General features: G+C 32.2%; 2 protein-coding genes across 50 annotated transcripts in view; both read right to left on the reverse strand.

Moving 5' to 3' along the window:
* The window catches only part of LOC143258703 (uncharacterized), a 15,553-nt gene extending 1,126 nt beyond the window's left edge, over positions 1 to 14,427 (reverse strand). The window contains exons 1-5 of one of the 19 annotated variants that reach the window (XR_013032464.1): positions 14,333 to 14,357; positions 12,970 to 13,048; positions 12,359 to 12,434; positions 11,461 to 11,527; positions 4,602 to 4,728 (exon numbers count right to left, since the gene is read on the reverse strand). Coding sequence is in view for 13 of the 19 variants with exons in the window: in XM_076518137.1 (XP_076374252.1) it covers positions 4,554 to 4,728; positions 11,461 to 11,515 (230 nt within the window). In the remaining 6 variants the exon portion in view is untranslated. The other 18 variants (XR_013032465.1, XR_013032462.1, XR_013032467.1 and 15 more) reach the window with 18 other exon arrangements.
* Positions 14,428 to 29,215: 14,788 nt separating this feature from the next.
* On the reverse strand, positions 29,216 to 104,736 carry LOC143258705 (PR domain zinc finger protein 14-like). 31 transcript variants are annotated; one of them, XM_076518164.1, is made up of 8 exons: positions 104,297 to 104,721; positions 86,905 to 87,150; positions 45,365 to 45,566; positions 44,592 to 44,811; positions 42,046 to 42,213; positions 39,496 to 39,680; positions 38,823 to 38,919; positions 31,006 to 33,036 (listed from the first exon to the last, which is right to left on the reverse strand). In XM_076518164.1, exons 5-7 carry the CDS (start codon positions 42,047 to 42,049, stop codon positions 38,857 to 38,859), a joined length of 252 nt encoding a protein of 83 aa, XP_076374279.1. In that variant the 5' UTR covers positions 42,050 to 42,213; positions 44,592 to 44,811; positions 45,365 to 45,566; positions 86,905 to 87,150; positions 104,297 to 104,721; the 3' UTR covers positions 31,006 to 33,036; positions 38,823 to 38,856. The 31 variants fall into 31 exon arrangements, 19 of the variants coding, with proteins under 19 accessions (XP_076374263.1, XP_076374262.1, XP_076374271.1 ...); XM_076518148.1 differs by lacking the exons at positions 38,823 to 38,919; positions 39,496 to 39,680; positions 42,046 to 42,213 and adding an exon at positions 29,216 to 29,505 and having other exon boundaries at positions 32,956 to 33,036; positions 104,301 to 104,378; positions 104,588 to 104,721; XM_076518147.1 differs by lacking the exons at positions 38,823 to 38,919; positions 39,496 to 39,680; positions 42,046 to 42,213 and adding an exon at positions 29,216 to 29,505 and having other exon boundaries at positions 32,956 to 33,036; positions 104,297 to 104,378; positions 104,588 to 104,721.
* Positions 104,737 to 144,179: the final 39,443 nt, after the last annotated feature.

A 144,179-nucleotide genomic window follows, 5' to 3' on the forward strand; every position in this document is an offset into this window, starting at 1 on the left:
TGCCAGAAACAGTTTGCCAACATTAATTCAATGTTTAATTAAATTCAATTAATGAAGTTTATCTTACAACAAATCACATATGAATATACAAATAAATGTTTACAATTTTAAAAGGTGTGACTCAACACAAGTTGGTGCAACTCAAAATTAATCCCGTTTCTGTAAAACATGGTAAGTTTTACATTCTAAAGTTTTATTTTCAGAAAGATAAATCTCTAAGAAAATACCATAGAAAAGTTTTTTCAAATAATAAATTTAGAAGATTTACATGTTTATAAAATATACTGCGTGAATAAATCACTGTATGGTTGGAAGTTAGAAAATTGAAAATTTCCTATAAAAACCACACTTAAAAAATATATTTGAACTGCCACAAATCTCATCAAAATATTTGCATATTAACTTCTGATTTCAGTAAGTTTCTTCAATCAAGTGGTGTAGTGTATTAATATTGAAAGCAAAGTTTACTCTGAAATTATCTAACTATAGTTTTACCAGATATATACTTTCTTCCAAAAACATTTTCCTAAAACAGTTAATGAAATTTATTTCACTAATATACCTCTCTGGTAGTACATGGACTTCACAATTATGTTACAAAAAGCAAGGCACAAGAAAAATAAATCCAATTATGACAACTGTAATTTTCACTATGAAATGGTTTTATTTCTAAATATAAAGTATAAACATTGAGCATAAAGTGTTAGATTTTATGTTAAAACAATTCTGAATATGCAATAAACATGTCATGTGACAACCTAATCCAATAAAAGGTCAATAAAGAGGAGTGAAATATATCAAACTACATTATGACATTGTTTGGCAATTGAAAGGTAGTTTGATGCCATTGAAAATTGATTGCTTTTGGGGAGGGTATGTAAAAGTCCTTTCTGATGTTAAACACTTGTATACCCTGATTAAAAAGATGTATTCAGATTACAAATTTAAAATTTCTAAAACCGAGATGTTCCTTGTTTTCAAACACCTTGGAAAATGAAATAATATAAACTTGGAGGAACAGAATTGTCCCTAAAAAGATATTTGCAAGAAATTATTTCTCAGCCATTATAAGCAAAGTACAATATTTTCTAGCAGGTAAAAGTCCATTTTTATATCCTAAGCTACCTTATGCTACAACCAAAAAGGATCTCTTTCTGGAAAGGAGTCCCACAGTATATGGGTTCACCAAAATAAGGCTTCTAGTCATCCTCTTATTCAACCATCACATACTGCAAGTGGCTGGAGAATAAAACAGATACCAGGAAACTACAATTCATACTAGACAGACTATGGAAAGCCTTTAGAAAAGAGTGGTGCATTTTATATATGACTGCCTTAGTACATAGCTTTTTACAATGGAAAATATAATGCAGGGGTATTGCCAAGATGCATAGTCAAAAGACAAAATATTACTGAATATGGCAACATGGAGCACAATGAGGCTCCAAAATTGTTTTAAATGTGCTCTCAACTTCTGTGTATATAATTTGGTAATTTTAAAATTTTCAGTTTTGGATACAATGGTAATAAATGTCTTGTGTGCTACCTGACAAGAGTATTGTACATAACAGCAATCAAGTACATGCATATAAAAAATATTCACCATGCATAATACACTTTTCTGAAATTTAACAACACACAAATGTACTAACAAGTATGTGAATAGATAAACAGAGAGAATGTACATTTTTATTAACTAAAACTTTGTCTCTTTGTAGCAGTGAGGAGGAACACTTGTGTACAGTTTCTTTATTTCTCCTAAGCTGAAAATTAAAAATAAAATTCCAGTATATACAGAAATTACTTTAGTACTTCCTAAAAACAGGATTACATGTACATATATTTTAGAAGATTCAAAATAAAGTGTTCAAGGGCCTTCCAAGTGACAGTATTAGAAATCATTCAAAGTCATGTCCTTCAAAACTTTTATAAATATGCATCAGAAAATAAAAACTTTAATTATGAAGATGCAGACCATAACAAATGAAACATTTTAAACATAACATTACCAAGATCACTCCACATTAACACCAGTTGAAGGCAAAAATGCATTTAATGTAAGCATTTTAACATTATTATGAAACAGTGGCAAATGACCAACAGCTCTGTCCAAAATGTTATTGAAATATGGTAGATGCAAATGTGGCAGCTACATTGCCAAAACTGGTTGTTGTCCTTTGTTCACTCACACAGAATCTACACAAATGAACCTGAAATGTGCAGCTACATAGACACATTTCCTCTCAACTGATGTGTAAGATAACATTCACTTAGGAAGTACTTAGCATACAATGTAGCATCATCCAGATCATTCTGTTGACACTCTACATATAGTAGGAGCATATTAAATTATTCTTCAACTAAATTCTGTACCCTTAAATAATTTCATAGCAGCTACAACAGAATGCTTTCTGTACTACCTTATTTAGAGAGCATTTGTTTCAGTAACATTTAACCTAATATACCCTTTACAAAGATGCAATATTCTGTTTATATAAAAAGTCTTGATTTTACAGGACGAGGGAATTTAATCACTTTTGGTTTAAAAGTGCTTAATTTGTTATTAGCTACACCTTTGCAAATGATATGCTGAGTGTATAGTTCATATTAATAACATTTCCAACCAAAATTATTTTGAATTGCCTGAAATTATATTGTTACATAGTAAGCCCACATTTCATTTTATACTACAAAGAGTTATTTTCCAATACCTTTATTTCTGAACCACCTCTCCTTCTCAATAGGCTTCAGAATCACTGTGTGTTTGTAACTTCTACTTATGTGTTTATCTATACATTTTTTTTATTATGAAATGTTCAAGGCCATCCAATTGGTGAAAGTATGGCTTTTCTTATTCAATTAATGTATTCTTGTATGATAAACATTTATTACTCTATGTTCAACAAGTTTAATATATTGTAGAACAAAAGATAAGAACCGTGAAATAAACTTTGCAAAAGTTTTTTTTTATACAAGAACATTTAATACAAAGACAAAAGGGTGAGTATGGATAGTAAAAACATCATGACAAGTGAGAACTATGAGCTACGTTATATAATGATTCACTGGAAATGGCTGGAAAAAAGCTAAGAAAGATGGTACTTAATATTAACTTACACTTCATTCACAGGTATAGTAATTTACAAGTATACTTTAAGTTATCATTTTATACTACTCTAAATATAGATAAACAAATAACTATCCCCAAAGTTTTAGAGTGCACTTGACATAAATAAAACTTTATCATATTTTTAATGTAATGTGTTAAATTGAAATTTTAAGAGTTTTGTAATAATTTTTAGGAAATACATTTTAAATTTTACATATTAGTATCAGTTAGTTTCCCTTAACATGCCTTTATTCTAAGTTCTATAGGTAGTCTCCCATTAAGTTGAGCTTTAACCACATATCTGATGTCAATGACCTGCACAACTTCTAAATAGTTCATGCCAACTTCATTATTGTAATCCTAGCTTTATCACTGCCCATATGCAAAGATTATGAAAATACTATAATTTAATAGTACATCATAAAGCACCCTTGTCTTTTACTTACACAAGTTGAAACTCATATTCATAAATTAAACATTGCTTTATCCATACATTCATGAAATTAGAATTGTCTCAGTACTCAGTACTGAATTGACAATAAGTTGATAAGTTTGTTTGTAGAATTCCTGCAAAGCCACAAACACTATCTATGCTAACCCTCTCTAATTTTGAAGCGACATACAAATTATGGTGTGACTAAATAATAGGATTTAACCATCACCCTCATAACTCACTGACAATCCCAAAGTGTATAGCACATTATCATTGTAATTTTACTGTGATAACAAAATGTGATGCACAGAACTGTAGATCTAACTATGTTATACTAACCACTACACTGTGCATAACCAACATCTGATAGAACTATACTGCTATAAGAAAAGGTAAAAATAACCCTAAATCTGAATGAAGCACTTTTACCGTCACTGATTTTGCAAGGATGATGATGATTATTTTATAGAACAAAAGTTGTGTCATCAGCACCGTTAGGCTTTGACCCATGTTAAAATTATAAAGGAAGATGTTGATAAATCAAAAGAAAAGATTCAGTGTCAAGCTAACAACTTTTTACCTTACATAGACATATAACAGTAATTAAACATCAAAAAATGAAATAACCATTTGCAAAAGCAACAGGCCAATGGCTACAGGCCTAACTACACACTTCTTTCCTTAAAACCTACTATTCAAATTACAAACAATGAACCTCTGGATTAGTTTAAGCTTTTCAAATTAGTTTACTAATTATCTTCACCTCAATATATGTACTGATAAAAGTATATTGTGCACCTGTTTCCAAAATACTAATCTCGCACAATACACATACAATGGAATAGATAATTTTAGAAACCTAATCATCTGTAGAATCTTATTTCTAATTGTTCAATTTTAGTGTCAGAATAAATATGATTTTTCTCAAAGTTCAATGGATTAAGAGTGAAAAAATTCAACTAAAAACAAGATTTTGTAGATAATTTATGCACATTCTTTCTATGAGCATACATATTGTTCCTCCATAAGAATGCTTTGTTACAAACACTGCAGTAATACTTTTTCCTGTATGATTTATGCAGATGCAAGCTCAGATGAGCATCCAAATCTTGTTTCCTTCCAAATGTTTTGTTACAAATGTGACAGTAGACTCTTTCTTTGGTTGTTCTTCTGCTGTTCAGTAAAGCTACACATATGGTAAAATTTGGATTTGTCAATAAAACATTGATATAAATGGTTGCTTTATGGAGCAAATGTAAAAACATTTACACTAAATCAAAAACAACAAGGTAACAAGATGGATAAAAATACACAAATATAAACTAATACAACTTCTGAAACAAGTGTGACACAATGGTAGAAATCCAAGTAAATGTGTCAATAGTTTCTAATATCATCACAAAATAAAATGTTTAGAAACTGTAAAACAAGTTACTTGTTCAGAACATTGAAACTAACTTTTTTTTCAGTACAAGCTTGTTAACAAGAACTATGAATGACTTACATAGAAAATTCAAGTAAAAGCATAAGCACCAATAATAGGTAATTCAAACTACTGTTGAACTGTTCTATAGACATAATTTATGATTACATGTCAGCTGATTTTCACAAGACTTCATATTTCTCTCTCTAACAAAACACACATATACAATTTGACGTTTTGTGATGTTCTAAAAACATACTTTGATGGTAACCTTCCAATATTACAAAACAGCATTTACCTCAAAGTTTAAATTTATACAATATGTCAGATCATGTTCACCCAAAATAAAGAAGTTGAGTGGTATTGCAATAGTTGCACTTCTTAGATAGTACTTGATACATAATTTATACCACACAATGTACAAGACTGTGATGCTTATATTGGGTTATACTGTTGTGGAAAATTCAAAGAAAATTCTTTTAAAAAATTTTATTTAATAATGTTATAAAGTCACTTTCTTGCTACCTTTCCAGCCATAATCATTCCCCCCTTCATATAACAAATAAGGATATTAAAAAGTCTACCTTATCTGTGGTTGAATTTCGGGCATTTAGCTCAGAAAGCAATATTCTAAATATATTGAACCATCCACACCTAAGAGATGAAATCAAGATAATTATCAGTTATAATAGTCAAGATAGTCAGTTATCTCTTTCTTTCTTTGTGAACCTGATGATGACCAAAAAAGGTCAAAACGTTGTTCGCTCCTCTACATAAAAAAATTTTCTCAACCCAAACCAGCCATTTTACATATATAAATCAAGATAATAAAATGTCTAACCTAAGCATGGCTCACAGTAACATACTTGAAGCTTTACTACAAATATATGTTATAAATATATATAATGATTTTTTGAGGAAGGTTATTTTGTAACAAATGTTCCACAATTTTTCCATTTCAAATTTAGATCTCTTATTGAATATTTCACAGGTAAATATCCACTAACATTACTACAAAGAAACATTGTCAGTGTTAAGCAGCTGTTTCATACCAGTAGCTTATTCACTTAAAGTTACAAGGCACAGGCATATATAGCTATTGTAGAAAGGTTTATTTTCATTTTTAGCATGTTTTTTTAACTAGCACTTTCTTTTAAAATATCTGAAGAATAACAACAGAAATAAATGATTGAACAGCTCACATCCACTATCTAGAGGTCACTGAATTACTACTCTTTTTATCTTTCTCTAGTTCAGTAGTCCCTAATAGGTAAACTCAGGGACCATGACAACCCCTCAAAAGTCTGATTTACGGCAAGCACTGTCATTAGATATTGTTAAAGCAAGGAAAGCTGTAGTTGTGGAATGTTGCAATTCTCCAAAAAGCTCAGACTTGGTCCATGATATTATGTCATCATCTGAAGCGGCCCAGTGTTGAAAATAAGTAGAACCATAGTTTTAGTGCCACTCTCAGTTATTTCCCTTACTGACTTCTTAATTTTCTATCCTTTACCTTAACTACTTTCTTCTTCCAGGTTTTCACTGGCTATGGTCCCTCTGGTGTTTACAGAAGAAGCTGCCAGATTCTACTTTTCATTATTCTACATTGTTTTGATTTGGCTGTTGCTAATTTTCAGGGTCTTCATTTTGGAAGAAATGGGGATGACTGTGTATTATAACAACTTACCTGTTCATTCCACTCTTAGGTTTCAGCATAGAAAATCTTACTGTAACATTGTATCATACATAAATGATTTATAAGTTTCATACTTTATGAGTTAAAACATTCTACACCCTAAGACCTGTTGTCTCAAACAATTAATATAAATAACATTTCAGTTCAAACTCTGTGCGTTGTAACCCAGGTTACATGATGAGCTCAGTTACTGAGCAAAAGACCTTGTTGTTTGCTGCACTTAATAGGTTGTATTTGAAATAATATATATTCTCCTTATTAGAAACTTATATTGAGTTGGTAAAGAATTAAGTAATTGTAACTATCAGTGGCCTGTGATGTTACTTCTAACCTTTAACCACTGTTTTTCAGTTGTTGACAAGTGCGATTACTATGAAAGGTCTTGACAGTGCTTCCCTACCTTCTTAAGATAGGGACCACATGAGACAGCAATGGTTGTCTCTTTCAATCTTGGTGATTGTAAGCAAGATTGGGTGCAACAAAGACTGTATCATCGTATCACCTGACATTATTTTTCGAAATCACGAAAATAATGAAAGTTTTAATATCTACAAACAAGTACAAGCAAATTGTTATACAAGTCTTAAGTACAATGAGGTTAACTATTTTTAGTTCAAATTATTTCTTCTAATTAAAAGAAAACAGTAAAAACATTTTATAAATCCACGATCAACACATCCACTTCAATAGGCAATATATTTTGCGGAAATTATTCTTTCTATGATAATGCTTAAGTACATACATTTAATTCTAGGCTTCTAAAGTTTTAACTTGCACTTCTAATACTATGGCTACTTAACATAATTTAAAGAACAATTACTGCTAATTGAACCACAAAATGAATTTGCTGTTTGTCCACTCTTTTCAATCTATAGACCTCTAGAAATTCATGAACATCCTAAAACATCATTTGTAACAATAAAGATTCAGTTTTCTTGTTACAGTTTAAGAACAAAATTGCACTGTGTTTTAAGAAATTAAAATGTTTCATTTGAAAATTTCACTAGCATTTATACTTATGTCTCAGTCATTTTTAAAGACTTCAGGATCAGCTTCCTCAGATTATGCACATCTGTGTATTGGGTTTTGCCACATTGCCTGTTTTATGAGAAGGTTAGAAACATTGCTGTTTATGTAGTTCACATAAATAACATTAATCAAAAACTTTATAGAAAAAATTCACCAAAAATAATTTCTAACACATTAAAAAGAGTCTTGCTCACTGTTTTAAGCACATTTATATTGTACAGAGGAAAGGTATTTCAATAGGAATATGTTTTTATTACACTATAATACCAACTGGGTTGGGTTGGTTTGTTTTGAACTTTACACAAAGCTAAATGAGGGCTATCTGCTCTAGCCATCTCTAATTTAGCAGTGTGACTAGAGGGAAGGCAGCCAGTCATCACCACCGACTGCCAACTCTTGGGCTACTCTTTTACCAACAAATAATGGGATTGACTATCACATTATAATGTGAGCATGTCTGGTGTGATGGGAATTCAAACCCACAACCCTCAGATTATGAGTTGAGAGCCTTAACCACCTGGCTATGCCAGGCTACTTTTTGTTCTGCCCACCACAGGTACCAAAACCCAGTTTCTAGTGGTGTGAGTATGCAGACATAACATTGTGCCACTGGGGGCCAATACTAACTTATTAGCATACATAACACAGAGCAATACAACTGCTGCTCATAATAGATCATTACACTGATCAAACTGCCTTGCTATAAGAATGAATGTTTCTTAGTTGAAAATATCAAATATAATTTTTTTAATGTTTAACTACTAAAACAGAAATAAGAATAATACTAAACATGTAAAATGATTCTTCTAGAAAGCAAAAAAATTTGAATTTGACAAGATTATTTTCAATACTTTTTTTAATAATATGAGGATTGAATGAATGGTTAAACAATTTACTCTGACTCAGGCTCTTGTCTTGGCTCTCAATGGTAATTTGGAGGGAAACATCTACATCACTAGTAGCAAATATTAGTTTTAATGAGTATCTTCTAAACCGAAATATTAACAATACCCGTGATTAAAACAAAACAACGATAAAGAAATTACAGGACTACAATATTCTACACGTAGTTTAACTTTTGTCATAAGCAATGATGTTGAAATCTTTCACCAATTTAAATGGAATAGAACAGGCATTTAATATTGTATTTCTTGTCTTGTAATTAGAAATGTTTTCTTGCCCCTCCATTCTGTATTGTTTTGTCACAAACATTCTATTTTTTAATGGAATTTTCAAATTAGTATTCTGTAACTAGAGTGATATTAGTTTTTTCTTAAAACACATCTGATAATTATCTGGAAGTTATGAAGACCTCACATATGAAATTTTAAATTTTTGTTGTGCATAAAAGTATTTTTAATCATAAAATGAAAATTAGTCTGTATGTTGCCTAATCAACATTTCGAAAGAAACAAGAAAATCTTTAACTAAAATATCTTAACACTTAATTTAAAAACCTGATATTCTGTGTATGAAACTTATGATAAAGTTACAGCTTTGTGCTGTAGTATCTTTCCAATTATTACATACACTTTATTTAGTAAATTAATATTAAATGTAATGCATTTTTAAAATTTGATTTGTTTCTTAATATGCAACATTAAAGGTTAAATAAAAACAAGATTCTTATATCTGCGGAACACTTTACAGAAGACTTGTTTCTTTGGTAGAAAGAAAATCAGAGTCGTTATAACTTAACATGATTTTGTTTGAAAGAAGGTCAGTATTGAGGGATTTGTTCTAGGGTCTTAGTTATTCAGGATTTGTATTAATGATATGTGTAACTTCATGGGCAGCAACTTATTCAAAAACTGTTGATTATACTATCATTTCTTTAATGTATAAATATAAGGAAGTCTTAGGAAGTGAGCATTCTTTAGTAAAAATTTCTCAATGGGAAAATATTAAGTTGTCACATGGGTTATAAAATTTGGAGTTATTTCCCAACTGTATGAGAATTTTGGTGGTGTAGAAGAAGAAAAAAGTGGTACTAATATAGAGTGTGTGCTGCAAAGATATTAACAGTATAGTGTGCAGTTCACATTGATACTATCATTACCACCATTTTAATTATCCACTTTAATTTCTTTCTAGATGATTTATATTTATCCATGTCTTTGTTCAGCAAATAAATAAATTTTGTGTTCCAAAAAGAGTGCTTTAGTAAAATAACCTTCATTATCAAGAATTTTGAATTTTAAAGAATTATGTTGTTTTTAACTTATTCATGTTGTAAAGTTAATTTATGTTAACATAAATTTGAAAAAGAAATGTAGATGAATAATAATTTGATCAATATTTCTAAAACAAATCTAACATTTTTATACAATTCCTCCTGCTATAATATTCCTGTAGATTTTAAATTCTGTCATCTGCTCATTTCAACATGAATAAGTTAAAAACAACGTAATTCTTTAAAATTCTTGATAATGAAGGTTATTTTTCTAATGTGACATACATGTCAAAAAGAGAACAGTGTGGCTTAGAAGGTCTATTTTCATGTTGTTGATTATGTTACTTATAAAGAAACTAATCGTACTAAACTGGCCTTTTACTGAACTTAAGAGTAATATTTCACTACTTTGCAACACCGTTTAGGGTATGTTTCAAATATCATGTTTTCTTGTCTACAAACAAATAAAAAAAAAAGACACTAGAAGCCAAAATCAAAACCTTTTGGTAATGGAATTTTATTATTTAAATAGATTCATATAAAACAGTTGTAAAATATATTAAATTGTATACATTTTTCGATTACTTTGTATTGTATCATCTTTAAAACAAACAAGTTATCTTATATTAATTCAGGATGCAGCTTCATAACAGCTTAATGTCTAATATATTTTGATATGCAGATCTTACTTTTGATATAACAGTATTTGAATATGCATCAACAGTGATCAACTTTGAAGCAGAGTGTGTACATACATGTACATCAAGCAAAATTCCAAAGTAATTTCCCACATGAAACTTGAACTTTCTATAAACACTTGCACACAGTTGTTGCTGTAAATATTTCACTAAATAATATGCACTTACTGAGATTTAAGCAAGACATGCATTCACTGTGCAAATTTTCTTCAGTTATTTTCTTGTTGGTCCAATGCAATATATCTTCATTATCTTTACAATATACTTCCAGTGATTCAATCTAATTCCTTGTCACTTTCAGATGAAGACTTTGTCATTCTTTGTTTTCTACCATTTGGTTCTATACACATTTGCATGCAGTAACATTTGATGAAAGTTGCTGAGAGTCATTGCTCAGTTACCAATTATGTATAATTCAAACTTGTTATTTAACTCATTTCTTAACTATCTATATGATTAGTTTCTAATTGGGAAGAATAAAAATATTCTACTTGAATCTCTTTAAAGAGTTTTAGTGTTGAGTCAGTAGTATAATTATGTCCCACAATTGCAGGGGACATAAAGGGTGCCAAATCATAACTACAATTATAGAGAAACAAATGTAGAGGCCAATTACTTTTTATGTGGAGAGAGGGCATCTTTTGTAATTATGCCACTGTGTTGAGTAACAAAAATTCAAAGTTAAGACTGAATTAGATTTAGGTGCATATGTGAGAAATAATGCAGAAAAATGAGATTTGTTCTCATACTGAAAAAAGACAAATGGTATTGTTAAATATCTTGCATGAATGTTTTGTTTATAAAAGTAATTGGACAACTGAAACAAAAATAGAAAAAAAATACTTATTCTCACAATCTCTTGAGGTATTTCACTACCTTATTAAACAAAATATACTCACCAAATCTATTCTGGTGTATTGGATCTAGGGTATTCATCCATGATTTTCCTCTCATGATCAGATATTGCTTTTGAATAGTGAAAATAGCAAAAATCTAATATAAGTTCCAATTTTATGTATTCTCTAGATATACTATTTACAAAATAATCACAGATTTATTTCTTTTCACCAAAGGTAAAACTAAAGTGTAATCTCTGACACACTACACCATCTGCTGTAGACTGCAATTTACTGGTTCAAGACTCATTAGCAGAGCTTGGGATAGCAAATCACAGAAAAACAGTGATTTGCCTTTTTATTACAGTGATGTGTTTAAAATACTTATAAAGGATTTCAAGTCCTTTTTAACTCACCATATAATAACTTAAGTTAAGTATGTCACTAACATTATGGTGCCCCATCTAATTTATTATTTGGTATTATAGTGAACTAACTTTATATAATTACATTAGATTTATTTTCACCAAAGATAAAACTGCAATAATTATAAACACACTACAAGTACAATTAGTTGTAAAAAGACAGAATTTAAGATGATTTTATTTCAAATTTTCTAAAATAAACTTGTTAATTTAACTACATTACTTTCAACTCTAAGAAACATGCTATGGTATCAACAAAATATTTGTAAAGATACTTAACTAAACTCTTAAAAACATTATGTAAAAAATGTTCAAATCAAATATTTACATTAAATTTTTCAGTTTAATTTTGTAGTCATGCACTCATCACTTAACTTTCACAAAAATAAAGTATGTATACAAATACACCTAGCACACATTTTTACTAAACATGTACTTTAGGAACATAATCTGCAGACAACATAAAAGCACTTGTCTTTCAAAGCAGAGTTTGCACGTTCATCCTTAATAAAAGCATTTTTCATGTAACAACTGACCTCCCTTTTAAAGTCTTATATAGTGATGATCTCCAATACTGCTAACAGCAACTCATGCCATAAGCTACTCATCTTGCTAGAAAAATAAAAATGTCTTAATTACAACTTAGCCTGTAATTCCAAGCTTTATGTTTGCATCATCTTTCTGTCTTTAAAATACAGCAGAAATAAATCAATGGCCACTATATATTGAACTTCAACAGGATAATTTTTACTCAACTCTTATCAAGATCAAATAAATTAGGATATCTTAACCTACTCCCACAAAATAACTATTTCATCCACAGACTAATTTTAGTAGCCCTTCTATAAAATCATTTCCAAAAATTAAAGATCCCTTTTTAAATAAGGAGACCAAAACTGTAAACAGCATTACAATTTCTAACTAGTAGTTTATATAAAAATGATTACCTATTTTAACTTGTAATCAATACCTTTTATAGTACATGCTAAAATTCTATTAACTTTAGTAGCTTCAATCATTTATCCACCTCTATACCTACATAATTTTCTTCAGCCACACTATTCAATTCTCATCTACGTTAAATATGATTCAAATTGTTACAACTCAAATACATTACTTTGCACTGGCTTGATTAAAGGTTACTTGCCAAATATCTGGTGTCCTTCCCTCCAGCTAAAACAACAACATATTTAGCTCAAATTTAGCAGATACGAATTTAAAGTTCTCTATAACAGGAAAAGAACATCAGAATATAAGATGTTATGATAACTAAGAATAAAAAGATGTGTGGTTAATAATTTTATTATTTTCATACACTAAAAATATTGTAACTCATGTAAATGAATGTTATACAGAGGACTATTAACTGCAAAAGCATGAATTATGGTTTTAGCACTACTTATGTCAGATAAACTGCCATAACAAGTGTGAAAATACCAAAATAACTTAAATTCTATATAAAAATTAAAGTACAAAATAAACTGTTAATAAAGTAAGGCTGTAAAATGTATGGAGTTATTCATCCAAAATTATCAAACACTAAAACATTCATTATAAAATTCATAAGTACCTTGGTTAGGCTATACGAAGCACCAATAACTCTTTAAAAAATGACTATGCAAATATTTATTATAAGTTTAATTATCATTCGTTTTCAACTAAAACAAATGTTTGAAATAAAAAATGAATAAACACAACTATGTTTAAATCAAAATAGACTAAACTGCACAAAAATTGCTTTTATAACTAGCATTAACGATGACGAAGTACCGACTAACCTTCGTCTAAACTGTACATTGCATGGTATTAATACTAGGTATTAATAAAATTAATAAAAAGGATAACAACAAATACAGACAACATTTTGTACAATATTTTGTTTATTATTCATTTAAATTTTATGATGCTGTAGTTTTAATTAAATTACTTTAGTTACTTACTTACAAATTATATAATTCTTTTCTTTTGCTTTAAATACTAAAAGTGGAATCTGTTGAATTCGTAAATTTTTATCTGTCCTCCCCTCATGTTATAAATAATGTTATTTAATTTAAGTGTTGTTATTCTCGTTATTAAGAAATTTCGTTTATCTCGCAACACACCAGTTACTAGCTTCTCAGTGTACTACAATAAAATTTTCCAAACGAAAAAAAAAAAAAGCATAATGCAGTTATAGTTATCTGTTTTTCAAAATTCTAATGGCTGTTATTTTGAATTAAACGTAAAACGCATAATTTGTAGATACTGTGTTAGTCTCGTTCAGAAGTAGTACTTTTGTTTAAACTTATGTAATGTACAAATTAGAAATATATGTTGGTTAAAAATCTAAAACCTAATGAAACTTACTGCTTATCAATCTTACTGCTTAACTTAGTTCCTTGTTCTAATTACGTCGTTGATGTTCGCCTTTCAGTTTAATTCATTAAACATTGAATTTAAATTAAAAGTATAACACTATACAAATGCTAAAATAGCTTGTTTTAATACTTCTTAGATTCACAAACCCTTACACTTTCTGTCTCCTTGTCTGATCAAAAACATGTAAATTATTTGGCATTAATAATAAATATTTTAAACATAAAACGAGCTTTGAAAAGAATAAGAAAATAAGTGGCAGAAAATAACTCCAACAAAACACTTCTATGTGTATATATATATATATATATAAACATAACATGAAAAAATATCAGTTTATACTATTCGTACCTTTTACATTATCTAAGGGGAAAATTCTCATATAACTTTACTAAAACGTTGTTACGGTGAGTTTATTTTTATTTGTTTGTTTGTTTGCTTTATATTCTAACAAGTGTAAAACTAAATAAATTGTGTTGTTGTTTTATTAATTTCGCGCAAAACTACTCGAGGGCTATCTGCGCTAGCCGTCCCTACTTTAGCAATGTAAGACTAGAGGGAAGGCAGCTAGTCATCACCACCCACTGCTAACTATTGGGCTACTCTTTTACCAACGAATAGTGGGATTGACTGTCACATTATAACGCCCCCACGGCTGAAAGGGTGAGCATGTTTGGTGCGAGCGAGATTCGAACCCACGACCCGAGTCGCACGCCTTAACCGACTTGGCCATGCCGGACCAATAAATTATGCACTTCAAAACTGCTTAATAATATGATGTAATATTGACAGTACATCACGTATCCCTCCCTGTTCATTCTCTTTAACTAAATATTTTGATTCACTTTAAATTTCGAGTTTTCGGTTTCGAAAAAAAAATGTAAATACTTAATACAATCTCCCTTTGATACATATTGGTTTGAATTATGACGGTTTGTATTTTAGTATGACGCAAGCGACAAATGGAAAGCGACATTTTTTCATAGTCTAGTAAGAATTCCAAAAGCTTCATAGGAACCTACCTTTCTCGAATAAAATATTTTTATTTGGTATATTCAGATAAGCTAGATATACTTCAAAACTATTTCACAGGTCCGCTAAACACGAATTTTGTTCAAGATTTGAACTTACCAAGTAATACTAAAACGCTTATTAACTGCGATTATACTAAATAAAACATACTTAACAAAAAGTCCTCCGCTGGTACAACAGTAAGTGTATGGACTTACAATGCTAAAACAGGGATTTGATTCCCCTCGGTGGATTCAGCAGATAGCCCAATGCAGCTTTGCTATATGAAAAACACACACACTTAACAAAAGTGAACTATCTTTATTAAGACGCTTAATATGAAAACGTCTATGCCTATTCATTGTAACCTTCCTGTATTTTGGCTCAATTTAATTTGTGTGACTTGCTTTGTTTGTAATTATTAACCGAGATTGTTTTTGAATTTCACGCAAAGCTACTCGAGGGCTATCCGCACTTATTAACTGAGATATGAAATACTGTTGAATTTACGCTGTTCGACTGATATTCCCACGTGACAATTTATTTTCAAAATACATACTTCAGACATTATCTTCTAAGTATTACCCAAACAACCATTGAAAGACATTGCTAACTTAATTATTACACAAGATCATATTAAACAACGTCCTCCACGAGCGATAACACATTAATACTCCTAACTTGAAATTAACAAAGAAACAAAACCATTTAAAAGAAGGCTAATTTGACTGTTTTCTTGACTTTGTGTCATATGGAACTTGCACACATTCGTAATAAAGAATAAAGTGGCAATCCTTAATAATACTATCGAAAAAAAGAAACCCATGATACACTGACTACATATCCTATATCCACTCAGATATTATAATTCCAAGCGATCAAAATATCTTATACTATTCTTATCGATAAACTACAAATACAACTGTTTCTTCTCCGTCTGTGACATGATGTTTTACTATTCGGAAAAAATTACAAATTAAATCGAATTTCTCTCTAAACTAGTATGTTTTTGTTGTTATTTTTTATATATTCATGAATATTCACTTCCTTCCAAGTATTTTAAGGTCGAAATTGGAATAATTTCTCGAGTACTGATGAAAATTACTCAAAATAATAGCTCACAATTCAGTAATTACAGTTAACTTCATGATACAAAGTCCTAGCATCAGGTTCAAATTATTTATATCCATTCTCATGTAGCTTAATAATAGTGTTTCTTCATGCATTTTATACACTTATGTCATACAACATTCATAAATGCCTTTGTGTAATGTTCCAGTATGCCTAGTACGACAATCCTGCATCTATTTATACATATATATCAAAATACACATTTATCTCTATTACACATCATTTCCTACAATATCTTCTTATAAACAGATAACCTCCGACTTCCTATTTATTTCACTCCGTAGACACGTCAGGTTACTTTCTGAAGTCATGGTTAGTAGCTTGGCTAAATTACATGCTGTCATCTATAAGCTATCAAAGTCATGAAATTTTTCTTTTCAGGCTCTCACAAAATTGACAATTACAGATTGATTTCAACTGAACTAAAATTGTTGAGCTAAATTTCTCGTAAAACAAAAATAATTATTTTGCTTTGACTATAGCATAAGTCAATGTACATAAATAAAAATACAACCATCCTACCACAGAAATGTGCACAGGCAACTAAGAGTTAGCAGATATTAAGTGTTATTTTTATTGGAATTCTAACTCTCCTACCAAATCAGTTTAGCAATTTTCACAAAACATTAGAAATTTTATCTTGGAGAAAAAAATCACTCAATAGCTTGGAAAGCAAGGGTTGCAAAGCCATTTCAACTGTGTTTTTGAAATATCATATTCAGTTGTGTGAACTTTCTATTCGTTAGGCGGTATCTCCATTAGCACGAGTCATCTTAAACTGTTTTAATAGAACAGCTGTCATCTAACATCTTATATATGTTTTATTATTTTAACATTCTGCTAAAAATCATAAAGTAAGAATTGGAAAACTATTTTGGTTTTGTTTATTTTGTGATAAGCAAACCATCCTATCTTTGTGTTATTGAAATGTCACACAATGTACTTTAAAATATCACCTGATAGCTCAGAAAGCAAGGGTCAACACACTTTTTAACTATGTTTTCGATCTAGCTATCATTTCAGTTGTACGAAAAGGTAATAAACCATGTATTATATCTAGTGGCACTAGCAATTCTCACTTTTTGGTAATCATGTGGAACCCATACACATGATTGGAAACAACACTTGATAATTTGGAAAACAAGGATCATCTCTTCCTTTCACCTGATGATTTTATCTGATTTATGATTCAGTACCGGTCTTATAGCTTGGACTCGTCATCTTTGACATTTCTATGGGCCATCACAGCATTATTTTACATATGGATCTGACATTTCTGCATTTGAGCCATCGTGACCAATTATATAAGTATACTCATCTCTTACCTCCGCATCTTCAAAGTTATAATGGAACAAGACAGAGTTTCTGATGTAATCTTACTTGAATACCTCTTCTTCTGAAGCTTCATGATCAAGTTAGTTCACGAGAAGTTTGTTAGCTTTAGATGCAGTTGACTGACATGTACAATGTGTTTTATGTGTAATTAGACTGCTGTTTTTTATGTTTTAAAGAATCAACTCGTCAAATTACAAGAGGCTCGTTCCAGAGAAAGCCAAGAGGTTTCTATGCTACTAGTATATACCAAAAGACCAAAACCATGACCAGTCTCCACTTTTATGCATCCAGTCTCAAAACTGACTTATGCATTCCACAGCATATCTATTCCATGAATATAAATGCCAGAGCAGTAATAATCAATAACTACCTTCGTTCCACGAGAAACCATTCTCTTACACGTAGACAGTGCATGACCTTTTCATTTATGCATATCGTTTCTCTATTTGCCAGAACGAATATGTTGATAGGCTTGAAATGTGGTTTTGATTAGAATATCAGATGTACTGTGAGATTTCTCAGTTTTCTGATCACTCCTGTGCTTACCAGGAGTTCCAGTTTTAATTCTGGTGTACTATCAGGCATATATCAAAATCTACCCAGCCTCGAAACACTTTTCTTGAATTCTTCCAAGTCAGTTGCCATATCTGAGTTGGGATCCTCTAGTTTTCTAAAGCTACAATTGTAGCATTCACCACTTGTCATTTGTTCCGGAAAATCTGCTGTTTCCTCAATCAAAACAGATTGCTAGCTTTGTCTTGCTGATCGATAAAGTACGTGACCTAACTCCTTACCAGCAAAGCATAAGTTTTGCCCACTCAGGACCGCTTCTAGATGAGTTACCAGTGGATGTTGTAGAAAGTGTACCATATGAGAAATGAGATAGTCCTGCCCATTTAGTATAAACCAGTATTGGCGCATTGCATCTCTGGAATGTCCAGATAGTTTGTTGAATCATGACTGTTTTTGATCCATATATGATATGGAGAATTGTCTGCTTGGCTTTAAATTACTGAAGTCACTACAACAGGTTTCTTCCGCTCCAGCAAGTGATTCAAATTTACCAAATTGATTCTCAGCAAGATAAAAACTATATCTCGCTCCTAAGTGATATTTCATCATTTCATTTAGAAATTTGTACACACAACTATTAACGAGAACATCTTCCTGATCTGCTGATTCAATCCCAGAGTAAACTTTATAATGTAAACAGCACAGATCATTCACGCAAGCTGTTAAGCTTTTCATGGCTTTTCTCTTTTAAACCTTGAAACTGGCCCAATGGAATGCATGTTTTCTATCAGGTCGAACTTCAGGCACAACATTATTATTTCTGTATTTCATTCTTGAAGCTGTTCAATTGATTAATAGTCCAGGATTGAAATGTTTAGGCTCAAAATTAGGTATTAAACTGTCTTTTCATGAGTTTAGCCGTTTTCAAACAAATATCACTCTGAACTGTTTAAAAACTAGTCCAACTTTCTCTTTACCAAGTATCTAACTGTCAGATGAGCACTTTCTTTAACGTAATTTATAGAAGCCCATAAGTGTGACTAAACAGTCTCCCTACCAGCCTCGCAATCAGCATGTAACTACAAGATTCTTGAAATTATTGGTTCTGTGTGGCAGGAGTGTTCATAAGCTCTACTGATCTTCTTGGCAGGGAGCTTGTGAATTAGTGATGCATAGCAACAAAGTACATTTATCCGAAACAAGTTAAAGTATATACAGAACCCTTTCTATAATAGAGATTACAGTTGTATCTTAAACACTATACCGTTCTCTTCTTCTTGTCAAAAGTCCACTTCGATCAGTTCAATTGCTTTAGAATTCAGTTGACAAGTTGTTATTCTTTTCTATTTTTATGCAGTAGTATCCTTGTATAATTCACTTATGCTGTCGCATGAGTTACTGCAGTTGTATCCTGAACTTCCAGTAATCGTCTGCATTTTTGTTAAAGTCCACACAGGCTAGTTCAATTAATTTAGATTACTCTTTGACGAGACAATTTATTCTCCTTATCTTTTTCAAACTGCTAATTTCACTCTAACATATCAAGTGTTAGGCTTTTCATTTCTACTGTAATTAACTTTACGTTTTCCAATTTCTTCCAGCCGAACTTCTATTTCACATGGCTTTACTTTTACTCTACTTCCATCGAGTGGTCACAGCCATTCATATATATGTCACTTAAGCCTTCTAGAAATCTTCATAAATTCGATATCAATAGATTACAAATACAACGTTCAATAGCCTCGACATAAATGAATTACAAACACTAAATAAATGAAGTGGTAATAGTACACTAAACATATTTGACAATGATATTGGTTTTCCAATATTCTAGTATTTTTCATATGAGATTTAGTACTTTATTGTTCAGACTGTAATAAAAATATCTAATGACTATATTCATAAATTCATAGACACCAAATAACAGATTTCTTATAATCTCATTTGCTGATATAACATTTGCAATGAATTCGTCATTTTTGTTTAAAATCATTACCTTAAACAGTCTTTTTTGAACAATATATATATTGTTGTTGAGCCACATACTGTTAATCTATAAAAATAACGAATAATAGATTCTCCTAAAAATGCATAAATTGGTGCTTTTATTTTAATTGGTAAATTATCTTTTATCCTCCATACTTTTGCTGTAATTAATTTTTAATTTATTTAAAATAATATTCATATGTTCAGATATTTCTGTATTGTGAATGAATTAGTTTTGTTTCATGAGTATTCACATAGACTTTACTTATATACAGCCAGCCAATACTTTATTTATTGTATTTATCTTTCATGATTTATTTGTCAGCTTTCACATCAACACATATTGTAGTTGAAGCTTATCATACGCATATTTATATGTTTACCTCTTTAAACCTATGTTTACAATATCATTAACAATTAAATAAAAATATCAGTTAACCTAAAACAGAACCTTGTGTTCGGAACCTTGTAATTTTTAGTCATTGGATCGCTAATTATTTTCCCAATTCTTTTCACGTACCTCTGCTACTCAAAAAAGATATGAATCGTTGTTAGTATTAGAATAGTAACATTTGTGACAATGATAATAACAATATCCTTAGAACTGATATATTATGTTTTGATCACTACAGAACCCGCCTACTATATAGTTAAAAATCTGTTATTTTTTTACATTATTCAGGGCATATTGACAATAATCCCTCCTGATTTCTGTGTGAAATGTAATTACTGGCTGTGATTATTGGATATAGTGTGTCATGGTTTAAAATCAGAGTGAAGGACCTTAGAGGGATGAATTTACTCTGTATACACCATACATACAGAAGCAACGTTAATATATCTACATGAATCAATATCCCATGTCGAAAGAAATTGGTCTCTAAAATTGGAGGCGGTACCGCTGGGATATATCAGTGTCAAAATGATTATACCTGAGAATGGACAAAAAACAAATATTAGATGTCAGTTCGTTAAATATTATGTCACATGTGACATATAATATTGTTTTCCTACCCTCAGAATCATGGAACATGCAGTAACAAACTTCGTGTGCTCCTCTCTTCAGTTAGGTCTTAATCCCTTCCATCAAAATCAACAAACACTCAAAAACTGACCACATATATTCCTGTGTCCTGATTGATCTCAATCCTTACCCTTAGAATCATGAACCATATAATAACTAACCTTATGTATTTCTGGTATCTGGTATGTATCAATACTTATCGTTAAGAGTGGACCATGAAGTAGTTAAATTTGTACTTTTCTATCTCCTGATAGGTCTCAATCCTTGCCATTAAAAGAATGCTCTGTGAAACAGTTAACCTTGTTACACAGATAATCTCTCCACATTGATGAATCTCTGGAGAACATTGTTTTTCTGCCTAGAATATTGAAACGTGACGTGCAATGATAGAATATTTCAAAACAAGAAAGTTTTCGTATCTTTGCTTTGTTCATGTTGCAACACTTAACACATTTATAAAACCTATTACAATTTGTACAGACTGTAGATCGGCCGACTTGACAATTTTTTAGAGTATCATAAATGACTCGTAATCTGAGGGTCGCGGGTTCGAATCTCGCTCGCACCAAACATGCTCGCCCTTTCAGCCGTGGGGGCGTTATAAAGTGCGGTCAATCCCACAATTCGTTGATAAAAGAGTAGCCCAAGAGTTGGCGGTGGGTGCTGATGACTAGCTGCCTTCCCTCTGGTCTTACACTGCTAAATTAGGGACGGCTAGCACAGATAGCCCTCGAGTAGCTTTGTGCGAAATTCAAAAACAAACAAGTATCATAAATTACAATAAGTCATGCAATTATATTAATGTTATTACACATTAATTCAGTCCTCTGTCATAATCCGTATAGTAATAACTTACCCCACAATAACAAAACTCTTCATAGGTGTGGGGCTCGGCATGTCTAGATGTTTAGGGCGCTTGACTCATAATATGAGAGTCAAGGGTTCAAATCCCCGTTACACCAAACATGCTCGTTATTTCAACTGTGGAGAGTTATAACTTATGGCCATTCCTACTATTCGTTGATAAAAAGAGTAGCCCAACAGTTGGCAGTGGGTAGTGACAACTAGCTGCCTTCCCTCTAGTCTAATACTGCTAAATTAGAGCCGGCTAGCGCAGATAGCTCTCGTGCAGCTTTGCGCGAAATTCGAAAAAAACAAACAATCATAGATGTAATAACATTAAAATAATTTTCGTAATACTGAAGGAACATTACTTTAGTACAGTAAAGCCCTTTGTAAATATGCAATTCAGGTTTTCAAACGAATCGACATTTGAAATGATGACCCTCGAACGTGGCCCGGCATGGCCAGGTGGGTTAAGGCATCCGAGGGTTGTAGGTTCGCATCCCCGCCGTGCCAAACATGCTAGCCCTCCCAGCCGTGGGGACGTTATAATGTGACGGTTAATCCCACTATCAGTTGGTAAAAGAGTAGCTCAAGAGTTGGCGGTGGGTGGTGATGACTAGCTGCCTTCCCTCTAGTCTTACACTGCTAAATTAGAAACGACTAGCGCATATAGCCCTCGAGTAGTTTTGCGCGAAATTCAAAAACAAACAGACACTCGAACGCGGCTAACTCTTCAATACTGAAGGAATGCTGTGGGATATATGTTGGCTTCGTTTTTATTCTTAGCCATCCGAATCAGTAAAGGTCGTCGTTGATTCCTCATACTTTTTTTTTAGTGAATTTAAGACAGTTATAATAGCCTTAGCACAATGAAAGTTATCATCGTTAATAATGTTTGTATCTGAACGTTTTTTCAAACGATTGCTGCTAATGTTAGCACCTTAATTTCTACCACTACTAATAGGCAATTATATCGTTGTTATTGGAATCTTCAAAATTTCATTTAGAAATAAATTTACGTTTTATTTTGATTAATTTTTTAACCTCATTTAAAATCATGTCTGTTGAAAATTCATCCTTATATTGTCAATGTTCAAATTGGTTGTGGTTTCGTACAGAATATGTTGTATATTTTGTCTGAGATAATTTAAAATAAATGTAACAGACTGGTTGTATTAATTATTACAAAATTACACTTTGTTCATGCTTTAGATTTTGCTGTACTTTTCCTAATAAGTCTACGAGAAGATCTTATAACATTAACAAATGTCTACATTCGTCAGTTTTGTTAACGGTTGTTAGCCCACTGCACCTAGCCGTCCCTAATTTAGCAGTGTAAGACTAGAGGGAAGGCAGCTAGTCATCACCACCCACCGCCAACTCTTAAGCTACTCTTTTACCAACGAATAGTGGGATTGACCTCACAATATAACGCCCCCACGGCTGGGAGAGCGAGCATGTTTGGCGCGACGCGAGCGCGAACCCGCGACCATCGGATTACGAGTCGCACGCCTTACGCGCTGGGCCATGCCAGACCCGTAGAAGTATTCAGAACAGAGTTAATTTGTGGTGACCTTGTTTTATTAATTAAAGTTGGGAGTGTAATTACAATGGATAAGCTTTCTTTAATCACAAGTTCAATATTGGATGATCCAAATGAGATGACTGTCAAATTTGTAATCAAGATGGGATGGTTGGTGTTTTCAATTATGTGCGCAAATTGTGGAGTCTGGTGGCTTTAATAAGTTTTAATCAGTTCTATTATATACTCCCATATGTTCGCAGGCTCGCGGATGTATTTGGCGCATGGCTTTACCAATGGAAGAGACATTATAGTCATCACCTGTGTTCGTAATACGAGGGTCGCGGGTTTGAATTCCTATCACACCAAACAAGCTCTCCCTTTCAGCTGTGGGGGTGTTATAATGTTACGGTCAATCCCACTATTCGTTGGTAAAATACTAGCCCAAGAGTTGGCAGTGGGTGATGATGTCTTCCCTCTAGCCTTACACTGCTAAATTAGGGACAACTAGCGCAGATAGCCCTCGTGTTGCTTTGCGCGAAATTCAAAAGAAACCAAACCACCACCTATGTGTTTATATACGATCTAGGGACATAAAGGATTTTCTATTTTAAAAGATAATTTAAATATATTTTGTAGTGGAACTTGTAAATAAAACATTTTTATTATTTTTAGAATTTGTGCTTTGCTAGGAAACTTTGCTTACCTAAAAACTTTAATGGGTATTTATCAACAGTGTATGGTTTATTTGGGGGTTAAAATATACGAGAAAGGAACTTGTGTATTAAAACTTGAATAGAATACAAGTGATAGCCGTTGTTAAATAAAATTTTCTATAAGGTGGTGATTTCGGTATGAAAAGAAAAGTAGTTAGAACACGTATTATATGCTCTATTGAGAAGACTAAGTATAATGTTACGTTTAAAAAAATAGGAGTAAGACTGTCAAATCGAGTATGTAAATCTGTATATGTTTCTTTTCTGTGATAAAGAGATGTTTTGAAATTATTTGATTTACTGATTTGAATGTCAAGAAAAGGCAATTTAGCGTGTTTTTTTCCCAGTTTCATATGTATGATTAATGTTATGATGTTACTAATTTAAATAATCCAAAAAATATTTGATATGAGTGGTTTCGATAGAGTAGAAACGTATCGTCAACATATCAACTATATAATGTTGGTTTGTATTTAGCGGGACAGGTGTCCAACCAGGAACGCTCATAGTGACAAAGAAATATGTTAGCAAGTGTAGGCCCTAAACGTGAACCCATTGCTACACCATCTATTTGGTTATACAGCTGATCATTGAAGGCAAAGTGGTTATCTCTGAGAGAAAGGTTAAGTAATTCTTCAAACTGTTAGCAACTAAAGCTTGTGTATGTTTCATATTTGTAGGAGAAAGTTTCTTTAAGAGTATTAGTACTGTATCCTCGAGTGGTATTTTGTGAATAGAGATTCAATGTCAAAACTTCCAAGTAAATATCGATCAGCATTATTAATTTCAGAATTTTTATGTGCAAAGGAACTGGTATCTTTAACTGCAAACTCGTTGAAAGTGAGAGAATTTAAAATAGGAACGATGAATTTAGTCATTTTATAAGCATGAGAACCGATTTTGGATAAAATGTCTTGAATGGTTGAACTCTGTCATTCTTATGACTAGCAAACCTTCTAACATATTATTAAACTTCTTCAACGATATTTGCTGTGACAGTTATCACTGCACCTTGTTGGGGTGGCCTTTTTTGTTCAGGCCATTCAGTAGTGCAGCGACATCAGCTTAATTTGGGATGAACATTTTGTAGCATCCTGCTAACTCCAGGAAGGATTTGGCATGCTGTTTGATCTTCAATGCTAGTGCATCTTACACGTGGGTTAGCTTTTATTCTATGGATATATGTTGGTTGCCCAACTTGTAATCAATAAAGTCTGGCACAGAATAGCTGATGCAGCATTTAGATGGTTTGATGGTCAGACTGCTGCCATCGTTTGCTTAAACAGCACTCCGAGTTTATTCAGACAGTCTTCTCATCTAGCTTTGTGGATTAGAAAACCATCTACATAATGATAGTTTTTAGTGATTAAGGAAACGTCTTTCTTATCATGCAGTTGTATGTCGTTGCTGAGTTATCTGACCCAAATGACATTTGCTTAAACTTAGAATCCATCTGTTGTTACAAATACTTTTTCTTTTGGGTTTTGCCACCACTGGAATCTTCCAATAACCTTTACCGAGCTCACTCTTAATAATAACTTAGCAACCATATAGTTTTGCCATAGTATTCTCTGGATTGCCGATAGGTTTGGAGTCTAATATATCACGAGATTCAGTTGTACAAAAGGTATTTTGAGCTATCCTTCTCCTTTACGATTACCACTAATGAACATTAAGCTGAATTTAAAGGCTCAGTGGTTCAACTTCTATACTTGCCTTGACTTCTTGCTTGATCTGCTTGAACTTTCTAGAAACTTGCCTAGAAGTTTATAAATCAACGCGCCAAGAGAGATATAGAAATAATATCATTGGTCAACTACAGTCAATATACCATAAGCCTCGGAATCTATGTTTGTGATTAAAACTTATTAATCGGAAAACTATAGAATTTGTAACGTACAGTAACGTGAAGAATATAAATCTTGTATTCACCTGTGGGACTTCTCGCTAGGCAAATAATACTGCCTGCAGGTATTTGTCCCTGCCACATGGCATCTTGTTATTTTCTTCAGCGTGCTCTGTACAAGCTCTGGGATTGTATGAAGCGGTAAAGAGCTGACTTGTGGCATATGGGTCTGCACACTTCTTTTATTATTTCTGAGGTAAACTGAGTCTCTCTGCTACCCAAGAAAGCCTACTCTGCAGTAAACTTACGGGAGAACTTCTGCTACTCCCTCTGTTTCTATCTTCAGAAGTGTTATAGCTTCTGAGTAACATTTCACATAGCTGACTACTGTTAGCACATACCAGTTGTCCTTGTGGGTCAATCAAATCCACAGCTACTCTGCTGAATGACTTTTTCATGAGAGGCATCTCACCCAGTGTCACCTTGGCTACCTTCCCTATAATTAGTTTCTTTGGCAAATTTAACATATCCTGCAGAATCTAGTCACATCTACAATGATTTATCATCTCCAAATCACTGGAAGTTGGTGATAGTTTTGTCTGTTATCTTATTTGCTCTTAGTTGTCCTCCCACAACTCGTGAACCAACTTTATCACTTGACTCCAGTATTTTGTTGGTACTTTGATATGTTTAACTTTCTCAGTAGAACTGACCTCCTATTTTGCAAGTCACTTTCTTTTTGATCTTGAGCTCGACTTTCTCCCAGGCGCTTTTTTAAACATTCTGGAGTGAAGAGTCTTCTGTGCTTCAATTACTTCCCGTAAACCTGCCTTCAGGAGTCACCTTTTGAGTCTTGCAAGGGCTTAATGTTTTGCTTGCTTTTCTTTTATTGAGCTCTTGTAGTGACTACAAATGCTTCATCAGTCTTCTTTCTGTCTGATTCCTCCAAACTTCTACTCCTTGTTATATTTCCAATCACCAACTCATAGATGGATACCTTCATATACATATTCTCAAGGTCTTCCAAATAGTAGGGATTGTCCACCTTTATTCTTGCTATGGGAACTTGCTGATCATCCCGTCAATCAGTACATACAAATGTATCTTGCCCATCATCTTGTTATCGGAAATTAGACTGGTTTCCACTGCTGCATCAAGTGTCTTTAGGACTTTCACATTCTTCTCCCTGACATAGCCTTCACGACCTGACATGTTGTGGTTTGTTGGCACCTCTCGAAGTTTGTCGCATGCTCCAATCACCACATGCACTGTTAGATCATTAGCTAACGTGAGCTAACAATCAATAATTCACTCTACAATCATGGTGCGAGCGCTTCCTTCCTGTGATGAAGCCAATTAATTGTCTCTGTTCTCTTTCTCCTGGCAGTAGCATTCATGGGGGCAATCACTCATTTCTTGTTTCTTAACAGCACCACTTTTGTAAATAGCTCCAGCTGTTTTGCGTTGAGATTTCTGCTATTGCATGCTGGAGACAGACTCGCACTCCTTTGCAATGTGTCTCATTTTATAACAAACATAGCATCTTTCTTTTGGATATTGACTTCTTGTCACCTTTCATGGCACTTTGGGATTTTGGAAGGGCGATGCCATACACATACGCACAAAGCTGAAGATGAAAGGCGGAACTTTCGAAACTTCGTCCTCTATACTTGTATTTCCACAAAAAGCAGTTGTCATACATTCAACCAAATTTCATCACGACGTCTCTGTCTAAGCAAACTATCATAGAACTATATACCATATTTCGATCTTTTCTTGTTAGTTCGAAGATTTAATTGCGAGTCTTCCATTCTACGCATAATAAGCTCTTTAAGAAATCTCATACGTGAAACCTGTAATAATGTCTAAATAGTTAGTTACTAGCCACACTATTTCTGCAGTCTCATATACAACATAAACCAGTAAATTGCGTATTTTGAAACCATTTGAAAAAAGATGTAATCAGCAGTTTCGAAATGCAAAAGAATCGCTTGAGAGCGAAGACATTAAAAATTTATATTTTTATACGTAATTATCATTATAAATATACCCCATTATTATAATACTACTTTTGTATCTGCCATTGAAAACAATTTCCATTTTGTAAAACTTTATGTACGTATTTATATAAGTGATTTTTAATTTTGAAAATAAATGTAGAAAAACATCCGCTAGTTTATAACAATTATTCTCACTTCGCTAAATTTAACTTCTCTACTTCCTTCTTCAACTGTTACAATGGTTTGTTTACAACATTTTCTCGAGGTGTTGTGTTTAAACTTTTGAAAATGGAAAACAATATTTGTACCATCTTACAGATTATTTTTGTATTTAAACTACCAAGAATAGAAATAAAATTATAATTTTGAATAACAGGTGAACGTACAAATATAAAATACATATATGAAATCCATTAAGAATTTGTGATTTATTACTTTCGGCCTACAGGGGAAGAAATTCAACTCACAGTAACATCACTCATCGAGATTCAAGTGATGAAAATAGGTGTATGCTAAAGGCTTAATTAAAGGCAAAGGATTTCAGTCACATGATTTACATAATTAAAACTAAAACTTAGCAGCAATTTTCTTATTCTACATCTAATTTACAAATGGCAGTTTACTGATGATCAAACAATTGCAGAGAAATTAGATGGGAAATCTCATATAATTTTCATGTCTCAAAATGGGCAACTGTTTCTAAAAGACATCCATTGTTATAACTAAAGTAGTGTCAGGGAAACAATAGTACGTATATATTTATACAGAATTTCAAATCATACATCAAATGTAAGAAGTAAACATATACACACACAAAAAACAATATATTACTTTTGTATCGAAGTGTATGGTTCCATAAGTACTTTCAGAATATCAAACAACTATTGTAAGAAAATATATTTATTTAATTGCTAATTTCACATATATACTATAATTATAGTTACTGATGAAACATAATTCATGTTACCTGTTTGTGAAAATGAAATATAACAAAAAATTATTGCATAATTTGTTTTTCAGTGTAAGTTAAATTGTATATCTTTCTCATGCTTCCTTGTAAAAAAAAGAGAGAAGGACAGTAAAGAAATAAAATAATAATACATGGAACTTTTGCCAAACCATTTATAAAGTTTTATTACTGAGGTCATAATACTTTTAAAGTATGTTGCACAAACTACATAAAATTATCAGAATGGTGTTTTGAGTTAAAGTGAGTTTCCATGGAGTGTTTCCTTGTGAATATTTTCCCACATACAAAGCAGGGAAAATTACGGTGGCTCTTGTGTTGGTGATGAAAATGAGACCTCATGGTACAATAGGTTCTGAAGGTTTTGTGACAAACTCCACATCTGTGTTGTGGGAGGTTTTCTTCTTGGTTGTTTTTATATGTCAAATTCACTGCAAAACATAATAATCATTATGATACTTGTTATCTACAAATAAATAAAATTGAAAGAAAATGAAACTGACCTTACATTCAGTGACAAACTAAGGATACAGTAGCTAATCCAAACTCCTTAGCTTGTAAGATACAAGGAACTATATTATTCATTTAAGAACAAAAAGAAGCATTACATAATTACAAAATAAACTAAGAAAACTAATGGCAAATCAAACTGCTGGGGTAATATACATTTCAGTATAGCACCACAAAAAATTACTCATCAATACTCATTGACCTAAATTGTCACTAAAAAGAATGAAAATAATCTATAAAAAATCCTCAAACATCAGTAACTGGAAACAGTCTTCCTATTTTCCACTGCTCAATGAAATTTTAATTACAATATTGCAATGATAGATTTTTCAAAAACTGTCTTAATTTTTAAGGTCATATTTCCAATTCAGCTTGTGGGAATGAAATGTCAAATGTATGAAGTGGTTTGGTTTTCCTATCTTTAAACGAGACCAAAATATATAAATCATACTGTTCTATAAATACTTTTGCATAACACTCATTTCACTTTCTCAATTTACTTTATTTTCCACTCCCAAATAAACACAATTTCAAATTTGTACTTTGGTACTATGAAATAATATGTTCTACTGGATGTTGTTTATCTTTAAACTGCATAGACATTGCATTGATTTAAAAATGTTAATTTCATCCTAAATGCATTTTAAAATATACATACATGATTTGTCAAATATTATAACTGCCTGAGCTTTGGTGTTACATTTTAAAACAATTTTCAGTTAAATATTTGTTTAGGTTTACATGATTATTCTTATATGGAACAAAAATTTATTTAAAAAAAATTGTTCTTATTATACAATTTAAAGTGAAGTTTCAATAAATATACCTAAATTTATGGTTCATAAATGAACACTAAAAATTAGTTTATCACTTACAACAATGAAAGGCTTATCTTTGCACAATGAAATAAATTTATAAAAGTATGTTAAATAGTTGGTGACTAGTGATCAGAAGTCTACTTAATAATTACTTTAAAATATGCAAAAATATAAAATTATAATAAAGAAATAATTGCTTTATCCTAGTATGTTATGAAGATATAACCACCTCTTATCCTTAAGAAACTACTTATACCTAGTTTAGGAAAGTAACTCATTTCTGTACTAAACAAAGAACTTACTTATATCCTTACTAAAAAATAATTTCTTCTGTGATTAAGCTAACCTTGATTTTCAAAGTCTAAATTAATATACTTCTACAAGGTTTGTCATCGAGCTAGCCTGCACCATTGCTGTCAAAAGTCAGCATTGAGATAGCTCTAGTCAAAATAAATTTGTCAGTTATTATGCATAAAACTACACAATGATTTTCCTGTTGTGTGACCACTATAAGTATTAAAACCCAGTTTTAACATTATTAGCCTTCAGACTTACCAATAAGCCACTGCAGAGGCATCAAAGTAAGGAGAGACATTAAACCACTTCCTGAAACTAACCTTACCTTTATTTACTAAGAATAAATACAAATATCTTCACAAATTGTCAATATTAGTCAAAGAAAGAAAAAATTTACATGTTCTCAATAAAACAATATATATTTTGCAACAAAATGCACTTCAGTTTTGGTTATAACTTTCTCGAATTTATGAAACAAACCTGCAATTTATGATAATATAAACACTTTTTATAAAAATGATCAAAAACCTATTTTAGAGAAGAGCAAAAATTATTTATTCAGATATTACTATTTATAGTAAGATAATGTATTAAATGGATATATTCTCACCTGATCATCAAAATGTTAATCTTCTTTTCTAATAAATTAACAGTTGATAGGAAAGAAATACAGAACTTTGTTTAAATGCACGTAATTATCTCAATATGAATTACCAATGTACGTGTAGATTATCTGCAAATCACATCCTATAAAAGGAGCTTATGTTTTTATATTTACATCTGTTAATTTCCAAGAAATTTAGTGTATGTAACACATCCATGCTAATTTTCTTTCAATAAATGAGTTGATTATTAAAGTACTGAGGAGCAGAAATAAAATTACAACTTTCCACAATAATTTCTTTTTGTTTGTCTTTTAAACACAAAGCTACACAATTATTATCTATGCTCTATCAACCACAGATATCAAAACATGGTTTTAAACATTATAAGCCTACAGACTTACTACTGTCCCACTGGTGGACCCTAAAAATATGAAGGAGGTTAAAACATCCAAAATGATCCTTATTTTTGAATACTCAAAGCTGAAAGTATCAAACAATTGCTGTTACTGTATAATTCCACTGATAACTACAACATACATGAACCCTGACATGTAATGTTATAACTGGTGTAAAAGAAACCAAAAACACGTAAGGAAAATATCAATAAATAGTTTTTTCCTTTAGAATTTGATATAATAATTAAAAGTCAGAATCAGTTTAAAATACCCAAAATAAAGAAAATAGTATTTTTTTTAATATGGTGGTCTTTGGTACCTTTATAGCATCGAAAACTTTCACATTTATAAATGCTGTCTGCACACACTTTAAAAGTACAAGTTAAATTAACTTTCTCATGAAATACTATTACACATATTTTTATATAGAGCAATTTTTTTTGTTGAGTTCATTACATGTGCATCCAATTCCATTTTACACTATATTCATAAATTTTAATAATAATAATCCTTGTTTTAATTTCTGTACAAAAAAACTTAAGGACTGATTTTCCTTCCCTTTTTAATATCACTGACTAAAAACAAAATATGTATAAAATTGTATATTATAGTTGTTTTAGTTTTGCAGTCCACAGTATAATTGTACAACTTAAAAAAGTGCTTTCATGGATTTTATTTACAATACACATTTTACAATTTTATTTAGTGAGAGTTAAAATAATTCTTTGCTATTATGTTACTCTCTATAGTACAGTATACAAGAGTGAAATACATAAATGTAGCTTGGTTATTTTTAGTTAAGCAGGTGAGATAAACTAGCAAACAATTCATATTTCTTTAAAGAAAATACAAAAGAAACTCCAGATAAAAAATATTCAAAAGATACACCTGAAGCATGAATCTAGAAACAAATCTTATGCAACACTGTTTAGTGTTAAATGTAAAAAAAGAAAATACTTTAGTTTACTTTTTCCATTTGTACCTAAATTATCAAGATTCTGGCAGCTCTTTTCTATTCAGTAAATATTTCACAAATTAAAACATTTCATGTTAAAATGCAGGTTAAACTTGATAGAAGAAATTGCATCAGTGATTTTTAGTTCCTTCCTTTTCTTTATATACATATATTTTATGAGTATTTCTTTTATGTTTTTCAAGTGACTGCAACCACAAGAACTCCTTGAAACAAATGTCACAGTAAAATCTCCTTCTATCTATGTTGTGTGTGGCTATATGTCGAAGAAGATTGTACCTACGAGAATGTTCTTTTCCACAAATACCACATGTCAGATCTACCTGTCGTCTTCTGAGTCTTGATAGTGGTATACGAAAGATGTCTATAAATAATAATAAATGTTAAATAGTTTTATACTTTCATTTTCTAATTATATGATACTACATATAATGTCATGGTAATTAAGTGCACAGAATATTTTAGATAAATCTAAGCTATTAACTATAGCAGTTTTTAAGACAATAATGTCAGTAATTAAATGTTTAGCCATAAACTAGGGATAAAAGGCTATTTTTTAAACTTGTTATGGAAATTTGTCGAATTTGTGATAACTGTCATGCAGTATCTTGACAATGGAATTTATATATTACGAGACACACACACACACACACACATATATATGTTGTATGGATAGCTGAGATTACCTTAAAAAGACAGAACAATATTCTTTTGTTGGTTCATACATTTTCATCTTACAAACTAATGCACAACTAATTACAGTTTATTCACAACACAATATCTGTGTATTGGATAACTAATGTAATGTGTCACATTTTTTATAAAAGTATTCAGAGGACGTTTAATGCATCACTGGTGAAAGGTCTAAACTGAAAAAACTTCATTACATATTTGGGTAAGACATTATTTTGCAAAGAAAAATGTCAGTTAATTAATTTTAGCAGTTCTTTCTAAATCTATACATACTACCTTTATTTCCAGAGGAAAAAAAACACATTAACTTGTCTAATTTTAAACTCCAAAATCAAAAACTGCATCAGAAAGATGAAAATGAGTTGGGTAGTTATTAATAAGAACAAGTAAATGTAAGGATATCTAACCCACTAAAGAAATAGGTTTTAATTTCCAAAAATGAAGTGTGCAACTTATATCCTGTCATTTATTTTTATGTAGTCAATTACACAGGAACAAATTTAAGTGGGGGAACAGTAACATTTGATAATTACTGTGTAATGTCTAAGTGCTATTCACATATGACAACCTTGACAAAGTTTAACATCTTTTAAATTATTAAAGTAACTTGTTTTATACAATTGTGTATGATTTCCAACTTTCTTTTACACAATTTAAAACAAAATATTCTGCAATTTTACACAGTAATATAAGTTCCTTTCTTTGCTAATATATAATAGGTATTAAATATCTTTTAACATTTAGAAAAAGTCTAAAACAGTAAATACACACTACAATATGATTGGTTAAAAACTTTACCACATCTTGCATATCTTTATCAGGCTTCTACTGCACTTTTCTAACAAGCACAATAAACCTTTCCTGTCAAAAAACTTAGTGCACATTCAACACTTCCATCTCAATTTACCAAAATGCTATAGTATGCTGAGTTTAAGTCTTTAGCAAAGTCTTGAAACTTTACAGCAAAGTTAAAATCCACACAAACAGAATACTAAATTTATACAGATAATAGCTAACTTTCACATGTCCTCTTCAATCTAACATTGGTGTGGATTTACACTTTGTTGTAAATAGTGTTGTTTATTTACCCTTTCAAACTTTGTTGGTAGGTTGTAGACAGTTTTACTCATTTTATTGTGTTGGCAAATTATGGTTATGAATGGGTCTTTTTATCAACATTTCTATGGCACATTTTTCAACATTATGGTTTTATTAACTCCCTTACTAAGTCGGACTTTAGTTTCTTTTGTCAGATATTTTTGGTGTTTATATAACTTAAAGTTTTGTCAACTGCTTCACCTATTGCCATGATCAATACTTTTTAACCTTATTTTGTTCATAGTTTTATGAACTACTCTAACTTCATCACTTTTTCACCCACTAATGTGTAAAAGGTTTTGTTAAATATTTCATTATGTTGGTAGCTTATATAAAATTATACTTTTGTTTTATATAAATGTTTCCACTATTAAAAGAATATGAAAGGTTAGCCTGTTATTCTTTTCTAAGTTACATCACTGATTCATACAAGATTGTAGTTTCTTTCACTAGTTTTTTAATGGGTTTGGAGCTCATGTCAAGTTGTACTTTCTTTCATCAACTTTTTACTTGGGTTAGGAACTCGTGCCAGGTTTGAGTTTCTTTATTAATCTTTCACCAAATTAGGAGCTCATGCCAAGTTGTACTTTCTTTTTTTCAGATTAGGAATTGATATCAGGCTATAAATTGTTCATTAACCTTTTTTTTTTTTGATATCATTGTTTTTTTGCAGGGTTTAGGATCTTTCACCCCTCCTTTCAATGGGTTACAATTTATGCAGGGTTCTAGTATCATTCATATGCTCTTTCGTTGTGTTGGAAGCTTATACTCAGTCATAAGATTCTTTACGAAGTATTTAATTATTTTTGGTAATTTAAGTATACTGCTCTTCACAACCATTCTTACACAGTTCTTGGTCCAAAAATGCTCTTAAGAATTTCTTGCAAAAAAAATTAAAATCAGCTCTGCATATCTCATAAAATCTATATTTCACTACAATTTCACTTTCAAATTAGTTAACACAACATAAGATTAATACACTTACCATATTCACTAGTAAATTTATTTAGGCTTTTATGCTTTCTAATGTCATTATTTAATGAATGGCAATCATTAAAAATAATATAAAATTACTATAAGTGTAGAGTTTATTCATAAAATAGTTTAAAAAAAAACAATTTGTGAGATAAAAGAATATGATAAAAGGTCAGTTGAATTATGCACAAAGTTACTTGAAAGCTACCTGTGCCTCTAGCCCCAATTTTAACGTGACAGATTAGAGAGAGAGAGAGAGAAAGCAGTTAGTTAACACCATGCACCATCAATTTTACCAATGAATAACATGGGATTTGCTATCACAGTACAATGCCTTCCACAAATGAAAAAGCGAGTATATTCAGTGATGGGATTCAATCTTATGACATGCAGATCACTAGCCAATTGCTTAACCACCAGGCCATGCCAAGCATAAATGTTTGGTAATCATACAGACACATGAAAATTATATTTAGTGTAATATATATATATATATGTTTCTCCACAGCTCATGGAAGAAATATTAAACAAGTCATATGTTTTAAGTGATGTTAATTAATTACCTAAGCAGCAGTTTAGTCAAACAAAAACTTCCACTAAATAAACCTAGAAGTTACTTACATCAATCTAATCATAAAAACATTTTTATCCCTCCAAAACAGGGGCTTACATACAAAAGCTTTTAACATAAACTGTTCAAAAACATTCATACAAAATTATTTTTTATTCTTAGTTTAATATAGATGTAACACTTTTTAAAATATAATATTTAACACCCACTATGTTAATACAGTTTTTATAAAGCATAGTGATAAGAATGCATGCCAGAATATTCAACAATTGAATGTAATAATATTTGTGTGAACTTAGGTTTAAAATATCTGGCTAGACACAGTATTCATAAGTATACATCTGTGATAAGAAAATAACATTTTAGTGATAATAAAGTGACATAATTTGTATGTAAAAATAATGCTTTCTTCTCTGGCTCTGTATGTAATTTTGAGCTAAAAACTCATTTTGAATACATAAGAACATTATTTAAGTATTATCTTTTCATTATAGTTTTACTGACCTATAAAAAAAAATTTGAATAAGGTATCTACTTAAAAATGTGCCTTAGGATTAAAGGTGAAATAAAATACTCAAGATCAAAGAATTAGAACAGTACACCATGCAAACTGTACATTCGAACCATGTCAGGATTCCTCAAAGAATGAAGTATCTGGAATAGTGTTTGAAATTTATGCATGGTGTTACAAGCACCTTTTACTCATTACAGTGAAACTATATTTATTTGGGATTTAAAGGATATATAGCATTCCATCACTGTAAAAAGCATTTTATTGTTTTTTTTATTTGCTCTTACCCAAAGTTATTAATAAAGGGTGAATTTCTCCCAAACTAATATAACCTTGTGGCAAGTTAAAAAACCAATTAACAGAATGGACTTCCTACTTACTTTTTAACAACAGTAATTCTAAATGCTATCCACACCTTAATTTTCAACAAATTCGGAAAGAACCACATGCATCATAGTTTTATTCAAGCATTTGAGTACAATAGCATCTTGTTTTGTTTTATTTAAGTAGGTAATAAATTCAGTCAAAATCTTTATGATAATGTGTAAACTTAAATTCTTTGTTCATGTTATAATCAGGTATTTTATTCCTCGTTTCTTTAAACTCAACCATTTTACTGGATGTTTATCCAGAGATTAAATACAGAAAAAACAACCCTTTCAACAAATGTATAACAAGAAAATGTATTTTCTTCATTTTCAGTGAAGTAATACACTGAATATAAAAAAAATATGCTGAACAATAATAATGTATAACTATGGGTATTTTCCCTAAAAATTATGCAAATTAGTGAAACTTGCTGTCTTTTGTGTTTGATGATGAGACATAAAAGACATCACAAAATAATAACACTTTATCAATAATTTTGTATGTTTAGTATTTAGGTTACACGTACATGTAATGAACAATAATCACAGGTTAACAGAATCTTAGTAATGAGTAAAAATGTGTCAGCACAAACAAACATCCAACTAAGATTATTAATTACTGATTATAAGTAAACTTTTAGATACTGATTAAAATACAACTCATATAGTAAAGAAAAAGTATGTCATTGAAAATTCTTGTCACTTTTACACTGCATACATTTACACAATCTTCACTAAAACTGCATATTTCATGAAAGTATGAGAAAAGCCTTATAACAACCAAAACATTTTTTTATACACATATAACAAAAATGTCCTGCATATTAACAAAGAACTATATTGGACAAATTTGCTAATAGTTGGTTTATTTGTTGTTAAGCAAAAAGCTACAGAAGAAGCTATCTGTGTTCTATTCATCATGGATTAAAAACACAAATTTTTAGTGTGATATGCACTCAACCTTACCACTGAGCTACTCCACGCACTAATAATTGGGGCTCTCAAACACAATGTGGGAACATGTGACAGTGTTTATTTTCAGTGTTTCAAATTGTAGGAGATAAATTTATAATGTAAACTTTTAAGTAAAAAAAAAAGGCTTCACAATATTTGAGAGATTTCCTCATAAATAATTTCAAATACAAATCAATGAGAGAATAAAATTAATTAATAAAAATCATTATTACAACTCATTTACACTACGGATTTTTAAGTATTGCATAAATGCAATTTAAGCAAATTTTCACTTTTTCCACCTCTAAATTTAAAAATTTTGATAAACGTTCTCTCACTTTGTAAATAAAAGCTTTCATCAAATTATTATTATTTTTTTGCACAAAAGGGTTGGGAAAACATTTTGTTCAAGCTATATTGTATTCCAGAATACATATATAAAATTTCCACTATCATACTTATAAATATAAATGGTAATATTTCAAACAAATTTTTATTTAATATATCATATGAAAATTAGTATGTTAATGCATATTTACCAAGGAATCAATCAAAACACAGCCTGAATAATAAAACTGGGCATGCATGAAACCCTGGATTTTTCTATTGACGTGGTACCTGGATTAAAACTATTGTTTTCGTACATATTTATTTAACAAGTAGAAAAACTTCAGGAAAATGATTGCAGAATTTTAGTTCTACATGTTAAATTTAATCTAATATAAAATATCTAAGAGCATGTATAACATTTCTTTCTTACAAAAGAAAGAACTACTAACAAATCAGTCATCAATAAACATCCAGCTTACATCAATATCAATTTATATTATTATTTTTTCACAAATTTAAGTAGCTCAGGCTACTGTTTACATTTAATGAAACAATTGGAGTCAAACTGTGATGTTAAATGTGAAAGACAAATAGGATATGGTATTACCAGGAATAACACAAGTTAAGGTGTAAAACAATTTTGTGTTTACCTTTAGCTTGTTACAGTCAGGAATATAAACTGATTCAATATTTAAATTTTATCACCTGACTTGAACAGTAGTGGATTTTATTTCTGCAAAAATAATCCTAAATAAGAAAGGAGAATAACATCAAATATGAGGCCTTCTGGTAGGAAAAGTTGACTAATATCCAAACAATCACAAACTAATGAACCTCAGTATAATACTGTATACCAATGGACAGTAATAGTTCATGTTATTTTAATTTTATAAACTTGGTTTGTATAATAATACAGTAATACCATAAATTACCCAAACTGACCAAAATGTCAATTCTTTTTTAATAACCCAGTTAAAATTAAAAATATCCACAGACAAAATGAATAGTTTATAATGCACATACATCTTACAAATGCAAAACAACTGTTTATTAGCCACATGTGTTTCCATATTCAAACTAAATACATGAGATTTTAGCCTTGAATTGATTCATTACCATACATCATAAATTATTTAAACAAACCTATAAAAAACACTAACAGGATCCATAAAACAATACTTACTATTACCTTATATAAAAGTCTGTTCCTTCAGTTTTATTAAACAAAAAGAATTTACTACCAACAACTGAGTATAATTTTAAGTGTCAGTCATATAACTATACATATAAAACAACCTAAATAAGTTGATGCTTATTTCGTACGTGTTTCATAAGATTCTGTTTTCGTGTGAAGACTTTACCACATGAACTGCATGGAAAATGTCGATGGCTTTTGTGCTGATGATAAAAATGCATCCTTTCTGACATATAGGATCGGAAACTTTTGTGGCATAATGAACAATTATATCCCAATGATCGATTTTCATTATTCAACAATGTCCATGTTCCTATAAAATCCACCAAAATATTATGTAAAATATATAACTTATGAATAATTCAGTAAATCAAACTTGGCTAGAAAATAAAATGAAATTAACGCTATTACAATCTTATAATAATTATAATAATAATAATAATAACAGAAATAATTAATGACAGTGATAAATAATGTGTTTCTTAAAACTTTTAAATTCCGAAGAATTAATAATAAAAAAAATTTTAGATTTCTTATTTTTTTATTACTTTGTGTAATGCAAACATGCACTGAAACATAAAATTTATTGAAAAGTCCCAAATATGAGATTTAGATTAATTCAAAAGTGCAGCTATTGCAATTCAATACTGTATTAAAACGTACAATGTTCAAACAATAGACGTATACTGCATTAATGTGTGCATGTATAATGTGTAACCATTTGTAATACAACTGCTATTACATACATACTGTAAAAATGTTTATTTAATGGGAGAAATACACAAAATTCAAAATATTTACAGAATTTAGTTCAGTGGTATAACTGATACAGCACATTTAGTCATTCAGTAATGTTAAGCTGGCTATTTATCTACCAGATAAATTGAAAGCAACTAAAAAGTAATACTAAATATAGCAATTAAATTTTGTTTTATAAGCACAAACAAAGCCCATCCGTGAAATGGCCTTTGTATAGCTTAGAAAACTGTAAAACACTTATTACCAGACAAATAAAACTACAGATTTGTAACCTAATTTTAAAGAAATATACTTTTCATGTGCTGCATGTGTTTTAACATGCAGAGAATTAACATTATTTAAAGTTGGGCCTCCAGTAAAACTTATAAATTTTCATACAAAAACTGAATGTAAAACACAAAAAATATAAACATGATTCTCATGTTTGGTAATAAGGTACTAAGTCTAAACCAATAACTCCACTAATAAATATGATAGTACTAGCTACTGACTCTATACATTGCTGTAGAAGATCTATTTATATGGCAAGTGATTTTAAAAACACAGTTGGTTACCATTGTTTTCAGTCCTGTTTTAAATGTATGAAACAAAAAGGTAAAAATAAATAATGAGGCACATAAAAAACTGTTTTTAAGAACATCAAAAGACTAGTTATCAGATACTATGCAACATTCTCACCTTCAAAAATAAATTGAGATCAAACAGACCATCCAACCTAAATTAAAGTTTTTGATAAACTTCAGAGCATCAAAAAATTATCTGTTTATACACTGTCTTAATTATTTTATTGCTACAACAAACCTATGAGTCAAACAGTATAAAACAAATTCACTGAAAAACACTGCAAGTTCAAGGTTAAGCAAAATAATTTTTTCTTACATTGAGATATGCCTTTTCAGATATAGTCCTCAAAATATTATCACAGGATTAAATTACTTGTCAGGCTTAATTAAAAACTATGTGACCTCAAACTGAATACCTATATCAAATTAAGTTTGGGCCTTTACAAATTTTAAGTTGTAAAATCTGTAATACACCAGACTATATGAACATTAATAACACATCATATCAATGATATAAAACACCTACAAAGCAATGATTAAAGTGTTTCCAAAATCAGTAATTCTGGCAGCAACTTATAAAAAAGTGAACAAAAGTGCAGCACATAACCCATAATTCAGGCTCTAAACAAGAAGTAAGAAGGTTCATTATGCAAAAACCTGCAAATAAACTAGTTTATGAATAGATCAACACATACCTGAGAACAACTGGATTTGACATACTACATTTTTCAAATGGCATTCCATACAATACTGATCCATAACTTCAAACATAAATTAATAAATAACACTACAAAACTTACTTTCTTTTGCACAAATGAAATACTAAAATACAAAATGCATTTTTGTAGGTAAACTATTTGAATAAAACAATAATAATTGAGTGCAGAAATATTTTATTTTTTATGTATAAAAAATTTGTAATTATACAATTTACTTAAGTTTCATTGGATAATGTGTCCATACTAAGTTTTTAAATGGAATGGGCTTGAGAATAAGAATGCTAGTAAAGAAATATATAAAACAAAAATCAGATGCAAGAAAACTTATGTTCCATGGTTAAAGATTCTATATAAAACAATAAAGATCTAGCATAGTAAAAAAATCACATTCTGACTTTCCAGGTATGATTATCAATTGCTTGTTGATAAATTGTCTAATTATATGTTTCAGTCAACCATTATTTAAATCCTAGTTTAATATTTTTCTGAATAATAACTGCATCACAAACATATAATCACATTCTACAAGTTAAAATTTAATACATTAGTATTAAGAGAGTTTATTTAGAAGATACAAAACATCGTAAAGATATTCTAAACTGGATAAGTGTTAATTTAAATTAAGCAAAATACCAACCCATATCCCAGGTAATTGAAAAAGTACTTTAACCATCCATTCTTTTTTATTTTCACTGCCGCAAGCTTCAGTACACAAATCATTCATTCAGATGTTGCAGATAAGTAGTTCAGAACACCTGTCTGTGGTTAAACTAGGGTATGCTTTGAATCCCAATTGGATTTAAACCTTTCAAAGAATTAACATTTCAGAAACTTGCTTCTTTTTCTACCTTATGTCATCTAAATACAAACTAAAACTAAAATATACAACACATGAATAGTTTAAAAAAAACAGCCTCAAAATATTGTGGTTGTGTTTTAATGAATAACAATCTTACAAGAAACAAGGTTCTAAAACTGTGTAATACGTTATTTTAATTCATATAATTTTCTGAGACACAATATAGATTATCAAATTATATAACAATGGTATAAAATCATACTTAAGTGTGGCATGTGTAAAAGCAAAAGGGACAAAAAGTAAAGGTCACTGTCAACTTTTCAGTTTCCTCTTATGTATGTGCATATTGTACAAAATGCTTTACAATATACTCTTAAAATGTTTTGGCATAACTGGGTTTTTGATTAAATTAATATAGATATTAAACACAAACCAAATCTACTGTCACTTCCAACTTCTTACTTTATTATACAGTTTATTTAGAATTTCTTTGCATGTTTTTCCTCAAAATGGCTCTAATATATAATAAATACTGTATTGAAAAAAGAAAAAAGGAGTGAGACATTTATTTAACAATTTTCACATACAACATAGTTAATCATAGTCTCATAGAGTACTGTTGATTGTTCATCAAGTGGTGTTCAGAATACATTGTGATGAGAAGGACTTGAGAAGGCCGTGCTCCATGTGAAAAGTTATAATGTTTAATCAGATATGGTCTAAAGTGTTAATTTCTTTTTAAAGAAAATAAGTTAAACGTATTAACTGAACAGGATATATACTATACAAGGTAGTGCACTTCACTATCAGAGTTTGACTGTATAAACTTCCAATGTAGGAGCTAGTATAAGAGATGAAATCAAAACATCTGTCTCATATAAAAATTCCATGTTTTAAAAAGTATGAAAACTTACACTTACTGCTTAGTACTCACTTTGAGTATTACAGACTCAAAAGAAAACTTTTATAGGCAGAATCATTGTGATATAATTTTTAATAACCAAGTCAAATTATCATCAGTTAATTTTACTTCATATATAGTGTTATAATTTTCCATGTTGAGAAAGTCTTAAAGTAGAAAAATTATTGAATCTTAGATCAATTGACTGGATTCTTCTTACACTTTCTTAACAATTTTACAAAGAAAAGCTTTTATAAGAAGATGATTAATTCCAAATGCAAGTTCGTTAAACATTTAAAATATAAATATCATACTTGAGTTTTTTTACCAGTTGTGACACCACATACACTTTTTAAAAACCTTAAATGTTGTCATAGTTTAGGGGTTGGGGGTTGTGGAACAAAGCAGTTAAAATTGACATATTTCTATTTCAAACTTCGTAAAATAATAATCACAAAATGTTTTAGTATCTCTAAACTCTACTGAATATTAACACTAACAGAGAATGGGTCCTAGAAACATGTCTAGACACTCAAGAACATCATATGTTGGAAAATATACATTTTCCTATCTTATTTCTGATAATATTTTAATAGTATTCAAATGATATTTTCTTCTTTCAACTGAAATTATGAAAGCATTTAAGTTATGTAGATTACATAGATACAATTTGAATGTTATATACCTTAAGAGGTTTTACCTTAAAATTGTTCTGGTTCTTATAAAGCAACACATTAGTTTTAGTATGGTGTTCATTTATGTTTATAGATGTATTTACACACCTTTTATAATTAAAATAATATTTACAATTACCTGAAACTATTACTAACAAATACTGTTTCTATCCTTGTTAATAAACATTTTGATGAGACAATGAAAATAAAATATTTTTTCAACCAAAAAACACAAGACTGGCACAAAACTAAATAAAAATATATAAATGACAGGAGAATTAACATGTGCAGTTGTACAATGACATAAACAAAGTATTTTAAAAAGTAATAAAAATGACCACAGTTGGCACCTTAAAGAAGATAAATTTTATTTCATTGTATGAACATGCTAATATCAAGGTAAATCGCATCAAAAGTACAATTTGCCCTTCATCTGATTTAAAAACAGACTCCAGCACAAACCATATCTTCAGTAATGTTGAATAGCGATTTTTTTTTCTCAAGTGTTAACATTTGGTATCTATAATAATCCTACCAATTGATAAGTAAATTGTTGAACTTGTTATAAAATGTCTACTTTTTATCCACAGTTAATAATACCATCATAAGTGTTTTGTGTGCTTTACCATATTTTTACCAATCAAATATATAATTCAAAACAAACTTATATTATGCCAGCACTATTTGTAGAGCTTTATTTAAGAGTTACATTATGTCAAATGATTTTATTTAAGATAATGCTGTACATTTCAATAGACCTTATTTATTACTTCACTGTTCGAGAAAACAAAGAATTTTTTTCAAATTACTTTTTTTGAGGATGCTGTGCACGAATGTGCATGACCATAGTGTGTTTCCTAGTGAAGGTTTTGCCACAAACATTACAAGGAAAATTTCTATGACTTTTGTGCTGATAGTGGAAATGCATCCTTTCTGACATGTAGGAACGAAATGTTTTATAGCACAAATGGCATCTATAAACTGGATTCTGCTGCTGGTCATCAAAATGATCTTCAAAAATGGGATATTCTACAAAAATAAAATGAATCAAAATAAACTCCTAAAAGCACATGAATTAACACTTTTGTTATCATAAAAACATTTCAAGCACTCTAATTCCAATCATATCCACAATATACCATGTTAAATAATCAGACAACCATATAAAGAAATACCAAATAGTTTTAATTGTATAAAAAAATATACACTTTTTTAACAAATGTTAAAAATTCATGAATTTTATACAAATTGGTATAAATACAGATATAAAAAAGTGATTAAATATTTCTTCAGCTATGAATTCAGAAATAAAGATTTTGTACAAAGTTTCATTTCTTAAAAAGTGCACAAAAATTCCTTTTTAAAATAATACAAAAACATTGAAAATAATTCATGACTGCCCAGTTTTTACTGAAAATTTACCGATATAAAACAAAACATTTACAAAAACAAGCAGATCATTTTAGTATCTGAATTTTACAAAATAATTTGCATAAAATAAATTAAAACACAAGAAAAAGTCTTAAGTTTAAAATTTATTTAATATAGACAATTCTTATAGCAATAGCAGTAGCAGACCTACTGTATTTTATAGGAGCACTTTTACAGATGTTTTAGTCCAAAATGACGCTCAAGTGAAAACTTTCTTGTGAAAACACTTCCACAAACTTGACATGGAAAGTGACGATGATTTTTATGTTGCTGGTGGAAATGTGACTTTAATGTAGAATAAGTTCTGAAACTTTTATGGCACACCTCACATCTGTATTGTGCTGAAAAATTTCCTGGAAAATTAAAACATTAGAATTGAAAAAAATGTAAGGTCCTCACCTTAATTTCATAACATTTACGTATAGACCTATACATCATAAACCATTTGTACTGTAATATTTCATAAATGTCGAAATATCATACATAATTAAATAATAATAATGTAGTAAAATAATATTTTCAAAAATTAGTCACATTTTTCATTGTCACAAGAAAGCCCAAATGTTTTGCTGTTTAATAGTAAAATCTTAAACATCTACAAAAGCTAACAGGCTTACAGTTAAAAAAAAAAAAAGGAATTTATAGAACCATAACCAGCAAAAAACACTGTTTTAATTGGGGTGCTCTAGGTTGGGGAGGTAAAAGCACATATCATTTTAGGTTTATCTGAAATTGTGTGTGTGTATATATATGCACACACATACATATTTATATAAATAAAATCAGGCACATGTCCTGCAAATAGAAATACAGGTAAAAGCATAACAGGACAGTGAAATATCGACAAATGTAGATAAATACTAAAGAGCAACCCTTATGTACAGATTTTTTGCAGTTAGATATCAATGAACAAGTATCATCAAAATAATGCAGGGTTCAGAGAAGGAGAAACTACTAAAACAAATGATAGTAACATTTATGAGAGAAAATGCTGCTGATAAAAAAACACAACAAAGAACTTTGAACAAATGGTAAATACTTAGATTTATTGCAACCAATGTTTTTTAAATATTACACACACAGGATATGTCAGAAAGACTGTAATCCCAGTAATAAATTCATACTTCAAAAGATCCTTATCACAGTCACATCTTAACATAAAAGAACAATTTTGAAAAGAATTTGGACAATTCTGATCATACTAGCCACCAAAATATTGCCCTGTAGGAAATTATTTTGGTAAAAAAAAGGACTGCTTATCATTTGATAATAACATTATGATTAGTTAATTTACAGCATGACTTAACTACTTGATGTTAACCTAAAATACTTATGAATTTTGTGATTAAGTTGACAACAGTTACTAATATGCTATGGTTTAGCTTACCTTATTTATAGATGATATACTGTACTAAAGTTACAGCACTTGTACAATATATGATGTGGTTAGGTTTACAGATTAGTATGACATGATATATTGCTAAATTTACAGTACTTATACAAGACATTCTTTGCTTAAAGTATTCATACCTGATATGATGTGGTTAAGCTCACAGTATTTATACTAGATATGCTGAAATAGTTCCAGATCCACTAAATATGGTATGAAGGAGCTGGAAGTTCTACTTAGTCTAAGAAACAGCTACTATTTTTCTTTTAACCAATACACAAAAATATTAACTGTCTTCTTTAGTTAACAAAAATATAAAAGATTTTTACACAGGTTGTGAATTCAATTAGTTGTTTTTCTCAGTGTGATGAGCAACATTTCCCTCCAGCTTCAAAAGATAGGCTCTCAAACTAAATACCTAAAAGATGTTTACTTTTGGCAGAATGCTCAGCACATGTACCATAAAATATTCAGTCCTTAAAATATGGTTATGCTAGTTTTAGATCTACCATTCATAACATTCACTTTTGTATGTGATAGCTACAAGAATAGATATTTTTTAAATGTTGGTGGTTAAAAACAAGCTACAGATACTGACAGTAATTTTGAGTATATAATTTATCTTTTACAACACATTGACATTTTTTTTAATTGAATCAGCAACATGTTCATAATTGAAAATATTAATACTACTAAGAAGATATATAACAGTAACATTTTCAGTAGGTTTCATAGGTTTTGAAAAAAAAAAAAATTCTTAAAGTTAGATCATTTTTCTTATAAATTGATTCCTTTAGTCTTTCAATAAAGATAGTATATTCTATATTAAATAATTAAACTATGGAAATGCATGATTAAATAAAAATAAAATGATTTATATTTTATAAACTATGTAAATTTTTATAAAAGAATGTACCTTACTTAGTCTAGAATATTTTAATAAGAACAAAATGTCTTCCAATATATAATTGTGATTATGAACAGGCTATTGTTGGTTAACAAAAAGTTGTAGATTCACTGCTAAACAAAAGTCAAACTATTTTAGTATGTTATAGGTATCATTATATTTAGTGTAACAGATAACAAATCACTTATCTTACATTTGGAATGAGTATTTAAATAAATATATATAAAATGTTATATTAGTAAAATTTTAACCTGTTAGTTGAAGAGTAATCCCAGAAAATTAGCAGTTTTATGGTGATGAATATATTTCTTATAAATGGGTGTAAACAATGCTTCAAATATAGTATTTATTCAGGAAAAAGTACAAGTTCAGAAAAATTACACAAACACACACTACAATTGTTTCAAAACAAAACAGGATATATTACATTTTAATGACACACAAGGCAGAAAAAAAATTCAATGTTTTTCAACAACTTGTGTTGCACCTGTACATAAAAAAATATACCATGAAAACCACTCATAGTTACTGTACTAATCCCCTTTCTAACAAAGCAGAAGTTTCAACTATTGATGCTTTACACGACAATGAACTTCCATTGCATGTTTTCTAGTGAAGATTTTTCCACAGACAAAGCACGGAAAATTTCGATGACTCTTGTGTTGATGATGATGGTGGGATTTCATAGTGCAATAAGTTTTAAATGTTTTATGACAAACTTCACACGCATACTGTGGCCCCAACGGATAGCTACCTATAAAGATAATATTCTGTTTCTTTCATAAATTACTTTGCAAAAAGAGAGCAAATGTAAAACACAGGATAATGAAATATCATGGATATAAAGATTTTCTTTCTCTTTAAATTGTAGTTTTGCATATAAGCCAACCAAGAAAACAGATACTACTTAAAACACCACTAATCTGAATTTATTTCCCTCATTTCAAATTTGAAAAAAAAATTTAATGAAATAATTTCTCTCAGTAATGTCTAAATGCACTCTGATATCTGAAAAAAAGACCATGTTATATTTCATTAAAACAATTGAACACCACTTAAAAGCCAATATATTTTCTTCATCTTCCCAAATAAATGAAAACTGATTTAACCCTCAAAACAACTGTAAACAAAATATTATTTTTTAAATATTTAAAAATTACTCCATGTAATGAATTAAAAAATTTAAAGATTTTAAAGTTTCACACTAACAAAGGTTTTGGAAACACTATTACTGTTTGATTAAACTACTGACACTACATGTATTTCCAAATCTAAATCAGTGTTGTATTTCTTTCTTTAAAAATCACTGTCCACATGCCCTATCATTGTAGTATTGAAAAGAAAATCATTAACACAACGTAACTTTTCAAATAGACAGAACATCTCCAACTTCATGCATCAAAAACAATTTTCAGCCCAAACTACACATCTTCCAATCTCAAATGCAGTTGGAGTAAAATTAACAATAACACTAAAGCTCTCTTTCATAAGTAGTTACCCAAATAAAATCGTACATCATGATCAATTTAATTTGAATAAAACACTATTCACTGAAAACATATAACTATTATATGTAGAAAGAAAAACTCAAACCACTGTACAAATTTGCTGTTTACAATAATGAAAATTCTGAAAATTAAATTTAGACATAAATGACAAAAAAAAAAGAGAGAAGGTATTGACTTTTCTCCTTACTGAAGTAAATCAGTGATGACAGTCCACCTGGTTGTGAGATACTTGACTTTTCTACTCCTTTACAGATAATCTAAATTAGCAGCATCTCCATAACAGCAACATGAAATTCTACAGAACTATTAAAAGAAATTAAAATACTACAATACTATTTTGAAGATGATCAAACTTTAAGACTTTCATAATGTGCATTCTGTTACACTTGCCAAATCAAATGTTGAAAGTGACTTCATTATTAGTGGCATCTAACTGATGCAAGATAAGTAAAATTTGCAAGTTTGTGGTAACAATGTAAAAAAAAAAAAAAATCATCAAAAACATCATAGTGATTACAAAGGATATTTAAGGTAAAATATAATTAAACAGATGGGAATAAAGAAATAACACTGCTTTTCTGTTGTGCATTGTCAAGTTTTTTGTAATAAGTAAATAGATGTAAATGAGCAGTTATGAAAAAAAAAAGCTACCACACCACAGAAGTTCTACTACCCTAGAGAATAAATATATTTTTTGCAAGAACGTAAAAATGTATACAAGAACTGTTAAAATATTTATCTGTTTATTTACATTTTTATATAGTGGTCTAAAAATGACTGTGATAAAACATCCAGCAATCCACTGGAAAACTTGTTTTACTTAATGTGTGTAGTTCTAATTAAATTTGCAGGAAATTCCTTCACATCTGCTACTGAGTTAAACTGTATTGTGTTCACCAACTGTTCTGAAGAAGTACTGTTACAACTATTATTCAAAAAACACAGAAACCTGAACACAGTAGCTGGTTAATTTATTGATTTTACATAGTCCACTCCTACTTAAAACTAAATATTCTTTAAAACTAAGGATAAATACAACAAACTTAGAGATGAACAATTAGTGATTTTGCTTATAACGGTTCATATAGTGACTGATTATAACTTCTGAAGTCAAATTTATACACTGCTGTTCACTAAATATTAATTCATGAGTTTCAAAATCATTAAAGTAAGCTAAAAATGGAAATTCTAATACACACATAAGGCCTCTTAATCTTTTTAATTCTTAGGTAAAACATTTTATTCACTGAATGTCTTTTTTAAATTTTCATCTTAATTAACTCTTCAAAATATCACATCTTGTCACCCTACTCATCATATTTTCTTTAAAATTAGTTTAAATGAATCTTACATTTTTAAACTGGAACATAAATTAACCTGAAATAAATAAAACCATATCTTAAAATCTAAGAGCATATAATTTTCTATTTTATAGAGCTGAAATTATGCCTTTTTCAAATTAATAGTTAATAACAGTCTGTTACACCATGAGTAGAAAAGGTTTAACAGCTCTCCTTAAAACTCTTGGTTTAAAAATGCAAATTTCATATAGTTCATACTAAAATAGTTTAATTTATAAGTAAGAAAGATATTATTTTAATAAATATATAAAAACAGAGCAGACACAAACATTTAACTAAAATACAATCTGCTTCACTAGTTTAGAAAAATAGCTTATTTTGAAGACTATACTGAGCTTTCTAAACCACTCTCTCCAAACCAACACACTTTGAAACTATGATCTTGTACAAATCAGAACTTGTAAAAAATGCATCTACAATGACTTAGGTCAACAAGTGTAAAAGTGTAATCAGTATAAATTATTTTTCAGAATATGCTGTGCACGAAAATGCATAACCATTGTATGCTTTCTGGTGAAAGTCTTCCCACAAACATTACAAGGAAAATTTCGGTGACTTTTGTGTTGATAGTGAAAGTGCATCATCTCAGACTTATAGGAACGGAAAGTTTTATGACATAACTGACATTTGAATTCTGGCTGCTCAGGAAAGGCTGGAAATCCTAAAATTAAAAATATTTCAATATAATAACTATTTAAAATTTGTATTTAAAATTTGTATTTAAAATTAAATACACAGAAATACATGTTTAGCATAAAACACTATTATCAGAAAGTGTTGTTCTTAGTTGAAATTATGAGGTAGAATCAACAAAACTTAAATTACTTGTTTAACATGCAAAAAAATGTCTAAATGTTAAACAAAGTAAATACTTATATAGTTTTACATTATTATAATTTTACACCTTATAGCCAAATATATAATGCAGTATGTACAGTACTTATTTCTGTGTAAAAATTAAAATAAAAACTTCAAACTTTAACATTTACTGAGAAAGATTATAAAAACACCTAAACATTTATTCATTCACCAAAATGAAACTGACCTAATGACATCAAAGGTTTAAAATGATTTTATTGCAAATCTCATCCCATTATGTAACACATGACCTATAAATAACAGTTGATTCACATATTACCTACTTCACAATACACAAGTTTTATTTGTTTACTGAGAAGAGAACATCTATTTAAATAATACATTAACTTTTTACAGGCTTCCATTTTTTATTTTGTACTTGAGCAATGTATAACATGTAAAATCATTTCCAACAATTTATGAAAATTTTACACTTACGTTATCTAGTATAAACACACCTTAAAAATTACTGCATTACTTTGTTCCATTTTATACTTCCAGTGATAAAATAAAAAACATTTTTCAATACTACAATCTTCTGTTTTTATTAGAAAAATTGTTAATAAACATTTGGATAAGCATATACCCCTAAAAACATACCATTTATCAAGTTATCACACATGTAACATATATCACATCTAAAAGACCAGATAAAACACATTTGCATTTTTTAAAGCTTTAGCACAAAACTTTATGGTATATGTCAACAACATTTCAAAATAGTTACTAAGTATAACATTCAAGAGGGAATATGTACAGAAGATTTCAATCATTTAACAATTTCTAGCTTGTGTGATTCTGTATGACAGACACACACAAAACTGAACTTCTTATTCAAAACCCAGGTAAAAATGCATAAACCACTCAACATTACAACATTATACAATTTAAGTAAGCCAAATCATTGATGTAGCTTCTGTGCAGGATCAAAACACTCAAAATGAAAAAATTGAAGCAAAACATCATGTGACCCAAAGTCTTGTTGTCTCCAGTTTGTTGAAGTTTGTAAAAGAAAATTTTCTTTATGCAGATTTCATTTTTCTGGTTGCTGTTGATTAGACAAAGAAAATAAAATTAAAATGAAACAAGTAAAAAAGAAAAAATTTAAACACTGACTTGCACAAGCCATATCAAAGTAGCTAATAATGTCCTTCACTTACAAAATACAGAGAAATATATTTGCTATTCACTTTGATTGCTTTATGTAGTAAATTTTACATTTTTTGGAGATCCACTAAACACAGAGACAATATTATGAAAATTAGATTGTTAGCACCTAATAAAGGCATATGGAGTTGCTGAAGATCAGATTTATATCTTGATCACAGTTAATACACTCTACAATAACTGAAGTCTAATTATTAATTACTAAATACTTTTCATCCTATGTTCTGTATAAGCAGAAAAGACATGAGAATAGTTTTGTATATTATTGCACCATAATATATCTTTTTATTATGACATTCAGTTTTCTCCATTATATCATTAATGCATTATATTTAGGCATGGTATATTAGATACATCTAATCACATATTACTAAAGTAAACATGTTCTTGAATTCGTGTACGTACCACTAATAACTGTTGTTAGAAGTGCTTTTTTTTTCTTCAAATTACCATGTTAAGAGTAATATTTTCTTATGAGGATATTCCTTCAAAATACATGACACTGATAAAATTATAATCTCAAAAGAAGCTACAATTCAAAATTATTTATTTTTGTGATGACAATTAAGATGTTCACTGTATATATCACCACTACCCCTCTATCTTTTTAAACTAGTAAACCTTTATCACTGGGGGAAATCTACATTAACACAACAGCAGAGGAGAACTAACTCTAAAAGTAGGGAAAGGGTCAGAGGTAGAAAACTGCCCAACATGTGAAAGCATTCAAGCCAGGGGGATTATAAAAAATACATTTTATTTTACACTGCTGCAAATAACCTATCCCAAAACTTTATGAAATAAAATGATTTTCTTATAATAATTATAATTTAGAGATTATAGCCTCATGGATATCTAAGGAGAAATTACTACTTCTGACAGTAAAAGGAAAGACCTGTCAGACACAGGAATACTCATATCAAATGCCAAAAAAGTTTTTTTACACATTAAATCGATTATCTTGGAGAATGTCTGAAACCGACAACCTCATTACTGTATTGTTTGTCAAGAATCAGTCATGCATTGTTGTATGTCTAAATTTTTATGATGATTATGAGTGTGAAGCCTAAGACAGCTGTACGTTGTAAAAAATGTTCTGGCAAACACCAAAAGTGAACAAAAAACTACATAAAACAATTATGTGAAATTAACAAACAGTTTGAGTAAATACACTCAAAAACCTTGAATGAGTGTTGAGGTGGGGCACTATTTAATACAACTACAATTTATATTTCTATTCAAAAGAATTCTTTGAAAACTGTATGATTATTCAAGTAAATACAGTTTGGATCATAAAACCACTACATGGAACCTTTAATTCATACTTAGCTGAACAGCATATATCTACAGATAGACAGATAGATGTGAAAAATATAAGGCTTTAGTTTCTTTTTTTAAAAAAGTTGTTTTCTAAAAATGTGCACTTCAATTACTTATGAGGTAGGTTATTAAAATCTGTATGGATATAGTCTTATGACTATGTGCTTTGTTATATAATATGAACTTTATACATAAAAAATCGTGATATTTAAACACAAAAAATTACAACAGTATAAAGTTTCTTTCTTTCTAATATAAAAATTTTTTTCTAACAGATGCAATTATAAGTGGTGTTTGAACTTTCAGCAATCTTACTTAAAAATAGATATTTCAAATTTAGTTGTCCTGAACATGCTTGTCTAATGTCAGTGGTTCTCTTTGAGAAAATACAAACAATATCTTTAAATAAATATAAAATAATATGGAAAAATCTGGAACCAACAAGCCAAATCAAAATCATTGTTTCTTCCAGTAAATTTTAGTTTTAATTAATGTTTAACTTCAGTAGTTTTGAATGATCAGGAATATGTTATCTATTTTTACTCTAAAATCATAAAAGTAGCAAATATCTGTGAAATACTTTTACCTCTCTCAGTCAAGAACTACTTCAAAAGTATGTCTTGTACTTTGCACAAAAAAGTTGTTCTAATCCAGCTCAATTATTCAGAAATTCAAAAGATAAAAATGTGTCACCTTCATTTACAGATTACTGAAGTTAATCTCATTCAAACCGCTTTCAATGAACTCACTAAGCTGACAAATTAGTGCTATTATAAATTAGACCTAAACTTATGTATTAATAATGTGAGCCTTACAAACACAAACTGCTGTGAAAAACAATTTTGTGGAAGTTTAATGATAACATATAATTACTATTAACAGTAATGTATTATGTTCTTTATTCTGGAAGTTATTACTTTCAGAATTAAAATTATTAACAAAAAGATACTCTAACTGAAGAAATAACTTTTCCCAAAATTAAAATAGTAGCTTCAGCCTAATTTTCCTTTATTAGCTGTTACATCGTATCCATATAACCATTTACTGAATGGCTATATGCTACATGTTTGTAGACACTGATAATAAGGTTGGTCTACCCCATCTTCATATACCAAACCTGCAAGAAGAAAGGATAAGAAGATGAGAAGATACAGACCAAATTATTTGGAAGTAAGTAATCAAAATCCTCCCAGAAGCTCAAAAAATGTAAAGCTGACAGAAATTTAAGTTACAGGGTTTCACAACCACCTGAAGCATAAATCAATATCACTTCTTACTAAGTGTAAAATTATATCTCCCATGACAAAAACTTCTAGCAACTTGATAACCAGAAAATGAAATAATGATGTACCAGCACAATAACAAACCATGGGAGGCTCTCAGACCACGTTATATATACTACTTACATAATAAACAACCAAGGATATAGTTATAGTGAAACTGATAAAATGTGTATTAAAACTTCCTTTAAAGTACACCACAAATATAAATTAAAAATCAAATCAAATGAAGAAGCTAGTGTAGTACATTTTGAAAGGTGACAGGAAACAAGTCACACTAGTGAGAAAAATGTCACTGAAATTTCACATCAAGATTCTTAAGTAAATTTTTCGTCAGTTTTTTGAAGCATAAAATGATCTGCCACAAAAGTAAACAATCTTTGGAAAAAAAAAGAGTTAATAGCAAAGAAATATTGCATCATATTGAATTATTTTATGCTTTTTTCTTTTCCATTTACAACACTTTTATGTAAAAAAGTGATCACAATATTTAAAAAAAATTATTCATTTTCTATATAATATATGTAAGAGGATTCCTGTAATAATTTGAAAGGTAAACTGCAATATCAAAATTACTTTCATTTACATTTTAGTGTAACTCATCTGTCCTTATAGACCAATTAAGACTTGGACACAAGCAATTTCATGTATAAGCAGTTTAGTGCAATATGTTTAAAAAAGATAATGAGGTTATATGGAACTCCTTAAGTAATTCTCTGATAAAACTGAACCTATAAAAACAAATTACTGCTTTTTCACTATGTTAAACTATAAAAAATATCTCAACACTTTAAACTGGAAATATAATTATAGAACATGTTCACTATTAACTTCAGATAACACACAGGTTAAGCAGAAAAAAACTCCATAAAACTAAAATTATAGCCCCAGATAATTAGCATGGTTTAGGAAAATTAAAAACAAAATAAACAGTAAAGATTATATTAAACAACTTCTAAGCAAAGCTAAGGCCCTACTCAGAAAAGATGGACAGATGAAGCTAGCAGAAAAAACAGAATGGTAAAGTCAAAACTACAAAGTGAAGTAAGGAACATAAAACAGTTTAAAGTGCTTTCTATAACCAGCCAGGTGAATATGTGGTAAAATATCAATGAAATAGATATACAAAGGAAAATGAGAAAATTAAGGAGGGAAAAGGACCAAAACACATCTGCACTAACAACAAAAGAGTAGTCTGAACACTAAGACTGATAGGCAAGAATAAGCTAACAATGTTCCAATCTGATAAAAAAAAAATCCAGCATCTTTCACCATCAAACTGAAAACCTTAAAGATTGATGACACAAGTATCACTGAAATATTAACAAGTCAACAGGAAGCCTACACAATAAGGTGAAAAAAAAAGTTCCTCCATACCAAGCTGAAATAGAGGAAACCAAGATTAAACCAACCAAAAAGTAGTGAAATTAAGAAAATAGCTTTCCCAGACTGCTGAAAACCATTAATAACCAATATAAGGAAGGAAAGAATACATTAGCCCACCTGACACAAAAGCCATCCCAAAAGCAAACAATTTAATACAGGAGATAAGTGGAGAAAAAATGTGTAACTGAAAAATGTGTCAAAAATGCATCATATCAGAACAATTAAGGCAATGCAAACAAATCACCTGAGGGTGCAAAAACTGAAGAAACCGACCAAAGGGTTCAAGTTCTAAGAATGAACAAATCTTGCAATTGAGACTTGCCCCCAAAAAAAAGAAATAGAAAGCAAAAACACCTAAAAAAACCTCTCCTACATGATCAAAAAGACCCATAACATGAACTCTTATATAACAAAATACATCTCCTACTTTATTGCAAAACAAGGGATATTAGAAGAAAAACATTATAACAAGACTGATAAGGAACATTGTGATCTGTTGTGCAATCAGACATCATGGAAGAAAATGTGGACATCATATTTCACATCAATAAATGGAAGTGGAACAACAAGAATCCAGGATAAATCTCTAAAGAGCTTGAAAGGCAAAAATAAAACAAGACTCAAATTTTCTTTCCACTAAAATTAAAATGCTCAATACAGAACCAAAACAAAGTTTTATAAGTAATTAACTTCAAATCTTAAAGAAAAGTTAATAAAAATTACACACTAATATAAAAATATATAATGGTAATTTTAACAATAGTCAATTTGCAAGAAAGGTACTCTATTTTTTTTCGAAAATCTACTTGTATATTATTCTGCTATTTTGTTTATATCTACGATGTTTATTTCACGAGTAAATTGTTGTATGATATAAAGAAAGCACCACAAAAAATTTTTCATGCACCTTTTGCTCACTGAGATATGATTCAGACATGGGACCTCTGACAAGGTGGTTTTTATTTCTTAAGAGCAATATTCATGACCAGATGGTGCTGAAGAAGTATAGAATATAGCAGACATGAATGTAACAAGACAGTATGTTCCATTTTTGAGTTCAGAGCCAATATAAGCAAAAGACAAAAAATTAGATATTTAGCATGGAAGAGGACAGGGTACTTGGATAATGGAGTTTTTATAATGAAGAAACTGCACCAACAATATGAATACAATAAATATGCATCAGTTTCACAATAAGAAGTCTACTAGTCGTCTCATGTATGCCACAAAGCAATGAGATATTTAGTTTTCTGGTCTCCTTGGAATAGTTCATTAATGTAGGTAGTTTGGCTTTTAACTGAACAATTGTGAAATGCTAAAATTCCCTGACATCTCCATGAAACAGACAGGTAGACCATTCTTATACACCTTTACCACACCTCACAGCATAACCTTTAGTATTGACAAATCAGCAATACTATTCCCAGCACAAATATTATTTGCTAGTATATGCTATCAATAAAAACTTCCAAAACTGTTGATATTACTGATACCAATTTTCGTATGTGCTATACTACTGGCAAAACTCCTCTACCTCAACCTTCATCATTCGTAATATTTTTGCCTTTTTGTGTAATATTATTTTAACAATTGATCAAAGATTTTTGTTGCTGTTAATGGATCAGTTTTGTTTTGTTTTTATCTAATAAACTGTTAGGGTTTGTACTCACAAGAGTGGCCTACCTAGTTGCATGAGGCAATATTAGAACCATGTTTTGTGTATCTAGCTCATCCAAGTGCAACATGCTTGTATTTTCAGCTTCCAAAATCTCAATTATCCTAGACAACTTGATCTTCTCACTTGACATGAGACTTGGAGAGTCCACACCACATCTTCACATATTAATGGTCAAAGGGTTTCCCATAGCTCAAGTTTTCTTGTAAGCATCTTGTATACATTCCCCAAATTACTAAAATGCATTTGACCTAAATGTGTGCAGGTGAGTGTGTGTGTAAACCAAAAAGTCCACTAACAATTAAATTTGATCTTTTTGTATGTGTGTGTTTGCAGAAGCAATGTCAACAGTACCATAACTTGACAATAGCACAGCTAATTTTCAACTTAAAATTAAATTTATTTATACTCGAAAAGCAAGTATCATAATATTGTTCTTCTTGATTTAGAAAAAAAAATGTAGAGTGCAGTTAATCACAAAGTTGCATAAACCTAAGTACATTTTCTTACAAACTAGATTTAAATCATAGCATAATTTCAAATCCTTTTAACTTTTTTGCAGGAGGATAAAATCAGGAAATTCAGCTTCACATTCAGTTTGTTAGTTTACGTTAGACCTTACACAACATCACAGAACATTCTTCTGTGTACATGGTCTTACAAAGAAACTCTTTTCTACACAAATCACAAAAATACTTCATCCTATGTTGTTATAGTTTATTTTCATGTGTCATTCAGTGTTGTCACTTTTGTGAATAACTATTTTCACAGACAGAACAAGTCATAACATCTCACTCAAGAAAAATAAACACATGCTAAAAAAGGAAAGGTAAGCCAGCATTAATGAAATTATAAGTGATTATTTTGTGCCTCAATGGCAGATTACATAAATTGTGTAAAAAATCAGTATAACACTATTTTACTGAAACCTAACGAAACTTTTTCAATCTATATAAGAAAATTTGCTTTCACTTATTAGAAACATGCAAATGTAAAGAATAGAACAGGAGGTCTTATTAATACTTAATGTAAGAGGAAGCACAGTTATTTTTGTTACCATATAATCTCCGATTATGTGCGACAGTTATATAAACTGTCATATGTTAAGAAATTATAAAAAAACAAATTTCAAATGATATTTTTTCTAGAGAAGCATAAATTATCTTATAAGTTTTACACATATCTCTGCATTTGTCAATAAGGTACCCTCAACATAAATTAGAAACATTTTATTAACACATACACACACCTTAAAGACAGAAAAAAAAAGAAAGAGAGAGACCCTTTCACTATTCAATGTTTCAACCTCTCAAGTCATTTCATAAAATATGTGGTTCAAGTAACATTGCTTAGTTTACACACAAAACTGATAAAAATGGAACATAAATCTGGTGAATTGACAATTTTAATATTATCAATCCCTTGGTCATTTACCTCCATTCTAAAAAACAGCAATTTTGTAACTTATGTTCACAGCTAGTAATTAACAACTAGTATTCTTAACTAATTTACAAACAACTATTGGCTTTTCCGTTCCAAGTAAATTTTTTGGAGACTTTTCACATCTCAGATAATTTTGGTCATTAATCCAAACAATTGTAATTAAAATGTAATATTACTTTACTGGTAGTTACGACACAAGATGCACACTTCACTATTATAAGTACAACATATCATTGCAACATCTCTATGTATTTGATGATCACAACTTTGATCTTCTATTCTTTATTCTAATTTCCTCACTGTTAAGAAAGATCCCCCTATCTAAAGTTCTTGGGTTGTTGAGTTTATATTTTGATTACTTTTGTGGTACTAAATTTTCTCCAAGTATCATGAATCTGATTTTAGAGAAAATTTATCTCATAATACTGGCATTGTTACTGCCACATACACATTGAAAAATATAGAGCACTTTATTCATTACAAGCCAAACTTTAATAATAAAAAAACTGATTACATATTATCTTATCTATGACAATATTTAACAAGTTATATGACTAAGAAAAATGTTAAATTTCAGAAAGTACAAAAATGTCCATGCATTATACTGATTTTGCAGCCTCAGCACCTCAGCACAATGTCACTGCATCTAGTCTTGCTCTATCTATTTAACTATCAAGCATCTTGACAATAGCTCTATAGCATAACTTCCACTGCAAAAGACAAAGCTGTCATGTCCAAGGACACCACTACTCCTCTGCAAGGTTTCCATGTACTATCTAGATCGATAAAATTTGCAGTTTTCCAGCAATCATATCAAGAGTGCATTGATATAATGCACACAAACCTCTGTATTGAGTGCTTCTTCAGAGATGTTAAGAAAGAGACTATATTAATCATAATCTCTTTTAACACTATAAAACCTTTTATACAGTTTACGTTCTACACTGCAGATTCAAAGAACACAAAAGTCACCTTCACATGTTTTTGAACACTGCAAATCACATAAACACAACATAACCATAAAAAACACCCAAATACTAAATAAAGAAACAAACATAAACAAATGCAAAATTAAAGAAGCCTTACTTATACAACAACTTAAGCCCAAAATAAACCAATACAAAGGAACACCTTAATACCTATATTAATAAATATAATCAAACATCTAAGTATGTCCTCTACATTCCTACACTCAATTACACAACCCCCTTCAAACATGTGGTCAGCTATTGGTCAGTTACCTTTTTCTTTCATTGTGAACCTGATAATGACCAAAGAAGGTCGAAATGTTAGCTCATCTACATAAAATTTTCTCAACCCATACCAGCCATTTTTACATATATAAAACAAACAATGCCTAACAAATGTCCTTGTCAACAAAAGAAAACCTAATTTTATTATGTTACAGCTTTTACAGTATGAATATTTTTACTGTAAAATCTGTAATTTGAAATAAATATAATACTTATAATCATTTAAGTGAACCCAAAGTGAAAAAAACTTGAAATTATTGAATGCACAGCAATCAAATTAGACCTAATTAATTCAACAAAACCTTTTTTTTTTCCTATTAAAGCATGTAATAATTCAAATGAAGTACAAAATAATAAAAGTAAACTTTCTGCAAGCTTCAGAAACTCTGGACTGTTACTGTGTTTCATGTTGTTCACAAACACCTTTTCTTCTAACAATCTACCACCAATCACAGCTTTAATCAAATTTATCCAATTTTAATGAGATTTTTGCTGAAATAGAAACTAACTCTATTTCATTCAAAACTATTTCAACTTTCTTTCTAAGGTTGAGTGCTGTATTAAAAATTCAGAAAATTCACAAATACTAATGTTTTCATTTGGAGCACACAGAAATCAACACAATATAATCTACCACTATTCAGTAATGATTAATTATAACTATTAATTTTTAAACTAAACCCAAAATGTTTACTAAATTTATAAAAAAAAAACAAAAATTACATTACCATGTAAAATGACTATAGCACAACATAGGAAACAAATGCTGCCTAGTGTAGGGTAGATATACTAAAATACTTTGGCAAATATCCTTTAACCCAGAATGTTTCTCATGGTAATGCTTTTTTTTCTTTTCATTTTTTATCACTAAACACTAAGCTGTTAAATACAAAATAACCACTACAACAATAAAAACTGTGTCAATTGTTTTTATTATTACTTAACTGTTTATAAAGCAGTGACTGATTCTATGGATTTGATTGTGTGGAATGTAAAACAATGGCAAATACATTTTTATTGAGTAATGTCTTTTCAAGTTACTGATTCACCACTTTTTCCAATCATCTTTGACAACAAGACTGAATAAATCAGATGTTACTAATGTTTAGTTTGACATGATTAGTTGCTACAGTTTCCTATGGCATACTGGATGCCTCAGTACATATTCTTTGCTGTGGGACAGAACCTAATCCAAATTCCTGAATATCCCATGGTGAAAACAAAACTTGTTATTATTGTATAATTTCTCCTGAAATATTATACATTTTCAGTGTGTGTGTGTGTGTGTGTGTGTGTAAATTTAAACATTTTATTGATATCATTTGTAACCCACACTAATTAGTAGTTGTGTATAAAACTAATTTATTCATAACTTTTTGCTTTCTACCTTTGCTTGATTTTAAACACTTCTAAATGATGTGAATAATGAAGAAACAAACAAAATTCACATATGTGGGATCAAAGTTAATCACACCTTGTATGAAAGCATTTATTTTTAATGATCTGAGGCTTACTGTAGAAATCACACTACATACAAACAAAAACATCTGATCAAAATTTGTTATTAGTGCTGTAATTGCAATTTGCAATATATACAATACCAGTCCTAAGTTGTAGGTGTTTATCATACTATTTTACACAACAGAAAGCACAGAAGTTAGTACTTACTATCATAACTTACACTATACAGAAACAAACACACTAACCCAGTTGTAAGTTTTCGTCTCAAGTTACAATTAAAAATCATAAAAACAACTAGAACAATAGTAATATTACTAAAATATACAAAATATTGCTCTTTTTGCTAGATATTACTCAGTACAATTATTACAATACTATAAAATACAATAAATGCAATTCATAATTTTACTAGTCATAAAAAAATATATATACATTTGTAAGCTTAGGGCTACAAACTCCAACAACTTCCTAGTGAAAACAGATTTTAGAAATATTAAAAATAAAATGATATAATTTGTTATCATTAATTGATTTTATTTTTTACCAAATAATTTATTACAAGAATAACAATTTAATAACTTATTAAAAGAACAACCCAATGAAAGAGCAGTGTCACAACATTTATTTTAATGATCAAATCAGAAACAAGATAGAACAAGAGCTTTCAAGTTTTTAAATATGGAACAAGGTAAACATTTATTACTCAGTTATAAAATCTGAAGCTAAGCTTATGTCTAAGTGGCTTGATTTTCTGAAAAATTCTTAGTCTTTATAAAGTTGTACCAGTCAACAATAAGTATTGTTTCATGTACATCTGCTTTCATGACCTCAAAATATTGCCCAAATTCAAAATGTCATCAAAGTTCTGATTTGGAAATACATAACATCTGTATGTGAAAAAAACCAAAAAACAATTTTACAGGAATATACAGAAGGAAACATATGCAAGTTGAAGTACCAACTGGTACTTACCCAATGAAAGAGTACACATCCCAAAAATATATTTCTCTCATGTCAACCAGATACCTCCAGAAGCTTCAAGGCCTTAACCCTTACACTCACCCAAATATCAGTTTCAGATTATACCAGCAGACCACAGCTACTCATGGAAACAATATCAGAATGTATATACAAAAAAGCTACAAAAAAAAACAGGCTATCCACATATATCCACACCCAATTTTGAACTGATAGATTAGTAAGAAAGCAGCTAGTCAACAGTATTGATGTCATCTCTGAAGCTTCTCTTATAGCACACTCATAGTTCCAAAGTGCAAAACCTATTGTTTAAGCAATAGTACATGAACCATTAATCTTCAAATTTACAGTTGTGGTCCATAACCACTAGGCCACATCATAATGAAAATAAAAATTTCACATCAATGGTGGCTCAACTGCTGTATAATCTTAATTTTCATGCAACAAAAATTATTTACTAATTACATCAATTTGACACAAAATGCAAATTAATTTGCTAATTTACAAACATGAAATCATGTAATGCAATTTTAAAAGATTATATAATTATTGGAGAATGTTACAGTAAAAATTACTGTAATTAATAAAAAAATTGTTTAATTCAGTAAAATATAATACTGTGTGTGTGTGTGTGTACACACATCGGGGTCTTTGTAGATTTACATAAAAATAATGAAATTTTTTTCAAAATGAGTACATAGAAAAATAATTAAACATTTATTTCATATTATCTATTCCATTTTTTATTGAAATTTTAATGAGCTCATTATGTTGCTAAACATACCTAATACAAAATTGTAATTAAATGTCTTTGTTACTTATAAACTATTTTAATATAATCACAACCATTTTAATTACTTTTACTCTTGTAGAGAACATCTTTCAAATGAATATTCTAATTTTGGTATGTTTCAAAACACAGAGGCTAAAGAAAGTTTATTGTCTAGAAAAGTCTTTTGCAGCTTTAGCCTTCCAACTTTAATGCTTTGCATTGTTCAGAAATGCTTCTTTCACTTTGTCAAAAATTTCAATAATAGTGTTCAACACATTAAAATTTTAGTTTTCATTACGTTTTTGATTATACATATGTTTCATGATCATTCAAACCTAACATAATACAGGGTATTTCTTCTGGTTTGGTAAAGTACAGTAGCAATTACAAATAAGTTTACGTGTGTTTCGCTGCATCATATCTCTCAAAGAAAGTTACTGAAGAAATTGCACAACAGTAGAAAGAATAAAACATTTGAACTATTAGCAACCTATTAATAAGTAGTTAGCCATGGTTTTCTCTCAGACAACCCATGTTCAGCAAATAAAAGTTGCATTCCAAGTAAATTAATATCTTACATTATGATTATTAAAAGAATAAACATTTTCACTATTTCTATCACTAACTAGACTATTCATCATGTTGATTATGGGAAATCCTGAGATGACGCAACAAGTCATGACGCCAGAGAAAATTTCGCTTACAAAGTACACATTGATATAAATTTCTGACTGGGGCATGAATTTCTAGATGCCGCTGTAGTCCCAATTTTGTAGTAAGCTGTTTTCTACAAACAGGGCAAAGATACCTGTGAAATTTTTCCCTGCCATGGTATGCTCCTGGGAAATGACCTAAAATAAAAATTATAACAATTCAGATATTATGGCAGCAAATCACTATAAAATTTTGCCTTTTGAGCTAGAACATTTCAGAACAGGTGAAAATATCTTTAACTTTGCATACTGGTCATGAGAAAACTTTTAAAAGACAAATGCAAGGAAGTGTAAAAGAAATATATATTACATGACATTTAACTGATCAGACAATGTTCCCACCTAGATCTGAAAATTAAATTCATTTGTGTTCTGGCATACTGAAGACCTGTGACATATTTTTAGATTCTGTAGACAATAAAAACTAGTCTTCCATAACATTCAACTTTTGTGTATACTTGTATAATTCATATGGAGATTTCTAAAATACATTGTGTGCTTATAGCAGTCAAATACAACAGAGGATGAGATTTGAACAAAATACCTATCTATCATTTCTTGAGCTATACTTCAATGTGATTAAGAAACAGTTCTTGTGTTTTTCAATAGAAAACAACTATCTTCTAAAACAAACAAGTATTTCTTCTTCCACACATTATCCAGTAGTTACTACCAATTAACAACTATTTACATAAATAAATGCACTTAAACTTTTATGCCAATTTATTAAATATTAAAAAGGGAAAGATCAGCTTTATTTATTCCACTAACATTACATTTTACGTTATACTATGAATTACCAGGTAGCTGCACAGTTTGTTTGTTTTTGTCAGTTGTATTCCTTTAACAAGCTAATGCACTATATATATATATAATAAACATCCTTCATACAAAATAAACAAATTTAAACTTCTTTTGTAAAAGTCATATCATTACTAAATAAATTATTAAAAAGTGTACACTAAGATTCAATGCAAACTGATTGTACCAATAATGGCTATTGAAGCCTTGGGTGCCTTTAGCACAGAAAATTACTTGACTGGATACAACTATACATGATGTTAATTGAAATACCACACTTCAGTAGGTTTTCTTTCACAATGTAAATATACAGATGATAAGCTTGATGGAGCATACTTGCAGGTAGATTGTTAGCATGCAAATAATGTGTTATTCTTTAAAAAAACTGCTGAATTTTGTAAAACTCAAACATCTTCAAAATGAATTGTAATTTAAACTTGCAAGTTACAAAAAAAATTCAGATTGAGCATAAAAAGTAAAAATAAGTTAAGTTTGCTGAAGGATCATAAAATTCATTTCCCTGATTTTTTATCCCATAAAAAATTAAATAATTTTATATTTTCTCAGATTTTGTATCTTTTATATCAACTGGTAATTTCAATTACTACAGAGTTAAGGAATGTGCTTCTTCAAATACACAAAACAAAATATCTAATTATGTTTTGTCGAAGATAAAACAGAATTTGCTTTGGCGTTTCTTTATTCACGATGACATTAGAAAGACACATTGTGCAAAAACAGAAAACCATCTAACTGGTTTCATAACAAATAAACACATCATCATATATACAAGCTGATATTTGTGTGAACATCACTGGTTAAATGAACTGTTTGATAATTCCTTTTGTTCATATGAAACATCTGAATGACAATGACGTAAATGTCTCTGTAAGTTTGGTTTTCGAGTAAAGACATGATTACACTGAGGGCATTCATAGTGTCGATGAGTTCTGTGTTGATAATACCGATGAGAAGTCATAGACACCTTTGAACAAAATGTTTTACCACACACGTCACATATATAATCTTCAGAAGGTGTAACTAATTCATCTGTTTGTCCTGCTACAAGCCACAGAATCTCTGGAAGCAACAAAACCCATTTAACTTAAAATTTCAAAAGCAGGGAAAAATTCACATGATACAACTGTACAAATTAATCAAGCTTAAAAAACAGGGAGATAGTGAACAAAATTCTATATATTATTAAATGTCAGCTTAAAACATTTTGCAAATATGGCTTTAAACATTTATGTCTATAAAAGGGGTTTTCTCTCAGGCTTAGATATCTTGCTGATATTTAACAGGTTTCATTTATTCTGTAACATAAATTGAAGTACTAGTACATAACAATAACAACAAATTGTTCAACTTTTGTTGATCTTTCAAATGCTTCATCTTGCTTGTTGAGAAAAGTATAAAAGATTTTTTAAGTTGTTTTTTCTCACATTTCTAAAAACCTAAAATATAACATTTCAACCTTTCATTCAAATAACAAATAAAATGTTAAGCATAATGATGACATATTTCAACAATAATGGTCTGTGCATCAGCGAGGCAGATGTATTGCCTGTTAATGCACATCTAAGAGTCTAGTCAAATTTTAGATAAAAATTAAACTTGCATGAATTTAGTGTTAATTCTACAACTTTAATAACACACTATCCTGAATGAACATAATTTTCTGTTTCCCACTTCTTTCAAATGCTGAAGACACTGATCCAATTTAGTGAGAAATTCCACTTACAAGTAGTGTATGTTTTCTTCTGGATAAGGTGGCAATGAATGTTAAAACATAAATTGTAATTTAAAAAAGCAAACATTTCTTATCTTAAATCCTTACATCTGTATTTGATCAACAAATGCAGGCACAGTTAGTGTTTGACCTTTGAAATTGTATCACACCACTTTTGCTATAATGAACCATCAGTATAACCAAGTCAATTTTCTGATACAGCAAGTGCTTAGTCAAGTTTTTGACCAGTGAAATATGGCAGGATCCAACATTACCTTAAAAATGAAATGTGTTTATAACTGCTACACTTTCCTCATAACATATTTAATGTATATTTACAAAGTATAAAAAACTTTTATTCTGATAATTTCAAACTCAGTGTACAAAATAAAAAATCACATATACTGACAAAAAATCATTTATTGACACAACTGTAACACGTGTATATATATACGAGGGCTGTTCAAAAAATACGCAGACTGTTTGAATTGCGCGGCTCCAGTTGGTTCCAGGGGAATCCGCTTGATGTCGCTAGGTTCACACAGATCAGCTGATTACGACGCCATTTCCCGATTGCAGATATCTTCATTTGTGTATTAGCTACGCGGTTTTAAGTGAAGTGCGATTTTTTTCGTTTGGCGGATTTCAGAATGAATGACCTGAAGGAGCAACGACTTGCTGTGAAATTTTGTGTTAAACTTGGAACATCTGCGACTGAAACTTTTGCTATGCTTAACACGGCTTACGGTGATGTTGCTATGAAGCGTACGGCATGTTTGAAGTGGCATGAACGTTTTAAGGATGGTCGACAGTCCATTGAAGATGATGAGCGTCCTGGACGTCCTTCCACGTCAACTGACGACCCACACGTCGACAAAATCAACACCCTGGTGGGGGCAAATCGACGTCTGACTGTCAGGGAGCTTGCTGAAGAGTGTGGGATATCAGTTGGATCTTGTTATGAGATTTTGACCGAAAAATTGAAGATGCACCGCGTTGCTGCGAAATTCAGCCCTCAGAACTCGTGCGTTTTTGGCCAAACACTTGATCACTGTTCTTCCCCACCCCCCCTACTCACCTGACCTTGCTCCTTGCAATTTTTCCTTGTTCCCGAAACTCAAAAGACCCTTGAAAGGAAGAAGATTTGAGACGATTCCCAAGATTAAGGCAAATGCGACGAAGGAGCTGGAGAACAATACAAAAGAAGCGTGCCAGGTCTGTTTCAACAAGTGGAAACACCGTTGGGATAAGTGTTTGCGTTGGGGAGGAGAGTACTTTGAAGGGGTCCCAGACCTGTAACTTCTAAATACAGTACATTTTGTTTTATGACGTCTGTCCGCGTATTTTTTGAACAGACCTCGTATATATAAATTATGATCACAACACAATATGCTCAACATGTTGATAACATATATAAGAAATAACCATGAAGTATTGTTAATACCATGACTGTAATTTTTTGTTACAGTAGCATTACTAATATGATGGTGATTTATGCTTAATGTCACTTTACTCTTTCAATAAGAAAAGGTAAGTTAATGCATAAACAGACAACACAAGGCTTCATAATTAATGACTAGTTATTATCCAAATGAGAATTAGTAAATGTTAACATAATAGTGTTTCATGTGAGTCATCATGTTATTCTTCCAAGTAAAAGTCTTTAAACATATTTTGAATGTAAAAGATTTTCTACCAGAGAACTGCATTTTTAGGTGTCTATTTCTGTTGCTTTGATCAAAAAAGGATTTCCCACAAAAAGGACAAAGTGGCCTTCCTTTTGTATCCTGACAGGCTGATAATGAAACCTCATCAATCATTCTCTCTGGTAAAGCCATCAAATGGAATTCTTGTGCTTCAAGAAATTCTAAGTACAAGAATGTCAAACCTCTTAGATTGTATTTAAATATTTAAATACTTAGATTGTATTTAAATTCAAGGTAGCCAAGTATTAACTCTATGTTACAATGAATATTATGAACTTAAAACTAAAGGATTACAAATGAATGGACACTATTTTTGAATGAAAGATAAAGTATACCCTTGCTCAGATCATTTCTATAACAGATTGATAATGTTAAACATTTGATATACACACACTCAAAATATCATTGAAAAACAAAGCATGATGGGAAAATTATGAAACTTTTAGCTGGTAGTTTCTATAAAATCCATACAACTTTTTTTTAATTTGTAAAGCTGAGACTATTAAACTTCCATTTGGTATTTTTATAGTATAAAACAGTTCTTTTGGATCTCTTCACCCATTTTATTGTTGCATTTTTTCCATCTTTTACATTTTAGTAAACATTGGTTTAACATACTTCAGTTATAAAGAAATTCAAAAACACTGTAATCTAAAATAACTGGTATTATACATAACAAAGAAAATCATATCACGTAGATAATAATAATAACAACTGATAAATAGGCATTATATTATTTTAGTATTTTAAAACTTTGTTCCCTTAAAATAGGTACAGTTTCTCCAAGGCAATGTTTTTTTGTTGTTGTTTTTTACAATGTACATCCTTGAAATAAGAGATTATGTTTAGGAATTTTTTTATTGTATAGCTTTTGCCAAAGCACTTTTACATTACTGAATGCAAGTGGAAGAGATATTTATTGAACAAAAGTTTGTCTGGTTTTGTAGTTTCATGGTTTCGTGTTCATTGATTTGTTAGCTTAAAAAAATTAAGTTTCCACACCTATAGAAACGTTTCACTGAAGAGTTAAAATAATAACAAACATGAAAGAGAAAGTGAACATCTGCAAGTTATAAACAAAATTATAGTAAAAGTACACTACTACTATGGTAGTACATTACTCTGTAAAAGTACACTACTACTATGGTACCATTTTAATTCTAATAACAAATACTGACAATCAGGAATTTTGGTGAACCAACATCACCGTGTGAGCATTTACCCTGTCAGTATCTCCTTGATATGTAGCTATAAAAAAGGCAAATTTAACTCTCATAACAACATATGTAAAAGATATATTTTATCTCAGTTGTTTCAAAAAGTCCATATGCGATGCATTTGTTCTTCAATATATTTACAGTTAGTTATAAGTGCCAAATTTAAAATTTGTAAACAGTTAAAAATATGGGAATTTAAAGTTACCTTTACTGCATTATTTCCACATGCAATGTATTTAACTTTTCATAATTACATTTTAATAACAAGCAGATATAAAAAAGGACTAAAAACATATATTTCTGCAAGTAATAATTGTTAAATAAATGTTTTGAATTAAAACAGTAAACTCTGTCTTCTCTTTTAAAATCTTTGTGAAATTTTATTTTTTCTTTGATACTGTTAGTACAAGTAGACTTTCACTTGACATCAAATCAAAATGGTCAGTTACAATAAACATTTACAATGTTTTTTGTGTAAAAAAAATCACACTTCAGAGGCCTTTCTTGCAATACCAGGACTTATTAGCTGGATTGGATAATGAGGAGGTAAAAGATTACCTGAAATGCTATTTTAAAATGTCTCTGGTTTTGGTTCTGAAACTGAAAAATTAAGGAGAATGCAAAAAAGTAAATGTTTGCAGGTAATAAAATTTTTATCACTAATTTTAGGAGTACTTGTTTCTAATGCTTTGCAAGCCTTGAGCATTAAAATCATAATTTCCAAACCAAATCGACAGCTCATAAAGCTTAAATAAAGCTGGGATGAGTTTGTGGCATCAATTACGAATGGAGTTTAATCCCTCCAACATTTCCAGGTGCTGAAAAAATAACATAGTGAAAAAAAACAAACAGGCAAATGTAAAATGTATTATCCCAACCACAGAAAAATGTATGATGGAATACTGATATACATTAAGCAGTACTGATAAAATAAGATCTTGCAAAACATCTCAAATTATCAGCTATTTTATGAAATTTTATAAGAAAATTTGGTAAATAGTTAATTGTAAGTCAAGTAAAATTGGCTTCAGCAGGATAACAAAAATAAATTATTACAAAGAGGATTCCAAATCAAACAAAATGTGAAGACATGTACTTACATTATCTATTACTGGTAAATTAACCCAATGGCTGCTAATTTGCCATATAGAGTACAGTCTGCCTCTAGCAATTGAACGAGTATTCTGGATATAGTATCCAGCATGCAAAAATTCTGTAAATGTTTAGAGCAGCCACAGTCAATGGTTTAATGTATTTTTTTATAAAATATGCATGATACATCTCTCCCAAATGTATACTGCTTTGAATTGTTTTTTTCATATTGGACACAATATTAACCAATTAGCACTGTTTTAATGTTCAGAATGAGTATCAATAGAGTATGGAAGCCTGCTTTACCTTCTGTGATAATAAGGTTAGTAAATACTAAATGTGAATATTACACAAAAATGTCTAGATGAATGAAAATGAAACACTCAGCCATAAAATGCCTCAACTCTCACAAAAGGAGGATTGGGGGTGGTCTAGGTAAAAGCAGACCAATATTTTTCATTTCATATTTTTATGAATGTTTCTATGTTTGTAAAAACATCATTTTCTACCTCTGTATTTTTTATTACAATTATTAAAGTATCTTTTTCCAGTTAATTCACTTCTGTAAAGTATAATACAGCATTATGAAAAAAATAAGTTTAGTAAGTATATATTAAATATTTCAAGTTTTACCAGAAGAACATTCTGGAATATTGATATTACTTGTGTAATGAAATACTAGTTGTGATAAAAAATTATATGAGAGTTTCAAATAAATGCATCAATGCAGAATGTAAATACTGACCACTCTCCATGAGGTTTGCAGATATCAGTCATTTCATTCCCTAAAGACAGTACTACACCATAAACTGGGATGGAATTCTAAGAAACAACAGCTATATCCTTAGTGTATAAATACAGTTGCAAAACAATATTCTTAAGAAGTTTATATTCTGAGAAGCTACTCATGCAGCTGGCCTTTATGTTGTAAGCACCATTTTACAGCAAGCTCTCACATCAAATTACTTCTAAATTAATAGTAGTGAGAAAGGTTCATAAAAACTACATTATGTATTATTTCCTATAAAATCATGCTGAAAAAACATCAGGGCACAGATCCATAACTACAGGAGTATCTTTATTAAGTCTGGCAAAACAAATTTAAAAGTAGTTTTAAAAATGTTACTCTTATGTAGTACAGCAACAGTAATGAATATGGAGAAATGACATGTACAGTATATACATAAACATGTCAGGGAAAAGCTGCACTATCATGCAGTCTGCAAAAGAAACAGACATTAATTCTACAATGAAAAATAAAAAGATTACAGAGTTGAAATATTGGGTACTTCAATCTCTTTTTTTCTTCCCTTTCAGGTGAAATTAACCTCTGTACACAAATAGTTTGTATTTGAAAATTTCCATTCAAATGGGTGAAAGTCTACTCACTACAGGTATTTAAACTAACACATTTTTTCTGGACAGCCAAAATACTGCATCTCACTTTTTACTGGTGATAACTTAAAATCTATACACAAGAAAACAAAATAACTGCACTTCAAATCACTCACTGTTTTTACCATACTTTTATAAGTGGAATCCATATAGCAGATACGTTGTCCCTGAACTTATTTAATCAAAATTTCATCCCCCCTACTTATCTAATTGAACCTTCATTGAATTTATTGTTTTATCTTTGTTCCATTGCTGTTTTTGTCACTACAGTGGAACCCCTATAAAGCAGCCACCTTCTGGAAATGAGATAAACTGGCCTGATTAGAGGGGTTCCACTGTACATAATTAGGGATTATGTAAACAAAAAAAGGGACTGTGACTGAATGACTGCTTTCAAGGGGTGACTGAATCTGAGGGGTGGCTGCTTAGAGGGGTTCCACTGTACTTATCAAAGGCATTTAATTGATTCAGCATGAAATAGCTATTTACACATCACAAGTGTAACATTTTTTCAAAATGTAATGTTAGAATAATTCAAAAACCAAAACAACAACACCCCTCTCTTAACCAGCAAATTGTGATGCATTAAAATAAACGAGAAAGAGAGAGATATTATATTATAATGTTCATAAAACAATTATATGGAAATGTGATTTAAAGATCATGACTACATACCATGCAAAAAAAAAGTTACTGCTGAATGAATATGAAATACAAGTGTTTGTTGTTTTTTTTATAAATATGGCAGTTTCTTACTTTTAATTTTGAGCATTACTGTATATTTACAAGTTTTCCAGAAACATGGATAAGTGCATGTTACTTATTGGCAAAAAAACAATTTCATGTTACATTGGGTGATAGCTCAGAAGTAAACAAACGTAAATTATTAAGTGATGGTGATAACGAAGAAAAATAAATGGTTGCTTCTATAACTGGACCAGGCACTTCTTCTGTTTCTATTTCTCACTGCTTCTACCAATAAACTGAACACAAGACTGAAAACCAAAGTGCATAAATGCTAAAGAGATCTGAAGTTTTGTTTCACTTACAATTGTCAATACATTTGTTTCAGAAAAATTAAAAGGCGAGGTTCTCAGTCCAGTCTGGTAATACCTGGTCCAGAAATGGTTAATTATATTATGTAACACAAATTTTGTTCCTGGATAGTGTGTTATTTCTTAATTATTTATGTTGTAAAAGTACAGAAAATGGCCAATATTCCCTTCAAACTTTGCTTTTGTGACCTGGATAATGAAATTTAGAAATTAATTTTTTTTTCTATGTAAAAACGGGCAAATTTGCACATTTTTATTTACATAAGGTCTGAATAAAACAACATATGAATCAAGATTTACATTTATTTATACTATATACCAAAATGTTTAGAAGTGAGTAGTTTTCGAGACTTGCAACTGTAATGTAAATCACTTTCATGTATCAGCCCCCACAGTCTCCCATCATGTTTTTGTTATACACACCAAGGTCACAAAAGCAAAGTTTGAAGAGAAAAAAAGGTTTTTTTTGTTCACTTTAGGCAGAAGCAATTGGGAAATAACACTTTTTTCCCAAAAACAAGAAAAAGTGAACATTTTGTTACATAGTGTTATGTAGTGAAAATGCAGTACCTGATTGAATTGCCTGAGTTGCAGGCATAAAATTCTGATTTACAACTGTCTGTATGAACAACTGACAATGAAAAGCAGTAATCACAGCAGCAGAAATAGCAGCAACAGAACATGTCAGTACATGGTAGTGTTTAACTAACAAATCACTAATCTTTTTTTATTTTGGAAATAAACTTTTCTATAAAACAGTGGATTTAGTCATAAAAACAACACACTAGGCTTGTAAATAACAACCTTGCAGACAAAACAACCTATAGAACATACTGTGTGTATGTTAATATGTATGATAGTTTAGAGATTTTCCACTTTCTGTAGCTCAAACTGTAATAATCCAAACTAACTTATTTTCAGAGGATGTGCTCTACTGAACCATTACTACACAGGCCAGATTTCATAAAGAAATACGCAAGATATAAAATACCTAATTTTGATTGCATTTTTCCTTTTTTTTCCCTCTTGACACCAAAAATATAGAAAGTTTAATTGACAGAAGAACATAACTTGTCTCCATTTTTTTTTCAACTTCAAAACACTGATAGGTTTGTTTGTTTTATAACCTACAAGTGAATATCAAATTTGGGCTAAACCAAGCCACATGTGCAAAGTTACTCAACAAAAACACTCAAATCTGATCAAAATTATGTGCACACACCTACACAAAGCCATGAGCTATCAGTGTGAAATGTTTACTTCAGCTTCATCTAAGACTAAATAAAAGTGGACTGTTTTTAGTTTTTGTCATTTGAATTCAAGATAGCTGACTGAAAAGTAAGACTAAGGTAAAAGTACATGCAGATACACAAGTATTAGCAATGCCAAGCAAACTAGATTATCTGATTCTAGCTCAAGTATTCAAAATACTCATACAAATAGATGATTATTATTCACTGTCAATTTTTAGGCATAAATTTTCTAAATTTTATGAAATTATCCTAATAAAGAGTAATTAGCATTATGTGATAATAGTTTAAGAGACAAGCATAGATAATGATGTTTGATATGACTGTACTTAGTACATACAGATCATAAAAAGAAACTGTTAATCTGTATTCCATGGCATTACTATTGGGTTGAGGAATAATTCGCGAGCATTTTTTCAAGTTAAAAAAATATATTCATAAATGAAACACTTTCGGAAAATATTTCATGTCATTTGGTAGATAATTTTTTGCTCTAATAGATGGTGTGTTTGATTTTCATATGTCTTTAATTTTTGCTTTCATTTTCAGCTCATTAAATGGAATGTCAAGTGGACAAAATCGAGCATTATTAACAATGCTATAACTGTAGCTACTAGTTCATCCAACAATTTTGATTTCTTTCCTTCAAGTCACACACTCAATCCTTTTTCGACCACACCTTTTTTCACACCTAAGGTGTTTCTGATTAGACTGTTACTTGTAATTCAGTTGTTTTTTCAATGTGAAAAAGGTGTTTCTGATTAGACTGTTACTTGTAATTCAGTTGTTTTTTCAATGTGAAGGTTCTTATGAACTGAATAAACACAGGAGCAAGCATTTACTTTCTAAAATTAAGTGTAAACTATATTTGCTTATGATTTATTGAGACATAGCAACTGTCCCCATTACACCTCATAATTAACATGACAGATAACAAGTCTGGATCAGCTAAAATAATTTCTTTCTCAAACTGTGTGTATTGAAAAGAAAAGAATAATATAAAAGTTTATTAAGATGAATATGGATTATTTAAGCTACAATAGATCAAAGATGAATACAATCATTAATAGCTACATGATTAATATATACTGACAAAACTAATACTATTCTTTCTCTCTGTCTGTCCGCATGTGTGCGTGCGTGCGTGTACGGTGTTGTAGGTCTTTTTTAGCATCCGGGTAGATTGTGGAGAGTGTGTTATGATTGGTTGGATTATCACTGTTTCTAATTGAAGGAAAAATTTCCTGTAGATTCAACCAGTGCTAGCCACAGGTTACTCACTTCTAATCCAGAATCTCTGTTTAGTGAATGTTTAACAGTAGTCCTTTGATTTTTCTTGTCTTCCAGAATTTGTCTGTGTCAATGATTCCAGTTTTCTCCCAGTTTATTCTGTGTCCAGTTGATGTGGTGTGCTCTGCAATGGCTGAATTTTGTGTTCTTACGAGTCTTGTACTATCTTTATGTCCTTTTATTCTTGTCACAAGTTTTCTTCCCGTTTCTCCTATGTATGTATCATTGCAGAAACATGGAATACAAAAGATGATGCTTTTGAGATTCTCTTTGGTAGGTCACTGTTTGTTTTTTACAAGAATGGACCTCAAGTATTGTAGGATTTCCACCAGACTTCTATGTTGAATTTCTTGGCTATGAATTTCAGTTTTTCATTAAAATGTTGCAGGTATGGTAGGTAACTAATGGTAGTGGTGATAGCTTTCTGATCTTTTCTTTCTGTCATGGTCTTCTTAAAGGAGTTTTTGATCATCAAAGAGGTGTAACCATTTTGTTTAAAACTCTCTACAATCTTTTGGCATTCTACTTCGATGGATGTCTTATCAAAAATGTTCTCTGCTCTCCATCAAAGAATATTTATGAAAATCTACAAGAATATGTAAATGGTACTGGGCACAGAAGGCAGTTATAGATATATATGGTAAGCAAAGTAATTGATTGATTGATTTAGTGTTTTATGGCACAAAGCAGCTAGGCTATCTGTGCCAAATGTCCTGTAAAAAGGTAAAAATAAATTAAATGTAGTAAAATACATAAAAGGACATTAATGAAGGTAAAACAAAGCATCATTGAAAAACATAAAAAGCATAAAACCAATGTTGACATCTAGTCTACAATGTTAAGAGAGAAAGCAGAGTAAGAGAAGTTGAAAAGAACTTCTGTAGCAGAATGGAAATGATCATAACCCACCAGGAAGACTAACAGGCAAGTACAAGAACCACCATCAGTCACCTGAAGTTGGTCTTTCCAGTCCTGGTTCCAGGTAATGTGTCATTATGGCCAGTACCAAAAGGTAAAGTAATAAAAGTGTTTAAAAACATGCAGCAAAACTGTAATAACAACTTGCCAGGACGACTAACAGGTAGTTCAAACAACAGCGTTAGTCACCTGAAGTTGGCCTTTCCAGTCCTGGTGTCAAGTTATTTAATGTTCTGTCCATTTTCCAATTTCAAATTGAACTAGAGTGATTGAGACTCTGAAAAGGGAACCACAATTAAAAAGGTGTAATGAACAAATATCCAATATTTAAATGAGATTAAAAAGATTAATGGCCATTAAAAAACTAAAACCTTTTTCAAGGTGGACAGTGTCACCATCACCAATAACACTGTCCAATGTTACGGACAAACCCTGGGACAAAACATGTTTAAAATAGTGCCGTCGTTGAAAGTCGTAACAATGGCAAGAACGTAAAATGTGGCTTACAGTGATTTGAGTGTTATACAAACTACATACTGGTGCAACAGTTCCACATAAAAGAAAACGATGAGTTAAAAAACTGTGACCAATGCGTAGTCTAGTTAGAACAACTTCCTCCTTCCGAACCTTAAGGAAGCTAGACGGCCAAAACCCAATATAGGGTTTTATTTGAAAAAGCTTGTTGTCGCATTGCTCACTCCAAGTGAACTGCCAGCTGGCACGGAGCCGAGCCTTGAATACAGGACCATAGTCCATGTACAGAATAGGCAGAGTGGCGATAGTGCCAGAGCAGATAGATTTAGCTGCTGTGTCTACAAGCTCGTTCCTGCAAATACCAATGTGGCCTGGTATCCAGAAAAACTGGATAGAGGTAGATGTTAATGAGAAATGGGCCAGTGGGTTTTGAAAATCATCAAGAACAGGGTGTCAGCCAACGTGAAGCGATTCCAGGGCAAGTAGAGAACTAAGCAAGTCAGTATAAATAGTGCAGTTGGAGTACTGCTCAGCTTCAATATGATCCAGGACAAGAGATATGATATACAGTTCAGCAGTGAACACAGAAGCTGTAGAGGGAATTCTGTGTGCAACCACCAAACCACAACAAACCATGGCAGAGCCCACAGAATTACCTGATTACCATCCGTATAAATTGGAATGGAATTATTGTTCGATAGATGTTCAGTAAATAAAAGACAGTACTTCCAATCTGCCTTTTTCAGATCACTTAAAGAAAGGTCACATTTGGGGGCTGTAATAAGCCATGGTGGGATCGGCTGACCAGTGGATTCTGCAAAGTTATCCAAGGACAGACCCAATTCATCCAATTACGCCTGGATGCAAAGGCGAAAAGAAGCAATGGCAAATCATCTGTTCTGAAAAAGTATGGCCCACTGAGGAAGGAAAACACATCCCTAGGTGGGATGCTTCGGTAAGGAATGAAGTTTTGAAGAATATAGTAAAGACAGTTGCAAACAGTGAAGGTGCAGAGAAGGTTCATGAGATTCTACCTATAAGCTTTGAACTGGGAAGGCATGGAAAGCCCCAGTGCAGAGTCGAAGCCCTCGATGATGAATGGGTTCCAGCATCTTTAAGGCTGAGGATCTGGCAGAGCCATAGACCATTGATCCATAGTCGAGTTTTGATGAAATAAGAGCACGATATACCTTTAACATAGAACATCGATTCACTCCCCAACTGGCAGTAGAGAGGACACGGAGGATGTTCAGTGCTCTTGTGCATTTGACCTATAGCTGCTTTAAATGTGGTTTAAAGGACAGCTTTTGGTCAAAGATAAGCCCCAAGAACTTGGTCTCAGGGACCACTGGCAACAAAACTTCACCGATACGGAGTTCAGGATCAGGGTGAATACCCCATTGGCAGCAAAAGTGCATGCAAATGGTTTTAGAAAGAGAATAATTAAAGCCATTCATCCTAGTCCACTTCAGTACTCGATTAATAGGAGTTTGTAGTTACCACTCAATATATATTATGTTCGATGACTGACACGAGATGGGAAAGTCATCAACATAGAACCCATTCGCAATTGTGAGAGGGAGTTGTTCAGTGATGGCATTTATCTTTATACTGAAAAGTGCGATGCTCAAAACACAGCCCTGAAGGACCCCAAGTTCCTGTACAAAAGAACAAGAAAGTGTCAAACCCACACCAACTTGGAATTTCCTGTCATTAAAAATTTTTTAATGAACATGGGTAAATGGCCATGGAACCATATATATGGAGGTCTTGCAAAATGCCATACCTCCATGCTGTGTCATAATAAGCCTTCTCAATGTTAAAGAATATTGATACAAGATGTTGGCATTTGAGAAAGGCTTCTCTGATTGATGTTTCAAGTCAAATTAGGTGGTCCATGGTGGAATGCTGTTGTCAGAACCCACACTGGGTGGGCGAAAGGAGGTTGTTTTGGAGGAACCAAAGAAGACGAGCATTTACCATCCTCTCTAAGGTCTTACAAAGACAGCTCGTCAAAGCAATTGGACGGTAGTTTGAAGGAATCTTGCAATCTTTCCCAGGCTTAGAGAAAGGCAAGATAATAGTCTGGCACCCGGCATCAGGAAAAACATTCTCCTGCAAGTTAAAAACAATTAGAAGAATATCAAGAGAAGCAGGAAAGAGATAGCACAGCATGTCATAGTGTACATCAACAGGTCCAACAGATGCACTGCCAGACCAATGAAGAGCCATTATAGGTCCACCAGTATAAAGGGACAATTATAGTCAAAGAGACAGTTCGAAAGGAAAGAGGAAAATGCTTGATGGCCAAAAAGGTGGAGGAACAAGCAGAAGTGCTAGATACCTGGCAAAAGCTTTCACCTAAAGTATCAGCGATGCTCTGGACATCAGCTACCTCTTAGCCATCAGAGAGTAAGATCGAGAGGGAGACAGAATTGTAGTGCTCACTGACCTTTCGAATCCTGTCCCATATGACCTTAGAACTGGTGGTAGAAGATATGCTAGTTGTGAAATTAATTCAAGATTCCTTCTGGCTTTGACATCTTACCCACCTAGCATGTGCATGGAAAGCAATGCAGTTCGAGAGTGTGGGATATCTACGGAAAGTATCCCAGGCCCGTTTTTTAGCTTTCCGTGCAAAGTGGCAAGCAGGATTCCACCACGGACGAGGATATCGTGGAAAACGTGTCTAGGTTTTAGAAATACACTGAACAGCTGCTTGTATAATACAGTCAGTTACCACTGCCACACAGTCATCTATTGATGGCTGATTCACGATGGCAGGATCAAGTTCTGTGAGAGCAGTGAAAGTGGACCAGTCCGCCTAATCCAGCTTCCACCAAGACATAAGGGGAGGGTGGCATCGACCAAGGCCAGTCTCTCTCAAAAATATAGGAAAAAGATCACTGCCTAATGGATTATTGTCAACCCTCCATGACAAATGGGAAAATAATGAAAGGGAGCAAACTGAGAGATCAATAGAGGTAAAGGACTGACTAGGTGCATGAAAATAAGTGGAAGAATGAGTATTGAAAAGAGAAAGATTGTGATCAGAGAGCATACGCTCTACAGAGCGACCCCTCCCATCAATAACAGCACTTCCCCAGAGGGGATGATGTCCATTAAAGTCCCTCAGGATTAAAAAGGGAGACAGCAACTGTTCAATGAGAACATCAAGGTCTGATTGATCATATGTCTCTCCAGGAGACAGTTAGAGAGAGCAAACAGTGATGGTATGACCCAAGGAAACACGGATGCCTACGACCTCCAAGGGTGTGTTGAGTGACAAAGACAGGGTGGGCACATGCTGATCAACCAATAGTGCCACCCCTCCATGTACTCGTCCATCACACAGCCTGTCATTTCTGTACAAAGAAAACTGCCAAAAGGTGATTGTATCAGCAGGTTTCAGAAATGTTTCCTGTAAGGAAAGACATACAAACAGGCAATTAGTTCCATTGTATCAAGGTGGTCATTTTTAATTACGTGTAAGCAAATTGGGTGGAGAACCCTTCTGTTTAGGATCACATCTTTTTTCCTTACTGTTGTTATTCAAGGGAGGTCTATCAACCTCCATGGATCCTGCCCTGAGTCAATTAGGCAGGTCTTTGCTTTTGGAAGGGGATTCCAGTGACTGAGGATGTGAATAAATGATTGTTTTATATCTTGGGGTGGGAGAAGAAGATGTATCCAAGGAAATGCACGTACCCGGAACCAAAGGATGTGGATCTTGGGATTTGTTGGAATGTATGTAAGGGACAGAGATGGGTGTAGAAGTCGATTCATCAACCTTTTTAACCATGGAGGTCAAAAGGCTTTTCATTTGTTTTGAAAACGATTCTCTTGGAGGCACAGAGAGATCTGTCTGCACTCCCACTGTAGTTGTGGAATGAAGTTTATAAGCATATGTCCGAGTAGGAGTGGTCGACAGCAATTTCCAAGCCTCAAGATAACTAATGTTATGAGTCGTTTTCAATTGCTGCACCTCTTTTTCCTCCAACCATTTTGGGCAAGAACGAAAGTAGGAAGGGTGAGAACCATTGCAGTTGACAATGTGGGTCTGTGTCACATTCATAGGCATCGTGTTCCTTGCCACCATAAGGAGCACGTCAGGGAACCACGACATGATGTCTTTGAGTGGCCGAACCTCTGACAATGGAAACATTGGAGAGGGTTTGGAATGTATGGCCATACCCTGCAAATTAGATAACCTGCCTTGATGGTGGCAGGTGCACGTGGTGATGTAAATGTCAAAATGAGGATATTTGTCAGCAGTGTAACTCCATCTTTAGGATTGAAGATGCACCTCACTGCAAAAATTCCTTGAGTGGAGAAACCAGCAAGAATCTCTGACTCGGGGGCATTCTTCAAATACCTCTCAACAATAACTCCTCGTGATGAATTCAAGGTAGCATGAGGGGTAAGCTCAATAGGTATATCCCCAATTGACTTTGAATTCAAGAGAATTTCACTGTGTTGGGATGTGTATGTTTCAACCAATATGTCTACAGATCGAAGCTTCTTTACTGACTTCACCAGCTAGACTTCAAGGTTAAATGTATACCACATTATATTTTTTGGCAGACAGTCTACTATTATTCTCAAATATACTGACAACAATGATAACTAACACAATAAATAGCAAAAAAAAATTTTGTTTAGTATCAAACAACTACAATAAGAATATTGATTTGCATTATGATGCTGTCATTTAATCTTGCAGTTGTGAAGATCATTCAAGCTCATATTTCTTGTTTTCTATTTAAAATATAGAAGGACTGCTATGGTGAAAACAAATGAAATAAGTTGTAACTTTTTAATAAGTAAAATTATGAATTGAATTTCCACAAGTTAAGATACATAATGGAGGCTTTTGAATGATGGAAAAAGTTAAGAAAATAAAACTGACAAATTGTATACATGGAAATGCATTTTCACACATAATACACACACACACACACACACACACACACATCTATATCATGGAAAGAATTCAAACAAAATTATTACCACTGAGAATGGGAAAAATACTGAAATACTGTGTTTTGCTAAATAACATTAAAATGCACACATACACAATATATATAGAATTTTCTTCTAAGAATAGATATATTCAAACTTTTCATGCAGTTATGACCAGAACACCTAAATTTGAGCACCAGATGATATGGTATACCTTAATGTTTTATTCATTGGATAAATAATCAGTCTAACAAATAACAATATGTTTTTAGAAGTGATCAGTATTTTATAAACATTTGATTTTAACAATAATGTAAGAAATTAATAGCAGTGTTTTTGAATGAAGATCAAATGAAAATGATAAATTGCTGTGGATACAGTATTTCCATTACTTACAAGCTATTCCGTGAACAATTACATTTTTTTACATTTAGACTATCTTACAAGATAACTAAATATAATAAACTTACATGGTAAAAAAACTCAGACAATGTCCAAGCTCTTTCATAAATTATACAACAGATACAAATATACAGTAAGATAATATCTATTTAAATACAAATGTATTACTTTTGTATTAAAATTAAAGTAATCTGTACACAGAAAAATTTTTCACAACACTGAGAATAATAAAGGTATTAAGGTTATTGGTATAGTGATAAACAATTTAAGATAAGTTGATGACACTGTACTGATGGCTGAAACAGAAGACTTGTAACATATTTTGAATAACTAACATAGGAAAGAGGGAATTAAAATGTATACTATGAAGACAAAGAGCATGTTGGTAAGTACATGATAAACCAGAAATTCAGAAAAAAGCATAAAAGATATATAACAAGTAGAGAAATTCATATACTTGGGGCCAGACCATAACAGATGATGGGAAATGTAAAGCTGAAACAGTGAAGAGAATATTTCTGATAAAAATATAGCTAAAAATTTGATAATCCCAGTTTCAATGGGATATCTTGGAATTCTAGGCAATATACAACTATAGATGGCATTCCAGGTTATAGTGCAAACTTTGTAAACCTCAGATTAATATAACTGCAATAGTAGAAGCATGCAATTTAATCACGTGAACCTATTAAAATCAGTTAAATAAGTATTCAAACCTTATAACAAAATCACTTCAAAAGACCATGCGAGTCACAGGACTGAATACAGAACCCAGAATAAGTTATACAAATAAGTTATTAATGTTTTAAAGTGCAAGATATTCACTTTCAAGCAAATCCTCTCCAAAAGGATTGAGATAATTAATGTAGTATGAAAAACACATCAAGCTGAAGTAAAACAAAATCTTTATGTAACATAAATATGAATACACATTAAAATGCATAGAAGTGTATTCTAATGGTGTCTTCCTTATGTATTTTGAAATGTACTGTGATAGCAATAACACTATGTAACAAAATTTTGACTTTTTCTTGTTCCAGGGCAGAAAGAGTTATTTCCTAATTGCTTATGCCTAAAGTGTATGGAAAAGACCTATTTTTCTCCTCAAACCTTGCTTTTGTAACCTGGGTAATGAAATTTTCAAATTTACCCATTTTCCAGAACATTCCAGGTAGATTCAGTGCTGAATAGAACTTTCTAGAATGTTGAAGAACTTACAAGAGTTTTCAAGTGCAAGTCGCAAGTCAGAGAAAGCATCACCAACATTTTTCAAGCTTCTTCACTCATCAAGATGGGCTCTGCTTCTGCCACAATTGTATCCAGTCTGTACGAGGCAACTGGAATTGCCAGTAACCCGAACAAATGGCACCTCTTCACTGATAGTTCATCCAGAAGCCTCAAAGCTGTGCTGCTCCATAACAGGAATAAGTACCCATCTCTTACCCTGGCTCTTTCGGTGCACCTCAAAGAGGAATACAACTGCATCAAAATCTTGCTAGAAGCCTTGAAGTATGATGAGTATGGCTGGGAAGTTATTGGATACTTCAAAATGGTGGCATTTCTGACGGGTCTGCAAGGAGGCTTCATCAGGTTTCCCTGTTATCATTGCCTTTGGGACAGCAGGGACACCAATGTCAAGTGTGAGGTACAAGTGGACCTCCAGAAGGTGTTCTTCTCACCATTGCACATAAAACTGGGTCTTATGAAACAATTTGTCACAGCTCTTGATAAAGAGTCTGCAGCTTTCAAGTACCTTCAAGACTTCTTCCCTAAGCTGTCTGAGGCAAAGGTCACAGCTGGTGTCTTTGTTCGACTACAAATAAAGAAGATCCAGGAGTGCACAGAATTCCTCAAGAAGCTCAATGGGAAGGGAAAAAAAAGCTTGGGGCAGCTTTGTCGCAGTGGTTCGGGGTTTCTTGGGCAATCACAATGCCAAAAATGTAGAACTGATTGAGGCTCTGGTGAAGAACTACAGCAAAATGGCTGCTGGATGTCTCTGAAAGTCCATATCCTTGACGTTTATCTTGATAAATTAAAGGAGAATATGGGAACATACTCAAAGGAGCAAGGCAAGCACTTCCACCAAGATATACTGGACTTTGAATGCCACTACCAAGGAGCGTATAACGAAAACATGAAGGGAGACTATATTTAGGGGCTTATACGTGAAAGTGATTTACATTTCAGTTGCAAATCTCGAAAAAATACTTACTTCTAAACATTTTTGTATAGCTTTCGTACAAATACATGTAAATACTGATTCATATGCTGCTTTATTCAGGCCTTATATAAACGAAAATGTGCAAATTTGCCCGTTTTTACATAGAAAATGGGTTCATTTTATTATCGAGGCCACAAAAGCAAAATTTGAAGGGAATAATGGCCATTTTCTGTACTTTTACAATATAAGCAATTAAGAAATAACACATACTATCCAGGATCAAAATTTGTATTATATAGAGTAATCAATCAGAACAACATAATAAAAAACACATTTTTTATGTACATACACAATATATGAGGTATAAACAATTACGTAAATACTGCAAATAACAGTGCAGTAACTACTGCTTATACTTAATTTTGTATCATCCTTAGTCTAGCCAGCATTAAGAATATTTATTTCAATATAAATCATGAATGATGTATCATCAGAGGATACATATGGTGGAAACAAATATAATCTTATGAATAGAAAGGTCATAGTATATATGTAAAAAACAGCTGGTACGAGAAAAGAAAGCACTATGTAGAGGAGCGAACAATGTTTCGACTTTCTTCTGACAATGACCAAAGAAAGACAATGACCAAATCCACATAACCAAGATAAACATGCAAGATTATGCAAATTACAATCTATTATTTCATTTTAAAAAATAATATCAATAAATTAAGATAGAAAATAATTCTATAACTTTTTGAAATTAGCTTTTCCTACAGAAAAAATAAATATATGTATCCATTAGTCTAAGAATAAATACATGTATTGCACCTTTCAGATTTTCACAAATCATAAGAAATAATCTAACAAATGATAGTTAAAAACATTCTAACCCAGAAATGTAAAAACTATTCATTAACACAAAATATGTAATTTGCACTGCATAAAATCAAAAATACATAATAAATGATCAAGTTCCATAATTTCAGAACATTATTGAAATCAGCAATTCTTTTAAAAAAATATTTATATCAAAATTTAAATAAAGAACATCAACAAAAGCTTCTCACTTATTTTAATGGTAGGGTATATTTACTATATATTAAAATGACTGTTTATGCAAAAATAATCTAGAGCACAGGAATGTGCATTAAAATCCACAAGGCACTTTTACATCTGTCTCACAATTTTATATTTTTAGCACTATAAAATACAAAAAATATTACTAGAATAAATTGGTTGCTGTTAACATTTTTAGATAGTTTTTAGCCATGACATAGTAGCTCACAGAAATGGTTCTGATTTTGGGTTTTGGTTTTTTCCATGTAAGAACGTTTAGCTCTTACCTTCATCTCTCAATCAATTTAAGACATAATTACAACTACAGCTATTGAGGATTCTGTCTTGTTCATTTTTAACTCTGAATTCATTATCAGTGCAGATATAATAAACCAAAAGTTGTTGTCTACCAACACATGAAACTTTACACATTAACTTTTATCTAAGAATGTGAAACCATCAAATAACATAATGTGGTCATACCACAAGGTTTCTAGCAATGATGGATTATAAGGCTGAGTAAAGTAGTTTCACTTGAAATACCAAAGGATGTAAAGTGTCTTGAGAAACTCCTTTTCAGTTTCATACATCATTTGGGAGAGCCACTGACCCTTATAATAATAAGCATGTTGCTAAAATTCTTAATTTGTTAGCTACTATTAGACTTGCACCCATGCATTTCATAATAATAATAAACAAACTTACCAATGCTTGAAAGATACATATTCAGGCTTATCGGGATCAGAAACCAATTTATTTTTATTACACAATATTAAAATGAAGGCAGGTCATGCAGATGTTTCACTAAGGCCTCTAATACTGGATCAACATTTTATGAACTCATGAGCTGCAGGGAAAACTATGTTGAAAAGTCCTGAACATTCCAATGAATATATTCCACAAAGCTAAAATGACATGAATATAACTAACTCTCTTGTGAAAAACTGGTCCCTGTGAAAATAAAGAAAAGCTCCTGAACACACTTCATGTGAAAAATGTCAATGGATAAATAATGGTATTTCTAGCATGTTTAGTTATATTCTACAGGGTAAAAAAAATAAACTAGATTCAACATGAAATCCAACATCACTATAATAAAAATTCACATAGAATATGATTATACATTGTAATCTTTTAACCCTTTAAACACTTTTCTGTGCTAGTCACTGTGTTACATTCAAAATTTATTACATACATTTACTACCAAGTTAAACGAATTAAAATTATAATGCACCCTACATTTCAAAGTTTTATGTTATCTAAAGGAAACTTGAAAACAAAAGCATTTTGTTTTCTAAAGTGTACTTAATAAAGATGTGAAGTTTTATTTTACACTTGTATTTGTTTATTATTTATTCTATGTAAAACATTTCCAGAATCTGCTGTTTACTGTGGCCATTAATACTCAATTTTTAACTGGTAAACCTAAATATCACAAAGGTTAATAATTGGTAGTTTGATATGATCTGTTATTACACACTTTGTTTTGAATGTACTTCTTTGTTCCATTTTACTCTTGAGTTACTCTAAGCTTTTCAGATCATAGCATCAGAGAGGCACTTTCTTGACAACGTAGAACTTAAGATGAATAAGAGAGTTGCAGTTGAGGTGAGAATGTGATTTAAAAGTGCAGTAAGGAATAAGAGAACCCTTCTTCTAGACAAAATACTTTAAGCCAATCATTTACAAATTTAGCAAAGTTTCTATAAAAATCATAATATCAGGGTTTTTTTTTAAATTACTCCATCATATTTTGGTCAATAAGAGTGGGATCTGGTACAAGGATACTTTTTTTTTAACCAATCTTATACACATGCATACAAAAATGTGTAATGTCCATTTCTGGTCATTTTAGGAGGATCAAAGGGTTAAATAAACCCATAATTTAAGGGATACAGGTTAATTACTAACCTTTGTTTCAACCAATTCATATGGAATTTGGTACTAAGATACACTTTGCAAATCATAAACAGAGATAATTTTGGAATTTTTGTCTCTCACTCAATTTTTTTCAGCACCAAAAGTACAATTTGGGTTTTCCTGAACTATTCATGTGTATATAAAACAACTTGCATGGAATTAGGCATAAAGACACCTTCATGCAGGTCTTAAGCAATGACAGAAAGTTTTTAATTTTTGTTTCTCATTACCAAAGAATGTCAACAAGTTTGGCCTCTAAATATAGTATACAGTTTTAATTTTTATACTGTTTAAGTTTTGATTTCTTAATTTTAAAAGGAAATGCTTAAACAAATTCTCAACCTGCAACTCTCAGAGATACAGTCATGTGAAATAATTAGGGCACCCTATGAAAACCTGTGTATTTTTGTAACAATTTTGGATAAATGGATATTTAATCTCAATTGTAAAAATACTGAGAGATTAAAGTAATATAACTAAACAATTAAAACTGAAGAAAAGACTTTTCAAGATCTTCTGTAAAATGTAATACTACAAAAATGCATATTCTAACTGAGGAAAAAGTTAGGGCACCCTCACATTTATACCCACTTAAAATGGCTTAAGTCACACACAGGTGTATCACACCAGGTTCATATGATTAGAAGATCGTTATTCAGCTTTGTGAATGAGGCTTGCCCTATATAAACCTCAGACATTTAGTTTGGTGTGCTCCTGACTGTTGAAGTCAGAGTGAGCACCATGGTGAGGGCAAAAGAGCTGTCTGAGGCCTTCAGAAAGAAAATTGTAGCAGCTTATGAGTCTGTGATGTCGAGAAACCCACTTGTTGAGAAATTTATATGCAAAAACGGCTCATTTTGGTTGAGAAAATATTTTACATAGAAGAGCAAACAACGTTTCGACCTTCTTCAGTCATCGTGAACCTGATGATGACCGAAGAAGGTCGAAACGTTGTTCACTCTTCTATGTAAAATATTTTCTCAACCCAAACGAGCCGTTTTTGCATATAAAAAAGCTTATGAGTCTGGTAAGGGATTTAAAAAGATTTCAAAAGAATTTTGAAATCATCCATTCCACTGTCCGGAAAATAGTAAACAAGTGGAGGGTTTTCAAAACAACTGCCAACATGCCCAGGTCTGGTCGTCCAAGCAAGTTCACCCGAAGAGAGACTACAAGATGCAAAAGAGGTCTCCAAACACCCTAACATGTTATCACAAGACCTACAGCAGGCTCTGGCTACTGTTGATGTGAAAGTGCATGCCTCTACAATCAGAAAGAGACTGCACAAGTGTAATATGCATGGGAGGTGTGCAAGGAGGAAACCTTTGCTCTCTAAGAGAAACATCAAGGCCAGACTGAAGTTTGCTAGAGAGAATGTAGAGAAAGACCAGGACTTCTGGAAAAATGTTCTTTGGACAGATGAGTCCAAACTGAATTATTTGGACACCAGAACAGAAAACATGTTTGGCATAAACCAAATACAGCATTCCAGGAAAAGAACTTCATACCAAATGTGAAGCATGAAGATGGAAGTGTCATGGTTTGGGGCTGCTTTGCTGCAGCAGAACCTGGACAGCTCACAATCATAGAATCCACCATGAATTCCACTGTGTATCAGAGGGTGCTTAAGGAACATCTGTAAAAAAATTAAAGCTGAAGCAGAACTGGACCCTACAACATGACAATGACCCAAAACATATCAGTAAATCCAACAAGGACTGGCTGAAAACTAAGAAGTGGAGAGTCCTGGAATGGCCGAGTCAAAGCCCAGATCTTATTCCTATTAAGATACTGTGGGGTGACTTGAAACGGGCTGTACGTGCAAGAAACCCCTCAAACATTTCACAGCTGACAGAATTCTGCATTGAGGAGTGGGGCAAACTTTCTTCAGACCGATGTTAGAAACTGGTAAATGGCTACAAAAAGCATCTCACTGCAGTTATTTCAGCCAAAAGGGGTAACACTAGCTATTAGGGGGTAGGGTGTCCTAACCTTTTCCTCAGTTAGAATATGCGTTTTTGTAGAATTACATTTACAGAAGATCTTGGTAGGTCTTTTCTGCAGTTTTAATTGTTTAGTTCGATTCTTATAATATCTCAGTATTGTTCAAATTGAGATTAAATATATATATATATCCAAAAATGTTACAAAAATACACATGACTGTACATAACTTTGTGGCACTGATTTCTTATTCACAAATTTATTCTCTTGCCTTACAGCTGTTTCAGACTGTTCAACTAATTAGAAACACATACTATACATATGTAAAAGTTAAAATATACAATTTAAATCTCTTACATTCTTTCTTCACTAAAATATCACTATATTTTAATATACATTGACATCTTCCTTCCATACCTCCTGTATTTTAAGAAATGCCTACAATTCTCTCTGACATTACTAATGGATATATTTTTATTAATGGAAAAATGAAATTGTAAACTACTTAAATTATACAGCAGTCCATTTTGCTTGTGTGGTAAAAGTTGTACAATATGTCATATGAGTTTGATGTATATAGAACAAAGATACTGCTTCCAAAAGTAATGAAACTTCAAAATATATTGACAGACTAGTTAGAAAGCCAGATAAATTCCATAATATTCCCACAATCTAACCTAGTGAGTGATATGTTTTGGTTTTCTAAAATTCATGTTTGTAAGCCATGTGAAGTACTGTTAGGCCAATCAATACCGTTAGAAGAAAGGAGGTTTCCAATAGCAGGCATTTAAGTGCAATCAGGCCAACAGGTGAAGTAAATTCTAAATTTCTTGTTCTATTTTATGCATATCTTTATTTATATTATGTATTTCTTAATTCAAATAACTAAAACCTAAAATTGAAAACCTATTAGATAAGAAAATTTAAAGTAATTTTTTCATCATAACTAGTCAGCAAACACGATATAAAAATAAATATATTTGTTAACTCTGCTAATCTACCTGGTGGTTTACGGTTTGTCATGGTTCAAAAAGGCCTAAAATTCTGAAGATAAATGAGTAAAGAAAAAATTTCAAAAAAGAAAAATAAATGTAGAAATGGTTACTACTAATATTCCAAAAATAATACAAACAAGGCAATATGGATGGAATCTCCATCATCCTTATATAATAACACAGGTACACAGTATAGTAGAATGTTAACAGATAAAAAGAAAATAAACTCAATTGTGACTGAATACTTTTATATATATATTTTGCTATAATGTTTATTATTTCCTATGCTACTATGAAGATATGATGTGAATACCACCCCTATTACCTTGTGTACATTGTTTTTGGAGGACTGATATTAACTATCTTAAAATATACTTCCTTTTTTTGAATTTTCTTCCTTTACTTCTTTTTTAATGCAGTGTTTCAACAAACATAGTACAGTTGTATTTATAACCAAGTTCTAAATATAACAAGGTTCCAATAGTATTATTCATCATTTACCTCTTACTGGCTGGTAATTTCTCTTTCACCACATATTAAGCTTTTTAAAATAACACCAACTTCCTGTAAGAAAGCCAGCTTCAAGGGAAATGATAATATCATTTACACTAAAATTATGTTGTTTTATTACTACAGAAAAAATCAATTTTTCTGTTTACAACAGACATGCAATGTTACCAAAAGGTTACTAAATTTTATGAAAATAGGTTTCAACTAACAATTACGGTACATATAGTTTCATGGTAGTTACAAGGTTAGTCAAAATGACTGAACTCGTTTGTCCATAAAGTTAACCTACTGGTGCTGGTTAAAGAGGAAGATAACAATAATCTTTTCCATTTAGAATGGATGTAGCTCAGAAAATGTTGAATAAGAGATAGATGATGAAAAGTATAGAATACAGGATTTGGACAAAGAGTAACAGGACAAAAATTGAATTTTAGCTGAGTTATGCCAAAGATTCAAGTTTGTAGGGAATCAAGCAATCCACAAAACAAAATTTAAAGAAGTAGGTCACACAAGAACTTAGCCACTAAGGTTAATAATCTTCATAACTGCATGGATAGCAACTATAAGCAGACCACCTACTGATCACAACAACATTCTTATGGGCAAATTTGTAGAGAAGAAGCTAAATGAACTCACCACGAGTCTTAAGATTACTTAATCTCTGATGAAATCTATTTCTAATGTAACACAATTGTTTGAGGTGGCTGCATCAAACAACAAGGTGAAGCAGAAACCAGATGTAGTGGATATTGTAATGGCTAATTAAGATTCAAAGCAGTCCCAAGGCTTCATGATGGCATCAAATAAGATTTAGTTTTCATGGCTGCACCTCCTGTGCAGCACAAAAGGTAACACTAAAGATGCCTGAGGCACAAGGGAAAAAGTGCAAAATTTAACTGTGGCATATCTGGTTAATGAAGCTAGAAATGTTCATATTTTGGTGTAAAACAGTCATTACTGAAATGTTCCAGGAAGAGTTATTTCTATCACGATAACTACTTGAAAAGAGCAAAATAATGTTCAAAAGTACAGTATCATTGCTAGTAGTTTAAGGAGGGTATAAAAATTTAACATTATCTTTATGTGAAAGTGTATTTCTGACAGATAAACTAATCTCTACACACAGTGAGCTTTCTTCTCTACACATCTGCATTAGAAATTTGCATGTCCCTATCCTTTACTGAACTCCCATCTAATTTCACAACATTTATTGTGAATTGCACTACTGCATAATGATGTCACTATGCAACAAAAGCCTTCCATCAGGAGGAGCATTGCACATCCTGCTGTACACTAACTCCCTCTATGCATATGCACTCACTGATCTTCATTCTTTGATGAAACAAGCAAGAAAATCTGCATGGGAAGTGGGAAAGATAGGTAGGAATGTGTGTGAAGAGGTAAGTATCTACTGAAATACTTTTTCATGTAAGGAAACTATTAACTTTTGCAATTATACCACACCTCTATATACAGTAAGCTTGAATACCACAATGAAGTGGTGGAAGGGCTGGTGCAAAGAATTACCTTGATGAGTTATCTTTAGAAATTGCCTAAAGAAAGCCCATAGTATGAGACACCCAACAGCAGAGGCTCCATAGAGGCCCACCCATGGGAGACTGCATATCATCTCTTCACAGGGATTAGTGGAATGAGAACATGTCTATCCAAATATTTTCCCACAAAATATCAGAGCCACAGTGGTTGGGGAACATTCAGAATGCATCTTATGCTAACCATAACTCTACCAGACTTCAGTGGACTGACACCACCTCTAAAAGAAGAACACAGTATTCTTGTCAAAGACAGTAGTATAGTGTATGCACACCTTAATTGAATTAAACAGACATCAGCTGCAGGAGGAGGGCAAAGTTTGTTACTACATGCAAGCTTCCACTGAAATGAACAAGTGATATCTACAGAAGGAGTGCATAAGTACTAAGTGTGCACACTTCAACTCTACTAAACAAACTTTGACCACATGATGAGAGCCCAAGTGTCATGTGGTATAGTTTTATGAGGGATGACCTGTGCTATACTAAGAATGTCATCAACACCACACTTCTTACCATGTTGGGACCCTTGTTCTAGTCCCATCTGTAAGGTCCTTGTCAATGAGGTTTTTTTTCACAGTCCACCACCTCAGAGACTAGGAAACGGTAAATGGCAAAGGTCTTCCAGACTCCACTCAATGAGAAAAAGAGGAAGGAATCTGCATTGAGTATACATGGAAAAAATAACTTGATACCTGTTAGTCCTTCAGTCTTGGAAAGCCTTTTATTGAAGACAGTGCGGGCACCAAGTAACCCTATTTTCAAAAGCTAGGAAGCACAAGCCAATGAAGTATGGAGAATGCCTCCTTGTGCTGTATTTTTCTCTGATAGTGCATGGAATAGGTATTGGCCAGACTGGAGAATAGTCAGGTATATAATAACTCTTGTGCCCATAGACAGAAACAACATTTTGAGATATGTAATAGTTCCTTTATTATCACTGCAAATAAAAATTTCTAATAAATTTTCTTATGTAAGTATAAAAAGGCTATTTCTGCATATAAGCAGTGTTATAAAAGCAATTATGTAATGAGGTGCCATCATCAAAGAAAGGAAAAAAATAAATATCAGTAGGTGAGACAAATTTTGACATAAGTGGGAGGTTCATTCACATACGCCAGACCCCAACCTCCTACCTGGTTATTGGATTGCCCTTGGAAGAACCATTCACTTTGCAGGTTTCTATGAGCAAATGTTGTAAAAAAGAAACAAGATGGCAAGATAGGCAACAAAGGTGTGTGGGGTACTCCAAATGTCCACTAGAAGAATCTCATGTAGCAGCTGTCAGAAATGAGAGAAGTGGCAATTCTGATAGGATAAAAAGTAGAATGGTCTGTAGGAATTAAACTCCAGAGAGGAGTGCACAAAATGTAAAGGTACCAGACCCAATCTGTAAGACCAGAGGAAAAATGTCCATGGAGGAAGAGGAATTTCTAGGACTGAAGAGTTAGTGACAGGAACCTCAAAAGTATGATGTAAGAGATAAATTGCACCAAACAGTGTGAACTTGTCATAGAGATAAGAAAGAGAAGGAAGGAAAACAAAGGAGAAAGAGCAGTCCTTTCCCAAATAGCCAAAGTCTTAGGAAAGAAGTACTAGGCAGAGTAAAGAATAGATAAGCAACAGACAAGTGTCCTGGAAGATGAGATAGCATAAACATCCAAATGATGGCAACCACAAGTTATTAAATATGCTGAAATAAATATTGACAAAAAGGAATATTAGTTTAAAGTTGCCAACAGCTCAAAAGGTTCACAGGTAAGAGGTAAACAGAATGACAAAAGGTATAAATCATGCACAGGACTAGAAAGAGGGATCCATGAAAAAAAGAGAACTAGAGAACAAAACATTCTGCATTATCTGAAAAGGTGAAATGTTATGGACAAGGCCAAACAATAACAAGTAATGGAGGTGACAGTTCAAGGAAAAACAGCCAGGCATAGAAATAAAAGAGAGACAGCCAATAACAGGATGGTCAGGAGGAAGATAATGGCAGAGAGAGCAATGTTGAAAGACATGCCACTTAGACTGGTAGATGAACAAACTGGAAGGGCAACAGGAATGATAATGTAAAAAGACTATAAAATTGAAGAGTCTTGTTCTACAAGTAAAGGGCCAGATAAGCCCCAGATGAGAAGGTGAAAAGATAAGATCTTTTGATGGAGCAGTGATGTGTAATACTTGGTAAAAGAGGAGGAGGCAGGTTGTCATGCTGTATGGAAGCTGTATAGAAAGGTACTAAAAATGAGATCATAACAACTGATGTTATAATTTAAGGTCAGGACCCAAGGTAAAAAAAATTGAAAGGTGAGTATGCATAAAAAGAGCGCAGTCCTGGAGTAAAGCATAAATACACAGGGCCAAGTAATATGGAACAGGAGACCAAAAGAAGATAATTTGAACTGAGAGGGGTAGCAAAGGTATTGATGAGTGTAGTCCCCAAGAAAAGTATACCCAACAGAAAACCTGGAGGTGAAGAAATCATTCTTCAAGCAGAACATCATCTGGCCAGTAGAGGTAGTCCACAACCATGCGTGTAGCACCAAGCACACAGCTGGCAATGAGATAAATCCATTAGGGATTGGTCCAATAAAAAAATCCAGGTTTTGAAAGCAAATGATCCATGGAGTTGTCACAATAGATCATAAAAGATACACATGCAGAAGTAAGAAACTTACATGGAGTTGTCACAATAGATCATAAAAGATACACATGCAGAAGTAAGAAACTGGAACATGTCCAATGAACTATTAGAATTGATATGGAAAGAGGGTTCATCATGAATCTATTGCCCAATGTGGAATTTCATTTCATTCAGAGAGGAAAGCATGAGTGAAGACGTACAAGTCCAGTTTGAGATGAAGTAATGAAACACTGATGGTGGTACTGGATCGTTCCAGACAAAGATAGATCATTAAGTAGAAAAGAAGGCTGTTGAACCACCGAGGTCAAAAGTTCAAATGAGTTATTCCACTGATCCTTCAAAAACCATTGGAATAGGTGAATGTGTGTGTGACCCAAAGGGATAAGCAGCTCCATTGAAGCCATGATCCCCAAAGGTGACAGAACCTCTTGTGCAGTATGAGTAGGAAAGGTGCATATCCTGGTGATTAGTAGTTCTATAGTTTTCAGGCAGATTGGAGAAGGTTGAGTTGAGCTGAAAATGGTGTTGAAGAAATCTTCTATGCAAAAATATTGTGTGGGAGTGAGGAAAAATGCTAAAGTGTTTCCAAACCACCCATAATGGGCAGGTTCCCAAATAAAAATATAGAAAGGAAGAAGTTAAGCCTGGAGAAGGAGAACATCCATATCCAACCAGTCTCATCGGCAAGTGATCAGGAGAAATGCATAATTGTAATGAGCCATAGTAGAGAAGAAACAGAAAAATGTATGACCTTTAAAGTCCTCTGATGCACATACAGTTACTTGCATAGTTAAAACAACCCAAATCAGTAATAACTGGAAATTATAATTTTGATTAGTTTACTATTTTCATGGAACCAATTTAACTCTACCTTTGATTAAATCAAGCAGTTTATAAGCAATAATCAATATAATACTTGTTTATAGGTAACTGATCACACCAAATAATCTCCAACACCAGCCAGTACTAGTATTATTGTAATCAATGAATGATAAGTAATTTTTATTGCCTCTAAGTGTTAAAAAATAGTTACACCATATATGCACTACACTTTCATGCAAAGTTTAGTAGCAAAAGTTGATTGATTGATTTAGTGTTTTATGGCACAAAGCAGCTAGGGTATCTGAGCCAAACGTCCTGTAAAAAGGTAAAAATAAATTAAATGTAGTAAAATACAGAACAGGAAATGAAGGTAAAACAAAACATCATTGAAAAACATAAAAAGCATAAAACCAATGTTGACACCTAGTTTACAATGGTAAGAGAGAAAGCAGAGTAAATGAAGTTGTAAAGTGCTCACTCTAGCAAAATGGTAATTATCATAACCCGCCAGGAAGACTAACAGGTAAGTTCAAAGCTCGTTCCTGCATAAAAACTGGATAGAAGTAGCAGTTAATGAGAAATGGGCCAGTCGGTTTTAAATATCAGCAAGAGCAGGGTGTGAGCCAACGTGTAGCGATCCCAGGGCTGGTATAGAACTAAGCGAGTCAGTAAAAATAGTGCAGTTGGAGTACTGTTCAGCTTCAATATGATCCAGGGCAAGAGATATAGCACACAGTTCAGCAGTGAACACAAAAGCTGTAGAGGGGATTCTGCGCACAACCACCAAACCACAGCAAACCATAGCAGAGCCTATTGAATTACGTGATTTGGAACCATCTGTATAAATGGGAACGGAATGATTGTTTGAAAGATGTTCATTAAATAAAGGACAGTACTTCCAATCTGGAGTATCTGCCTTTTTCAGATGACTGAAAAAAAGGCCACGTTTGGGGGCTGTAATAAGCCATGGTGGGATGGGCTGACCAGTGGATACAGCAATGTTGTCCAAGGACAGACCCAAGTCATCCAATTGGGCCTGGATGCGAAAGCCAAATGGAGCAATGGGAGATCGTCTGTTCTGAAAAAGTACAGCCCACCAAGGAAGGAAAACACATCCCCAAGTGAGATGCTATGGTAAGGAATGAAGTTTTGAGGAATTTAGTAAAGACAATTGCAAACAGTGAAGGTGCAGAGAAGGTTCATGAGGTTCTACCTATAAGCTTTGAACTGGGAAGGCATGGAAAGCCCCAGTGCAGAGTCGAAGCCCTCGATGATGAATGGGTTCCAGCATCTTTAAGGCTGAGGATCTGGCAGAGCCATAGACCATTGATCCATAGTCGAGTTTTGATGAAATAAGAGCACGATATACCTTTAACATAGAACATCGATCTGCTCCCCAACTGGTAGTAGAGAGGACACGGAGGATGTTCAGTGCTCTTGTGCATTTGACCCGTAGCTGCTTTAAGTGTGGTATAAAGGTCAACTTACAGTCAAAGATAAGCCCCAAGAACTTGGTCTCAGGGACCACGGGCAGCGAAACTTCACCGATATGAAGTTCAGGATCAGGGCCAGTCTCTCTCAAAAGTATAGGAAAATGATTACTGCCTAGCGGATAATTGTCACAACTGGATGAAAAATGGGAGAATAATGAAGGGGAGAAAACTGAGAGATCAATAGCGGTAAAGGACTGACTAAGTGCATGAAAATAAGTGGAAGAACCAGTATTGAAAAGAGAAAGATTGTGATCAGAGAGCATACGCTCTACAGAGCGACCCCTCCCATCAATAACAGCACTTCCCCAGAGGGGATGTTGTCCATTAAAGTCCCCCAGGAGTAGGAAGGGAGACGGCAACTGTTCAACGAGAGCATCAAGGTCTGATTGATCATATGTCTCTCCAGGGACAAGGTCGAGAGAACAAACAGTGATGGTATGACCCAAGGAAACACGGATGGCTACGGCCTCCAAGGGTGTGTTAAGTGACAAAGACAGGGTGGGCACATGCTGATCAACCAATAGTGCCACCCCTCCATGTACTCCTCCATCACACAGCCTGTCATTTCTGTACAGAGTAAACTGCCGAATGGAGACTGTATCAGCAGGTTTGAGAAATGTTTCTTGTAGGGAAAGACAAACAGGACGGTAGGAAGCAATCAGTGTTTTGATATCATCCAGGTTAGAATGTAAACCTCGACAGTTCCATTGTATCAAGGTGGCCATTTTTAATGACAGGTAGGCGAAGTGGCTGGAGAACCCTTCTGTGTACGAACACGTCTTTTTTCCTTACTGTCGTTAGTCAGATCCTGCCCTGGGTCTATGGGGCAGGTCTTTGTTATTGGAAGGGGATTCCAGTGACTGAGGATGCGAACGAATGATTGTTTATCCTCTTGGGGTGGGAGAAAACGATGTATCAGAAGAAATGCCTGTATTTGAAACCGAAGGATGTGGATCTCTAGGTTTGTTGGAATGTATGGGAAGAACAGGGATGGATGTGGAAGTCGATTCATCAACCTTTATAACCATGGAGGTCAAAGGGCTTTTCATTTGTTTTGAAAACGATTCTCTTGGAGGCACAGAGAGATCTGTCTGCACTCCCACTGTAGTTGTGGAATGAAGTGCAGGAGCACAAGTCCGAGATGGAGTGGCAGGCAGCAATTTCCGAATCTCAGGATAACTAATCTTATGAGTCGTTTTCAAATGCTGCACCTCTTTTTCCTCCAACCATTTTGGGCAAGAACAAAAGTAGGAAGGGTGAGAACCATTGCAGTTGATGCAATGTGGGTCCATGTCACATTCATAGGCATTGTGGTCCTTGCCACAGCAACGAGCACATGTCAGGGAACCACGACATGATGTCTTTCAGTGGCCGAACCTCTAACATTGGAAACATCGGAGAGGGTTTGGAATGTATGGCCGTACCCTGCAAATTAGATAACCTGCCTTGATGGTGGCAGGTGCACGTGGTGATGTAAATGTCAAAACGAGGGTATTTGTTGGCAGTGTAACTCCATCTTTGCGAATGAAGATGTGCCTCACTGCAGAAATTCCTTGAGTGGAGAGACCAGCAAGAATCTCTGACGCGGGGGCATTCTTCAAATCCTTCTCAACAACAACTCCTCATGATGAATTCAAGGTAGCATGAGGGTTAACCTCAATAGGTATATCCCCAATTGCCGTTGAATTCAAGAGGAGTTCACTGTGGTAGGTTGTGGATGTTTCAACTAATATATCTCCAGATCGAAGCTTCTTTACTGACTTTGGAGAGCCAGCAAGACCCTCTAGTCCCTTCTGAATAAAAAAGGAGGATAATTGCCCTAAAGGTTTTTCTGAAAGAGAATGTAATATAAGAAAATGAGGTACGCGTGTTACAGATGTCGAAGATTGCTACTCAGAGTCTTCAAGACGTGATCGCTTACCTATTGACTGTTTTTTCACTATTTTATTTAAATTTTTTGAATGAGGATCCATAGGAAAGAAAAAAAATTTCGGTAACCACTGACCCCACCCACCATGGAGCCCTACGAGGGGGTGCACTACAATGTTATGCAAGGACAATGCAGCAACGCCAGGGTTTCGTGAGCACTATACCCAAACACCAGCATCAGGCACAATGTCCACAACACCCATTGAGAACTTCTAACACTGGTACTTGGTTGACCTTAGCCCAAGTGGACCAGCCGATTGACCCAAGGGGGCCCACCCAAAGGCCGCCCGTCTACAGGAATTCAAGGCCAAAGCGGTGTGTTAGGGTTGGACCCCTCAACCAACAGGATCCTCTCCTCCCCTTCATGAGTTGCCACACATGGCAAACACATCAGTGGATGTTTAGATCCCAGAAAAGGTAACCAGACAGAACAGAACCCTCCCTGGGAGATCCCCTCACCATGTACAGGAATCCACACCGAGGGGTAGTTGCAAAATTGTAATAATTATAAATTATTGTCCTTGAAGTCTGGAGACAGGATTTCCTCTGGCTTTTCATTTTTAAGACTTTACATACCAATCAATCAATAAGCTCATCAATTACCAAGTAGAATTAATCAATCAGCTCTGGAAGATATATTTCATAATCTAAGATAACCCAGTGACACATTGATATTACTTGTTTCTTTTTTCCTGACTTAAAATTAAATCAAGAAATTACTGCCCTCTAGCATTTAACTTATATACATAAATATTGTGTAATTTGCAGTCAAGTGATCTGTGGTTAAGCTATTAAATATATGTTACGTCACAAGGAGGCGTGACATGAAAGAGTAACAAAACAAAGACAAGAAACAAGCACCTTAAATGAGAAAAAGAAGAAATATTTAGGCAAGTTTAATGAAAGTTGGAGGATCAATCTGGGGTCAACAAATGACTAACAAACTGAAAGGCTTTATATCACTATTTCTTATACCCTTCCCAAAACAAATCAAAGTAGTCACACTTAATGTTGTTTTCTCTTACAATTCATGTAAATTAGAGAATGATTTTAATAAAGTTTAGCAGGATTTCTTCCAATACAAAGAGGTAGGTGTCCATACCAGTTGCCAGGAAACTTTCCACATAAGGTAGAAAATTCTGTTTATTTAAATTATATACTATAATGGGGGACAAAATATCCTGGTTAACATCACAACATGCAAATAAAAACAACCCCAGCTGCAAAAACACTTTCCTCTTTGCTTAGCATAATGTGAAAATCATTCCTTTCTCTTGTATGTTGTCTTCAAGACCTCTAACAGCATAGTGAAAATGTAACATTTCAGTTTGATATATCAAAGCCAAAGCTGATATTCATTTCTTAGAACTTCTCTCCAAACAGCACATCCAATAATTGTTCATACTTTCAGGGAATATGTGCATGAAATACCTACACTTTATAGTAACCTGTTCATGACACCTGGAATGCACCCAGTTGGTGCCTGCAGCCTAGCCAACTAGAGTACTTATATACATGTACTACACGTTTAGCACCAAGCTAGTTACAAGCTCTTTCAATATAGGTTTGGTCCCAAAGACTGACCACATGGCCATTTTTACTTGTACATAATTTTAATACTATACCTTATAATACAATATGTACATCTTAACATTTGGCAGATGTTTAGTAAATATTACAAATTGTTTGTACACAAAATCAGTTTTTTCATTAAAGCTTTGTCTGTGAATATATCAAGTCTTCTTTGACTAGTCAAGCACAAAGTACCTTCTTTTCATCTCAAAATTTTCAAATTTCATTTGCATAATCTATAAAGCTACCTTAATACTTTTCAAACATTTTTTCAATGAAACTTTATATTTTATCAGTATTAGTTTCTCTCCACTAACTTTATACGAGGTTGGTAAATTTGAATAGTCTCATAACCACCAAATATAAATAAATAAAAAAATAAAAATAAATGTAAATTATCCTTTTTTTTCCTTTCTAGAATTACTTCATACTATAACATGAAACTACATTTGTATACCCTAAGAATCTTTAAACTTGTAACAGCACACATCTATTTATATTTTGTTTTATTGCCCTTTGAACCATGTATAACTACTAGTACTATTTACACCATAAGTTGTAAATCATTTCAGGATGGTTTGGCTTATGTTATGCTGTTGAATAACATTACCCACTAGCTACTCCGAGCTACTTGCATGCATGTCTTGAGAAAAGTTATTATCATTATTATTATTATTCATTTTACCCTATGAAACCTGAAGAGTTTTACAAACTAATTGCTTTTATAATAAATAATTAACACACATGAAAAATAGGAAATGAAGTAGTTGCTTGGACCTACATTTCATTTGCTGTTGAATGTTGATGAAACTTGAAACTACTATTTTTTTTGTACTAATGGTAGTAGTGCACTAAATTTTTTATTCAATTAAATAATGCACAAAAGAACATAGAATTGGAAAAAATGAACACTGTCCTATAACTATCACAATTTTTCTGGCTTTCTGACTACGGAACATGAGCTGTTACAAATTCATCCCAGCTATTCAATGGGTTTCCCATGGGAATGAAATTTGAACTGAAAGAGAAATTAACATTTTTTTTGCACAGGAAACAAAATAATATAGCATGTCATTTGAAAAATGAAAACCTTGGCTTTCTATTGGTTAAAAATTATGTTATATTAAATTTAATGAAGAACTATTGACAAATCCTGATTGCCATAATGTGTTGAAATGATGAATAACAAAAAGATACTAAGCTATAGTTGTTGACTGTTAACCAAATTAAATATTAATTAGCAATTTTGGCTAATTAAATCCACCATACTACTTTGTTCCCTGTATAATTTTACTGACATACCTAATCAATGCACAGAGAAGTTACCAGGACTTTTGAGACTGACATACAGGGGATAGGGGATTTATACCTAAGAATTGAGCCTTTGTATCAGGTCTTCCCAGAAGACCCCTATGTTTGTATATTAAGTTAAGTAATAATTGGTTCAGTAGTTTGTCATTTGAGTAAAAGCGGTGCACAAAGAAGACAAAATGGCACCTGGGGCTGACATGGGAGAGCGGTGAAATCCAAATACAGAAACAGAAATCATTTTTTTTATTTAGTCTTGTTTCTTTACAGCTTCATTCAGACCCTTTCAAAGAAAGCAACAGCTATTTATGGTACAGCTTTGTGTAAACAAAGGATTCAGTTACCAGCATGCTCATCAAATTACACAACATTATTTACAATGGGTGCCTGCAGTCTCAAATATTTTGTTAATTTTTCCTATCTAACCTATTACATTTTTAATTTCAACATTTTAGTTATTTATTGAAAAGAAATAAAAAATAGCCATATAAAATAAGATATTTAGTGCTTACACCTGAAATAGTCTTTTTCAAGCTTTTGTACTCATGTGACAGAGGTACACATCACACTACTTGGCCTACATGTTACTAACAATGGTGTGATTTTAAACTTCTTTTTTAAATTCGAATTTGCAACTTAAAATAGAAAATATTGCCACACATAATGTTTCACCTGACTTTCTAACAACTTTTTATGCTAGGAATGATGAACAATACACCATGAAGTAGACTAAGTACAATATAGCTAATTCCTTAAATTAGATAGAAATGTACAATTATTTAGGTTTGGACTTTGAGTAACTGGCAAAATTGCTTTTTCTAACTTTGTTTCTATTAATTGATATAATTCAGCAAAGTTTTATAATTAAAATTGCATTTAATTAAATTTCTTCAAAAATTTGCTCTGAGATTTGAATTATCTAGAGCATTCAAAATAGGATTAGCAGATGTCCCTGTAAAACGTAGGTCATCCCAATTTTTAGCCTTTAGTCGTAATCACATATAGTAGAAGTACTAAATTGTCTCACTTTCTCTGTGCATCAATGTGACTCCAAGTATGATATATATGGTTTGTCATTACACAGCTATTTATATTTTACTTAAAAGTTGGAAAATAACCTGATAAAGTCAAACTGCATAGTAGTGTACCACTCCTTTATGACAAATTACCTTTTATCACTGGGCAGCAACAGAAACTGACAGAGGAAGACCTGACCAACCACGAAAAAATCTATTATATTATAACATGATGCAATAAAAATCGAATCATTTGGCAAAGTGTTAATGTGAACTGTTTCAAGTGTTACAACTTACAGTTACAATGTCACTCTATGAGAAAAAAAATCTTAATTGTTTCATTATGGAAATAGGTAAAAGTATTTGGTATCGCAACTAGTAGAATAACTTACCTACTTTTCATTTAACTTTTGAGAGCATAAGCTTCAAAGTTCCATTTTCCAGTTGTGCGGTAAAACAATATAATTTCATGTTCTATAACACATTAAGAGTATAGTTACGAGGTGCAAGACCGATTGAAATTTGAGCTGAACTTGAAACTGAAATTTGTATTTATAAACGTAATACCAAAACTACATTATATAGCAATAGGGATCTTCTAAGCGTAAACAGTAAAACAAATCATTTGCAACTATCATAAACATTTTAAAAAATAAAAAAATGAATTTTAAACTTTCTTTCACCTAATATAGAGGTTACACTTTGTAATAGTGACACTGCCCTTCCGTTTGCTATTTGTATCAGAATTTATTATTACACCAATAATTCAATATTTAACGTATATCTACCACAGCCCGTAACTTTATTTTCAACCAATAACAACATATATATTGAGATTGTCGCGCCACAGGGTGTCAATTGTATTTAATTCCGGATATTAATAATTTGTTCAAAAACATACAATCCACTGATGTTAAAGTATTGAAAAAAAAACAAATACAATAAAAATCAATTTAATCCCTAAATTGCAACCATTAGTATTTTCTTACTCAGATAAACTTTATAAAGCGCAATATTATTCCAAAACCTTCTTTTGAAGACTAATAAATAAAAATATATATATATATAACAAAGGTTCGATACGTTGAAATAAATTAATAGCTCTATTACTTCGGTTTATGATTTAATTTTGCCTTCTATCAACTATATATGTATTTTATATTTGTGACAAAACTACTAAGACTATCTGCTGCCGTTTTAAATTTGACTTAGAATGAGAAACTTATAAAGATACCTTACAATACAGAAGAAATTAAGAATATAAAATATAACACACTAAATTTACAAAGCAAAAATAATCACCACACCAAGGAGTTGTAGCTCGTTAAATGTATAAAATGTACACTAAATTAAAGAAAAGAAGTATATAAATTAGAAAACATTTAAAACCCTGTCTTTTACTCAAAAATAATAACAATAAGTATATAAAAACTGTTTAGTCCCTGTCTTCAAAAATCCTCAGAGTGTAGAATCTAGGGGATACTCTAAATTAAAAGTAAAATACAATACACCAATACTTCAAAGAAGAATTGAGGCTTCCCTACACTCAACTTTAACCCACTAGTAGAGCTACCACTGCCACCATTGTTTTTCTATTGGTGGCTGTAGATGCAAAGAGGCTTGCTCTGGCCCTTGCTAGGTTTTGTATAGCTAGCAGGATCTACGCCTCGTATCTTGATACCTGTGGTAAGCAAACCACAGCAAATAGCCCATTTGTATCTTTGTGCTTAAATACAAACAAGCATTTTATTTCAAAACTTGTAAGTAGCACAGCACTTACAATGAAAAACGTACAAAATACCTTACAACACAGAAGAATATATGAAAATAAAATATAACACTGAAAATCTAAACGTGTAAGACCGTAATTCACTTAGTTGATCTCTCCATACAATAATATTTGAGAATTGGAACTTTCTCTAGCATGGACAGGTTCGTGATCACTTTGGATAGCTTAGAAGTTGTTTTATGCTGAGTATATCATTAATAATCTTCAGTAGGTTCAGCGCTCAAATTGAAGCTACCTCATAATTAGCAGATTAGCAGGTACTGAGAACAAGTCGTCTTACTCGTCTGCACTGCCATTGCCCTAATTTTCTGAAGTCTATACTGTCTCTATATTTCAGTCTTGAATACTACCTAGTGCCAAACAGCTCTTCTTGAGCTTAGAGATGTAATGAATTCATTGAAAAAAATAACAGTCACATCTGGCATATTTTCCTTGTAACAGTGCCACATCCTATGATGTGAAAATTACTGGGCCCTGTCACAGTTCATTCTTCACCTCCTTAAGCAACATCAGCAGCGGCATTGACTATTGCTGCTGGGTCACTTAAAGACTATAATTCTTCTGCTGAGCATGTAATGACAAAATTGAGGGATCTAGTATGTTCATCTCAAGGCTGGACTGAATTAATTAATTTTTGGTGCGAGATGTTTGCTATACTTCCTCCAAACCAGTGATCAAGACTAACCTGGAATCCTTTAGTTTAATACAAAACTTCCTAGAGCATCCACTAATTATTGTTGGTCATCCTAGATCTGCTGATCTTGTAGCTGGTATCCATACATTTGCCTATTATGTTGCTTGGTAAAGTGCTGATGTTATAGGTTGGAATGCATTTGCTGAGCCATAGGTTGCAGCCAACAGTTTTGCCATTTTAACCCCCAATGGCCCAGTGGTATGTCTGTGGACGTACAACGCCAGAATCCGAGTTTCAATATCCGTGGTGAGCAACGCACTGATAATTCATTGCGAAGCTTTGTGTTTAATTACAAACAAACAAAAAATTACTATCTTTGCTGTGTGGAAGTGTATAGATAGTTCACCTAACAGTACCTCACTAGTCCAATGTGAAATAGACATGATCTTCCCGTCCTGAGCGTTATTCAGAAAGGAGCATTGACTGTAACTACAGTATATGTTCCATGGATGGACAATGCATTAGCATGTACCTTTGTGATGACACTTATTTCATGGACAGACCTTGCTAAAGAGTATATCTTGTGGATGGGCCTTATTGTAGTATGGGCAAGCCTATATATCCTCCTTCACTCACTGGAGACTGGTGTAATTGCACAGTTTTCTTCCTGTCGATGGGTTTGGTTGTTAACCTACTGGATGAGTCTATCTTGACACAGTAGTTTCACTATCCACCAGTGGAATTACCACTAAAAGTACCACTGAAAGCTTTCTGTTTACTGCGGCATACTTGAAGTGACTGCCTAAGAATGTGTCATTCATGAAATACACTGACTTTGTGAGAATGAGAATATCCTTCACTCCCAGATTCTGTCAACTGATCTCATTGTAAAGTTTGTCAATAAACTTATAAACCGAGATATCTTCCCAATCTGTAGAGGCCGTTGATGAGCATAGCTTCTTATGCAAGCAGAATAGGTCGCTAGTCCCTTGGTGCTGATATTTTTTCAAAGCCTTGAACTTGACCTAATTCTACGCTGAACAGAACTTGCAATGTATTTGCCTGCCTCCCAGTTGTTTTATTACTTTTTTTGTCTATATGTTCAACATTGTCGAGTATCGAGCTATCTAAACTAAGAACGTGGTGTTGCATATGTTGTTCCATCCCTGCCTAAAATACTTTAAGAGCTAGCTTAGATTTAATTTCATTATCCCCCTTAAACATTGGAGGTGTAATCTACTCGGCTTCGCTAACATGGATTTTATCTTTCATTCAAAACCTTTATCTCTCATAATCCAAGGGCCCGGCATGGCCTAGCGCGTAAGGCGTGCGACTCGTAATCCGAGGGTCGCGGGTTCGCGCCCCCGTCGCGCTAAACATGCTCGCCCTCCCAGCCGTGGGGGTGTATAATGTGACGGTCAATCCCACTATTCGTTGGTAAAAGAGTAGCCCAAGAGTTGGCGGTGGGTGGTGATGACTAGCTGCCTTCCCTCTAGTCTTACACTGCTAAATTAGGGACGGCTAGCACAGATAGCCCTCGAGTAGCTTTGTGCGAAATTCCAAAACAAACAAACAAACTCATAATCCTCAGGCAGAATAGGCATTACCTACCCTAGAAAATGAAGAAATAAAGCAACAAGAACAACACAATCTCAAAAACTTTCTAGACCACGCGTTTATGCTAAAACTACATAAAAATTAAATAAACGAAAAATTTAAACTAATGTATATAACTAAAGCAGGTATAAAACATGTGATATGTGAGCATATCATAGGCTTCTAAATTCTTTAGTAACATAATTTTTACTTTTTGAATACTTGCTTATACTCTGTCGTGATGGCAATACTTACTCCAGAGATGCTAATATCATTTTGTTCTAATCGCTTCACTCATTTATTTTTTGTTTAGTAGGCACCGTCCTCGCTAGTAAAGATGTATTAGTACTGTATTGTAAGAATAGGTTAAACGAGATATAATTGGAATATCCTTGGTGGGCCGATTATTACATTAATTCTAGTTGATAGCTGATCAATACTGTCAGGAAACAAAAGTTACGAGTTAACACTTAGAATTTAGGTATATTTTTTAACAATTTCTAACTAGTACATGCACAGAGAAGACTTATTTTTCTCTATAAGTTAGTCATTTTAGTGTTGCAGTGTTCTAACTAACTGGTAGGAAGACCACGAAACTATACGCTCACTAAGAAGGAGAGAAAGGACTGTCGACTCGTTTATTGTGGGTTCATACACTACATTTTTCTGTTTTAATTGCCTCTCAATAACACTGCAACTTATACTACTAGAAATCGGTTTTCGATACCTGTGGTGGACAGAGACAGTTAGCCCTTTGTGTACCTTTGTGTTTAAATACAAAATAAACAATATATTTTAGTCAAATAAGGATTTAGTTCCATTGTTTCAAAAGTGTCCATATTGCTATTTTTTTCATTAAAGAGAGAAAAACTCAAACTATCTCGACAAAAGATTCTTGTAAATGGCCTGGCATGGCCAAGTGTGTTAAGGCGTTCGACTCCTAATCCGAGAGTCAAGGGTTCAAATCCCGGTCGCACAAAACATGCTCGCCCTTTTAGCCGTGGGGCGTTATAATGTAACGGTCAATCCCACTATTCGTCGGTAAAAGAATAGCCCAAGAGTTGGTGGTGGGTGGTGATGACTAGCTGCCTTCCCTCTTATCTAACATTACTAAATTACGGACGGCTAGCGCAGATAGCCCTCAAGTAGCTTTGCGCGAAATTAAAAAACAAACAAACAAACATTCTTGTAAATTTTCTGGCGTATTCAGCATTTATTGTTGGATAATCAATCTCACACATGTCAGGAAATCTGTGTTAACTGAAAATGCTACAAAGATATACCTGCATATAACAACCGTAATTCAAATATCATTGTACTGATTGATTGATTATTTGGAATTAACCACAAAACTACACAGTGGACTATCTGTGTTCTACCCGTCATGAGTATCGAAACCCGGTTTCTAGCAGTGTGAGTTCATTGTGTCACTGGGGGACAATCATTGTAATAAAAAGCCGAATTCCAAGATAAAGGCTTGTAAGATCATTGTTGTTTGCTGTTAAGCGCAAAACTACACAGTGAGCTATATGTGCGCTGTCCATTGCAGGTATCGAAATAAGATTTTTAGCGTTTTAAGCCCATATACTTTCTACTGAGTCACTGATGTCTTCAAACTTTAAAAAACACATGGAAAAATACAGTGCCTGATAAATTTGTTGTAGGGGGTACTGACAACTTCTTGTCATTATATTTATTGTACTTACTTTAGCCTTTAATTGATTAAGACAAATTTTAGATGCAATACATACACTGCTGGCCAAAATCTTAAGGCCAATGAACATAAAGAAAAAATATGCATTTTGCGTTGTTAGACTCAACCACTTATTTGAGTAGAGCTTCGAAAAATGAAAATAAGAAAAGGGAAAATAAAAAACATTTTTAGCATTTAATAGGGAAAATGTGAACACTATGAAAGTAGCCTAAATATTAGCTGGTCAAAAGTTTAAGACCATACCAAAAAGAAGTACTAAACAGGGTAGGAAATGTTCAACAAGAGGTCTCAGTAGTGAATTGCACGGCCGTCATAGCGAATAACTGCAAATATTCGCTTTGGCAGGGCCGATATAAGCGTTTGCAGAAGGCTGGCTCGAATGTTATTCCAAGTGGTGAAGATGGCTTCACAAAGATCATACACTGTTTGAAATTTACGTCCATTTCCATAGACTTCTCTTGCCATCCACCTCCAAACATTTATAATGGAATTCAATTCGAGCGAGCACGTTGGAAGGCCCAAAAGAATCACATTATTCGCCATGAAAAAGTCCTTTGTCCTGCGGGCATTGTGAATTGCAGTGTTGTCCTGTTGAAAGATCCAGTCATTTCCACATAAGCGAGGGCCTTTAGTCAATAAGGATGCTCTCTCCTACATGCCAATGTAGCCAGCTACTGTTTGACGCTCCTGTATAGCCTGAAGCACCATTGTTCCATGGAAGGAGAAAGCACCCTAGATCATGATGGAACCTCCTTCTCTGTGTTGTGTAGAAAATGTCTTCAGTGGGATATCTTTATCGTGCCAGTAGCGTTGGAAGCCATCTGGACCATCCACGTTAATTTTTTTCTCATCAGAGAACAAAATCTTCTTCCACTTTTCTACGTCCCATGTTTGATGGTTCTCAGCAAAGTTTAACTGAGCTGTTTCGTGGTGTGGAAGGAGGCGTGGCCTTTGAAGACGTTTACGGTTTTTAAAGCCTTTGTCTCGTAGATGCCGTCTTATTGTTCTTGAGCTGCATTCTGCGTCCGTAAGAGCCTTAATCTGTTTTGACGATCGCCTGGTGTGTTGCCGAACAATTCATCGAATCCTCCTGCTCAATACCGGCGAAATTTTCTTAGGCCGATCACTTGAAATTCTCGTTCCGTATTCCTCAGGGTCTTTTAAGAAATTTCCAACAGCAGTTTTACTACGCCCAATTCTATCAGTTATGGCACGTTGAGAGAAACTTTGATTTTTTAGCTCGACATTCCTGCCACGTTCAAACCCTGTCAACTTTTTAGCCTTTGCCATGTTTTTACCCATGTAACACAAGAGATGTCAGTGAGAGATGTTGACAACCCTAATGCTTGAACACAAATGGCTAAATTTTGTTGCGTGTTTACCGATTAACGCTTCGTTTCAGTACGGTCTTAAACTTTTGACCAGCGAGTATTTAGGCTAATTTTATAGTGTTTACTTATTCCCTATTAAATGCTAAAAATGTTTTTTTTTTATTTCCCCTTTTCATATATTCGTCTTTCTAAGCTCTCTTCAAATAGGGCCCGACATGGCCAAGTGTGTTAAGCTTTTAACTCGTAATTGAGAGTCGCGGGTTCGAATCCCGGTCGCACCAAACATGCTTGCCATTTCAGCCTTGGGGGGATTATAATGTGACGATCAATTCTACTATTCATTAGTAAAAGAGTAGCCCAAGAGTTGGCGGTGGGTGGTGATGACTGACTTCCTTCCCTCTAGTTTTACACTGTTAAATTAGGGACGGCTAGCGCAGGTAACCCTCGAGTAGCTTTGCGCGAAATTCAAAAACAAACAAACAAACCATTCAAATATGTGGTTGAGTCTAACAATGCAAAATGCATATTTTTCTTTATGTTCATCAGCCTTAAGATTTTGGCCAGCAGTGTATAATACAGTGGGTAAATTTTCCATGCGCGTTTGATGCTTTAATTTTTATTTATATTTTTGTTTTGTTCACTTTTAGTATCAATAAATTTCAAGTAGCCTATGAATAGCGTGGAAAACTTGCTGTATAAATTGTAAATTGAATAAGATAAGAAGTATTACTATATTTTCTTGTTGCAAGTTTAAAACATATTTTTAAATTTTAGTTTTAGGATCCCTGAAGACGTAGCAAACTAGCACTGGTGTTTAGCAGTTGTATCAAAGCTGGTGGTATGAGTTGTGTTGTCTGTACGTTAGCGGTGCATAAGCCTAACTTTAATGTATCTTAACAGAATTTTCGGTATTAGTAACGTAGTCGTGTTAAAAACAAATTTCACTGTTTGTTGTTGCATGTATTTGAGTAGCGTTGTAATACTCTTATGTATCTATGTGTTTCAAATTAAAAATTGGTTTCAACTTTCCTAATGTGAAGTATACAATTAAATTTAAAAGAGGTTACAAGTTACACTATCACGATACCAATACTAGTACAACTAATGTCTGGTAGTACTGGTAAGTTTCTTTTTGTGATTACTATCAGACTATATAATTGTTACAGTTAATGCTGTCATTAACATTTACAATATCGTTAACAAGACAGAGACATAATGGATTTTTCTTTCCAAAAAACAAAAGTAAAATGCTTATTGAAGTATTCATTATGTTTATGAAATTTCTTCTAGAATTTCGTGCTTTGACTATTATGGTTAGTGACTTTGTGGTGGTGTTGCTACAGTATAGAGGCCTGTATGGTATAGGTTACGCAGATGTGCAACATTTAAATTTTAATGCAAACTAAAAATATAAACGGGTCGTATTGTTTCTTTAATGTATTCTAGTTTTTATTTGATGAATTACAGTAATACCAGTAATAGGAACTTGTAATGTGCAAGATCAGAAACTGAAAAGATGAATGTTTAAGTAAACTTAAAATTAAGACAAAAAAAAAGGCTTAAAATACCAAGATTTGTGAACCTCTTTTTTTTTTTTTATGACAGGTTCACTAATATGGTCTTGTTTCCTACCACTGAGGTGTTAATCATGTTGATAAAAACACATGAATTGATGTGAATGTACAAGAACAGACTCAAAATGGAATTTAAAAGAACAGAGAAAAAAAAGAAGAATTAAAAGATACATGTAATAATTACCCATTTTGCTTATAAATTTGTATTTCATATTTTAAATATATGTTTCTTAAAACCAATTTATATTGTAGAGCAAATTCATTACAGTATATCAATATGAACAGAACAGTATTGTACAAGAATATATAATTGTTTAGTATTTAATTTTTTCAACATACCATGGAACTGTATGTTCATGTACCAATAATGTTGTAATGTTTTTTGAAACTATATTATGAGAATAACTTCCAATCTATGTAAACAACAAATTAGTTTATTTCTTCAATAACATTTTTATAAGCTTTAGCTGTGTTGAATTGGTAAGCCACATACTAACTACACTAAAGAAAGAATATACTTAGTTGTACTACTTCATGTCTGAAATGAAAATACAATGACCGATTCATTCTAATGGTTAAAAACAACTGTATTGTTGTCTGTGCTAATTTAGATGTATAGCATAGATGTATTGCATCAACTAATATTTTTATGAAGGTGTACATAAGGATTTGTATAATAATTCTGAACTTATAAAATGTATTTTCATGAAATTTAGCATCTTCTTGTAAACAAGTCTGTGGTACACAAAAAATTGTCTGTTTTATGAAGTATTCTTATTAAAGATTTGTGTGTGAATTTATAGACCCTTTCCTGAGTCATAGTGCTCACTGGTTTTTATGCTACAAAGAAATTATTTAATTAATATTGTAACTTTTTTTTCTCTTACTTTCTCTCCTAATACAAACTGCTGTGAAATTATTTGTCATGAAATTTTCAAAGTATGAAATTAAATAAAAAAAATCTTTCTTTTAGAATGACTGTGAATTGTAACATACTGCTACTGCTCAGTTTTTTCTTACTTGATTAATCTGCTGCTAGGACTTATTGGGTGAGGATGCTCTCCTAACTGATGTTTGCCTGTCTTTTATTTCTGACATTTGTCACAGTTCTATTTTTCACCCATAGGTGTTTAATGTTTTTTTTTTTTACTCTGGAGACCAGGGCTAAAGCAGTCCAGCACAATTCCTTATTATCTTAATTATTTTCTCATCTTTGCTTTTCTGTTCCTTGCACTAGTTAATCCACTTCTCTCCCTATACTTTATTGTTATCTTCCTCCCTTACAGGATTTCTGTAAGTGGTGAGTGGACCTTCAAGGAAAGGTTCTATATTTTCAGTTTACCTCCTGAACATTCACCCACGTGTTTTCCATGTACGGCTACTATTGAAGGGAAAGGTAGTATTCTGGTAGTCATGTGGTGTCTGGGATACTGCAACACACCACTGTGGTTTTGAATTCCTCTAGACAGGTGCTCCCTCTCAGGGTTATTTGGCTGGGCTACAGTAAATTGAGTTGTGGACTCAACAGAAGTTGTGGACATTATAATGTTGGTGTTTGGGTATATTGCTCATGAAGCCTAGGCATTGTGACATAGTCTTTGTTTGTTGTAGGACTTCATGGTGGGTGGGGTCAGTGAGCACTAAATCTTTTACTTTCTTGTATGGATCCTTGACCTTCAAATAAAAATAAGATCCTTAAAAAAACAATTAATTGGTAAGTGACTACTTATGGAAGATTCCACAGTTATCACCAAAGTTGATTCTTGTACCTTGTTTTCTTATTTTACATCCCTTGACTGAAAAATACTTAGGCCACATGTCTCTCTTTTATTTTTATCCAGAAGGGATTAGTAGGGTTTGCTGGTTCTTCCATGTCAGTCAGGAAGTTACATTATTGAGGCAAGTTGGTTGAAACATCTATGCACACCATAGCAAATTCCTCCTGCAAAAAACAGAATTATGCTGCCAACCAGTGTTCTAATTTTGATGTTATCACCACATCTACATGCCTCTATAAAAGAAGGTTTTCTTAACTGTAAGATATGGCCACATACTACTAATCCTTTCATATGTTTCCAATGCCAACTATTTAGACATCTTAAGGCATCATGTGGTTCTTTGATATGTGCTTGTTGTGGTGGTAGTGGCAAAGTCTGTGACATTTACAACTGTCAATTTGACCCTTACTGCAACATTAGTGATGGTTCTCATTCCTCTTATTTTTTAACATTCCCTAAATGGGTTGAGGAGAAAGAGGTACAATGTTTGCATACTGTAAATAACATTTCTTATCCAGAGGCTGAGAAGTTGTTGTCCATGCTCCGTCTCAAATGTATGCTGCTACACTGTGTTCAACTGCTACAATGGGAGTGCAGACAGATCTTTCCATGCTTCCAGTAGTCTATTTTACACCATGTGAAGAGTCTCTTGCCTTTTGTGGATAGAAGAGTAGACATGTCAACATTTACTCTCTCTCTCTATCCACACTGCTGCATGCAGTGTCTGTTTGGATCCACCCTCTTTGATCCTGGTTTCTGATTAAAGCTTGGGCAGAATGATTATTCATTCATGCTCTCAATCACTGGAATTTACTTCTACTGACAGAGATCTGCCAAATCAATCCAAGACATGTTCCATGGAGATTGACAAACCTCCTTCCAATAAAAAAACAAATGGAGTGGTCACAAGCAAAAGGGTTCTCCACCCATTTCTCCTCCACTCAAATAAAAATGGCCACTTTGATACAGTGGAACTGTTAGTGTTTTTGTTCCAATTTGGATGATGTCAAAGCCTTGATTGATTTCTGTTATCCTGTGTGTCTTCTTGCAGGAAACATTTTTGAAACATGCTGATACCATCACATTTTGGCATTTTACTTGACTCTGGGATGACAAGCTGTGTGATGAATGTGTTCATGGAGGGGTGTCACTGCTGATTGACCAGCATGTACCCACCTTGTCTGTGCCACTTAAAGCACCCTTGGAGGCTATAGCCATACGTATTTCCTTGGGTCATTACCATCACTGTCTTTTATTATAACATGTCTTTTGGAAAGATTTATGATCAGTTAGATCTTGATGCTCTTATACAACAGTTGCTGTCTACTTTTTTCATCTTTGGTGATTTTAATGAACACAGTTCCCTTTGGGTTGATTCTGATATTGTTCCTCTTGGATCACACCCTGGCTGTCTTCAGTGGTAGCTCTTTTACCTATTATTATGTATCCAGTTTTTTTACTGTTGTTGATCTATCCATCTGTTTTCATTCACTTTTGGTTTTTTTTAAGGGTTGATGGAGACCAATGAGGCAGCGATTATTTTCATATTTTGAGGGAGATTGGCTGTGGGTAATGCCACCCTACCCAGGTGCCTCTGTGGAAGTTGGAACAGGCTGACTGACTTTCTTTCACCTCTCTTGGAACTGAATTTTACTGTTGTTTGTCTTCCATCTGTTAACAACTGCATGGCGGCAATAACTGTTATAATCACTCAAGCAGCTGTTCATTCTGTATTCAAAACCTTGACACATTTTTCATGGTATCTTTGTCCACGGTTGTCTCCTACTTGCTAGCAGACATAGAAGACTCAGCAACAGGACTGGGATATCTTTTATTGGTATCACACTTTTTCCAACAACATTGCTTTCCTGTGGGCCAATGCCTGTCATTGGCAGATCCAATGTTAAAGCCAAATCTTGAATTAAGTTCACCACCAGTTCCAAACTCATATAGGATAATATTTGGAAGGTCAATAGTAGGTACACATCTCATTTCCTTTCTATTTTACTCTAATGGCCAGGAAGTTGCTGGTGTATGGAGCATTGTTAGTACTCTTAGTGAGTGCTTTGGTTATGTTTCCAGCATTTCTGTTTCTTTCCCACCTTCTTGGTTATTAAGTCTTGGGCAGAGTGGTTACATCTTTCTTTTTTTTGGCTGATCATCTCTATGATTATAAGTGACCCCTTACACTGGTGAAATTTAAGTTCACTCTTTATTGGTCTGGCAGTACATCAAACAGACCCAATGATATTCACTATGAGATGCTATTCCATCTCTTCCCTGCCTTTCTTACTCTTCATCAGGTTGTGGGTGACTAGATATGGCAGGAGAACATTTTTCCTGATGCTTGGTGCAAGGCTATTGTTTTACTTTTTCTAAGGCTGGAAAGGATCCCAAGGTTCCTTCTAATGATAATTCATATGTTTTGACTTGCTGTCTTTGTAAGGTTTTAAAGAGGATGGTTGAGGATTGTCTTGTTTGGTTCCCTAAATCAACCTCCTCTTGCCTATGCAGTGTGGATTCCTTGACAGTGGACCAGTTGATTGAACTTGAAGCCTTGGTCAGAGAAGTCTCTCTCAGAAGAGAACATCTTATTTCTGTCTTCTTTGGTCATGAAAAGACTTATGACAGTATGTGAAGGTATAACATATTCCAGGACCACCATTCGTGTGGGTTTCATGGCCACTTGCCTGCTTTTTTAGTAATTTTTTACAAGACAGGTGATTTCAAGTTTATATGGGTTTTACCTTTTCTAGTTTTTTTACTCATAGGAACTCGAAGTCCCTCAGAGCTTTGTCTTGTGTGCCATGCTTTTCAGTGTGAAAAACCAATGCTGTCACTCTAAATTCCTCATACAATTGCAAACGGCTGCTATATTGACTACTTCGACATCTTATTTGTGTTGATGAACATGAGATTTATTTAGCAGCAGCTTCAAACTGCTCTCATTTGCATGTTGAAGTGGATAACAGCATATGGTTTTGCCATTTCTTACTGTTTACATGTCCTTTTGCCACCAATGAGTTTACACTCAAATCCTGAGCTCTATCTTGGTGATGTTATTCTTCCTGTAGTCTCTGAGGCAAAGTTCTTGGAACTTATCTTTGGCTGTAAGCTTACTTACATTTCTCACATCAGACAGTTACATGCCAAATGTAAGTGTGCAAGGGCATTGAATATCCTCTGTGTCCTTTCTTCTCCCTATTGGGGAGCAGATTGATATTCCCATGCTAAAGATGTATTGTGCCCACATTTCATTTCAAAATAGATTGTTGGCCTCTGGTCTGTGGTTCTGCTAGGTTCTCTGCCTTGAAGATGTTGGATCTTAATTCAACACTTGGGGATTTGGCCCAGCACGTGATGTTTCTGTACTACTTCAGTCCAGAGATTGTATACTGAGTCTCATGAACCTCCTCTTCATCTCTGCTGTTAGCAAGGTTCTCTGTAGTATTGTATCATGCCTCTATCCTTACCAAAGCTTTCCACTTGGGATTGTGCTCTTTCTCAATGGGCTATGCTCTTTCATAACAGAAGGGCTGCAATTCCTTTTTTTGGCTTTGATTTCCAGGAACAGCTGGCTGAATTAGGCCTGTCATTTGATGACATTGCTATTTCCAGTAATCAGCCTGTCACACTGTGACTAATTTCTATCCTCACTTGTGCCCCTCGGTGTGGATTCCTGTACGTGGTGAGGAGACCTCCCAGGGAAGGTTCTGTTCTTTCTGGTTACCTCCTCTGGGATCTAAACATCCACCTACATGTTTGCTGTGTGTGGTGACCCGTGAAGAGGAGGAGAGGATCCTGGTGGTTTTAGGGGTCCAACCCTAACACACCAATTTGGCCTGGAATTCCTGTAGACGGGCAGCCTTTGGGTGGCTCCCCTTGGGTCAGTCGGCTGGTCCACTTGGGCTGGAGTCAACCGGGTACCAGTGTTGGAAGTTCTCAATAGGTGTTGTGGACATTGTGTCTGATGCTGGTGTTTGGGTATAGTGCTCACGAATCCATGGCATTGCTGCAATGTCCTTGAATGACATTGTAGTGCGTCCCCTCGTAGTGCTCCATGGTGGGCGGGGGTCAGTGGGTACCGAAATTTTCCTTTTTTTTATTATGGATACTCCAATTAAAAATCTTAATAAAATAGTGAAAAAACAGTCTATAGATAAATGACCACATCTTGAAGATTGTGAGCAGCAATCTTCACCATCTGTACCACCTGTTGTACGTCATTTTCATATATTGCATTCACTTTCAGACAAACCTTTAGGGCAAATGTCTCCCTTTTTCATTCAGAAGGGTCTAGAGGGACATGCTGGCTCTCCAAAGTCAGTAAAGAAGCTTTGATCTGGTAATATACTGGTGGAAACATCCACATTTCAACACAGTGAACTTCTCTTGCATTGAAAGGCAATTGGAGATATACCTATTGAGGTTACACCTCATGCTACTTTGAATTCATCATGAGGAATTATTGCTGAGAGGGATTTGAAGAACATCCCACAGTCAAAGATTTTTGCTGGTTTCTCCACCAAAGGAGTGTCTGCAGTGAGGCGTATATCCACTCACAAAGATGAAATTATGATGCTGACCAATGTCCTCATTCTCACACTTACATCACTACATCTGGCTGCCATCATCAAGGCAGGTTATCTTAATTGCAGAGTACAGCCATATATTCCAAACCCTCTCCAGTGTTTCCAGTGTCAGTGGTTTGGTCACTCAAACGTCATATTGTGGTTCCTTGATGTGTGCTCATTGAGGTGGCAAGGACCATAATGCCTATGAGTATGAAACAGACCCACATTGCATCAATTGTAATGGTTCTCACCCTTCCTACTTTTGTTCTTGCCCAAAATGGTTGGAGGAAAAAGAGGTGTAGCGTTTGAAAATGACTCATAACATTAGTTATCCTGAGGCTCGGAAATTGCTGTCCGTCACTCCATCTCATACATATGCTGCTACACTTCGCTCCACAACTACAGTGGGAGTGCAGACAGATCTCTCTGTGCCTCCAAGAGAATTATTTTCAAAACAAATGAAAAGCCTTTGATTTCCATAGTTAAAAAGGTTGATGAATCAACTTCTTCACCCATCTCTGTTCCTCTCATACATTCCAACAAACCCCAAGATCCACATTCTTTGGTTTCAAATACAGGCATTTTTCAGATACATTGTCTTCTCCCACCCCACAATGCAAATCGATCATTCGTTCATGTCCTCAGTCACTGGAATATTTTTCCAACAGTAAAGAAAATTGATGTGGTCATAAACAGAAGGGTTCTCCACCCAATTCACCTACATGTAAATATAAATGGCCACCCTGATACAATGGAACTGTCAAGGTTTACATTCTAATCTGGATGACATCAAAATACTGATTGCTTCCTACCACCCTGTATTTCTCTCCTTACAGGAAACATTTCTGAAACCTGCCAATACAGTCATCTTTCAGCAGTTTTCTTTGTACAGAAATGACAGGCTGTGTGATGGACGAATGCATAGAGGGGTGGCATTGTTGGTTGAACAGCATGTGCCCACTCTGTCTTTGTCACTCAACACACCCTTGGAGGCCATAGCCACCTGTGTTTCCTTGGGTCGTATCATTACTATTTGTTCTCTCAATGTGTCACCTGGAGATACCTATGATCAATCAGACTTTGAGTTGCCATCTCCCTTTTTAATCCTGGAAGATTTTAATGGACATCATCCCCTCTGGGGAAGTCCTGATGTTGATAGGAGAGGTTGCTTCATAGAGCATATGCTCTTTGATCATGACCTTTCTCTTTTCAATACTGCTTTTTTTACTCATTTTCATGCACCTAGTCAGTCCTTTCCTGCTATTGACCTCCTAGTTGGGTCCCCTTCACTATTTTTCTTGGAGGGTTGACAATAATCCACAAGGCAGTATTCATTTACCTATAATTTTGAGAGAGATTGGCCATGGTTGATGGCACCCAACTTTTGTGCCCCGGTGGAAGCTGGATCAAACAAACTGGTCCTCTTTCACTGCTCTCGCAGAACATGATCCTGCCATTGTCTGTCAGCCATCAATAGACGACTATGTGGCAGCAGTAACTGACTGTTATTATAAAAGCATCTGCTCGATGTATTTCTAAAACCTCAACACATTTTCTTCAAAATCCTCCTCCGTGGTGGAATCATGCCTGCCACATGGCACAGAAGGCCCAAAAATGGGCTTGGCATACTTTTCAACCCCATCACTTCAACACTCTTGAACCCCATCACTTTCCAGCAGGCCTGTGCACATGTAAGGATCTTGCTTCTGTAAGGATTGGAAAGAGGAAGTTGTTCTAACTGGATTGCACATTGGTCACAGTTTTTTAACTCATCGTTTTCTTTTATCTGGAACTGGTGCACCATTGTGTAGTCTGTGTGATTCTCAGGTCACTGTTAAACACATTTTACTTCCCTGCTGTCAATATGACTCAACAACTGCACCATTTTCATCATATTCTTTCCCAAGGTTTGTCCATGATGCTAGACAGTGTTATTGGTGATGGTAACACTGTCCACCTTGGAAATATTTTTATTTTTTTAAAGGCCATCAATCTTTTTATTGCTATTTTAAGTTTTTTAATTTATACATTAGACCTTTTTTAATGAGATTCCCTTTTAAGAATCACAGTCCATCTAGTTCGAGTTGAAATTTGAAAATTGTCATAAAGTCAAATAACTTGAAATTAGGACTGTTTGAACTACCTGTTAGTCATCCTGGCAAGTTATTATTTAAATTTTGCTTCAAATCTTTTAAAATTTTTATTACTTTACTTTTTGAAAATGGCCATAATGTCAAATAACTTTGAATCAGGCCTGGAAAGGCTAACTTTAGGTTGTGATAATTACAGTTATGCTACAGGAAGATTTCTACCACTTGTATTACTGTAGTTTTTCTCTTAATGCTGTAGATTAAATGTAAACACTGGTTTTATGCTTTTTACTTTATTTTCTTTTACCTTTAATTCCTTTTATAAATAATCTAATTTTACTTTAATTTTAACTTTTTACTGGATGTTTGGTGTACATAGTCTAGCTGCTTTGTGCCATAAAACACCAAATCAACCAACTAACCAACTCACCAGGTGACTGATGTTATCTTCTATGCTATGCTCATTTTCCCAAATCATCATTGGACCAGGGTTTACAAAAAGCACTCAATTTATCCACCTTGTCCCTGTCATTGCTCACTGTCAACATTAAGTGGTCTGCAAGACCACTAGAGATATCCTTGTGGGTTAAACGTTTCTATTCCCCAGTCTAGACCACACCTCCCCATTGACCATTATGAAAAAAGTTGGTACCAGGAAAGTGACTTCCCACTGTTTTGGTTAGTGCTTTTCAGTTTTTCAAAATAGTGTTTCACTGTCACTCAATGTCTTCTGTAAAATACCTTTCTGGCAGGCACTTAACTTTGTCTACTCACTGCAAGTTTGTGTCAGTTCTTCAAGTGAAAAATGGTTGATCCTTTTAATAGCCACTTAGATGGTAGACAGTGGAAAATAAGGCAGTGATGGCATTGTCTATCACAGGTCACCCTTCAAACATGTAGTGTGCCTTTCTCTTGCAGAGGGATAGGTTCATCACCCCCATCTCTGTCTCATTGAGACATTGCACAATACAATTCTATCTATCCATGCAACATCTGGTACTCTGTCTTTCATCTTCTTTCTTCTATGGAGTCCTTGCCATAGGGTGTCACACTATTTGTAGGCTTTCCCTTTATGTACTTTTGGAATGGGATCATATAAATTTAATGTTTGCACTGGATCCTCCACCATTATGATATGGGATTCTAACTATTCTGTGTGAGAGATAAGGTATTGCTTTGGAAGTTAACATTTTCATTGTTTATGTCTGATAAGATATTTACTTCACATCATCCTACACTTAAATAGTCCTTGCTCTAGTCAATAAGTCAAAATTAGTGATTGTGGCTGATAATCTTAGTACTTTTACTATAAGAAATACAGGAGAAGCAAGTTTGGTAGACATTATGAAATGTGACACCTTTAATTAAAATAAGAACTGATTTGCAGATGTTACTTCAACACAAGGCTCCACCTTGATCAGTTTTGAATATTTTTACTCAATCAATCAAGTGAATAAAACATTTTTAAATGAAATATTACAGCATGCAGATATTTAATGTTTTCAACTTACTTTTATTAAAATACAAAATTTTAAACTTTCTAGTTTAATTACTTTTTATGTATTTGTGTCATAAACACATGATTTATAAAATGTTATGTTGCATGTGTATTTTATATTTTTCAAAATGTAATAATTACTCTGCCTGAAGGATTATTGTAGTACATCTGTGTTGAAAGGGTTAACAACTATGTTTTCCTTTAGTGGCCATGTTGATGATGTTTGTATGTCACAGAGAGTAAGTACTATACAGAGAAAAAATGACCAGTCACATAGTGGCACTGTCACAAACACAGAGGAAATACTATTTTTTGTATCAATATGGTGCCTTGTTTTTAAAGAGTTTACTTGTTTTTCATTGACTAGTTTTGCAAATATTTATCTTAAGGGTTGAAAACCTGGTGATCTAATTACTGATCCATTAGAAGGAGTTTTTCACTTGTGTATACAGGTATGCAAACTGTGTTTTACTGTATCTGTATTAAATGTTTTCATTTTTACACAAATATGCTCAGTCTATTTATTTCTCAGGCTTTATAAAACTCAGTCAAGTTTTCAGGATCAGAGTTTCTTTTCATCATGCTGCTATTAGGGAGACCTATCTAATACTTTTGCAGAAATCAGTTCTCTTAAGAATTCCACAATATTAATAAGAGTATCTTATTTATTGTAATGCAATTGTATAGTAATTGTCTTCTTGAAGTCACCATGTGCTTTAGAAACACAATTTTAATATATAGGAGGATGTAACTGGAAATGTACATATACAAGAGTACTACAGTACTAAAAATCAAAATAATTTTTTTCAGAAACTTTTCTTAATATACTAAGAGGCATGGTTCTAATGTATAGGACCTGGCATGGCCAGGTGGTTAAGGCACTCAATGCATAATCCAAGGGTAGTGGGTTCGAATCCCCGTCACACCAAACATGCTTGCCCTTTCAGCTGTGGGAGTGTTATAATGTGACAGTCAATCCCACTATTTGTTGGTAAAAGAGTAGCCCAGGAGTTGGCAGTGGGTGGTGATGACTAGCTGTGTTCCTTCTCATCTTACACTGCTAAATTAGGGATAGCTAGCATAAATAGCCCTTTGAGCTAAATAAAAAAAACAAATAAAATCTAATGTAAGGGAGGGTAGTTTATAAACATTTTAAAATAGTTTTTTTAGTGCTAAATGGATGGGTTATTTATATTAAACTTGTTTTCTTGGTGCCAAAGAGGTAAAATAAGGAGATTAACACCAAAAACAAAAACCTAGTTTTCAATAATATTAAATTTTCAAATAGAACAGTGGCACAAGAAGTGGAATATCACCCCAACACACACTGTTCAACCTGTTCCAGTGAAAATGAATCAAATTTAAGAAAATTACTCTTAACAAAAGCAAGAGAATGTATACAATTTAATCCAGAACTCAAGAACTATTAGGATCTCAAGGGAAATCCTAATCACTGGCCATAATGTGGCATACAGTTTCTTTCTTCACTGATCAAATAAGCTGTGGACACCTCCACTATCAAACATTTTTGCTTTCTATACCTGTTTATCAAAGTTAAAAAAAAAAAAAGAGTAGTTAAGGAAAAGCTTTTCCCCAAGCTTATAGGTGTTATCTTGGCTCAAAACATTAAGTTTGACATTAAGAGGTTTTTAATTGTATTAATTATTAAAAAGAATCAATGATTATATTTTAAGGTTCAATTTATTTAATATAACATTTTGTTATACAAAAATGTAGAAACTGTCTTGACAACAAATGCCTGTCTTAAAGAAAGTTATTCTAAAATCTTGAAGAAGCTTAGCATAGAATAAGTGTGGATATTAAATGTCTTGTTACAGTCAAAAAAGTCTTGACAGTGTAAAATATTATAGTTTTTAGGTATTGTTTAGAAAAGTTTATAGATAACTATAATGATCCCAGAAAAAGTTTTTTTATTTTTTTTTTAGAGATTGCATTTTATTAAATGAATGTACCATTGTCTTAAATTTCAAGTAGCTTTTGACCAAAGTTTTAAAAAAAATGAATGCATGCATAAAAATTATAGCTTTTGGAAGCCATATAATATCCAAGAAATGACTTAGCAAAGGAAAGAGTGGTAATAAAGTGGTAATTGAAAACTATCAGGTACAATATTCACTATATTTTCTGGCCCTTATTTTTCAAATAATAATAGGAACAGAAGTGATAGCATAAAAAGGTAATAAGTGTATGAATATGTATTATATGTTAATATGTTTTAGCTTTATTTGCACTAGGAGGGTTTATAAAACCATTTGTATAGATACCATGACTTTGTTCCTACCATCATTGAAATGATACTTCTTAAGTAGGCAAATGTAGTCAGCAAAATTTAAAATATTTTTTTGCAGTGCAGTTTATTTACTTAATACCAATACAGCCATATTTTATTACAAGTGAATGAGCAAAGAATGGACACTGGAATATATGGTCATATAATGTAAATCTTGCCTCATTTCACTTCTAGATCATTCAGAAGTGTTGGAAATGGCTTCAGTGTTTTTTCAAAACAACTAAGGAAAGGAGAAACTCAAAAATTGTCATCCCATACAATGTGTGCACCATATAAATATTTTTAATCCATGTTTTGGCTCAAATAATGGCAAGGAGCTCTTACACTTTCCATGAAAAAAATCTATCAATTGAAGCTAATTGCTGTCTTTTTTTTTTCACACATCTGATGGCATCTGACTATTAATAAGTTCAGCAGTAGGCTGTATGAATCAGACTGAGTTGGCATCCTGCATACACAGTTTTTAATGTCTTATTTGTTAATGCTGAGTGAAAGCTACATTTACACATTTTTTTTTTATTCACTCTTAGCACATGCCATTCGAAACCCAAGCATGGCTTCTGGTTATTAGCAGGATACTTAAGTAATACATCCTGATGTGAAAACTAAATATTGTATTGTGTCTTCAGTAAATGATAATAAGACTCATCTAATATACTAATACAATACAGATTTACAACAATGTAAAACAAAAATACCTATGCCTATTAAGTACATTCTTTTGCAGTTGGTCGATAAACCTGTATTACTAAGAGGAAGTGCTTTATGTTAAAATACCTGAATGAAAGTATCATGTTCAGCTTAACCTCTTTTCTCTCTCAGGCAGACATCTCTTTGTGGTGTAGTTAGATTTAGTTATGAGGCAGTTTATTAATCACTGAAAGTTATGGAAGAAATTTAATACTCCATTTATAAATGTTATCACTTACTGAAAAGGTAATATTATTAAGAAGTAAAGAGTATGTTGTTTTTACAGACTTGTGAACCATGATATAATATGCCTATTTTATACTGCAGGTCAGGTTGCACTCATTCAAAGGAGTCTTCATCTTCTTGAAACATTCTTTCATGGCATGATTTTTTCCACAAGACCTAACTGCCCTTACTGCATCAAGCAGTTTTTCAGCTCTGGAACTTTGAACAGACACATGGAGATTCATTTTCTGTGCTGCAAGTATTTCCAGTGCCAAGATTTTTCCTAGCATTTTGCTTGGAGAAATACAGCAAATGCTCATGTGAAATTATATCTCTTAATTAATAGTGAAATGAGTGACATGTATTCTTTTTAACTGTTGTACAATTTTTAGTAATGCATTTCTCTGCAGATGTATGTTTTATTATCTCTTAGCTACTCAGGTATCAGTAACTTCCATAAGTTTTTGTACTTTTATTTTCCCATAAATAGATACTCATTTTCAGTTTATCAGAAAATAGATAAAGCACAAATTATGTAGTAATGTTTTTCATTTTAAATGTAATCTGCCTAAGAGAATAACTCTTAAATAGCTATTTAAGTCTGTTGTACAATTGAAAATATACACATCAGATTTTACCAGTTTTCCCTTTTGTGAGAACAGCAATGCAAGAAAGTTTAAACAAAATATGGACAAACTAGAACATGAAAGAATAGGGGATAGAAGTGTGGAACTAATAAGACTAAAGAACCATCATTTCTTTATAGTTTTAAATCTGGTGTTTGGATACATTTTGTGTAAATCCTGTGTTTTTTCTGACTCTTGGGCTTCTATCTGAAAGCTTTTGAAAGTACAATGCAATTATGCACAAGATAATTAAAAATTGTTAATTTAAAAAGGAAATTGGATAGTAAAAAAAAAATCAAATTGAATCAAATTGCAAGTATATTTTTAATATTACAACTAAGGACTTTTAAAAAAGTAAACAAACAATACCAGAAATAGTATTTTCATTATTTTCTTAAGTTTCAAATTCTTATTTTGACTCCATAAAAGTTGATAAGCACTGTAAATATTCCACTAAAATTGCTAAGTATGGTAAATATAGTATCAAAATAGAGATTTGTGGCTTGAGAAAATAATGTAAACACTATTTCCAGTATAGTTTCTTTACATTTTTTTAGAATCCTTAGTTGTAGTCTTGAAAATATAATGTTTGCATTTTGATTATTTTTGTTTCTGTACTGTGTTTTGACAATCCTTATTCCCCCTTTTAAATTAAAAGTTTTTAATTATCTCATTTCTTAAGTTTTTATGTCCATTTATGGAAAATAAATTGTAAGTTACACAGGTGTATGTGCATTCAGTTGAATGCTACATGTTTTTATCAGTTTACTGCTGCTGCTACATTGTCTTTTTTCCTATCCAACCATTATTTACTGAGCCAGGTGGTTTTGTGCCTGAGGTTTTATGTAGCATGTATTTAACAAGTGTTGAGTACAAAGGAAGCCACTCATAACAACGTTGCATATATCATGTTTTTGTAGCCATGTAAATCAACTTTTCAAATAGGACCTGGACATTCACAACATTTTTTATAATATATCTGGTGTGAAGTCCCTAGCCTATTTTGTTTGAGGTTTGCAAAAGAAAGCATTAATAATAATAAAATACTAACATATGCACTCATACTTTCAATGAAGTACAAAAAACAGTAGAATAAATCACCTTCACAAGTATAGAGATATCTTCTATGGCAATCATCTGCTCTTAGAAAACTGAATAATTGCAGAAAGCCACTTAGATACAAACTACAGTAGCGAGCTTGAGAAGTGATAAATACTCAATGTGGCAGTTTCCAATTAATGCACAATAGGTTGCACAAATTATTTTCCAATAATAATTTACATTAATGAAACTGGATTTTTTAATGGTGGAAAGTGAGAGATTTGGAAAAATTATTCAAGGTAAATAAAACAAATGAGCTTCAATTAATTTTAAAACTACCCCATGACATACTCAGTACTGCATTCATTACTAGTGTGTAGCATTTGGTAAAATAATTGTAGCCATATTTTCTGTAGCAGCTTGTAAAACTACTATCAATAATAAGGCTGGAGACACTATTATAAATATACATCTTGTTTAATTGAATAATTGAATGATTAATTTCTAACTAGTATAATGTTGTGTAAATGGCATCTACATTTCTGTGACAGTTGAATGGTCTCGAATAGCTTATGTTAGTAGTAAAGAAAAATTTTAGAGGGTGGAAATCTTGACTCTCAAACTTTAGCAGGAGTTATAGTAGCTGTGCATAGATTTTGACATAATATACCTGGCTGTTTGAATGGTTTTGAAGAGAAACTTGGCCAGTAGGCACTGAAAAAAATAGATGAAATCTTTCCTCTTTTTTCAAGAATCAACATCAAAATAGCTCTATGACCTGCACAGAAGTCTGTTGGAGGGTTTTTCAAGGTTTGAATAAAATATTTAATTTTTTTTTTTTCTCTCTAGGCTTGTAAAGAAAGAATAATGTGAATACTAATAATATCAAGTAGATGAATTTTGTCTAACAATTGGAAAATCAACAATTTTGCTGTTATCAATATTTTAACAGCTTTAGCCATTGAAGTAGAAGGTTTTGAATGTTTTTTTCAAGAACAAGTGCATTTTAAGATGTTTTTTGCCCACATGTTATGTTAGAATTTTTATGAAATTCATGGGTAATCTTTATCGTGGTTCGTGATAACTTATTTTGGTATACTAGAATAAATGACCAAAACACACCTAAATTTGTTAATTTTCTTTAAGTTAAAGAAAAGTAACAAATTTTGATGTTTTAAGGCCATTTCTAGTATTAAAATGTTTATACCACTGTGCAGTACAGAAATTAAAGATATTTTTTGTAATTTTTGAATTTGATTTGGGGGACTTGGCTGTGGTATTTTGTGTTTGAATGCACAACATTTATAAAATGTAAAAATAGCACCATGCAATAAGAGTACTTAAAACAGTTAAGCAACCTTCCTAGACTATTCATATATATATGAGCTTAATTACATAGTTTTATACAAACCTGATGATTGTGTAGGTCATCTTTGTAACTGTGAGGTTAAACCTTTTCCATAACAAGTTATACACATCAAACACCTATAGTACAAAAGATACTTTGGGCTAAATCAGTGGTTCTTAACCTTTTTCAGTGTTTGCACCCCTTTCAAATCAGTAATCATTTCTCGCACCCCCTGGAAACTTAAATATAAAAAAAGCTAAAAATACAAAGTTGATGTAATCAAAAATTTTTTTTAATCTTCATACATACAGCATACCTTTTTTCAAGACAAAAATTCAGGGTACATAATGAAAAATTAATTTCAGTTTTGTTAATGATGTTTTTATTTAGCCTGTAATGCACAGTAAACTTAGTGACTTCGTTGCTGCTGTTTTTTCTCTATGATGGCATCAAATCTTGGCGTCTTTGTACTGAGTGCCACTTGCATGTCATGTTCAGAATTCAGCCGATTTCTGCATTTTGTTTGGATGTGAAGTAGACAAGAAAATCCTTGTTCACACAAGTAAGTAGTTGCAAATGGTACCAGCACTTCAAGAGCTTTCTTCGCTAATGCAGGGTATGCTTCCAGCTGAGAAGCCCAGAAGTGTTCCAGCTGACTATTGGTGAACTCCATTTGGATTTCACGATTGTGTCTAAGGTCGATGAGATCTTCCTTGATGCCGCTGACATCTTCCAAATTCTGCATGAAAGGATTCAGGATCCAGTTGTCATGAGTTTGCAGCTCTCCACACGAAGTAACCCTCAAATGAAGTACGCAGCATCTGCATATGTTCAACAACTTTTGCAACAAAGTCTGGATGCAGGGTAGAATTTTCTGTGACTGTCTCTTCCAGGCAGGGAAATTTGCCAAATTCCCCATCTTCACACGCTTTATCCACAAGACAAGTTTTTCTTTGAATGCAGCCAATTTCGCGCTTGCAGTCACAATGTTAAGTCCCCTTTCTTGCAGAGAGAGATTGAGTTCATTGAGAGCTAAAAACACATCAGCCAAATAGGCAAGCATCTGAACAAAACTAGGTTCTTTGAAATATATAGCCAGTTCTTGTACCCTTTCACGGAGAAACTGATGAATTTCTCCTCTCAGTTCAAACACACGAAACAGCACACGACCACGTGACAACCACCTCACTTCAGTGTGGTACAAAAGAACAGTGTGTTCCTGACCCATTTCCTCACAAAGTGACTGAAACAATCGATGATTCAAAGCTCGGCTGCGAATAAAGTTTACAACCTTGACACAAATATCCAGAGTTTTCTTGAGATCTCTGGGCAATGTCTTTGCTGCAAGAGAGTGACGATGAAGAAAGCAGTGAGTGATTTTCAGATTAGGAACTTCTTTCCTCATTAATGCAGCAAACCCAGAACGATTGCCCAGCATTGCTGGTGCACCATCTGTACATATTGAACCAATTTTGTCAAGGTGAAGTTCGTTTCTTGAGAAAAATTCTTGTATTTTGTTAAGCACATCTATAGCTTGTGCAGTTGTCTTTAAGGACTGACAGAAAAGGAAACTTTCTTCCACTTTTTTCTCCTTCACGTAACGAACTACTGCCAATAGCTGACAACAGTTGGATACATCTGTTGATTCATCCACTTGTAGGCTAATCTTAACTGGACTAGCCTTGATGTCAGCTACAACTTGTTCCAGGATGTCAACACTCATGTCGATGATTCGGTTATGGATTACATCATTTGACAAAGACACTTGTTGGAGTTTCTTCTCAGCTTCCTTGCCGAGAACAATCTTTGCCATTTCAAGGGCACATGGCTTGATCAGTTCCTCACCAATTGTATGGGGTTTCTTTGATTTAGCAATCTGGTATGCAACTTCATAAGAAGCACGCAGTAAAGGTTTCTCTGTTGGCGAAAATCCATAAGTCGGCAATGTGCCAACCTGATCAAACCTAGCTCTTTTGACCCTTAATGTCACAATGTCATTTCCTACATCCCTGCCACCATGTTTGTTCTTGAAATGTTCATCAAGCTTTGATGGCTTCAAGTTTGCATTGGAGAAGAGTGTGCTGCACAGGATACACTGTGGACGTTGTGTCCCATCCTTCTCTGTAGTACAGGTGAAACCAAACTTGACATATTCGTCATTCCACTTTCGTTTCTTCGACATACTGCAGACAAATCTGGAAAAGAAACACATTCATGTGTAGGTGTTTTCTTTTTTTTTTATGAATTATCTCTAAAATATGTGATGGAGAGACTGAAATACCTGGTTTAATCAGTAGATTTGTAGGCATGATAATACATTCTATGAAAATATTGTAACGGCTACACTGCTACAGTGATGATGTATGTTATGTAAACAACCCATCGCTCATTTAAATAAATGTGTAGAAAGCAAAATCTGAAATAATACATAACCAATCTTCCACCCTACTGTTATGCATCAGAAAAAAAAATAACATTGAAACAGGGAGACCATAACTCACGTGTTGATGGCACGGATGGGTGGTGTGGACTGAGACGTGATGATAACCTCCCTCTCTCTCCGTGTTGCGCACGTGTCCTGTACGTGTCCCTTCCTCGTCTATCCAAATGACATACCCGTTTGTTTACCCTGTATTGGAATCTGATGCAACTTTACCATTTCATTAGGAAATCAGGTTTAGGTTTAACTTTATCTCGGAACACTGCTGAAGCAAAAATGTTTCTTCTTAGGAGAAATATAAAGCATACTCTTATGTAAAAATATAGATTTGCTTTAATTATTCATGGGCATCCTCGCACCCTTTGGGAATCATCTTCGCACCCCTGGTTAAGAACCCCTGGGCTAAATGGTCTGATCAAAATTGTCTAACCAACTGATTTATTTAGTAAAAGAAACCAGTCCTAGTAAAGCTTTGAAACTTGGGTATTGGAGGCAAAGAATGAACTTAACAGTGTAAGTACTGGAACTCTTAGGTGTCTGTAAACAAAAATATTCACACATAAAGCCTTTATACTTAAACACTGCTGTCTCAAATGGGACTCTGAGGGATAACAGCTTTATTACCCAGAAGTCTTTTCATTTTCAATGCATAATACTATCTCGCAATATTACAGCCTTTAGATGTCAGCAAATCACCAGAAATAATGAAATTTAAAAGACAAAAAAAAGTTTTAAACAGAGATAAAGGGCCAATGAGTCAGTGTATTGATATTTGTCATTATATATAGGTTGACCAAGGAATTATGTTAATGACAAATCATTGTAATATCACATGACATTGGAAAAAAGTGCAGATTATTATCATGCAAATAACTCCTGAAGACAAATTTGAAACAATGTACATGTGGTGTGTGCTTTTAAACTGTAAACTGTTAATAGCCTTAGTAAAGTCTTAAAATTATTTGAGTTTGAAATGTTGATTGTAATTAATTATTAATTTTCATTGCTTTTTTTCAAGTAGGAATTTGTTTCTTTTGAATTTGGTTTTGTATTTATCTCAACTACTCGTAATTATTGCAAAAAGTATTTTTCTTTATCAAAGGCAAAGAAGTATGATTTTAGATTATTATGACTGCAGGGATAGTGTTTGAAAGCAGTGGTAGATTTTATTACTAGTTTGGTAAACATGTTTTTTTAAGTAAGCATCACCAAAGTACAATTCATGTTTCAACTATTTTTAATAGAAATTTTTTATCACGTGCTTAGATTATTTTCAAATGAAAATTATTAAAAGTAGAATAATGATGAATTGAACAGACATTTTAAAATTTTAAAAATAACTAAAATAATTTAGAATCATGCTGGTTTGGTAAATGTGCCTTTTTGCAAGATTTATTGTAATTTACAAAGAAAAAGTTTTTTAATTCAAATTTTTGTTTTTAAGCATCTTCAAAGAGTCTTACATGTACGCAACATATTGAGATTTTTTTTAGAATTTTTCTACCTATCCTACAGAAGAACTCGGAATTACTAAGAAACTATCACTTATTGAGAATATAATACCCCTTTGTTGGTTTTCAAGCATTCCACTTACTGTTTTATTTGCTTAGGTTTTGTACATTTCCTTGGTTGCCATCTTTTTGTAATGTAACATTGAATAGTATGATAATTTACTAATGAAATTCAACTTTGGAAACAGCTTTAAGGACAGTCAAAATATTATTGGATAGAACCAGAATTATACTTTTCATATCATAGTAGAGTAAATCATTAAGTAGCAATTTATGATTTAGTGAGAAAGTTGGTAATCAAATCTCCTGTAGCATTAACCAAAGGCATTAAGTGGGAAAATTTGAAAATTTAGGAACAGTCTGCAGAAGTTGACTGTTTTTATGGTTTCATTAGATGTTTTTTTATTCATGAAAGTTGTTTGTGTTCAGTGATATGTTTTTAAATCTTATGAAATTGTTTTCAATAAGAAGACATAAGTTTAGTTACATTTAGTGAGTACAGTTGGTGATGACAAAATATTCTGATGCCTGAAGCTCTTATTTGTTAAATATTTATGTTCATCATATCTAGACAATGCGCATAAATTGGGTAACTGGATACTTAATTATTTATAATTGCAGTTATATGTTTTAAATAAAAGCATTATTATCAGTTATAGTAAAAAGCTGTTATCATTATTTGATTTACACTAGATCAGTGGGGGAACACTGTGTATTTTAAAAAACACAAAATGGTAATGACATGTTTATCTCAACACAGGCAATTCACAAAGTAGGAAGTGTTGAAATTAGATTTTTAAAGAAACATCATTTTTGTTATCAGTGATAGTGAAATGTCACTGTGGTATTTTTAGATGAAAACTGAGTTCCCAACAAATATCAAGTAGTTAGACCCATGAATAATAGCAGATTCATTTATTAAATGAAAAGAGTTACCTGTGTTTGATAATTTACTTGAACTTTTTTAATGTATTTGGTATAATGAGAATGACAAGTTTAACAAAATAAACACGGTCTTGTTTTTATTAAACATAAAAAAAAACACTGCATTCTTCTATCCACAAAAAGACAGTTGCCTCTGTTGGGTTGTGATTAGTTTCATGGCTTTCTCTTTCTTTGGATAGATTTCTGTAGCATTAAACTTGCTGGTCTCCAAACTGGATCTGCCATTCTTGATCTGTAGGTAGAAAATGAACTAGAAAGCATGCATAAAATTGTACAAATAAACTCAAGTGTCTTTGTCAAGTCTACAGCACTACCTAATAATCCGTGTTCATTAACAACATCGGCTGTTTGTAACAGAAAGATAATATTGAATTATGCAGCACAGGATATTACAGTTGCTTATTGTTTCAACCTGGATGCTATATGTTGTTGCAATATCTTTCAAGCAGAGTATAAACAAGCTACTATAGAGGACAAAGAAACAAAGCAATTAGAATAGGACAGTTTCCTTGACTTTCTGGAATACATGCTCAGGCTAAAACTGCATAAAAAATAAATGAAAATTTTAAAAACTTGCTACATAACAAAAATAGGTAGAAAATATATGCCCTCTTATTACACTTTTCCTCATTCTCTGTAAATCCTTTAAGAGTTGAATCACAATACAATAGCATAAAGCCTTGTGAAAAAGAAAGATTATAAAAATACATTGTGCTAAAAAATATTCTTATAATTAAAACTCAAGAGAATGCTTAAAACAAAGCCTTGTAAGTATGGTTTAAAATCATGATTTTATCTGACATTATAAAGAAATAATTGCAATATGATCCTTTCCAAGATTGTAATGTAAAACAGTACATAAAACACCAGTCTTTTACTGCCACTGAAAGTACAAAATTATGTGCTATATATATGTATGTGTGTGTGTGTAAAGAAAACCTTTGACTATAACTTGAAGCATAAATGCAACACATTGTGAAATATAAAAAGAAAGCGTTAATAATGAATGTATCATTAAAATATCATTTAGTTCAGAACATTATATACCTCTTAACAATGAACATATGTATGAAAATACTCTTTTAACCTGTAAAAATCAGTGTTGAAGTACATACTTAAATTCACAATAAAGTAAAAAATGAAAACAACAAAATACATAGATATGCTGTCTAATTTAAGCTAGAGAGACTAAGACATACAAAGAAAAAGTAGAGATAATAACCCTTTAACAAGTGAAACATTTTATAGTTTTTAAACTTCAACAAGATTTAGATGTCTTCTTTGTAGGAGCAATTTAACATAAAATTCATACAAAATCGAGATTTAAAACTCAAATGCAAATATTTGAACAGTGAGTTAAAATTACTGTGTATAAATTAAAGTATTCACAGAAAGAAAATTGGTGTTCTCTCAACATACAGAAACATAAAACATCTAAATAATTAAAACTTTGAATTGATACATTATGGTCAAAATAATGAAAATAGTCTTCATATCAAAGAATGTTGTTTATTAAGCAGCTAAAATTCTAAAATTAATGAAGTTTAATCATTTATTATTAATTTTGTGATGTAATTGCTCAAAATATTTTCATCTATTTAAGTCAACCATGTGCATTATTTTTAAACCTGAAGAAGGACTTTGGTTAAGTCCAAAAGCTTGTGATATTGCAAAACATTTTTAGTTGTGCCACTTTTTAAGTTAGAGTAGGTAATTTTAATTATTGTATGTGTATGTACTGTAAGTAGAACTATGTTTTAAATAGGAGGTGTCTTATTTGATTTCTTTAATATTTAAGGTCTTAGCGATTATGATGTAAATTGTGATATTCGAAATAGGAGACGGAGTTTTAGATTTTTAGGAGGAAGATATTTTCAGTATGGTGTGATTTCTTTGAATAAATGTTGTTTAATATTAAAGTTTTTATGTGATTTAATCTGAAAGAAAATGTTACTGTTGGGAGGGAAAAAACTTGCCACTCAGAAGGTGTAAATAGTTTTATCAGTGTTTCATTGTGTGTGTGTGTGTTACTGAGAGGGGGGATATGTAAGAAGTCCCCTGTAATACACCTTTTTCCATGTTCTCAGATCATAATTTTAGAGCACAAAATAATCACACACTGGACCCTAATTACTGCATGATTTGTTATTACAATAATATAAAAATAAAATATTTGCAGCAAAATTTTAGAAATTGTTATAAAGCAACAAGCTACACAAAGGGTTATCCTTGCTCTGCCCACCACATGCATCAAAACAAGTTTCTAGAAGTGCCATTGGGGAGGGAGGGTTTGTTTTAGAAATTACTATATGTCTGTAAATTCCCTGTGAGTATTACTACACCACTGTATAACCAGAAATTGTAATATTGTTTCAGCACAATATATGTACAATGGTAATTCAACTCAAAGTAATATTTTAACAGCCTAGTAGTTCAATAATATTTTAATACTTGAAACATAATAAATGAAGGATTAAGACAGTATGTGTCTGTTGCTGTACACATGAGCTGTTGAACAAGTAGTTGAACTTCTGCAGTTTAAATATTAGTTATCACTTGGTATACTTTCAAGACCACTAAGTGTTTTAGAAAGCTACTTTGGAAGAAGTGAATTCTGAAAATTTTAATTATGGATCATAGATCAGAAACTTCACATATAACAATTACCCATAAGATGGGATACATACCTAGTTATATGTGGATTTAAAACACATTTGTCAGTGGACAAGAAATGTATAAGGTATAAATAAATTTTTAGATTACTGCTGTTTTATCATTAAAAACATTTATTGTAGGTATTAATATGTCCCATTTCTATTTCAACCTATAAGTAAAACTTATCAAAGACTGGTAGAAAAAAATATTTATTTATAAGAGAGAGAATTAATTTTAGAGTTTTGGAGATTGTAAGTGTTTCTGTGGAAATGAATAAATATTTTAGGAAGAGCAAGACCTTGCATTGAAAATTTGTTTCTTATATTTTCTGAGCTAGAAGATCCTTTAGTAGCACTTCTTAATCTATGGTATGGGTGTACCTTCAAGCAGCTCAAAGAAAGGTTGCATAGTTAGAAAAAGAAAGCAGCAGCATAATGTATAATTTTCATTGTGTTTTACAAAAAATAAACAGCTAGTCCATGAATAAAACCTTCTGAAACCCACTGACCTAGAGACTGACAAACACCTTTAAAAATTAACTGACTTATGAAAGCTAAAACTTTACAACATTTAATTGAAAGTTTATGGATAATTTAATTATTTTGTTACTAAAAATTTATTAACTGAACTGTCTGTTGGAGTATATCTATAGCTTTTTTGATATAGATTAACGAAAATTTTATTGATTGCCTTTACTTTGAATGGTACTATATAATATTGCAACATTTTGGATCATCATTGTTTCTAATGTACTTGTTTACATATGTATAGAAAATATTATGATATACAATAACTTCTCTGTGCATCCAGATACACTTGTATGTGTATTAAAAATAGTTACATTTCTCAGATTATTAGTTTTGTTTTACAATTTCTTATCAAAGCAAATTTGCCAATATAAAATAGTGTTGGCTTCATCTATAAAGAAATGTAAAACAACAGTTAAAGGAAAAGTTATTGAAAATTTTATTTCAGATAAAATGTTATTTGTTTGTTAAAGTAAAATTTACTAATAGAGCAAAGCTTTTGTTGGTTTTATTTTATTTGGAAATTACTGTTTTATTAGTATGATAAGTATTTACTTTTAGTCTTTACATGTCAACGTGGTAGAAATGGACATTGGGTGGTTGTAATTTGTACATGTGTAGAAAACAAAGTAGTTGTACATATTAATATAGGCTATGCTATTCATCTTGACATCTACATACTGAGTTAGGAATCCTTGACGTATCAATATTTAACTTCCTTATGACTTAGCTTACAATTAGAATTTTATGAGTTCACTATATTTTCACCTTGTTTGTTGGGAATGTTTATTTGTTATATGCAATAATTGGAAGTTTGTCTTCATTATTTCAGAATGTACTTTTTTTATGAAATTAAAACATTGCACTTTTGTGTATTCACTAAAAGTAGGTGTTAGGAGTGTGATAGATGGCAGCAAAAATTATAAGGTAACCTTCCAAATTTTGTTTATTGCTTAATAAAAAATTATTTTTCCTAAATTGTATTTAATGTCGTGTTTACATTTTATCATTCAATGTCTATTTTTTGTATATTCAATGTATAAGCTGTTGAAAGTCATTATGTTGGAAAGAATTTTTTTTTTTAAGTTGGAAGAGAAAGAGAAATTTCACAATATCAAGAATTAGTTTGTCCCTTGTGAAAGAATACATAAGTTAGTTGTTAATTAGATATTTCACACTAAAAGTTAGAAATATATATAAAGTTACAAACTTTTTGTTTATTTAATTATAATATTATCAGTACTCTTTTATATTCCAAATAAAGCCATAAGTGTTGTTTAACTGCACTTTTTGAGAACATAAACTTTTGAAAATTGTGGTAAATACTGTGAATAATTCTTTGCACTTTTGAAAAGGAATTTATTTTTAGTTGTAGTTACTTTATGTCAAGAGTATTGGAAATCTGTTCTTTCTTTCTATTTTGTTTTGTTGCAGAGTAGAAAGAAAGAAGTGTATATGGCATTGTTGACATTCATTGGTATGGGCAGATATTCCTGTTAGTTACCTTTGTTTTGCTTTAATAATATAGTTTACGGTTGGATGTGTAATTTAAATACTTTGAAAGTTGATAATAATTGGTGAAGAGTTATCACTGTAATATTCCTATTGTGTTGGTGTAAAAGATAAGGTGCACATTATTACCAAAGGTTTTGTATCAGTAGCTATTCCATGTATAAGTGTTTTTTTATACTTAGACCCAGTGTTAAAAAATCAATAACATTATAATGATTTCATCACAAGTACAAACATTATGTATTTCTCTCTGTATCACTTTACAACTGACATTTCTGGATCACTTATTGCTGGAAATATTCACTGGCTAAAGTGGCAAAGCTGAACTGAATATCACAGTTTAATAACAAAATGTGTTTGGTTCTTTGATTTTAGTTTTGTTACAGTCAACTAAAAGAATGAATGAGATCAATCAGTTATTAGATTTATATCTTCAGAGAAAATAAAGACTGAATTTCTTTGTGAAAGAAGAAAATTTCATATTATGTTTATGTTGTTGGTTAGAATGATATAGCAGTGTATGAAAAAACATTTTTGTTGCAACTTAATGAGGAATTGTCTGAAACAAATTTACGTGGAATCTTAGTTCATACAGTGAACCAGAAAAAATAAAATTATATTTAATTTAATAGAACAAGAAGGGATGGTTTTAGTACTATTTTTTGGTTATTATTGCTTGATAATTTTTTAATATGTATATGGAAATTCTACAATTAAATAAATTTCACTAGACATACCATGGATTGTGTGTACCATAGATTTTTAATTTTAACGTGTGTGTCACAGTCAAATAATTTATAATTGTTACACACAAAAATCATGATGATACCAATATATATACATGTTTGTGTATTTTTTGGTACATGAAAGATCCCATGCTGTTTTCATATAAGATGATTCTTCTTATTTAAGTCTTGATAATATTTTTACATTTGCTTCAATCAGACATTGATATTTACAAGTAAATTTATTAAACAACTATTTAATAATGAAAGATCGATGTGAACAGCAGAATATATATGATTTATTATCCTTTCTTCAAAGTTTCATTCAGATATATAAAATCTCAAATAGTGGAAAATTAATAATTTTATCAAATTGTACAACAATGCAGATATGTTGCTTTTTATGTTAGTTTTGTTACAGTTTTTTTGTAAGTTTATTATGATTGTCTGGATTTTTTTACTCAATACAGGTTCATTTCTATAGGTGTGGAATGTAAAAATACAAATACTTGAAATACCAAATATCGTTTAGTATCACTTATTCAGTTGTTTTGCTTCAGTTTTATCTGGCGTTTTTTGTATGGTTTTGATTATTTTCATGATATGCAGTTCTTGTTTCAGTTAAAAATCAGCAGGAAGAACAAGAGCTGGAAGACGTATTTGGTAGAAGTGGGTCCACCACTTTTATGATAGTTGATGATAGATCATGTTTCTCATGCAGTTATTGTCCCAAAATATTTAAAGAAAAACGACTATTGAAACAGCATCAGAATCTTCACTTTGCCAATACTTTATTATGTGAATACTGCAGTGCCACTTTTCGTTGGAGATCACAACGACTAAAGCATATCAAAAGTCATCATGCTTAATAATATGCAAACTGTGGCTTGCAGTATTTGATTTGTTTGTGACTGTATCCAAAAAATCAGCTCATGCAGGTATCTACTTACATGGTGATTTTGTTGCATTTCAGTGTCAATTATCAGGCTTTTTTCCAGTTCAGATCTTTTTGTGTGTAATGATACATTTGAAACTCAAAGAAAAAGCTTTAGATGAATATTTAGTTATATGATAAAATGTGTTAATAAAAATGTTTGCTTTAAAATAAAATAAAACTCGGAAAATCAACAGTAATTTTGAGAACTACATATTTCTACAAGTGTTAAAAATTAATATGTTCAAATATTTAATTTTCACAGCAGTAGCTTTATTTTTTAATGTGATTACAAATTGTTTAATTTTAAAAATACTTGTTGATTAACCAACTTATATGGATTATAGCATTTTGTTTGATAATTATCTTCAGACTCATGCTTGTTTTAAAAGTATGTGTATTTTGGATAATACATGTGTTATTAACTTTGTTTATAAAAGTTAAAAGGAACGTATCATGTTTACCATGCAATTACAAAAAAAATTGCATTTCAAGGCAGAACTTGGAACGATGTTTTAACTTTAGAATATTCCCTTGAGATACATGTGTATGTATAATTTTTACCAATAAAAGAATTAAAAACCAAAAGATCAAAGGTCAGTTTGTTCTGATAGCAACCTTTGTATTTTATTTAAATCCATTGAGAACCGTATGTGTGTGCAGTTCTGTTTCTGGATGGTGTTATGAATGTAATAGTTTGGGTTTTTCAAGATGGTGTCAATTACGAATCTTACTTTGAAGGTTTGGAGCCTGCTTGACTAGGCAGTGAAGAAAACGATTATAAATGTATGACATTTCAACATGATTGTCTAATCTTCAGGTGCAAGTATTTAAAAAAAAACGATATATGTAGAGTATGGATTAGAGGTCACATGACCAAAGATTGTTTTGCAGTCCAGTTAGTATAGGTACCTTGGTATGCTAAGGTGTTAGTTTAAGGTGGGATTGTTTTGTTCGGGTAAGATAACTTCCTTTATTCTGTATTTATGGGTATTTAGTTCTTTGTTTAAAATTAGCATTTTGTATGAATATAGTATGGTTTTTAGTTGCAATGATGGTAAATACAGGAAGGTTTTTTTATTATGATTGAATGTTGTTTCTCGTTCTCTTTTATAAAGTGAGTTATTCATCATTAAATTTAAAGTATTATGTTCTGTTAACTTTTTCTTTAGAAGAGTAATTTTTCTATATTTATATATGCAAAAACGGCTCGTTTGGGTTGAGAAAATATTTTACATAGAAGAGCGAACAACGTTTCGACCTTCGATTTTCTGTATTTGTTTTTTCCCTTATGATACTTTGCATATCATTAAGTGTAAGTTTTAGAATGAATATTAAAATAAACCTTTTGAAATGCAAATTTAGAAACATGGTTGTGTACAAGTTCTCTTTTCAATGGTGAAAGTTTCAAAGAGTTATGAATTTGAAGTAAAATAGTTTTTCTAAATTGATGACAAAAGCATACAAGAACTATTTTCACAGTTATTGGTTTGGTGTAATAGGTTATAAGTAGTTATATGAAGTTTCAAAAAATGAAAGAAAGAGAGAAATCAGTAAAAAATACAAATGAGATTATATTTGTATAGTTTTATCAACACTTCATCATTACAGGTTGCACATAAATGATCACAGACAGGATGTGACAAAGATGTTAAATATGTTTCATGTCAAGTTTTCAAGCTGAAATATGTTTAAATTTTGAGATAACGTAAATGTTATTTTAATTTTAGGCTTACTAAAATTATTTGTATCAAAATGTTTTTAATAGAATCAACACAAACATCAGTTTGAATCTCATTGCCATTGGTTTCAAAACAAGTCCATACTGTGAATTTGGGGTCATGTTCATATCTTGTTATTTCATAACGTCAACCACATCAAATATGCTCTGCATTTTTGAACCATTAATATGTCATAAAAGTGATGGTCAATTCCTACTTAAAGGTAGTTCAAGGGCTGATTGTGGGTGTTGTTGACTGATTGCCTTTATTCTTGTCCATTAATTAAAAATTAGGGACAGTTTGTGAAGAATTCCCTTGTGAAGCTTTGCAGGAATGTTCAAAACAATATATGTGCACAAAGGTTGTTTTGGGAAACTGGTTATAGTTATTTTTTAAATCAATATTATGTCTCACCTTGCCTTAAGTACTGACATGAGTTGTTTTAATATTAAAGAAAGTTAAGATGGTTGCATGCACTTCTCATCTTAAGAGTACTTATCCAAAAAACTTGTTGAGGTAATGTTTGAAGTTTTTATGAAGTTATTAATAACTTGTTTATTTAAGATGAGTTTCAGAATAATGATATTATCAAATTGTGTTCAGTCATTGTACATTTGTTTATGTAAGATTACAGTCTCTTACAATAATTAATATGCTCAAGTGTAAATTTCTTTAATAAACATAATTTTGTTAACTACAAAACACCAGTAATCATTTCTGTAAGTTTTTGTTTCATAGATTCAATGCAGTTTATTGCATTATTTCTAGCATTATTAAGCCATAATAAGTAACAATTATTTGTTAGTGTATGGGGATATAAAACTGTGTATTGATGACATTGTTAAATTGATGTTTATGCTAGAGTAATAAGGTAGTCTTGACTCATTTGAAGTTGAAAATTATTTTTATTGCTAGTGTAATTTTTGCTTTCTCTTGCATAAATGTTATGTACATGAGTGGGGTTAAAGTGTGTGTACCATACCTTTTTTAAGGTGCCATTTAATGTGAAATTATGAATTTCATGTCACAGTTATTAGTTATTCAATTTAATGTATATTGCTGTTATAGCAAGAGTTTGTGGTAGAAAAGTGTAAATATTACAAGTAGTATAGATACTAAAAAAAATTCTAGATATGCACATTAGAGGTTTTATAGGTTATACAAGTACAGTGTACAAACTATAGAATGAACAAAATTATTTGTAATCTTCATCACTTTGCACTCTTAATCTGTCAGTGTCTGACCCAGGCTGTTGTCATCAATATGTAGTTGTTTTAAGTAGAAATGAAATAAAAAATCCTATAACCTAGGTGCTTTTGAAAGGTGGATTTTTCACAAGTGCTTGGGTTATAGGGTTTTTATTTCACTTCTATCAAGACTTCTTGAACCTATGTATTTTTCTAACACCATGCTTTAGTAACACTTCTCTTTTTTGTGTACAATAGTCAAGTATAATTTGCTGAAAGCTTGCCACTTTTATGTAGATACATAGAATAAATTCAGAATTACAGTCAGCATTCCTTCTCCACTATGGAGTCAGTTTGATGAACAGGCCCATTGCACATTTTATTAATGACAGTGTTATGTGATAATAGAAAGCAACAGTATTTCTATAGTTATAAACATCAGGAATACTTTTTAATTTTTTTATATTAGTAAAAGATAATACTTGCAGTTTCTACAAAAATATTTTAGTTCATTTATAAGAATAGTAATAGGCAACAACTGCATTGTGAAAACTTCCAATACTGCTGACTTTTATGTGTGTAGAATGTTTGTTTCAGAAGTTTTTAGACCAAGTTGTAGGTGTCGTATCTTAAGGGGTGTAAAGGAAGACAAAACAACAAAATTCTTTAATATTTTGTTCTTTTGAGGTATTTATAGATGTGTACTTTTATATTACTGTTCATTACATTTTTCATCAATTGTCACAACATGTCAGTTGTAATTTTATTAAAATATCATTTTATTTTAATAATGAAAAATTTCAAAAGCTGAAGGATTTTTATTCTTGTGTCTTAAGTCTGGAGTAGAGACAACTCCTTAATACATTTATGGTGTGTAATGAAGATTTATTTTTCCATTAGATATGTATGTTGTTAACAGTTAAAGGTTTAATATTTAAATATTTTTCTAAAAATGGTAGTTTGACATTTTACAATTGAAGAACGTGGTACTTAACAACTGTTAAGTATTCTAAAAACAGTACATTTTAATGTAATGTTAAGTAATTTAAAAATAGAAGAAATAAGAGACAGAAACATTAATAGTTTAAACTTAACCAGCTTGTCATTGATCTTAAGGTACTTTGGACCTTTGAGAATTGGAATAAAGTTTTTAAAAATATTAAAAACTCAAAAGGACAACCAATGCATTTGAAAGCAGAATTACCTGAAGCACACTTACGAAGACACTTTTGATGATTCATTCAGTTAAGGTTACCAACTGTTATATGAAAGTGTTATGTATTTAGAAGTAAAATGCTG

Source organism: Tachypleus tridentatus, chromosome 8, assembly GCF_004210375.1.
Source record: "Tachypleus tridentatus isolate NWPU-2018 chromosome 8, ASM421037v1, whole genome shotgun sequence".
Taxonomy (NCBI): Eukaryota; Metazoa; Arthropoda; class Merostomata; order Xiphosura; family Limulidae; genus Tachypleus; species Tachypleus tridentatus.

Bases quoted from the DNA above. Each gene is read 5' to 3' on its own strand.
- LOC143258705 (XM_076518149.1), bottom strand. From the start codon at position 44,784: ATGACCAGCAGCAGAATCCAGTTTATAGATGCCATTTGTGCTATAAAA. The intron at 33,037-44,591 runs GTAATTTGAAAA...TATTATTTATAG, and splicing joins GCACAGCATCCTCAAAAAAA to ACATCTTTCGTATACCACTA. The intron at 29,506-32,955 runs GTAGGTACAATC...TATGTTTTGCAG, and splicing joins TTGTGGAAAAGAACATTCTC to TGAATTTGACATATAAAAAC.